Source organism: Gobio gobio (assembly GCF_949357685.1).
Source record: "Gobio gobio genome assembly, chromosome: 18".
Classification (NCBI taxonomy): Eukaryota; Metazoa; Chordata; class Actinopteri; order Cypriniformes; family Gobionidae; genus Gobio; species Gobio gobio.
The window spans coordinates 45759645-45862144 of NC_137111.1; the positions used below are offsets into that span (position 1 = coordinate 45759645).

The 102500-nt window shown below is 36.3% G+C and overlaps 1 protein-coding gene across 3 annotated transcripts; it reads left to right on the forward strand.

Annotated features, from left to right (window-relative positions):
• Window positions 1-21667: 21667 nt before the first annotated feature.
• foxn2a (forkhead box N2a) lies at window positions 21668-70814 on the forward strand. 3 transcript variants are annotated; one of them, XM_079842366.1, is made up of 6 exons: window positions 21668-21777; window positions 52084-52634; window positions 62771-62895; window positions 64283-64332; window positions 64873-64941; window positions 69715-70814. In XM_079842366.1, exons 2-6 carry the CDS (start codon window positions 52101-52103, stop codon window positions 70158-70160), a joined length of 1224 nt encoding a protein of 407 aa, XP_079698492.1. In that variant the 5' UTR covers window positions 21668-21777; window positions 52084-52100; the 3' UTR covers window positions 70161-70814. The 3 variants fall into 3 exon arrangements, with proteins under 3 accessions (XP_079698492.1, XP_079698493.1, XP_079698494.1); XM_079842367.1 differs by having other exon boundaries at window positions 52087-52634; XM_079842368.1 differs by lacking the exon at window positions 21668-21777 and adding an exon at window positions 31428-31495.
• The last annotated feature ends 31686 nt before the right edge of the window (window positions 70815-102500 follow it).

Consider the following 102500-nt stretch of genomic DNA (forward strand, 5'->3'; position numbering starts at 1 on the left):
TGTTAAAACATGCTAGCAATGTGCTAATTATTGTTAACAAAATGTTAATTAATATTAGAAATGTGCTCAAACATGTTAGCAAAATGTTAAACCATGCGAACAAAGTGTTAATTATTGCTATTAATGTGTTAAAACATGTTAGCAACATGTTCGTTCGTGTTAGCAAATGTGTTAAAACATGCTAGCAATGTGCTAATTAATGCTAGCTAAATGTTAAATCAATGCTAAAAAAGTGTTAAGCAATGTGTTAAAACATGTTAGCAACATGATAAAACATGTTATAAAATGTTAATTCATGTTTGCAGTGTTAAATCATTCTATCAAACATTAAAGCTGTAACCAACATGACAATTCACGTTAGCAAAGTGTTAAAACATGTTAGAATCATGCTAATTAATGTTATCAATGTGTTAAAACATGCTAGCGATGTGCTCATTAATGCTAGCAAACTGTTAATCCAATGCTAACAAAGTGTTAATTATTGCAATTAATGTGCTAAAACATGTTAACAAAATGTTAAACCATGCAAACAAAGTGTTAATTATTGCTATTGTGTTAAAACATGTTAGCAACATGTTCATTCGTGTTAGCAAATGTGTTAAAACATGCTAGCAATGTACTAATTAATGCTAGCAAAATGTTAAAACAATGCTAACAAAGTGTTAATTCTTGTTAACAATGTGTTAAAACATGTTAGCAACATGATAAAACATGTTATAAAAATGTTAATTCATGTTTGCAGTGTTAAAACATTCTATCAAACATAAAAGCTGTAACCAACATGACAATTCACGTTAGCAAAGTGTTAAAACATGTTAGAAACATGCTAATTAATGTTAGCAATGTGTTAAAACATACTAGCAATGTGCTAATTAATGCTAACAAACTGTTAAACCAATGTTAACAACAAAGTGTTAATTATTGCTAGTAATGTGTTAAAAATGCTAGCAACATGATAAAACATGTAACTAACATGACAATTAATGTTAGCAATGTGTTAAAACATGCTAGCAATGTGCTAATTAATGTTAACAAAATGTTTATTCATGTTAGAAATGTGCTAAAACTTGTTAGCAAAATGTTAAACCATGGGAACAAAGTGTTAATTCTTGCTATTAATGTGTTAAAACGTGTTAGAAAAATGTTCATTCGTGTTTGAAAATGTGTTAAAACATGCTAGCAAACATAAAACATGACCAACATGATAATTCATGTTAGCAATTTGTGCTATAAACATGTTAACAAAATGTTAAACCATGCAAACAAAGTGTTCAGTCTTGCTATTAATGTGTTAAAAAATGCTAGCAATGTGCTCATTAATGCTAGCAAACATAAAACATGTAACCAACATGATAATTCATGTTAGCAAAGTATTAAACCATGTTAGCAACATGCTAATTAATGCCAGCATTGTGTTAAAACATGCTAGCAATGTGTTAAAAAATGCTAGAAAACATGCTATTCATGTTAGCAATGTGTGCTATAAACATGTTAACAAAATGTTAAACCATGCTAGCAAAGTGCTAATTCTTGTTAGTAATGTGCATGTTAACAGTGTGTTAAAACACGGTTATAAACATGTTAATTTATATTAGCAATGTGTTAAAACATTTCAGCAACATGGTAATTCATGCTCAATGTGCTAATCATGTTAATAATGAGTTAAAACATGCTAGCAACATGCTAATCCATGTTAGCAGTGCTAAAACACCTTAGCAACATATCACTCTATCTATCTGTCTGTCTGTGGGCTTCTCTTTTCTTACTGAACCTTCAAAACCTTTAAACTTCAAGCTTCTTCAAACTCGCTGGTAATGCATTCTCAAGCCAGTGTCAAAGTTTGTCTTGACAAACTTGTTTACAGTTTAATAGCCTATAAATGTTGTCTCTACCATGTTGCTTTGGTTATTCGGTTTGTGCATAAACTTTTCGTAAACTCTTGAAAATAAAGATTCCAAAAGGGTGTTTTTGCAGCGATGCAAAAGCCATTTATGGTTCCCCAAAGAACTTTTCAGCGAGCAGCGATTTTTCTTTGCACATTCCCAAGTACAAGATACAAATACAGACACGCACGTTCATGTGATGTTTAGACGTGTGAGTCCTGCGTGGTGTGAAGTTCTTCATTAGAACAATGAAGGCAGCTTTAGCATGTGCTGCGGCCCACGCTGGGGCTGATGGTGCCAGTGACAGCGGCAGACACAGCATCACAATTGTCCCACAAGACAAAAGTGCACTTGTGCCTGAGGCAGTGGGTGAGGGGCTCTGCTGAGGGACTTCACTGCACTGCGTTCCTCTAACAAACACTACTAACTAGGGCTAGGGGAAACTATCGATTTCTATGAACTGATATTGTTTCCTAGATCCCAAGATTTAGGAACATTTTAGGGTACGGAAACGTTTTTTCTTTGCATGTTACATGTATAGACGACAGTGTTGTCAAAACGATCCCCCATTCACAAGGGCTGTGTTCAGAATCGCCCCCTATACCCTCATTCACTATTCCCGACAGTACTCCACTAATATAGTCCACTTGAAGGAGTGAGTGAATTCAGACACTGTCATGGTGTGTTCATGTTTCATGTCTTTAATTTTGAAGTTGATCACAGTCGTGGACTGAATCCGAAATCGCCCCCTATACCCTCATTCACTATTCCCTACATTAGTCCACTAATATAGTCCACTTGAAGGAGTGAGTGAAAAACAAGTGAGTGAATTCGGACAGCTGTTGTGTGTACATCGGCTGTACACTTGTTATTGCGGTGCATTGTGGGATTGAATGAGTGCACTCGATAACGTCCACTATTGTTTTAGACACAGCTACAAATTGCTGTCCCCTCAAATAGTGCCCTATTTAAGGGTACAGGGGGCGATTTCGGATTCAGCCGTGGTTCCTGTTAGTTCATTCCCTCATGTGATCATGTCATGTGCTTTCCTAGTCTCCTGTGTCATGTTGTCATTGGTTCATTTTCTTGATTGTTTACAGGTGTGTCTTGTTTAGTCATTAGTCCTTGTTTATTTAAGCCCTCATGTTTGCCATGTTCCCTTGTCTTGCTTTGTTATATGTAACCCGCTGTTGGTGAGTGTCTGTTCATGGTCCAAGTCAAGTCAAGTCAAGAGTCAAGTCAAGAGTCTCAAGTCAAGAGTCTCAAGTCAAGTCAAGAGTCTCAAGTCAAGAGTCAAGTCAAGAGTCAAGTCTCAAGTATCAAGTATCAAGTGTCAAGTCAAGTCAAGTCAAGTCAAGAGTCAAGTCTCAAGTCAAGTCTCAAGTCTCAAGTCAAGTCAAATCAAGAGTCAAGTCAAGTCAAATCAAGAGTCAAGTTGAGTCAAATCAAGAGTCAAGTTGAGTCAAGTCGTGAGTCAAGTCGTGAGTCAAGTCGAGAGTCGAGAGTCGAGAGTCAAGAGTCGAGAGTCGAGAGTCGAGAGTCGAGAGTCGAGAGTCGAGAGTCGAGAGTCGAGAGTCGAGAGTCGAGAGTCGAGAGTCGAGAGTCGAGAGTCGAGAGTCGAGAGTCAAGAGTCAAGAGTCAAGAGTCAAGAGTCAAGAGTCAAGAGTCAAGAGTCAAGAGTCAAGAGTCAAGAGTCAAGAGTCAAGAGTCAAGAGTCAAGAGTCAAGAGTCAAGTCAAGTCTCAAGTCCAGTCAAGTCAAGAGTCTCAAGTCAAGAGTCTCAAGTCAAGAGTGTCAAGTCAAGTCAAGTCAAGTCAAGAGTCAAGTCAAGTCAAGTCAAGTGTCAAGTCAAGTCTCAAGTCCAGTCAAGTCAAGAGTCTCAAGTCAAGAGTCTCAAGTCAAGAGTCTCGAGTCAAGTCTCAAGAGTCCAGTCAAGTCAAGTCAAAAGTCAAATCAAGAGTCTCAAGTCAAAAGTCAAATCAAGTCAAGAGTCAAGAGTCAAGAGTCAAGAGTCAAGTCAAGTCAAGTGTCAAGTCAAGAGTCAAGTCAAGAGTCAAGTCAAGAGTCAAGTCAAGAGTCAAGTCAAGAGTCAAGTCAAGAGTCAAGTCAAGAGTCAAGTCAAGAGTCAAGTCAAGAGTCAAGTCAAGTCAAGAGTCAAGTCAAGCAAAGAGTCAAGTTAAGTCAAGAGTCTCAAGTCTAGAGTCTCAAGTCAAGAGTCTCGAGTCAAGTCTCAAGAGTCCAGTCAAGTCAAGTCAAAAGTCAAATCAAGTCAAGTCATCATTTGTTTTGTATATGTTCGTATAATTAAAGTCCACTTGGGTTCTCTCTTCAACTTTCCTCCAGTGGATCCTTCGTTACAGACACTGAGTGCGCCGGAAGGGCGTTGCTTTTGCATAGTTTGTGCTTGGCAATCTGGCAGCTCCAGTAGTAATGAAAAGATTTATCTTGAACTCTGTCATGGAAACTAGCATGCATAAATCTTACACGCTAAAAAATGCTGGGTTAAAAACAATTGAAGTTGGGTTGAAAATGGAGAAACCCAGCGATTGGGTTAAATGTTTGCCCAACGTGCTGGGCAATAAACTATTGTTTAAAAAAATACTATGGCTGGCTTAAAATGAACCCAAAATTAAAAATCAGAGTTACTAATTACTACAGGCAACACTAATAATCAAAAGGTGAACATTTATTAATAAGCAATTCAGTAAATGTTTGTTGTTTAATTATTATTCATTAAACCTACACTCTAAAAAATGCTGGGTTAAAAACAACCCAAGTTGGGTTGAAAATGGACAAACCCAGCGATTGGGTTGTTTTAAGCAAACATTTAACCCAACCGCTGGGTTAAAACAACCCATTCACTGGGTTAAAACAACCCAATTGCTATGTAGTGTAGTGTATTAATAAATGTTCTCTTATTAAACATATTAATAAACATTAATTCCCAACATATTTTAGGTTCATTTTGAGCAAGCAATATAGTTTTAAACAGTAATTGAGTTAAATAAAACTACCCAGCAGGTTGGGCAAGCATTTAACCCAACCGCTGGGTTTGCCCATTTTCAAACCAACTTGGGTTGTTTTTAAGCCAGAATTTTTTAGAGTGTAATTAAACAATTTAATAATCAGTTAAAAGGTATTTATACCTGTATGATATTATGCTGTACCCATATTGGACCAGCAGTTTGTAAAACGGATGGATGATTGATTCAGCGGACGCCATCTTCTGGTCAGACCAAGCGGCACCTCCCGCAGTTTCTCTTGAAGCCAATACGGAAGTGACTTAAACTGCAGTTCATCGACTGGCCGCTAGAGACAGACTCCAGAAGGAGCAGAATCTCATTGAGCTCATGTTAAAATGACCAACTTTACAGCAGAAAAAAAACATGTTTACAGCCTGGTACAAATTGTGGTTTTGGTCTATACGGCTAATTTTGCCCTTCATGACGGCTGTGAGGGGGGTGAATTTTTTTATAACTCATTCGTTTACATTATATAAAGCCTTAAAGTTCTGCATAATTAAGAGTGTGGCCACTTTGAGTGACAGGTGGATTGCCGTTTATCTGCTGTCTGTTAGTCATCAAGTCACCTCAGCTCCGCCCACATCCGCCTTTTTGCCTTCATCTTCTCCGGGAGTGATGCTTGATGACGCGCTGCCAAGATGGCGACGGCCAGCTCGACCCTACTTTACACTTCAAAACTGCTCTTCAGAATCCTATGGGTGACGTCACGGACACTACGTCCATATTTTTACAGACGCGGAAATTCATTCTCGATCTTGAGTCTCACAGTGCACAGTGTATTCTCTAGCCTTTGAGCGTACATCAGTTGTACACTCATTATTGCGGTGCATTGTGGGATTGAATGAGTGCACTTGATAATGTCCACTATGGTTTCGGACATCACTACAAATGACTGACCCCTCAAAGTGCCCTATTTTAGGGTATAGGCGGCGATATCAGACACAGCCAAGGATCTGTGAAACGACTAAATACGCTGTATTCTGCTGCTAGGCCAGTAGATGGCGATGTTGCTTTGAAAAGAAACACTACGCACCCATAGACTGAACACATAACACACATGTGCATGGCGTTAGCGTTTTCACAAACTCGTGTTTATGTAGTTTACACGGAGACGATAACGGTATCGCTTTGAAACCTGTTTTCAAAAGTTTGCACCCCCCAAGAGCGTGTTGCCATGTAAATGACTGGCCAAAACACTAGGCTAAACGTTTTTTGTTGAACATGGTATCGTGTAAACGGGCCCTTAGTCTATTACACTCTCAGAAAAAAGGTACAATTTTGTTCCTTGGGGAACAAAACGTATAACTGTACCTATAAAGGTACACAATTGGTCCTTAAGGTACAATTATACCATTGTTTTCTTCTACTTAGAGCAGGGGTTGGCAAGTTCGGTCCTAGTGACCCGCTGTCCTGCAGAGTTTGGCTCCAACCCTGAAAGACATCTATAGAAGCTCTTATTGAGAATTAACAGAGGTTTAGATGTTGATGTTTTATTGAAACACCATTATGGTGATCAGTTTTTCCTTTAGTTGGGCAGTTTGACTCTTGGCTTTTTATGTGATTTTGTGGTTTTGTTAAAGTGCTAACAAAACACATAATCTGTTCAAATCAAAAGAAGTCATAAACAAAATTTATCATGAAGAAAATGTTTGACTAAACTCTTTAAATATAATTAAAATTGAGTTCACACTTTAGTTAAGTCCAATTCTATTATCTAGTTGCTTATTAGCATGCATATTACTATGATATTGGCACATATTTATTTATAAAGCACATATTAATGCTTTATTCTGCATGACCATATTCTACATCCCTTAATCCTACACCATACCTAAACTTAACAACCTTACTAACTATTAATAAGCAGTAATTAGGAGTTTACTGAGGCAAAAGTCATAGTTATTAATAGTGAGAATTGGACCCTAAACTAAAGTGTGACCATAATGTTATCACTAAAGTCCCCAACACATCTACTTACTCAAACGTTGATCACATTTCAAATGAGAAAAGGGTGATGCCATATAGGGCATTGCTATGGAGTTGCTAAGGGACTTCTGATTGGTTGCTACACTCGGCTAAAGAAAGGATTAATATAATCACAATCATTTGTGTGTCTCTGTTTAAATGCCCGAGTTGATCTTTTGTTTAGGTGTCTCACTTTAACAGCAGCCAGTTCATTTAACAAAAGCCCCTCTAAACAGGCCCGAAACACAATACACTATTTGGAGGTGCAAATCAGATTATCCCATTGATCCTGTGTTGTTTTATTGCCTCCGTAAATTTAGCTTTTCTTCAGTAATGGTCTTTTCCCACAGGCCAATGAACACCTTTGGCAGTTAATTAAGCGAAAAGTGAACAAGTCTGAGTTGTAAAGTCTTAAAGGAACGGTATTTAATTAAGTCACAATGTGCAGGATGTATTTGTCATGTTTTGTTACTGTTGGACTGTCCTCATCTTTCAAGTAGCGTGTTTACATTTCATTGTATTATATTGCTTTACTGATATCTTTTAAAAGCCAGTCAATACTGCACTAAACAGCATCAATATGACAAAAAAAAGAGTTTATTTATTTTGTTTATCTAGGCCAAATCAGGCCGAGAGTGTGGGTTAAAGGTGCACTATGTAACTTTTCCGTCCGCTAGAGGTCGCCTGTTCAAAACAAAGGCGTAGTTTGATGACGCCACGTTTGAGCGCAGAATCTTGGGACATGTGGTCTTCACCTCACAGCCGGTGGGAAAGAATCGGGATAGGACTCGGGCAGAAATCATGTTGATGTGATTATTAACATTACTGTAGTGAAGCAGAGCAGGAGCGAGTGTTGTGGAGCTGAGGAACCGCTGGAGCGATTGTTAATAAGATGAACGCAACACACACCTCGTGAGCAGCGGGACTTTTATTATGGCATAGTCGCCGGAGCCACTTCCGCTTTTCCGGTCATGAGTATGAGGTAATGCAGCTCTGTTTATCATATTAAGCCCTGTTTCCACCGAAATGTCCCGGAACAATTTGCACCAGGAACTTTTTTTACAGAAACTTTTTTTCCCCCCAGACCTGCTACTGTCTGCGTTTCCACTGCGGCCTAAAGTACCTTGAAGATTAGGCAAATTAGTCTGCGCGCGACTGAGATTCAAGCTGTGCTGCTTTTGCTTGTTATTGCTGCGTTTCCACCACAGGAATTTTCAACAGGAACTCTGGGGTGGTACTCTGTGTGTTTCGACCGCAGGGTCTAAAGGAAGTTTCGGGTAAATATTTCCCCCTCCAAATGGCCCTTCTCACGAGGTAGTACTTTTTCAAAGTTCAGGAACTTTCGGGGGTGGGACTTGGGTGCTGAACATGCTGATTGGTTGAGCTCACACATTTCAACCGGCATTTTTAAACATCTTGCGAGGTTTGTTCTGCGTTCAGTAAATATCTAGTCTTGCTCTTTCTGTCCGATGGCACGCGTTCGTCTCAGCAATCGCACAGTTAATGTCTGTGATAGCTGATAATAACATACGTTGTCTTATTTTAAATCTAGCTTTACGAGCTTTCAGAATACGCTTTAGTATCAGTGCTCGTCTCTTTTCCGCCGTTTTGTTAATTACCTCTTTAGTAAACCAATACATAACCAGCAAAAGCTGCTTGAATCTCCTCCACTTGTTATTGTTGCAGACAGTATCGCGCAAAAATGATGACTGTCCGAAGTTGACTGGGAGGAGCAGTCGTGCGCAGTCCTACATTACCGGACTAGTCTGGGGGAATGTCCTGGTACAAATTGTTCTGGGTAATTTCAGTGGAAACAGGGCGTATGTATTGGTTTACTAAAGATGTAATTAACAAAAAAAAGGAAAAGAGACGAGCACTGATACTAAAGCGTATTCTGAAAGCTCGTAAAGCTAGATTTAAAATAAGGGCGTTTTCACACCTACCTTGTTTGGTCCGGATTTTCTGACTTTTCAGTTTGGTCCGAATCAAAATTGCAGGTGTGAAACCTCCCCTGACCACGGTCCGGACCAAACAGACGAAATTTGGTCCGACGAAAAGAGGTGGTCTTGGTCCGGATCAAACTGAACAAAGGTTTGGTTCGTTTCTAGTGTGAAAACATTTTCTGTCTGGTTCTGACTTTCAGACCATTTATAGGAAGTTCCTGTTTATGTTTAAATATTATAATGTTATTTTTAAATTCAATCTCGGCTACATTGATTATGAAAAGTGAAAATATGTGCAATATGTCAGAAGACAGAAAGTCAGAAATAATTTTGAACGAAATTTTGTATGATTTTGCTTAGAAAGCATTTCTTTAATGTGAATTTCGTTTTGTATAAATTGTATCTTTATTTTAATCAACGTTTAATCAGATAATTGCATGTATTTAATAAATAAGAAGCAAATAGTCTATAGCAGACAATAATCGCGGGAGCGATCACATGCTTTACACATGAACTGGAGCGGGTCTCAAATAAACCGAAACTCAGCAGCTACTTGCCTCACAAACATGAGAAATATGTGTATTGTGTATATAAAGCTTGAAATGTCCACTTTTAAACGTAACAAATAAAAAATAGTCAAGCAATGCGCACTGTTCAATAGTGGCAACGATATGCGTCCATTCATTCATTCTTGTCAAAGACACTGACGTCAGACGCACGTCCATTTACAAACCAATCAATGTCCAGATGCCGCCCACACAGATGATGACGAGTGGACGCAAGTGTGTCATGTAACGTTCTTTAGTCCGCTCACATAATTGCAATGTGAAACCAAACCAAAACTAACCGAATATATAAAAAGTATCAAAACATGAACTTCGGTTCGGACCTTGGTGCAGACTTTCAGGTGTGAAAACGCCCTAAGACAACGTATGTTATTATCAGCTATTACGGACATTGACCGTGAGATGGCTGAGACGAACACGTGACATCGGACAGAAAGAGCAAGACTGATATTTGCTGAACGCAGAACGAACCTCGCAAAAGATGTTTAAAAATGCCGGTTGAAATAAAATGCTGCATGAGCTCAACCAATCAGCATGTTCAGCGCCCAAGTCCCACCCCCGAAAGTTCCTGAACTTTTAAAAAGTACTACCTCGTGAGCAGGGCCATTTGGAGGGGGAAATATTTACCCAGAACTTAATTTAGACCCTGCGGTCGAAACACACCGAGTACCACCCCAGAGTTCCTGGGGAAAGTTCCTGCGGTGGATACGCAGCTTTAGATTCATCTGAGTGTGTTGAATTAGAAGTTATGACATTCGCTCGGCTGCTGCTATGACACAAAATTATAAATAATTAAAAGTAATTTTGTTTCTGTGAAATTAAACCGGAAACCGTGGGGAAAGCAGATATGACGCCATCGACAGGCGACTCCCTCACACGTCCCGGTTCCTCGGTTAATTTCTCACGATTTACAAATAGTTGGAAACATTTGGGATATTGTAAGTACTCAACTGAACAAAATATATAACACTGGCCTAGTGGTTTTTGGATATTTTACTGAAAAAATGTTACATAGTGTACCTTTAATTTCACTGCAGCTTCTGAGACTTTTGCACTGCATGTCGAGTGTTTTATTAGCGTCATGTGTCTATCAGCACAGATAAGAGTCAAGCAGGAGCTGTTGACACATTTCATAAAGGCCCGACACACACAAAGGCCTGTCAAACACGGGGCTTCTGTAAGCAAACACACTCCGCTGTCACAGTGTTTAATAAGGCTCTCTGTGTCAGCCGAACGCCACCCGTGGAGATCCATCCACACTTCACATCTGGAGGAGCAGAGACTCTGTCCAAACGCCGTCTACTTGTATTTAATAGTCTGTGTATCACTCATGTGCATCTTTGTTTTGTGTCATTATTTGAATCTTTATATTACACACGATTTCAAGCACTAATCATAGCACCGCTAAGGGACAAAATGATGAAAACTGACATCATATGCTTTTTATTTTTAGAAAGACAAGAAACACAAGGCAGATGGCCAATGGGAGTGCCACAGTTAGTTTGCACTTACTTGCCCTCAGGTGAATGCAAATAGTTCTTGTTAACCCGGTTTGGCCGCCCTTACGCCTTTATCTATGTAAATGCTCTTAAACTGCCAGGCATTAAAGGCGCTGGTTTGCGTGTTTTTGCTGCCTTCAGAATTTTGTGAGACATACTTATACATTGTATTTTGACATACAGTTGACACACATTGAATCTGAATCCCAAATAGGGAGTTAAGAGATGTTTTAACGCATAGCAGCAACACATTAGCAACTGTGTGCTGATTGGTATTCTGAAACACCCTAGCAACTGTATAGCAATACTCTGGCAACCACCAAAAACAGCCAAGCATCTCCATAATAACACCTTAGCAACTGTGTACTTATTGTTATTCTGAATCACCCTAGCAACTCCATAGCAACACTCTGGCAACCACCCAAAACACCCTAGCAGCTGCATAGCAACACTCTGGCAACCACCCAAAACACCCAAGCAACTCCATAATAACACCTTAGCAACTGTGTACTGATTGGTATTCTGAAACACCCAAGCAACTCCATAGTAACACCTTAGCAACTGTGTACTGATTGGTATTCTGAATCACCCTATAGCAACTCCATAGCAACTCTCTGGCAACCACCTAAAACACCCAAGCAACTCCATAATAACACCTTAGCAACTGTGTACTGATTGTTATTCTGAAATACCCTAGCAACTCCATAGTAACACTCTGGCAATCACTCCAAACACCCTAGCAGCTGCATAGCAACACTCTGGCAACCACCAAAACACCCTAGCAACTACATGGCAACACTCAAGCAAACGCGGTGGCAATCACCCAAAACACCCTAGCAACTCCATAGCAACACCTTAGCAACTGTTTACTGATTGTTATTCTGAAACACCCTAGCAACTCCATAGTAACACTCTGGCAACCTCCAAAACACCCAAGCAACTGCATAGCAACACCTTAGCAACTGTGTGCTGCTTGGTATTCTGAAACACCCTAGCAACTCCATAGTAACACTGGCAACCACCCCCCAAAAAAACTAGCAACTCCATAGTAACAGTCGGGCAACCACCCAAAAACCCTAGCAACATAGTTACACCCTGGCAACCACCAAAAACACCCTAGCAACTGCATAGCAATATTCTGGCAACCACCCCAAACACCCTAGAAACTCCATAGCAACAAGTTAGCAACTGTGTCCTGATTGTTATTCCGAAACACCCTAGGAACTCCATAGTAACAATCTGGCAAACACCCAAGCAAAAGCATAGCAACACTCTGGCAACCACCCAAGGAACTGTATAGCAACATTCTGGTAACCACCCCAAACACCATAGAAACTGCATAGCAACACTCTGACAGCCATCCAAACCACCCTAGCAACTGCATAGCAACACTCAGTATTGTGGATGCAGAAAGAGGAAACGCCTAAATGTTGGTCATTTATTCGTGATGGTGTGGAGGTCAAGCAAGTTTGCATGTGAGATGATAAAATGACAGAAAGGAGTCTGGCTTTAATGCGATACTGAAGACTGCAGAGATGGGTTTGCAGACTAGAGTACATTAAAGAGCTGCCTTAATTCAATAACCCTCCACTTCCAGATACAGTGTCACAGCTCGTTTTGATTAAGTACAGCAACAAGCGCGATACATGCTTTGCACGAGAGCAAGAACGCGAGATGGATAGCACAGCGAAGTATCTGGTGAACAAGCCGTGCTGGCCATTAATGGAGTGTTTTATTAGCTTAAAGCCACCTGGACTGGAGTGGAGTGCCTGTGTGTTGGCCGGGCAGACATGCAGTGTGTGTGCGACGTGAAGCGAGGCTTACTTTCGAATGGTCTGATTCATTTTCTGCATGAAAGGCTCTCAGTGAGCTGACTACAGCAGCCGCTAGCCTGCTCAGATTTATGGGCTGTAAAAGCAGCTGGGTATCTGACCACTACACACACACACAGCACACACACATATCAGCATCGTCCACTCCCAGTTTGCATGGACACACCCTCAAAGGTGGAACCTCCATCCACTGATCAGTCCCGACTCACTTCATCTAGTGCATCTCCCCATCCTTTCCTTTCACTTTCAGTTCCGAGATACACGATTTTTATTTGTCGTGAATAATGTTGGCTCCTTGATGAATTGCTTTTGTTCGTCTCTTGTAAATCGCTTTGGATAAAAGCATCTGATAAATGTTTTTGAGCGGTTTGAGCAAGTATGAATGATTATACACTCACCTAATGGATTATTAGGAACACACACTAATACTGTGTTAGCCCCCCTTTCGCCTTCAGAACGGCCTTAATTCTACGTGGCATTGATTCAACAAGGTGCTGAAAGCATTCTTTAGAAATGTTGGCCATATTGATAGGAGAGCATCTTGCAGTTGATGGAGATTTGTGGGATGCACATCCAGGGCACGAAGCTCCCGTTCCATCACATCCCAAAGATGCTCTATTGGGTTGAGATCTGGTGACTGTGGGGGCCATTTTAGTTCAGTGAACTCATTGTCATGTTCAAGAAACCAATTTGAAATGATTGGAGCTTTGTGACGGTGCATTATCCTGCTGGAAGTAGCCATCAGAGGATGGGGACATGGTGGTCATAAAGGGATGGACATGGTCAGAAACAATGCTCAGGTAGGCCGTGGCATTTAAACCATGCCCAATTGGCACTAAGGGGCCTAAAGTGTGCCAAGAAAACATCCCCCACACCATTACACCACCACCACCAGCCTGCACAGTGGTAACAAGGCATGATGGATCCATGTTCTCATTCTGTTTACGCCAAATTCTGACTCTACCATCTGAATGTCTCAACAGAAATCGAGACTCATCAGACCAGGCAACATTTTTCCAGTCTTCAACTGTCCAATTTTGGTGAGCTCGTGCAAATTGTAGCCTCTTTTTCCTATTTGTAGTGGAGATGAGTGGTACCCGGTGGGGTCTTCTGCTGCTGTAGCCCATCCGCCTCAAGGTTGTGCGTGTTGTGGCTTCACAAATGCTTTGCTGAATACCTCGGTTGTAACGAGTGGTTATTTCAGTCAAAGTTGCTCTTCTATCAGCTTGAATCAGTCGGCCCATTCTCCTCTGACCTCTAACATCAACAAGGCATTTTCTCCCACAGGACTGCCGCATACTGGATGTTTTTCCCTTTTCACACCATTCTTTGTAAACCCTAGAAATGGTTGTGCGTGAAAATCCCAGTAACTGAGCAGATTGTGAAATACTCAGACCGGCCCGTCTGGCACCAACAACCATGCCACGCTCAAAACTGCTTAAATCACCTTTCTTTCCCATTCTGACATTCAGTTTGGAGTTCAGGAGATTGTCTTGACCAGGACCACACCCCTAAATGCATTGAAGCAACTGCCATGTGATTGGTTGATTAGATAATTGCATTAATGAGAAATTGAACAGGTGTTCCTAATAATCCTTTAGGTGAGTGTAAGTCAATAAACAAATATTAATAATGCAACGAGTAGCCAAATGTACAGAGGACATGTCCTTTATTGTTGTTTGACTTCTAATCCTTGTCCAACTGCTCAAACACACTTTAAGGGCCGTTTACACGACACCGTTTTCAACTAAAAACGTTAAAAATTGATATCAGTGTATACGTGAAAACATTGAGGATGTTGGATAGAAGAGTTATTCGAGGACCGTGTCCATTTGTGCATGGCAAATGGTCGTCCAACCCCAACCCCAATGGGAAACAGGTGGCTTATAACACATTCTTTGTCCTCAGAAGCAACACAGACACATTTATTCTTATTCTCAAATCAGAATCTGTATGATCAGGCCAAAACATTTCATAACTCAATAGATCAGAGCCAGTCTCCTTCAATTGTTTTAGTTTCTCAATCTGATTAGAACGGACCAGCACAGAGTAAAAGTCTTTATAAAGGCTGATCTCCAATCAGCTCCACTGGCGAGTTGATTGTTCTTGTCTCCCGACTGCTGGTACTGCAACTTCATTATCTCTGGGAATTATGGGAGGGCTTGTGGGAGAACGGGGCATCTCACAAAGTGCCTCTTAGCTCTAGGAATAGCTCTGATCAGGAACATGATGCTATAGTAAGGACTGAAAGGACATGACGTAGGTGAGTGAATGCCATGTACTCAACGTCCTCTGACACTCGATACTATGTTCACAATATTCCTTCTCGATGACCTTGATTTTGCTAGTTGGGCGTGTTCCTGTATCAGTCCTTTTTTAAAGCAAATATAGAATAATTAATCAAAAATGAAAATATTATTTACTCACGCTCATGTTGTTTCAAAACCACATGCTGTTATGGAAAAAGAGTTTTTCTGCTGTCACATTCCAATGTTGACATTTTTGTGTGTAACTTGGCCAAAATCTGAAATTACATGTCTAAAAAGCACCATATGTTACTCAAAAGCCACAAATAAAGGGGGAAATTATCGCTTTTTTGGAATCGAATTCATGAGTTAAACTGATTTGCATTGAACAAAAGGTGTGAAAAAGTAAAGTTAACTGATGCTAAAACCATTTGCATGACTTGAAATAACATAAACGGTAAGTGAAATATAATATTTAAAAAATTTAACTTATTTTATTTCAGCAACATTTCTCATTTTCATTTTGTTAACTTTAAGTAAAAATGTAATAAAAAATGAATAACACATTATTTAATTTTTTTTTTTACTTTTTAAACATTTAAAACAATGACAAAAAGACAACAAAATGACTAAAACGAAAATAAAAAATGGGAAAAATACAAATAGGCTATATACTAATTCAAAATATTAATAAAAACCATATAGTATATTAATATGACTTACATAACATTGTAGAATTATATATATATATATATATATATATATATATATATATATATATATATATATATATATATATATATATATATATATATATATATATATATATATATATATATATATATATATATATATATATATATATATATATATATATATATATATATATATATAATTTTGAATTCACTATAAAAAAATGAATAAAGCATTATAAAAATTTAAATAAAAATATATTTAAATATTTAAAACAATGACAAAAACACAACAAAATTACTAAAACTAAAAAAAAGGAAAAAATACAAATATATACTAATTCAAAATATTAATAAAAACCATATATATATATATATATATATATATATATATATATATATATATATATATATATATATATATATATATATATATATATATATATATATATATATATATATATATATATATATATACATACATAGTATATTAATATGACTTACATAAAATTGTAGAATTATATATATATATATAATATATATATATTATATATATATATATATATATATATATATATATATATATATATATATATATATATATATATATATATATATATATATATATATATATATATATATATACAAATTTTGAGTTCACTATAAAAAAAATAGAAAATGTTATTTAAATTAATTTAAATAAAAATATATTTTTTTAAATTGTAGTAATTCTATTTTTTTTAACTTATAAACTGACAAAAACAACACTATTATACAACTAAAATTGTAGAATTATTTATATATATATATATATATATATATATATATATGATTTTTTGGGTTCACTATACAAATATATTTTTAATAAAAATGAATAAAATGTTTTTTAAATTAATTAAAATAAAAATGTAGGCTAATTTTTCTTTTTAATTTTCGTTTTCAATTTTTTAAAAACTCATAAAATGACAAAAACACAACACTATTATAAAACGAAAATTTAAACAAAAATAGAAAACAAAAAGATATACTAATTCAAAATATTAATAAAAACTATAATAGTATCTCAATATGACTTAAATAACACAGTATATATGTACATATATATATATATATATATATATATATATATATATATATATATATATATATATATATATATATATATAATTTTTTTTAGTTGAGAAAGTAATGACATAATTTTCAATACCCCTGAAAATATAGGAAAAATAGCTCAGATATTTACGAAGGCCCAAACCTGAAGACTAAGCCTAAACCGAACACTGCAATCCGATAGTAATGTTGCTCCGGGACCAACAAGGATGTCCAGGAGCGTGTCCTAAACCTTGCTTTCCTAAAAAAAAAAATCCCCAATGTGTTGTTGACATTATCTAGACACACACTGAATCACATGTGCAGTCCTGTCACGCAAGACCAATACGGATTCACCTTAGTCGATTAACTGATGCAAATAATAAAACACTGAGTCAAAGACGGCGTGTTTGATATCCCTTTGGTTCGACCACAGAAAGGGTTAGTTTCCATTGCAAAAGACTGGAGAAATCCTGTTCGCCCGGTTAAACAACCAGATAAGTGTCGTGTTTCATAAGGACAGACTGTTACAATGACCTGAATTCCTCTTGGTGTAAATCCCCTGGCATTATCACTAAACTATGGGTTTCACAGCATATAAGTACTAGGCTAGTGGTGCTTGAAACCTCCTTATCATCAATCATCCAATCAACGATATGGTTTTCTTTGCCTGTAGCACAAATAGAGGAAATCCAGCCGTCTTGCATCCATTTCAGGCGATGCTAGGGTGAGTGAGAAGTCTTGTGCGACTGCCTTTGCAACCATGTGTGAGAACAGCACTTTGGTGAGACGGAGCAGATGCACACAAGCATCGAGGTCATGCAGTTGTTACCGTCCTCCTCCAGCTCTATCGCTTAATCCTCTTGTACTGGTTGGTGCAGTCTGTGCAATCATTTTCCCAGTTTACCCTTGAAAACATGGCCTGTTTCATAAAGTAATTTACTGTTGATTAAACAAGCCCTTTAGGCGTTAACAGTGCTTTTAACCTTTCACACTGTGCTTCACCGTGGGTTATTGTCTTGTTAAACCCGAGGCTAAGCTTGAGTAAAACACACTTGTAATGTGTGCTCTCCTCCGGACAGGGAATGACAACACTAAAGAAATGTTTTTTAGTGTCCAATCGTTCCCTATCCCCTATACAGTGCACTGTCTGAATCGTTCCCTATCCCCTATATAGTGCACTGTCTGAATCGTTCCCTATCCCCTATATAGTGCACTGTCTGAATCGTTCCCTATCCCCTATATAGTGCACTGTCTGAATCGTTCCCTATACCCTATATAGTGCACTGTCTGAATCGTTCCCTATCCCCTATATAGTGCACTGTCTGAATCGTTCCCTATCCCCTATATAGTGCACTGTCTGATCGTTCCCTATCCCCTATATAGTGCACTGTCTGAATCGTTCCCTATCCCCTATATAGTGCACTGTCTGAATCGTTCCCTATCCCCTATATAGTGCACTGTCTGATCGTTCCCTATCCCCTATATAGTGCACTGTCTGATCATTCCCTATCCCCTATACAGTGCACTGTCTGATCGTTCCCTATCCCCTATATAGTGCACTGTCTGAATCGTTCCCTATCCCCTATACAGTGCACTGTCTGAATCGTTCCCTATCCCCTATATAGTGCACTGTCTGATCGTTCCCTATCCCCTATATAGTGCACTGTCTGATCATTCCCTATCCCCTATATAGTGCACTGTCTGAATCATTCCCTATCCCCTATATAGTGCACTGTCTGATCGTTCCCTATCCCCTATATAGTGCACTGTCTGAATCGTTCCCTATCCCCTATACAGTGCACTGTCTGAATCGTTCCCTATCCCCTATATAGTGCACTGATAGCGCACTGTCTGATCGTTCCCTATCCCCTATATAGTGCACTGTCTGAATCATTCCCTATCCCCTATATAGTGCACTGTCTGATCGTTCCCTATCCCCTATATAGTGCACTGTCTGAATCGTTCCCTATCCCCTATATAGTGCACTGACTGATCGTTCCCTATCCCCTATATAGTGCACTGTCTGATCATTCCCTATCCCCTATATAGTGCACTGATAGCGCACTGTCTGATCGTTCCCTATCCCCTATATAGTGCACTGTCTGAATCATTCCCTATCCCCTATATAGTGCACTGTCTGATCGTTCCCTATCCCCTAAATAGTGCACTTTTCCCTATCCCCTATATAGTGCACTGTCTGATCGTTCCCTATCCCCTATATAGTGCACAGTCTAATCATTCCATATCCCCTATATAGTGCACTTTTCCCTATCCCCTATATAGTGCACAGTCTAATCGTTCCATATCCCCTATATAGTACATTGTCTGAAACGTTCCCTATCCCCTATATAGTGCACTGTCTGATCGTTCCCTATCCCCTATATAGTGCACTGTCTGAATCGTTCTCTATCCCCTATATAGTGCACTGTCTGAATCATTCCCTATCCCCTATATAGTGCACTGTCTGATCGTTCCCTATCCCCTATATAGTGCACTGTCTGAATCGTCCCCTATCCCCTATATAGTGCACTGTCTGATCGTTCCCTATCCCCTATATAGTGCACTGTCTGAATCGTTCCCTATCCCCTATATAGTGCACTGTCTGATCATTCCCTATTCCCTATACAGTGCACTGTCTGATCATTCCCTATCCCCTATATAGTGCACTGTCTGATCGTTCCCTATCCCCTATATAGTGCACTGTCTGAATCGTCCCCTATCCCCTATATAGTGCACTGTCTGATCGTTCCCTATCCCCTATATAGTGCACTGTCTGAATCGTCCCCTATCCCCTATATAGTGCACTGTCTGATCGTTCCCTATCCCCTATATAGTGCACTGTCTGATCGTTCCCTATCCCCTATATAGTGCACTGTCTGAATCGTCCCCTATCCCCTATATAGTGCACTGTCTGATCGTTCCCTATCCCCTATATAGTGCACTGTCTGATCGTTCCCTATCCCCTATATAGTGCACTGTCTGAATCGTCCCCTATCCCCTATATAGTGCACTGTCTGATCGTTCCCTATCCCCTATATAGTGCACTGTCTGATCGTTCCCTATCCCCTATATAGTGCACTGTCTGATCGTTCCCTATCCCCTATATAGTGCACTGTCTGATCGTTCCCTATCCCCTATATAGTGCACTGTCTGATCGTTCCCTATCCCCTATATAGTGCACTGTCTGATCGTTCCCTATCCCCTATATAGTGCACTGTCTGATCGTTCCCTATCCCCTATATAGTGCACTGTCTGAATCGTTCCCTATCCCCTATATAGTGCACTGTCTGATCGTTCCCTATCCCCTATATAGTGCACTGTCTGATCGTTCCCTATCCCCTATATAGTGCACTGTCTGAATCGTTCCCTATCCCCTATATAGTGCACTGTCTGATCATTCCCTATCCCCTATATAGTGCACTGTCTGAATCGTTCCCTATCCCCTATATAGTGCACTGTCTGATCATTCCCTATCCCCTATATAGTGCACTGTCTGATCGTTCCCTATCCCCTATATAGTGCACTGTCTGATCGTTCCCTATCCCCTATATAGTGCACTGTCTGATCGTTCCCTATCCCCTATATAGTGCACTGTCTGAATCGTTCCCTATCCCCTATATAGTGCATTGTCTGATCGTTCCCTATCCCCTATATAGTGCACTGTCTGAATCGTCCCCTATCCCCTATATAGTGCACTGTCTGATCGTTCCCTATCCCCTATATAGTGCACTGTCTGATCGTTCCCTATCCCCTATATAGTGCACTGTCTGATCGTTCCCTATCCCCTATATAGTGCACTGTCTGATCGTTCCCTATCCCCTATATAGTGCACTGTCTGATCGTTCCCTATCCCCTATATAGTGCACTGTCTGATCGTTCCCTATCCCCTATATAGTGCACTGTCTGATCGTTCCCTATCCCCTATATAGTGCACTGTCTGATCGTTCCCTATCCCCTATATAGTGCAGTCTGATCGTTCCCTATCCCCTATATAATGCACTGTCTGATCGTTCCCTATCCCCTATATAGTGCACTGTCTGATCGTTCCCTATCCCCTATATAGTGCACTGTCTGAATCGTCCCCTATCCCCTATATAGTGCACTGTCTGATCGTTCCCTATCCCCTATATAGTGCACTGTCTGATCGTTCCCTATCCCCTATATAGTGCACTGTCTGATCGTTCCCTATCCCCTATATAGTGCACTGTCTGATCGTTCCCTATCCCCTATATAGTGCACTGTCTGATCATTCCCTATCCCCTATATAGTGCACTGTCTGATCGTTCCCTATCCCCTATATAGTGCACTGTCTGAATCGTTCCCTATCCCCTATATAGTGCACTATGTGCCATTCACCAGGTAAAAAATGTGTGAACAAGTGACCGATCTCTGCTTCAGCTTCTATTTATAATGTAGGGGGCGGGGTTTCAGATTCTAGAGAGCATTTGATTGGACAGAAAATCTTCACACTAAAACTTTTGATTTCATGGGGACTTTAAGTGACAAGAAAAGACTGTTTCTGTTTGCTTACCTCGTTAAATATTCACATGCTCTGCATATGTCACATGCTGAGTTTAATCTCGCCACCCGAGAGCAAAATGTTGGATTAATAATTTAGCCAGAATCTTTATTTGTAAGAGTGCGTGAAAAGCCCAAATTATTTTGTATCTAAGTTTGGGAATAAATGGAAAAATCAGAAAACAAATATCCGTTGAGATTAAACATAGAATTTGAGGAGAATTCATATTAAGGAAGAAGGGAAAAAAAGGTGAAAACACATTAAATAGAGTGGAATGGCGCGCGCCAAGAAGCTTCACCACTAGCGCTCGCGCGCGCTGCAGCAGTTGCCAGGGGATCTCGAAGGGGAGGGGTTATGATTGGCTGAAGTGGGTCTGTTGCCTTGGCAACGGCAAAGGGGTTTGGTAGCGTTGCTGTGCGGCGTGATCTGTGCGCAGCGCGGATGGAGGAAACAGTTTGAGGCAGAAACACTCCGACTACTGACGCGCTTCAGCGGAAAACGGGTCCGCGTGCTAGAATGTGAGTAACGAAATCCAGTTTGCCGCTTTCTGTGGTGTCGATGGAGTTTATGTGTGTGTGGCTAGCGCACAAAGTTAACATTCTACAGGCAAGTTCACGGGGAAAAGCATGGGCGGATATCAGGCAGAGCCTCGGTTCCTGTATTGTTTCTCAAGTGCTCTTGTTTGTTGTCGCTCACATGTCGAATTTCACGGCGTTCTAAATCGGAATCATTTGAACGCGCGAACATTCCATCGCTTCTGCCATGCGCTCGAATCCAGCAAACAACTTCTTTTGTGATCGAGGACACTTGCTCAAGTGTTCTCGCGCACTTCTGAGTGGAATACCGATATTTAAAATCATTTTTTTGACCGTTACTCTTTGTCTTTGGTGCTGAAATCGAATTCCCGCGAAACTCTCAAGTGTACAAATCAATTAAAAAAATGTTTCAACGTTCCATTTGCTTGTGACGGGATTCTATTGTCTGTTCACGTTTGTATGTGTGTGTGTAGATGAATATGAACTTTTCAAGCATGCTTTCTTCTATTAATCATTCTGAAAGACCATAATATGTGATATATTTTATTCTTAAATGATTCTAGTTCACATCATAACATTTATTTGGAATTTATAAGGGAACGTGTGTGTGTGTGTGTGTGTTTTAGATAATGCAACCAGTCACCATTGAGTCTAATTTAACTTTTCAAAACACGTTTTTTAATTAAGCAATGCATACTGAAAAAGAACATATGATAGGCTAATACACACATTTTGTTCTAATATGATTCTAGTTCATAATGTTACATTTGTTTGAATATATTAGGGAAAGTGTATGTTTTCGTTGCTGTAACCAGTCACATTTCGTTCATTTTAACTAGTTTAATCGACTAACATGAATATTAACTTTTCAAAACATGTTTTTTAAATTAATCAGTGCATGTCATACTGAAAAAAAAACGTGTTAAGATAGGCTAATACACATATTTTGTGCTAAAATTAATATATAATGTTAAATTTATTTGAAAATATAAGGTAAAGTGTATGTTTTCGATGCTGTAACCAGTCACATTTCGGTCATTTTAACTAGTTTAATCGACTAACCTGAATTTGAACTTTAAACATGTTTTTAAATTAATTAATCAGTGCATGTCATACTGAAAAAGACCGTAATATAATAGGGTAATACACATATTTTGTGCTAAAATGATCATATAATAAAAATATAAGGTATGTTTTAGATGCTGTAACCAGTCACCATTTATTTTATTGTCTTTTTTTATTTTAACTAGTTTAATCGACTTCACTTAAATAGTGCTTTTGTCGAGACAATGTTTTAAAACCCCACGTCTCTCAATTAATAGAGGTAAAAAAAAAAATATATATGCATAATATGGCAAATAGGTTTGGATGGAGCATGTCACATTACTTATGTGATGGATATTTGCCACCATGTAAATATTTTTAATTGGAATAAAGTGTAATTTATGTGTTTTCATTGGTTAAAGACGTTTTGAGGTGTTTTAGTAGTGATGGATGGATTAAGGCTATTTTGAGATTATCACTATTAGTCGATAAAGTTGATAAATTGTTCAGATTTTTTTGTTGTCAAATATTGTGAATTAGATGAGTAAGTGTTCATTTGAATCACCCTTTCTGGATATTGCTATTGGCATTGGTTATTTAAAAAAAAAAAAACCTGTATTGTTTGAATCTAAATGAAACTAAAATGCAAACATTGTACCGAAAGTCACGGGTTATGTGAGTCATAACACCTACACTCAGTGTCAGGGATGTTTTCGACAGGAAACATTTGAGTTAACTTGGTAAATAACAGGTCTTGGTAGAGCCATTTTTGTTTTTTGTTTTATAAAAGGAGGCTGGCCGTTGCCGGCTGCGGGTCCATATGAGCTCCATTCACTGGAAGCTTGACCTCATTGACATGATGCAATCTGTTCACAGGATAATCACTTTCAGATCAAGTCGTCTCATTGATTGAATATCCTTCGCTACTTTTCCCCCAAGGCTCAAGTCACAACAACTTATTATGCCAATGATCACATCTCCAATTCATAGTGATTTTGAATCCCTACCACTTCAACTCTGTTGCATTTTTTAAAGAGTTAGGCGTATCTGAATTTAAAAGAGCGCCCTACCCACATACATTGGAGTAAATTGATAAAAAAGGGTCTCATTTTACAGAAAACACTCTAAATTTTTACACAGTGGTGGAATATTGCATATATTATATTGTATTTATTCTCAATTTTGTGATAGATGTATATAAAAAGTCATTATTTTTAAATTAATTTATTTGAAAATCTGTATTTTTTAATCTGTTTGGTCCATTTCCCCTACAGAAGATTTCTGTTGATTCCACTAGGAGTCAGTAAACAGGGGAAAAAATAACTTTCTTGATATCTCCTTCCAAAAAAAAATTATTGTGATTAATCTGTCCAAACTATCTAATAACTCCTGCTCATCTGCATTGATTTAAACCAGCCGCTGGAAAGTCTTACTCAGCTTTGTAAAGGGAGATCTCGGGCTCTGATTGGTCTAGAAGCATGATCGACATCTCTATAGAGAGCTGAGATACTCAGCTTTTTTGACGTATGACGTCGTCAAATATCAAAAATGTGATCATCTAACAAAGACGATCAAAACTAAGGATACTAATAAGAGTATTTGTCTGCATCACATGACATCGGTGACATATTGCAGTGTGGTTTGGCCATGCATGCTCACAGACATGTGAAAATGGTCTCATTTTGAAGAAAACAACCTAAGGAACGAGCCGATATAGTGTTTGAGGGTGGTAGCTACACAAGGAGATGATGATCCGAACAGGAATATGACTCGTGTGTTTGCTTGTTCAAAGGAGTCATTTCCATCTTCGTGATTCTTTTGATAATAACGTTACTGTAAAGTGTTGGATCGGTGAAATAAACTGCACAGTGATATTCTTGAGGGTAAGAGCTTTCATTTAATATATGACTTGTCTATTTTTGGTGAGTTTGTGTGATTATAAATATGAAATTTAATGTTGTTCATCTGATTTTCTCAAGGGGGGGGGTCAAATTCAGGCCGTATTATCTTTTTCTATGTAACATAAATGCAGAAGTGATTGGGTTATCAAGAAAGCTGAGGTTCTAATATTTTAAACGATGCGATATATGTCTAGTTTTGTGCTGCACAACTTATAGATTTTTTTAAATATTATGATGATGCAATATTGGACCCACAAGTGGGTCGGTGGGGGGCGGGATTTGGAGATTTTGGCATGGCATTACTTCACGAGAAAGTCAACAGCTGTGGGAATGCTCTTCTAATCTTATCAAGATGTCTTTGTGACGCTGTGGTCACACAGAGGTTAATGTCTGACACCAGCAATTTGCAAAAGATTGTCAGATGGAAATGTTAGAAACCTAAAAATACTATGGAAGATTTACCACAGATAGACAATAATGTTACGCATTGGTTTCTCATTGGACGATACTATTGTAATGGTCAGCCCTGCTCAATTGGTGTCATTAATTGAGTTAAAGTCAGACTGTTTTATTGGGTGGTGGGTTGGTCAGTTCTCGGATTTCAACAGATGTTGTTTGTTGACAGCATGACCCAAGATAAACAGCACACAAAGACGACAACGAGATAACACACAACTGCTCAACCTGTTGTTGAACGGACTCCCAGTGCTGTGAGTCTTTAGCCCCATTCGGACGGGACTAGTTTTCTAACCCCTTAACTGTCACCCCCCCTTTTTTTGAGAATATTCATGAAAATGCACTATCCAAAATTAAAGGGCTGTAATTCAAGAATGCTTTGAAAATATAGACATATGTTCCAGGGCTCCAGACTAACTTTTTTCACTAGGAGCACAGTGGCCCCCAACTGAAAATTTTAGGGGCACAACCAGAAATTTTAGGGGCGCACACCGTAAATCAACATGCTAACCAAATCTACTAATTTCCACTGTATTACTAATAGGGATTGGTATCGTTAAGGTTTTAATGGTATTACTACTCTTACCGATACTGCTTATCGATCCGGTACTTTAACAGTATTCTTACCGGTTCTTTTTATTATACTTTAAATATATATTTTTTTTAATAAAAAAATTAAACACAATTAAGAACATAATTAACATGGCTTTATAATCTGAAAAGTAAAATATCTATAGCAAAAGAAACCGCAAAGTTTGAACAAAAATATAAAACATCAATTTATAAATGGACCAGTGTGCAGGCATTCAGAAGGTCTGCTAACATTAATATTACAGTAAAGAACAAACCTACAAAGAAATCTAATAAAGTAATGAAATGTAAAATAACACTGCATAGTTTTCACTGTATACATTGATAGATTAATGCTTATAAAAGCTTAAGTTATTAATTCAAGAGATGTGAATATTTTCTATTTGCCTTTTGTTCGATTCGAATTAATGGCTCAATCGTCAGCCGGTTTATTAGACGCTGCCCCTTTAAGACCGATCAATGTAGAACTAATAATATCATATTCTCCTATTTCTCCGAACTATTTACGCCCATTTAATATATAAACTGTTAAAATAACTACTCTCCAATCCGGTCATTTTGACACCGGCTATTTGTTGTTTATTTGATGGTTTAGACGCGCACACGAAGCCTAAAATATTAAGTGCAAGTCGGTCCATTTCGCAGCACACAAACATAAGCCGCCTTGAAGTTGGAAACAGCGTCTCTTGCGCGGATTATTGAGCATTTAATAGCTCTTTATTATCAAACACATCCCGCAGTTTAGCAACAGTAGAGAATGCAGTTTACAACAATCACTGATTCTGACGTTTAGTTTAGGTTTATGGAGAAATGACAGCGCAGCTGCGAAGGGAAGGATGAGCTCGACGGAACACGGCTATAGGAGTTTTACCTCATACCATCTTTTTATAATTCGAAGCAAAAATCGAAAATAAAATTAGATTAATATCACAGCACATCCCTAAAGTTTAAGCAGACTAAACTTTTGTGTAGTTCTCTTGGCCATCGTCACTCATTAAGCTGACTGTGGTGTTGTGTTTGCTGTAGCTCCACATGAGAGAGCGCGCTCGCTTTCTCTCTCTCTCTCTCTCTTCTGGATTGCGAATGGCAAAAATGCATCACGGACAAATGGTTTAATATTATCTCATATAGAAATGGCTGGCAAAGATAGAATTTGCCAGACATAACGTCTATCAATTATAATTAGTAAGTGTATTTTCTTAATTTCTCCAGTACCGACAGCAGGCAAATTTACTGGTCGCACATGTGCGACTGGATGTAAAATTCAGTCGCACACACTCAAATTTTAGTCGCAAAATGCGACCATTTAGTCGCACTCTGGAGCCCTGTGTTCGGTCTTGTTTTAAAGAAGATTAAAGCAGATTATTGCTGAAGTGAAAGCATTTCAAAATATAAAAAAAAAGTTGTGGAAGTTTACATTTTCGGTAAATGAAAAATACTGTAATAAATATTTGTATTTTATATAAAATATATATTTTACAAAAAATGTTTTACTCTAAAATTACTATAAAATCAAAGCCATATGTCTAACCAAGTTTGAAGTTGATATCACAAAAATTCCCCAGAACACAATGAAGTCCCCATGAGATTTTGTTTAGGCGCTATACCAAAAATAGCCACATTACGATTATTTTTGTCATTTTAATTCATCTTCGTTATTAAAAATAAGAACTAAAAACAGCAGTCATTGTGACAGACAGCAGCAGGTTTACTGTATTAGCAGGCTGTCGCTTTTAAGACCTAATGCTTAATAACAGAGCTGAAGGGATCACACGCGAGACTGCAAGTTGTTTTTCGCAAGTTATTGCGTTTAATAACTATTTTTAACGTCAAGCAAGTCACATAACAGTCGTGTGCCCAGTCTATTCTCTGCTATATGCGTCAACCTAAAACGTACACTTTTCACAATTTTGAAGTAGCCTATTAAAATATTTCGATAATTTCGATATATTGCGCAGCCCTACAAACAAGAGCACCCTCAGTTGATACTGCGCGCGCGTCCTGAAGGCAGACCTTTCACCTGCGTCCTCACAAAGCTTTTTCATTTGTATGCGTTTTAAAGCCTATGAGTTTGAACATTAAAGCGAGTTTAGACCATCAGATGTGTGTTATGTTGAACTAATGCCTGATATAGTGTGACAAACGGACACTCAGACAGAAGCTCGCACATCATGTGAAGATTGCGCGCAGAGAGCAGTGCAGAAACGCAGTGTCAACGCTGTCCTGTGACTAAAGTAAAGTCACTAAAGTAGCTTAGAAACTCAACCGTTATAGGCATATATTTTAATACCTTTTGAAGTAAGTACAAACCACAGCTTCATAATGAATAGAGACGGTATGAGTAATTCACACACACACAATCACTCTCTCATTAATGCATTCAAATAAATGTAATGTAGGCCTATGTGCTAATGTATCTGTATCTGATGTACAACAAGCAGAAATCTGCCCCATAGACAATAACTGCTGAAAGTGAAGCGTTTCCTTCAAGTGTTTTAAAATCACAAAGAAATGCACTCTCATTAGAAAAAAAAATTCCACCTTTTAATAGTAGAAAATATTTACAGTAAAAACCTTATCAGGAACTTACTCAAAAACCTTATGAGGGCTAAAAATGGAAGGCAAAAAAAATTGTAATCGAGGTACAATGTTAAATTAATCAAGGTTTTTACTTTTGGTCAAACCGTTACAGCCCTATAAGTAAGATATGTATTGTGCATTGTTAGCAGCTTCATTGAACTTTGTGAGATTGCGATGAACTGACATAGCGACAGCGTTTAGTGATTGTAAACGGAGCGGTCTTGGCTTTCGAGTCTACAGTCTAATCCATTGATAAAACTAGTTTCCATGTTGCAAAAAGGATTAATGGCCAATTGCACAGTGCAAAGTTTCGGAAGTGACAGTGAAATAGTAACGCATTAAAGCAATGTAAAGGCAGACCAATAGATTAATAGAAAAATATTTGTTGCAAAATATTTGTGAAATTGTAAATAATCTTAAATGTCTGACTGTACACTCAATGCTGTGGTGGAGCCGTTAGCATACATCTGCACTTTAATAGAGCACTCAGTGATGGGATTATGACACCTGTAGGCATAATAGGCCAAAGATAAGATAATATGGCATAAGGTGGCCAAATATTTGTTTATTTTAAGTTATATTGTGCTTTGTTTGTGTATTGTCTGCAAGAATTTTGTTTATTTAAACGCAAAACCGTCTCTCGACCACAAAAAACGTGAGACTTCAGACGTCATATGCGCACAGGTACAGGTGCCGAATGAGCTTCAGCAGAACAACAGTGAATGGCGAACAACAGATATACTATAAACTACATCAATGTTTCTCAACTGGTGGGTTGCAAGACTGTTTTGAGTGAGTCGCATTGTGTGCAGTCAAAGAAACAACAACAAACGTAACTCTGTTTTTTGGATGCCATCTTTATTTTGAAAGATATGTGTGAAAATTGGTGACACTTCTGTCAGATTCTGAGAGAAGCGCGTTGTCCTGATTCAGTATCTGCTGTCAGATGAGATGTTATCAGTCTATATGTCAGTAAAAATTAGAAAAACGAAATTTCCTGTCCTCAGTGTCCGTCGTTAAACTGTGCTCGCAGCACGCACTCTTGAATATCACACGCAAATGTGGCGCACTTAGCCGCGCTGTATATTACTTCAAATAAAGCGCGAAAGAAACTACGAGCATGCAAAGTCGTAGTTCTGTCATCTATTAAGTCATGAAATAAGAAAAAATGTGATTTAAAGTTGCGTTAAAACTGTGCGTGCATGTATGTATTTGTTAAATATGAGTCACAAATGTCTCTGGAAAAATGGAAAATATTCTGCCATGTGAGATTGCAATAAAAGGCACAAGCTGATATGTAATTTTTTTTAATGCACAAATATATGTGAGCACTGAGCCCCAATTTGCACCAATCTATACTGAATGATAGGCGCTAATTTTGCTTTCACTTGTAAAGTATACAAACAACAATGTATAATATTTAAATGCATAAAAATTAAATGTTGACTTCCGTCCTTACTCGAATAAAATTGAAATAAATTCATATTCTTGCATATGATTCAATAGAGAACACACGTTTTTCTTTTACTGAGTTTAATCTTTGATAGAACTGTTGCAATTATTTATTTTGACAACTAATATAGAAAATTAAACATTCAGTCTTTACTTTTTCGGTTGCAAGGTTTAGAAACAATCCTTACAGACTAACTCCGAATTGTTGAAGAGTTCATTGATTATGTAACATTCAATTAATAATTTAGGCTATGTAGTTATTATCTGCATGTCACATCCATGAAAGATGCAACAATGGAGAACAAGCTATTGGGGGTTTTGAGAACCAGAACCGACCGAGCTGACTGAGCAAGTTTAACTTTAGCTATAATGTTAGCCCCTTGTCTGGAGGTGAGGAATAACACACAAAAAAAAAGGCCAAATTCACTCAGTATTCCATGATCTAATTCACTATACTATCTCAAATACAATGAAGTAGGCCTATGAATTAGCTGTATTCATTTGTGTTGTAGGCACTAAAACAGTCCAGTATGTTATAACTTAATTTTTATGCTGAAATAACGAAGATTTCTGTGTCACCCCAGAATGGAAAACCCCTATGAACAAATCCTGGCTCCGCCACTAGCTGGAATGCAAAAAAATATTCAGTGTTAAATAAATATTTTAAAAATGTAGTTTTATAATTTATTTGTCTTTAAAAAAAAGCAAGACAAAATAGTAAAAAGCTAATTTTTACTATTTAATTTATGCAATGGTGAAAAAATAAATGGGAAAAAAATCCGGTAATTCGGCTTCGTCCAAGTGTTTTATTATGCTTCGGTCAAGAATTTTCATTTCGTGCATCCCTACTCAAAACATGCCACGTTATGGACGTAAATCATTTACAAATACAGTTGCATGTTCATGAAAGTGTGATTGTAAATACCTCTGCAGAAATTTACAGATAAGATGACCTGGCGGTAGAAATCCGCCTTCGGGTTGATCTTTGAATTCTGGGATTTTTTTTTCTTCATGCCACGTCAAGTTACTGTCCTAGCCTCCTACTCGAGTGAATGGCGAATAAAACCCCCTCACTGCTGTGTTTTAATGGACCACTCAAGTTAGTACTCCTTTCATTTCTTTCAGTCGCCTACATCACTTTTTGAGATGCATTGGAAGCTATGCCTGTAGAGAACGGAAGTGTTCACTGATGAGGATGTGAATGGATATTTCTCCGGATGGGTGTGGGATGTCCTGTCTTAGACCTGGAGCTAAACACACAGGGGAAACTCTGGGTCTGTCATGTTTCGCCACAGGCAAAATGCGTCATGCGTGTTGAGAACCAACTCTGAAACAAGGGCGAATATGCCGGAAGATGATTGAAAACTGGAATACCGCACGTTTAGTCTAATTAAGGAACCAGTTCTGAAACATTTCCATGATTCACTAGCATTAAAAGCATTTCCATCACTAGTCACACCTAGTTTCTGGAATCAGTCACCGGGCCGTGTTGATGCTATCTGGGCTTTGTTTGCAGGTGAATGTCTAAAGACTGCAGCTGCACGTCACTCATCAGCTACACGTCTCCTCCCTCCTCGTCCTCCGCCTCCCTATTATTTATTTTTTCTCCTTTCCACCCGACCAGGAGGAGGGACATACCCCAAGATCTCCAAAGGCCGCAGTTGTCTTGGTTACATGTGCGCACTAATCCAATATAGGTGGATGCTCCAAAACTGGGTTGCAAATGTAAAAATAGTGCTTTCCTCTTGAGCAGAAGTACTTCCTCCACCTTTCCCTGAGCTTCTGTTTCAGACGTCGTTTGGGAATATTATGTGGTTTTAGGTCAAAATGCATTGGACACTTTGGGCAGTTCCATATTCCAAAGACGGGAAGCTTTTTTTTGACACTTCGTATTATACATTTTATGCCGTCCTGTCAATCAAAAGCATTGTAATTGAGTTTCATAATATGACAATTATTTATTTAGATTAATTGCATATCAATATTAGCTGAGAAAATGCCCAAATGAAGATCATTGTGATCGCGATTGAGTAAATCATTGAATAGATGAGAACTTACTTCAGAAGTCAATATAAATTGTTTTATTTTCGTATCATTTAGATTGATAATCTCATCAGTTAGATGATCTAATCCCTCCACCCACTATTTAAACAGTTGATTATATTGACGTCATCAAGATCAATAGGCTTTTCAAAAGCACTTAACGTCAACTTCAATTAAATGTTCAACAATAATTATCTTTTTATCCATATTAATCACATCCACCAATAATTTAGATGAAACACAAGACATAAGTTTACAAGGCAACAACAGAGGGCTGCAGACTAACTATTTTCACTAGGAGCACATTGGCCCCAACTGAAAATTTTAGGGGCACAACCAGAAAATATTAGGGGCGGTCACCGTAAATCAACATGCGAACCAAATCTACTAATTTCCACTGTATTACTAATAAATACAGGGCTCCAGACTAACATTTGAGAGCAGTGGCACCAGGAGGAAACATTATCATAAGGTTAATTTAATCATAAAATTACTATTGTTTTGCATTTTGTTAATAAGTGCAGTTACTAATAATAGTATATGTTTGATTATTGGAAATTTAACAGTGAAGCGCTGAGCTTGAATTATGCAGAAAAAGTGAACTTATATTAAAAACAGTAGTGCAAAAACCTAATTCTTATAAGGAAAATTAATATTCCTCTCTTATTAAATGTACTATTGTTCTTCTATAGTATCATACTGAACTAAAAGGAACACTCTTTACTTGTTTTCTGTGTAATCCAGTCACAATTTGAAGAAAAGTTTTAGTTTTGCATGAGACTTTGTGACTTTCTAGTTTTTTCCATATATTAAGGAGTGGAAATGTCTAATAATAAGTCAAATAAGTGCTCCTATGCCACCACCTACTGGTTATAGTGTTTGTTTTGTGTACCTTTAAACTTTGTTTTACAAATCATCACACTAAAAATAATATTAAAGTTGGATAATATTTATAACTAGGGTTGCAAAGGAAAAGCTAGAAAGCCTTCTGGTAAACGTTTGGAACGTTTCTGGAAATTTCCATAAAATCCAGGAGTTTCCATACAATTCTGGGAAGTTTCCAAAAGTTCAGCAAATTTTCTGGAAACTTTGCAACCCTAAAATTAACTAAATATATGTAAAATTTTGATTGCGGATTAGGGCTGTAGCTATCGAATATTTTAGTAATCGAGTATTCTACCAATTTTTTCATCGATTAATCGGATACGAAGTACTCTTTCTTTATTAAAGAGCAATACTAAAAATACAAGAGAAAATAAGAAGGGTATCTTTTTAAAGTGAACAACTAATCTGTTTCCTTTTTTGTTGTAATCGTAAGTTTTATTGCTGAAGTTGCATACATTAATATCAGTGAAAACTAAACCAATTTAGTGCATTCAATTGCCATATTATATTCAAAATGCAAATATAGAAAACTACTATTAACTATTTTATTTACTATTAAACCTACAACCTAATATAAAACCAATATTGCTTGATGATAAATCATATTTACACCAACAACTGTTAGTGTTTCTCTGTCTTGCACACAACCTTATAAGAGCTAAAAAGGCCTATGTGTTGACCTGTCATGTTATTAATTTAATGTAGACTTGATTTGGGTGTGTACAGTGCTCATTTACATATAACAAACAACAAAATGTTGGCCAGTGAAAATGCTGAGTGGCTAGTAATTTTGGAAAACCAAAATGAGAAAAAAGTGAGTCAAGCCATGTTCACAAATATAAATTATTAATGCATTTCCTTAAATGGCACAGAAAGTGTGGGCTTAATGAGTTTTTCCGCTGAGCGCTCATCTCATAAATGCAACAATTCTGACCCGACTTGAAGGCAGCATAAGTGCATTTGATAGATTAACTAGCAGGTTTAGGACGAGTCATCCACAGCTCATTAAATTCCTACGGCTGTTTATCTGGGATGAGAGACGCTTTCGTAGTCCCGCATCCGTCAGTTGGTTGCAAACGGCGTTGTTTGCGAAGAATCCCACGTGGCGGGCCCTCGTCTAGCATTTCCCTCCCCCTTCGATCTCCGCGTCTGTCGTGGCTCCGCGCAGGGGATTTGATGCATGCTGCCATTAGTGGCCGTTCTCCCATTGAAAGCGATGCTAATGTGACCGTTGGCCTGATTGTGAGGGAGAAAGTGAGGATCTGGACGTGCCTCGTGTCACTGGTAACAATGGCCCTTTGTGTAGGTCACTCCTTGCTGAATACATGGGGTTTGTTTAATTGAGATGGCAATAGGACAGCGACGTTAACCTCGGACAAGACTAGATTACACACACACCCGTGCAAAAACAAGAACTACCGGATTGGCAGATAACATTTTTTTTGTATTATCTGTTTAAGACTTGGGTGCATAGGCTGTTTGAGCTGAGTTTTACGGATGGATTTGTCCTTTTAAATTGTATAATGTAAAGATAAGGCCTCAGGTGTTCAGTCTTCTTGACCTATTTTGCAATATAAAATAATACTTTTTAAATGACACCTGTCTGTGATTCCAAATGCTGTTAATTAATATAAAAAAGAAACAATATTGCAAGAATTAATTGCAACTAGTGACAAATATATATGAGAATTTAAATAAGTTTTTTTAAGATGCCAAACTGGACAATTTCAGTGAGCGCTGATGTGATTTTAGGGTCAAGAAGTGGCACTGCAATGGCAAGTCTATTGTGTTTTGGCATTTTAGGACACAGTGTAAAGTTCACACTCTTTTAGCTGTCAAAGCATTTCGTGAAATGGTACATTTCACTTCCTCTTGTAGCTGTACTGAAGCTTGACAGTGCAGTCACATGTAGATTCATGTTTCCAAAACAATGCAGTCGACGGATACAGGAAGTTACTTGAACGCCATACATCTCTGTAAGAGCAGCAGAATACTTAAAAACTTCAGGATCGCTTTTAATATCTAAGCTTCTTTGCTGTGTTTGGGCTTAAGTGGGCGCAGTAGGTTAACATACCCACTGAGATCATATAATGTTTCCTCTTGATTCATCTCTCTACTGAACACATTGAGATTGAAAAACAATCTGTTAGAAGAAATGGCTCATTTCTAGAGTGCTTTTGAGCACAGGCTTCATTGTGGGACTCATTGAATCTGTGCTTTCGTTCGGTTTCATTTCAGTATTGACAGCGTTTACATGGAGCTAAGATATTGGAAAAAACTTACATTGCGATATAAGCCACCTAACCCAACTACAACAGGCCTAATTTAAAGGATTAGTTCACTTTTAAATAAACTTTTGCTGATAATTTACTCACCCCCATGTCATCCAAGATGTCCATGTCTTTCTTTCTAAAGTCGAAAAGAAATTAAGGTTTTTGATGAAAACATTCCAGGATTTCTCTCCATATAATGGACTTCAATGGGCTCCAAACGGTTCAAGGTCCAAATGACAGTTTCAGTGCAGCTTCAAATGGCTTTAAACGACACCAGACGATGAATAAGGGTTTTATCTAGCGGAATGATCAGTTTCTGCGAGAAACCCAGCAGTATTTATGCTATTATTTTGCCTCTTATCAGACGAACGTGATCATCTCTGAGCTCCGCCATAACTTCCGCTAAGTGAGGTCAAAATATGAGCGTGGTCATAGATGTATATGTAGATGCCTCATTAGCGCCTGCACGGATCAGTAGACTGAGGCATCTACGATCGATATATCGATGACAACGCTCGGCTTTGGCTCGGCGGCAGCCAAAGCGCGAAAGCACAATTGAATTTAAGTGCCCGATTACATACCCAGGGTTTTTCCTACATTGACATTTTTTTGGTGGTCGCCAAAACAAATTTTTGTCCCGCCAAAGCCTTATTTGATGAGTTATTGTGATTTATGAGTGATGTAGTAGATGCTGCGCTTGCGTTAACTGAGTGACAGAGCAAACGATCAGAGAGTCTTCAAAATAAGCATTCTTAGCTTTCTAATATTTCACATTTTATGTTAATCAAAATCAAAAGGTCGGAAGACTCAATCCATGTTGCACGTGGCGCTATCAGACAATGTTTTCCTTTAATTACCGCTGGGTGTGAATTGCGCTCAAAAAAGGTTGTCTCTTCTCTGACCAGCTGACATAAACCATACTTTCAATAAACGGGAAACAAATCCTATCCGGTTATGAAGTGTTTTCTGTGTGTTGACAAATCTTTTACGATGTTCTAACAGACGGGATTCACACACAAAGCGTCTGCTAATGTCCGATTCGTGACCTAATGACTCCTTTGAACCGAGTCATTTTAACGACAACTGATCTGTCCAACACTGAACTCACGAATCAGTTTAATCATTTACTCTGAACACATCTGAAAGGAGAACACAAGTGTGCTTCCCCAATTTAGCAAGAGTGGGTGTAAGAGTTAGTTTTAATTATCCACAGTCTTTCAGCTTATTTATGTTCACAATGTGTAGTAAAATAAATAGCCTATAAATCATTTAGTTTAGACTGGAGTGAGGTGAACCCAGAACAAAGTTGTTATTATCTAGCTGATAATTTTATGAAATTGTATAGGCCTATGGCAGAAAATTAGCCTATGTGTTCATTTTTTAAATATATATTTAATATGATTATATACCAAAACAATTATCTGTAAATAGTGTAAAAATGAGGAACAAAAACAAACATCAAGGTATCAAAATAAGATTTAAAACTTTTTTTGAATTTGTTTAAAATGTATTGTCAGTATTGCGCTTGCAGATCACGTGGGTAGGGTACTTTTTTTACTGTGCGTGTGTGTGTGTGTGTGTGTGTGTGTGGATGACCATGTCTGTCGGCCACCACCGAAGACCATTTTTGACCCAGGAAAAACCCTGATACCGGTTATGTAGAAGTGAAGTGATGTGTGGCCAAGTATGGTGACCCATATTTGGAATTTGTGTTCGGCATTTAACCCATCCAAGTGCACACACACACCGTGAACACACACCCGGAGCAGTGGGCAGCCATATTGCTTTGGCGCCCGGGGAGCAGTTGGGGGTTCGGTGCCTTGCTCAAGGGTCTCACCTCAGTTGTGGTATTGAGGGTGGAGGAGAGCGCTGGTTATTCCCACACCGACAATTCCTGCCGGACTCGAAACCGCAACCTTCGGGTTACAAGCCCGGCTCTCTAACCATTAGGCCACGACTGCCCTAGGTTTCGGTACCCAACCCTACTCATCACCATGATGGTCACCCCCCCCCCTCCCCCTAAAAAACCCAACACAACAGAAACTCTTCTAAATTTGCATAACAAAACATTAAAACGCTAATTAAATCTCCCAATTAATCTTGCACAAAAAACATTAGATAACACTCTCCCTTTCGAGTGTCATGGCAAAGCATACTGGGATATAATAAAAATCCCAGCCCATTTTCAGTTAAATTTAAGTTGGTCAGTTAAGTTCATAAAACTCAAAACATTGAAACAATTCAGATTACTTAAAATCTATCAGTTTTGTGAACTCAAAAGAAAAAGAAAGTTGATTTGATTGTTGCATTTAAAAATAATATGATTGAACCGTCTTGTTTAATCTTAAAGTTTTGGTGGTCAGACTCGGCTCACAGAGATTATAGCAAATAAATAATGCTAACGTGACACCAAACAAGCAATCGTTATTAGCCAAAGCCCGAAAGCACATTTGAATTTAAGTGGCCCCGAAATCTGCGTTCTGATTCGGGCTGGTTATATAGGTAGGTTCCCTCCCTAAAAAACCCAACATAACAGAAACTCTTCTAAATTAGCTTAACAAAACATTAAAACGCTGCTAAATCTCCCAATTAATCTTGCACAAAAAACATTAGATAACACTCTCCCTTTCGAGTGTCATGGCAAAGCATGCTGGGAAATAAAAAATAGTTAAATTTAAGTTGGTCAGTTAAGTTCATAAAACTCAAAACAATGAAACAATTCAGATTACTTAAAATCTGTTGGTTTTGTGAACTCAAATGCGACAATCAAATCAACTTTCTTTTTCTTTTAAGTTTACCCTACTCAAACTAATTAAGATGTTCTTTTATTCTCTAATCAGCACAGTAGTCGGTGCTGAATAAAAAAAAAGATTGCTAATTGATTTCTTCCTTTTTATCCCCGGATCTTAAAAGCGATCCGGCACAACACGTCTTGCTCCAGTCATGAAAATTCCTGGAAATCGTCAACCTGATATCAGCGGCTGATGGTGTGCTGCTATATTAAGACATAAGTAGGGCCAATATATCACCTGACCTCAAACAACAGCTCTCACACTGTTGTTAAATGAGTGTCAAGCTATTTTCCATGCACGGCTGTATTTTTAGTCGCGCTTTTCTCTCTCTGAACTTATTAGCCTACTTCTGTGAAAGACTTTTGCTTCCCAGCGGTGCGGCGTGGGAACGCTTGTCATAATACCTGGAGTATTAGACCGTGTTCTTAGTGAAATGACTTTCAGCCTATTCACCAGTGGTGTTTACACAGGGCTTTAAGACACACCTGTGTGTATTTGACATAGAGGTGGGACGGCCTTGTCTTCAAGTCAACCGACGACTGAACGAGCCGGGAGGTTCGTGGCATGATTGAGAAACAGTTTAACACGTCAGAACGGCTGATGAAGGGTGTGGCGACACCCCTCTAGGGCACAACGGCACAACTCTTATCTTTCAAAACACTGCTTTATATATGTTGCTGTGCTTGCAAAGTCTTTGCTTTTCCCGTTGCAGATGCTCTTTCTTTGCCTGTGCGGTTTATTTTAGCCCTCAGAACTGAAGCGCGGTGATATCTCGTAATGCTTGCCTCAGCGTTTCCAGGACGTATTGATCTCTGTCCATTAGACTCACCATCCTACTCGGTGAAACATGATGTCGAGGGATAAAACGGTCCTCTTCTGATGGCCTTTTAGGTCATCGGCTTCATTTTCACATTCTTCACAGCGGTCACAGATTGGTGAGCGCAGGAAAAGCCAGCTGGATTTATGCCCTGTGTGAGTTTTCATGGGTCAGAAATGGTGGTAGTGTACACACCGGCCAACCTTTTTGATTACTCAATTGCAAGTTATCAATAATTAACAATTACATAATGCAGTTTACGCAGGATTATATGAGCTATTATGAGGGTAGAAAGGACTGGAGCTCCATGAATTATGGAGCAGGATATCAGTTTTCCTCCCGTGTAAAATCTGTTCTCGTGCTCTCAGATTGTAGGGAAAAGCTGGTTTGGTTTGCCTTTAAGTATTGCAAGAGATACCGTCAATCATCGAGATGAAAGGAAATATCTGTTAAGGAGTAGGAAATATTTTCATTAGAAGCACGCTCTTAGGAAATAAAGGTTCAGTGAGGTTTCTATCACCCTAATGCTGCGTTCACACCGGACGCGAATAGAGCGTCAGGAGTAGGGTTGGTTACCGAACTCGGTACTTTTAAGGGCACCGGCCAAATTACGTCGGTACTACCGAGTACCGATTCACATTAAATCAATCGGTACCAAAATTCGGTACCTGAGAACGCATCGGGTGATTATAGACTAGTGTCTGTGAATATTAAACTGCAAAAAGACTATTTAAATATGAATCCTGCGTGTCTCAGTGCGAATGAATGCTGTAGAAGCGCGGTTTACCACACACAATCACACACACACACACACACACATTCATTCACTCACTATCGCGCTCACGATCACTATGACGGTCGCGTGTTTCCATCTCTGCTGACTCATATGAGGACATGAACGCACGAACGTCATCTCCAGAGCCACCGTGAGTCACTTTATGAGAATTTACCGTGTCATTTGAGAGAAACTACCGTCATATCATAAAAACACAGAAACTCAAAGGAACGGCAACCCGTCAAAATAAAAGTCCGGTTTATCTTGACAAATACATCACTGTTGTACAGTAGAGTTTAGATACGTCTCAATTAATAATACTAACACAAATGTAATAATAATCAATATTTAATTTTTAAAGTAATAAATAAATTTTTCTGTTTTCATGTTTTAATTTTAACCGTATAAAGCTCAGTTGTGGAGCACTTTGTTTGACAAAAAAAGTTTAATTATATTAAAAGATAAATTAAATTCATGTCTTCATTTGATTACCAGAAAATACACAGCACATAATTTGTGGGAGATCTTTTCATAGAAATGAAAATAAAATAAAAAAATATGGTTGTTTTTATTAATTAAATTTAAGTACCTAGTAGCCTACTATATAGTAAATATTACAGTATACAAACATCACAGACAATGGCAGACAGAGACCAGGGCAGCTCTGGCATAATGTCAATAACACTTCTATAAATGACTTGCAGGTTATTGATGTAAATCCCTAAAGTACCGAAAAAAGGTACCGTTGGGTACCGATACCGGTTAAAATGTGAATGGTACCCCACCCTAGTCAGGAGCGAGTGATTTCAATGTTAAGTCAATGGAAAGGTGCGTTGACGCGCGTCTGGAGGTCCTGCGGCGCGATGGACGTGATTCTGCCTCATTCGCCGAATGAGGCAAATTGAGCGTCTTGCGTGAGTGGTGCTTTTTGTGCATTCACGCGTTTGAAGCGAATTCGAGTCCGACGCCTGAGTTGAACATTTTTAACTTTGGCGTCAATTTGCGCCGCGTTAACCAATCAGGAGCCTGCTCGCTGCTGTCACGTGGTAAAGTGACGTGATGAGAAACCCTGCATAATTTAAAAATACTACTATTGTGTCACAAAATGTAGTTTTAAGACTTTTTCAGGTGATGTAGTTGTTTAAAGCTCAAATCTGTGGTTTATTTAAAAGAGAGCACCTATTTAAAAAATAATAATCTTGTGTTTGTGGAGTTGTGAGATCCAGGCGATCACCAGGCACTCAGCGCTCGTTAACCCCGGCGAGAGCAGCTTTTCCTCGGCCAGTCCTTCTGCCGTCTGCCGCTGGCTCTGATGTCCTGTAGTGGTTTGTCTTGTGTAGATCTAACGGGCGATCTTTGGTGCCATGAATCTATAATTTGTTGTCTGCCAAATCGTTTTGACTGAGGGCAAAGAGAAGTTTCATAACTTACATTTTTTAGGATATTTAAATACACATGTAGTGAAGATAATGTAGGAGTTGCCTGGACCACATTTGTGTGGCTATTAATACTTAATATATATTTTTTATAAAAATGAAAAGAGGCAGAGTGGTGTTTTATGACATTTCTCCTGGAGCGCCTTGAACGCATGTCCAATTCGCTGTGGGCGCGCGAATGGATTCAAAATGTTCAAGCGTCCAACTAGACGCGGTAGATGCGATTTTGACGCTATATTCACGTTTGTTGTGAACGCAGCATTATGGTGCGTTCACCGGACGTGAATGACACGAATAAATCGCGCTATTCGTGCGTAGTTGGGCGCTTGACGTGAATTTGCGTCATGGGAGGGGCTTCTGCAAGGCTGTTCGTCTCGTTGAGAAATGGCTGACATGGGCTGTGTTCACACTTGACGTCTTTTGTGTAAAAATTATACTGTTAATGTGTGACAATGTAGTTTTAAGACTTTTTCAGGCGACAATGTAGTTGTTTAAAGCTCAAATGTGTGGTTTATTTATAAAAAGAGCGCCTATTTGAACATTTTATCTGGCGTTTTCAGAGTTGTGAGCTCCAGTGGATCAGCAGCGCTCATTAACCCCGGTGAGAGCAACCTTTCCTCGGCCAGTCCTTCTGCCGTCTGCCACTGGCTCTGATGTCTCTGTGGCGTCTCCAGCTATAATTCGTCTTGTGTTTATGTAACGGGCGATCTTTGGTCTCATGGATCTATAATTTGTTCCCTGGCAAATCGTTTTTTTTAGGCTATTTAACTTTACGTTACCGTTGTAGCCGACTAGCACTGACTTTGAATGTTTGACTGAATTGTTTGCTTTATTTCATGTATAGCTTATTATACCTTTTACTTATACTTTTGTATTATTGATCATACATAAACTTGCATATTACAAAAAAAGACTGGGTTGTGTTTCATGTAATTTACATGAATTTTTTTTTGAAAAACACTTTCCATCACCAGAATGTTTCCTGGAGAAACTTTGTGTGTAAAAGTTTCTTGGGGGGGATGTAAAAGTTTGCGAGTGAACGCAAAAGCATTTATTTTCCCCCCCATCACCAAAACATTTGCATTGCCCCTGAGAAACTCGAAAGTTTTCATCGCTACAAAAACTCCCTTTTGGAGCCTTTATTTTTAAGAGTATATAGTTAGAAAATATTGCATTTCTACGATTTTACTGAAAATTGTCAATGCAGAAAACGAGCTGCAGCTTGGACGGACGGATGGAAGCGATTGAAAGGAAACGGTCTCTGGCACCTGCCTCTCTCTCTCTCTCATGAATGAAAGGCTTGGCATTGAATGGGAATTTTAACTTGCAGATAAGCCGGTGGCATCTCTGTGATCAGGCCCTGGTTTCGTCTTCCCCGCTACAACCGTCCCTCATTAGCGCTCGCTCTCCCTCCCTCACAAGTGTGCCATTACCGACCGTCGCTTTGATGCCGTTTGATAAGAGCACCGATAATTATGATAATCACAACGGCAATGATAATCGACTATGAGCTAATGACATAAAAACCACTTCGCCTGGTTGCTCAACAGCGGTGCTCAGATGTAGTGGCCGTCTCAAATTGTAGAGGAAGTGTGCTGTGCTTTTATGGGCCAGCGGCTCCCCCGCTACTTCCCAGCAGCACCTGGGAATTATTAGGGCTGTGCTGCTCAGTTTAGGTCAGAGTTTGTGTTGCTAATAGGGGTTAATGAACTACCCAGAGGCTATAGAGCGTAGCGCGGTTGAAGTTAATGGGTTAACAGGAGCAGCCTTGTGTGTGTGTGTGTGTGTGTGTGTGGTAATGACACTGGCGAGTTAAGGGTGCTTAGACAATTACAACACCGTAAAGGCAACGAGACATGTCTAGTAAACCAAACCATTATGCATGCTTGACTGTCATTTGACACAGTCTTGAGTCTTAGCTGCAGTGTATTTTCAATGTTCAGTCTTAGTTTAATATAATTTCATTTTTGTTTATTTTTAAAAATAATTATAAACTTCTATTTTTTGTTTGAGTTATTTTTTTGTTGTATTATTTGTTAATTATTTTATTGTATTTGTTTAATTCAAATTATTTTAGTTTGTATTTTTATTATTTCTTTTTAGTTTTACTATTATTTTTGTTTTTATTGCATTTTATTTTTTATTTTGGGGTTTTATTTATTATTTCTTTTAAGTTTTGTTTTGAGTGTTGGGATGTGCATCCTCAGAGCATACTTTTTATTTTTTACATTTTATAAGCATGTGCATGGCTCTGACTTTCTCAAACCTTTATTATTTATATTGTGTATATATATATATTTTATTTAAATTTGTAGTAATATACTTAATATTTTATTTTGTTATTTTATTTTGTTTTATTATTTATTATTTTATAGAAATTATAGTATTTTGTAATTATTTTATTTTATACATTGTTTAATTTAAAAAATATATATATAGTTGTTTTTTTTTATTATTTTATTTTAAAAGCTATTTTTGTTTTGGTTGCGTTTTTTATAATTTGATTTATTATCAAATTTAAGATTTATTGGAAGAATTGGGATTTATTTTTAATTAAACATTTTTTTTAACACTATACTTAGAAATTACTTAATACTTAGAAAAAAAATATATATATTCATTAATTTATTTATATATATATATATATATATATATATATATATATATATATATATATATATATATATATATATATATATATATATATATATATATATATATATATATATATATATATATATATATATATATATATATATATATATATATATATATATATATATATATATAATATATTTTATATTGTTTATATTGTTTATATTTAATTGTTTTTATTTTTTATTCTAAATGCTATTTTTATTTTTGTTGCTTTTTTTATTAATTATTTAATTTAAGATTTATTTTGAGAATTGGGATTTATTTATTTTTTATTTCTTTAATTTAATAATTTTTTAACTATACTTAGGAATATATATATATATATATATATATATATATATATATATATATATATATATATATATATATATATATATATATATATATATATATATATATATATATATATATATATATATATATATATATATATATATATATATATATATATATATATATATATATATATATATATATATATATATATATATATATATATATATATATAAATGTATATAAATGTATATATATATATATATATATATAAATGTATATATATATATATATATATATAAATGTATATATATATATATATATATATATATATATATATATAAATATAAATATTTTGAAGTTTTGCACTACGCCGTGTGCCATGAAGATTTCCATGTCTGTGTTTTGGGCTTTGGGGAGGAAGCTTTGCTTTAACGCATTCGGGCAGTTCTGTTGCTGCCTGACATGTCTGATAACTCCACTTTCCTGAGAGTTATGATTCATCATGCACTGTGCTTATGACTTATTTATTAATTTTACTGTTTCCATGGCGCTCCTCTCAACCCTTAATTTGCTCACTCATTCCCCGCTAGCTCTTCTCCAGTGTCCTCTCCGTGTTTTCGGTTCTGGGGGACGTGTTGTCCTTTGATCCCGGGATCTGAAATGCTGCCCCTTCAGACCATCTGAGTGCTGTTTGTTTGGTCTTCTCTGGACCTGATGTTCCTCTGCCGCTCCAAGATCTTGCTCCGGCCTGAGTTTGTGGTAAAACAAGGAACTGGAGAACTAGACTGTGTTTCCAAAGGCAGTTTTCCCTCTGAACTTATTCTGCTCTCACATATAGGCTGGAATAAGTTTCCAAAATAAATGTAACGTTTGCTTTTCATTTGTTACTTTGTTATTACTTCGATACCACGGCTATTGTAAAGTAGAGGCATTTGATCTGCAGATGCAGTCGCAGTCTTTTTGTATTTTATAAACTGTAGGGACCGACTCATACGAGTCATTTGTTCTTGTATAGGAATATATTGATCACGCCGTTTTTGATTCACTGAAAAGAATCAGCTCATTAAGCCCAGTTTATACTTCTGTACGCCGTAGCTACGCCATAGACTGTGTGTTACACGCATAGCCTACAACATACCCTGACATGCATCTCTCCAAAAACGTAACAAAACACTGTATGTTTTTGATTCACTTAAAGGAATCAGTTCATAAGAGTCATTTGTTTGTGAATTGGAATAGATTGAATGCGCTGTATGTTTTGATTCACTAAAAAGAACCAGTTCATAAGAGTAATTTGTTCTTGAATTGGGATATACTGATTGCGCTGTATGTTTTATATACTGATATACTGATTGCGCTGTATGTTTTGATTCACTTAAAGGAACCAGTTCATAGGAGTCATTTGTCCTTGAATTGGAATTTACTGATCACAATGTTTTTGATTCACTAAAAAAAAAACATCTCATAAGAGTCATTTGTTCTTGAATTGGGATATACTGATTGCGCTGTATGTTTTGATTCACTAAAAAGAACCAGCTCAAAAGAGTAATTTGTGAATTGGAATATATTGATCATAGTGTTTTTGATTCACTAAAAAGAACCAGTTCATAAGATCATTTGTTCTTGAATTGGAATATATTGATCACGCTGTATGTTTTGATTCACTAAAAAGAACCGGTTCATAAGATCATTTGTTCTTGAATTGGGATATACTGATTGCTCTGTATGTTTTGATTCACTTAAAGGAACCAGTTCAAAAGAGTCATTTGTTCTTGAATTGGAATATATTGATCACGCTGTATGTTTTGATTCACTAAAAAGAACTGGTTCATAAGAGTCATTTGTTCTTGAATTGGAATATACTGATTGCGCTGTATGTTTTGATTCACTAAAAAGAACCAGCTCAAAAGAGTAATTTGTGAATTGGAATATATTGATCATAGTGTTTTTGATTCACTAAAAAGAACCAGTTCATAAGATCATTTGTTCTTGAATTGGAATATATTGATCACGCTGTATGTTTTGATTCACTAAAAAGAACTGGTTCATAAGAGTCATTTGTTCATGAATTGGAATATACTGATTGCGCTGTATGTTTTGATTCACTAAAAAGAACCAGCTCAAAAGAGTCATTTGTGAATTGGAATGCATTGATCATAGTGTTTTTGATTCACTAAAAGAACCAGCTCATAAGAGTCATTTGTTCATGAATTGGAATATACTGATTGCTCTGTTTGTTTTGATTTACTTAAAGGAACCAGTTCATAAAAGTCATTTGTTCATGAATTGGAATAGATTGAATGCGCTGTATGTTTTTGATTCACTTAAAGGAACCTGTTCATAGGAGTCATTTGTTCATGAATTGGAATATACTGATTGTGCTGTATGTTTTGATTCACTAAAAAGAACCAGTTCATAAGAGTCATTTTTCAATTGGAATATATTGATGGCCGTTTTTTTGATTCACTAAAAATAATCGGTTCTTAAGAGTCTTTTGTTCATGAATTGGAAAATTCTGATTGAGCTGTTTTGATTCACTGAAAGAATCGGTTCATAAGAGTCATTTGTTCTTGAATTGGAATATACTGATTGCGCTGTTTGTTTTGATTCACTGAAAGAATCGGTTCATAAGAGTCATTTGTTCTTGAATTGGAATATACTGATTGCGCTGTATGTTTTGATTCACTGAAAGAATCGGTTCATAAGAGTCATTTGTTCTTGAATTGGAATATACTGATTGCGCTGTATGTTTTGATTCACTGAAATAATCAGTTCATAAGAGTAATTTGTTCATGAATTGGAATATACTGATTGCGCTGTATGTTTTGATTCACTGAAATAATCAGTTCATAAGAGTAATTTGTTCATGAATTGGAATATACTGATTGCTCTTGTTTGTTTTGATTCACTGAAAGAATCGGTTCATAAGAGTCATTTGTTCTTGAATTGGAATATACTGATTGCGCTGTATGTTTTGCTCTGGCCATGATGTATATTTTTGCTGTGTAGCTCGCAAGGAAAAATGCAATATAAAGATGTATCATCTTGCCATTTATTAGTCTTTTAATCTCTTTGGGCAAATAATGAGTCACAAATATGTTCAATATTGCATTTTTTTTTTATTGTTTTAGTTTATTTGTCACACTGGAAATATAAGCTCAAATTGGGTGCATTGCATTGTGGGATACAGTATACTCTTTTGTATACTTGTATACAAATAGACAAAAGGTCATCCAGGTATTTCATGCATACAGAATATATTGTGCATATAGTAAAGCATGTACTCGTATGATGAGTGGTTGTTTTTCATTGTAGTCGTGTTTATCATCAGAAACTGTGTTGCGTGTTTCTCGAAACTCTTCTGAAGTTATTGTTTTATGCATGACCCGTAGCAGTCTAGTCCTGTCTGACCTAGTTCAGCATTAAAACACTAGTAAAACCTCCACCCACACCCGCCCCAGAGCGTCTGGTGTCAGTGTTCGGCTGGCGTGCGGATGATGAACGCGAGAGTGATGCCGTTTGATGGCTTAACTGGATGGACTTTCCCTGCTCTTATTCAATCCACTGTCTAATCCGCCTCCTAATTGAACTGACAGTGCGGTTGTCATGGTGACATTGGGGCAGATTTGAGCGTGGTGTGACTAGATGGGAGGGATTCGCTTGACGCCATTGACCCGCTTTCTGCCATAATGCTGCGGCTCATCTGTGCCTTTTACATAAATATATATATATGTGCAGTTATTAACGGCGTGCCAACTGTTACGGATGATACTCTGAAACAACAGCATGGCATTACAGCATCCGCACAAATGTGCTCTAGATCACATGCATTTTTATATTTACATTTATGCATTTGGCAGACACTTTTATCCAAAGCGACTTACATTGCATTCAAGGTACACATTTTTTACATTTTTGTCAATTCTTGCTTTCCCTGGGAATCGAACCCATGACCTTGGTGTTGCTAGCGCCATGCTCTACTGTTTGAGCTATAGGATAAATATGAGGGCTGAAACGATTAATCGAGTTACTCGATTAACTCGATTACAAAAATTCCTCGAGGAATATATTTTATATATATATATATATATATATATATATATATATAATATAATATTATATTATATTATATTATATTATATTATATTATATTAATTATATTATATTAATTATATTATATTAATAAATATATATATATATATATATATATATATATATATATATATATATATATATATATATATATATATATATATATATATATATATATATATATATATATATATATATATATTAATATAATATAATATAATATAATATAATATATATATTTTTTTTTAATTTGACTTATTTTAGGTTTGTTATTATTGTTAAATGTATTATGTTAATGTTAATTTAGTTTTTTATATATATATATATATATATATATATATATATATATTTGTTTGATTTTTATTTTAATGTATTTAGTTTTTCTTTTGTTTTATTCGTATATTTTATAATGCATTTTTTATTTTTAAATTGTTTTATTTTAGTAATTTTAGTATAAAAAAATATAACATTTTAAAAACAAAATCAGATATATGCTAAAATTATAAAATATACGACTAAAACAAAAGAAAAAAAACGAAATAAATTGAAATAAAACTGAAACGAAATAATGATATTAACTAATATAACTATATAAAATATTTAACATTTATAAAATAAAATAATACAATATACAAATAAAACAAAAGGACCCCCCCCCCCCCGAAAATAAACTAAAATAAAACAAAGCGATAAAATATGAAATAATTTAACAAAAAAATACAAAAAAATATTTTAAAAAATAATAATTTAAATATTGTATAAAAAATATAAATTTTTTAAATCAAACTCAAATATATTGAAATAAAACTAAAACAAAATAATATAAACTAAAATAATATATATATATATATATATATATATATATATATATATATATATATATATATATATATATATATATATATATATATATATATATATATATATATATATATATATATATATATATATATATATATATATATATATATATATATATATATATATATATATATATTTAATAAAATATTTTATACAAAATACAAATAAAACTACCCCCCACCCCCTCAAAAAATACAAATAAAACAAAACAATAAAATATTAAATAAAATAACTAAAAATATACAATTTTAAAATCAAAATAAGTTATTTTATTTTATATTTTATTGCTTTTGTTTTATTTGTATATTTTCATTTTCTAATATTTTTATTTTAGTTAATTTAGTTTATATTTTATTATTTTTGTTTTTAAACAGTGTTTTATATATATATATATATTTTTTTTTTTTTTAATTATTTTATTTCATTTTAGTGTTTTTGAGGGGGTCCTTTTTTTTTTTTTTTTTGGATAATTATTTTAATTATTTAAAAATATATATATATATATTTGAGTTATTTTAGTTTATTTTATTATTTGTTTTTTTAATTTAATTTAGTATTTTTTGTATTTATTTTAGTTTAGTTTATTGTTTTGTTTAATGAAATGTTTTAATTGTTTTGTTTTTTCCTTTTGTTATATATAAAATGATTATAAATAATTTATTGTTAATTTATGAATTGTTGCCGCACAGTTCTGAATGATACTCTGATAGCATGAGCCGTGAATGTCATGACAGCGAGAGCCGCACCACTGCAGTCCAAACCCGACGGATGGAGATCTCAGCACTTTCAACACAATTCCCATTGAACGCTTTCATACAAATGCAAATAACCGGCAGCGATGCTCTTCTGCTCGGCCTTTTATAGGCATTAGGTTGCCTAAGCAACACTGTCACCTCTCTTTCCCTGTAATGGATGAGCAGAGGCGCTGCTTTCTGGATGTGTTTCCTCTTCTCCGCTGGTTGTGAGCAGCCCATTGGCTCCTCAGCCAGTGGCCGTGATGGTTTCTGCGTGAGGAGGTGGGCGGGGATGAGAATGAGACCGGGTCATCTCAGACGCTCTCAAGAAACCTCAACAACCCTCAGACACAAGAGCCGCTCCTTCAGCGGAGAGAAATACCAGCAGATCAGAGAGAGGGAGATTAGAGAAGAAAACCGAGAGCACTTCGGCTCAGAAAAAGGGTTGTAAAAGAGGGAAAAGCTTGAGTTGACCAATCAATTAATCCTCAAAAAGAGTTATGGGATTTGTTTTAGATAATGTTCAAATAATTGTCTCAGGAGTTTTCTTCCCAATCCTATTTTTTATCCGTACTTGAGTTGATTCATCACTGTTTGCATGAGTTTGATCCACTGATCTTAAAATTCAATCTTAAATCTGATACTGATAGATAAAGCTGATATGTTCATATAATGGCTAGTACTATTTAGTGTAAATAAAATCAATAAATAATATTATTATATATTATATGATGTTACTTATATTGAATAAAGTAAATAATAATAATACAATTTAATATAAGATTATTATTATTATTATTATTATTAATTGTTATACAACACACAAAAACAAAACAATTATAAAAGCTGTATGTGAGGCATATTTAAGCATAACATGGATTTTTATTTAATTAATTTTGGGTTATTTCCTTTTGTTTTATGCGTATATTTTATATACAGTATATTTTATTCTATTTTTAAATATTTGTATTTAATTTAGTTTATATTTTATTTTTGTTGTAAATTTTACATTTTTGGTGTATTTTACATTTTTTTATTTAATATTTTACACATTGATCATTTTGGGGTAATATTTAATTTGAGATCTGCTAAATATTGCTTTTAACTGTTGATTTGTTCTGTTAAATTGTCATGAAGATGCGTCAATATTATTATTGTTATTATTAATTATTATTATTATTATTATAAAAAATATAAAAAATATAATTATTTAAGCATAACATTATATTTAAAATATAAAGGATGGATTTTTATTTTTTATTTATTTTATTAAGGTTTTCTTTTTTGTTTTATTTTTATATTTAATAATTTTCTTTTATTTTTCTTTTAGTTAATTTAATTTATATTTTATTAAATTTTTTGTTAAAATTTAAAAAATGTGTATTTTATGTTTTTATTTTAATTTTATTTTACACATTTATCATTTTGGGGGAATATTTATTTTGAGATCTGCTAAATATTGCTTTTAATCGTTGATTTGTTCTGTTCAATTTGCATGAAGCTGCTTAAATATTATTATTATTAATTATTATTATACGACACACAAAATATTAAAAAAACAATAAAAAAAGAGTTATAAATGCTGTAAGTGAGGCACATTTTGGGGTAATATTTATTTTGAGATCTGCTAAATATTGCTTTTAATAGTTGATTTGTTCTGTTAAATTGGTATGAAGATGCTTAAACTTTAAAAACACTAATAAATTATGAGGCTTTTAAATGCCAAGTACGCTTGATGATGGCAAAGTTAATCTAAAAATTGACAGAAATGAGTATGCACAGTTAAATATCCAATATTAACTTTCACTAATAAATGTAAAAGAATAAATAATCACTGGTATTGGCTAGGGATCGACCGATATGGATTTTTTAGTGCCGATACCGATTTATTTTCATCAGCCTTTGCCGATGACCGATACGGGCTGCGATTTTCTTGAGCCGATATTTGGAGCCGATACTGCTTTTGCTCCCTCAATTTACATCATAAAAATGACGCAATGATCATGGTGATAACAATTTAAAATTTACAATTTAAAAAGGGAACATTTATTGAACAAAAAAAAAAACAGTATTTAACAAATAGTAAAAACAGGTGAGGTAGAACAAGAAAAAAAGAGTTCAGTGGTGAAAATAAATGTAAGCATAAAATAATTACACTATTGCACACAGTAGCAACAAGCAAGCAGCATAATAAAGTGCACACTGACTGTACTATACTTAATTTTAAAACTATTTACAACCTAGTCATTTAATGGTTAGGTGCACTTAACTTAATCTCTTTTAGAGCAACACCAGCGGTAATTCAGGAAAAAATCTCCCAATGCTCCACGTGAAACTTCAGTGTTTCGACCTTTTACCATCGTGTCAATTCTCAATTGATTTTGATTAAAATGCACGAGGGAGGGAGAGCGAGACAGTTTGAAGACGGTGAGAGCTGCCCTGTGGACGCCTGTCTGTAAATAAAGCAGGGGAAAAAATATCGGCGAACGCAGCAGCCTTATATCGGCCGATATATCGGTATAACACTAGTATTGGCCAATAATCACTAGTTGCAAATATGTTTGTTCTGGATTGCACACAAAATGATTGTCTTGAATAATTGTGTTTTATTTCTGTCCTCAGCAGACGTCCTTGATTTAATGGGTCCAATCATCGGGATGTCGCCGGATAAGAAAGCCGAGTCCCCGGGCGTGCTGGAGGAGCGGATGGGCCTGCGCGGGGTGTGTGTGGCGCTGCCCGAGGACGAGTGTGCCGCCAGCCCTCTCGCCACCAGCCTGGACCGCAGCTCCAGCTCAGGAGACGAAGAACTCACCAACCTCAACTGGCTCCACGAGAACCTGCTCCAGAACTTCACGCTGGGCGGCCCCGAGGCCCAGTCCAGCCCCAGTCCGCTGTTCGACATCGAGGGCCGTCAGGGGTCGAGGGTCATCTCCTCAGCGGCCTCACACGCCGGAGAGTCCGTCAAGGCCAAGCCGCCGTTCTCCTTCTCCCTGCTCATATACATGGCCATCGAACAGTCGGCCAGCAAGTCCCTGCCCGTGAAGGACATCTACGGCTGGATCCTGGAGCACTTCCCCTACTTCTCCAGCGCCCCCACTGGCTGGAAGAACTCGGTGCGCCACAACCTCTCCCTCAACAAGTGCTTCCGCAAGGTGGAGAGGAGCCTCGGGAAGGTCAGCTTCTGTTCCTTTCACCATTAAAACTACTGACTAAAGACACTCAAAACATTTTTTTTAACTTTAAATCATTAACTGAAATTTAATTGTTTTGTTTTTACTGAAATAAATCAAGTTTTACAGAAATATTTCAGTATTAAAACAAAAAAGAAAGCCAATACAAAGTGACACAAACACAACATAATGACCAAAACTTTAATGAAAATGGAAAATTTTATTTCAGTAGTTCTTTCTACGTACTAAAGTACTAAAATTACTCAAACTAAACAAAAAATTCATAAACTATATAGACTATATAAACAATAGAAATGACAAAAACACAACTCAATGACTAAAATGAACTACAAGTTAACTTGTTTTTTAACTAACTAAATGAATATGAATCAATTATATAGACATATATTAAAAAAGGACAAAATCACACAACATAATTACTAAAACTTTAATGAAAATGGAAAATTTTATTTCAGTAGTTCTTTCTACGTTCTAAAGTACTAAAATTACTCAAACTAAACTAAAAATTCATAAACTTTATAGACTATATAAACAATAGAAATGACAAAAACACAACTCAAATACTAAAATTAACTTGTTTTTTAACTAACTAAATAAATATGAATCAATTATATAGACATATATTAAAAAAGGACAAAATCACACAACATAATTACTAAAACTTTAATGAAAATGGAACATTTTATTTCAGTAGTTCTTTCTACGTTCTAAAGTTCTAAAATTACAAAAACACAACACAATTACTAAAATTAACTTGTTTTTTAAATAACTAAATAAATATGAATCAATTATATAGACATATATTAAAAAAGGACAAAATCACTCAACATAATTACTAAAACATGAACTAAAATGAAAATGGAAAATATGAAAATAAAAACTGCCAAGGCAACATTTCTCATTTTTGTTTAGTTTAAGAAGTACTAATGACTAAACTTGAACTAAAATGAAAATGGAAAGTATAAAACTTATACTTATTTTATTTCAGTTAGATGCCAAGGCAACATTTCTAATTTTTACTAAAGTACTAATTACTGAAACTGAAATAAAATATTAAAAAAGTAACTTCTTTTATTTCAGTAGTTTCTTCTACGTTCAAGTACTAAAATGACTAAAACTAAAATAAAAATGAATAATAACTAAATAAAAATGACACAAAAAACAAAAATACACATCAAAACTTGCTAAAATTGCTAAAACTTTAACTAAAATGAAAATGGAAAGTATAAAACTTATACTTATTTTATTTCAGTTAGATGCCAAGGCAACATTTCCAATTTTTACTAAAGTACGAATTACTGAAACTGAAATAAAATACAAAAAAGTAACTTCTTTTATTTCAGTACCTTAAAACAAAAAATGAAAACGAATAAAGGTGAAAGAAATGAACATCTTGACCTTGAAAATTACTAAAACTTATAAATATGCATAAATGAAAAAAGCTTTGTAACTATTAATAAAGCTGATGAGTGAAGCTGAAATAGCGCTGGGCTGTAGTGTCAGCTGTGACGGTGTAGCGAGCGTGTGTGTGTGTGTGTGTGTGTGACGCTGGAGTTTTGGCCAGGATTTCTTCTCTCCGCTGAGAAAAAGAGGTGGGGAATCCAGTCAAGGTCACTGCTCCTCCCTGAGCGCAAACACACTCCGATAGCAGCTTATCTCAGCCCAGAGATCCACCACACACACACACACACACACACACACACACACCCTGAGCCAAACGCAACAGCCCCACTTCCTGTAAGCACTACAGGCGTGTATAGAGGCAGTCCGTAGACCAGTCGGTGGGACCGTGTTTGGCTTTGGCTTGCTCAGTTGGGGACACTAAATATTTCACTATATGATCAGCTCATTTCAATTATCATAAAGTCATAATTAAGAGATACAATGTTGAAAATATGATTTTAAAACTCATTATTAGATAAAAAGTCAAAAATATGACATGCTAAGTCATTGTGAGATGAACAGTTGAAATTAGGACTTTAAAAATTCTGAGATAAAAATGCAAAATTTTGGATTTAAAGTCAAAATTATGACTTTAAAAATCTAAATTATGATTAAAAAGTCCTAATTATGAGATAAAAAGCTGAAATTAGATTTTAAAAAGTCTTATTTATCATTTATCTTTTTATTTATCTTTTTATATATTTATTAATTTGTTTTATTAATTCTTATATTTCTATTTATTTTTATAGTTATCTTTTTCATTTATATTTATATTTATTTATATCTTTTATTTATATTTTTATTAATTTTTATATTTTTATTTTTTCATATTTATTTATTTATTTTATATTTATTTATATATTTTTTTATTTACATTTGTATTTATTTATTTTATATTTTTATTTATTTTTATATTTATTTTATTTTTTATTTATATTTTTATGTATTTACTTTATATTTGTATTTATTTATGTTTTTATTAATTCTTATATTTTTATTTATTTTTAGATTTATATTTTCATTTTTATTTATATATTTTTTATTTAATTTTATTAATTAATTTTACATTTTACTTATTTTTAGATTTATTTTATATTTTTATTTATTTATGTTTTTATTAATTCTTATATTTTTATTTATTTTTAGATTTATATTTTCATTTTTATTTATATATTTATTTAATTTGATTAATTAATTTTACATTTTATTTTTAGATTTATTTTATATTTTTATTTATTTATATCTTTTTATTTATCTTATGTATTTATTTTATATTTTTATTTATTTTTGTTTTTATTAATTCTTATATTTGTATACATTATGTTTATTTATATATTTTTATTTACATTTTTATTAATTTATTTTTTATATTTATATTTTAATTTATTTATTTGTATTAATTTATATTTTCATTTTTATTTATATTTTCATTTTTATTTATATATTTTTTATATTTTATTTATATATATTTTTTGTTATATATTTTTTTAGTTTTGCCACTTTTATTTAGAGGACTGTAGAGAGAGGATCTGGAAAGGTTGCTGTGTTTAAACTTGTCGCCCGTATGAGCTCCACAGTTTAGTGTGTGTGCTCTGACCATTAGGCCACAGTGTTTAGTTTTCTTCTGTCCGAGCGGCCTCAGACTCCCTCGCACTGCTCTGTGGCCGCCCGCCTCTGGACGGTCCGTGTCATTTCCTGTGTTAGGACGCCGTAAAGCTGAGATGTATTTACTAATGGCAGCCAGAGAGAGATGGTGTGTAAGTGGCCGGCTGTGAAATGATCTTTTCTCGACCCGGGAGAGGTCAGCGGCGAGAGACTCCCAGTGAGAGGCCATCCGTCAGACAGACACGCGGAGAGAGACACACAGGTTTCAGATGACACTGACTGGTTTCGGTTGCCATGACAACGTTTCCTCCTTCCTGTTTATGAGCAGGCTGGTAATCTGAGTCAAGGTTATAGCCCTCCTCCTACCTATTCCTCTGTGCTTCTCTCTCTCTCTCTCTGTGTATATATATAATCTAAAAATAATGCATTACGGCTATAGAATGCAGTTACAATGTCCCTATAATCCAAGTTTTTTCCTCATATTTACATCATGATATAGTTAAGCAATATCACACACATGCTGTTTTTCTGTCCAGAATAGCACGAGTGCAAATGTGATACTGATTTAACACTCGAACTGCCAGAGGTCGCTGTATACCTAAAACCGCCAGCGGGTAAAATTTACCCATGCAGATTATTACTGTATTGATACGGCTAAAAAACGTAATATGTCACTGTCTTCACAAAGTAATGTATAGAGTCATGAAATGAATATTTTTTGTCATCAACTATGTTTTGTCCTGTTGTTTTATGCTATTTTAAGCCGTTACACTAATCACTTTTTATAGGCTAAACCAGCCTGCAATGACGACGAGAATTAGATGGAAATGAATACATATTTGGGTGGTGTAATATTATAATTAGGGCTGTCAAAAGATTAATCGCGATTAATCGCATCCAAAATAAAAGTTTGTGTTTACATAATATATGTGTGTGTACTCTGTTAATTATTATTTATATATAAATACACACACAAGCATGTATATATTTAAGAAAAAAATATTATTTTTATATATAAAACATTTATATTTATATATATTATAGATTATATAAATGTATATACAGTATATACATGCAAATATTTCTGTATTTATATATAAATTGATAAATTAATAAATTATTAATAGCAATAGCCTTAAGCTGAAGAGAACTACTTTAACAAACACACATAACAGTCCCAAACACTGCAGACGAACTGTTCCTGTTTGTTGTATTTGTCCATCTATAATTATTTGAGTTTAATTCTGACGGGGTTTCATCGGTGAAAATACCCAGGGTATGAAGAAAATGGTAGCACTTTAGTTTAGGGTCCAATTCTCACTATGAACTAGTTGCTTATTAGCACGCATATCACTATATTGGCTGTTCATTAGCACTTATACCTTGGTCTGTTTATACACTCGATTCTGATTGGCTGGAAGGTGTGCAGTAAAACTGTTTAATGCACAAGTAGTTCCAGTCAGTTTGATTACAGTTCGAAATTAATCCGCCACTATAAACATTGGTAACCATAGTAACAAGTGAGAGATATTAAAACGGTTATTTAGGTAGGCTAAATGGATGATTTTTGCATTTTGTTTAATTTGTAAGGTGAATATGGCAATTTTGAGAAATGGGTCCAGGCGTAAGACGAAATAGACCTTGAATGACAAAAATCACTTTTAAAGCACTACAGGAAAAATGGAAAAGACACCAGCGTTCATCATCCCCGTTTACTGAGTCTGACTTGGAGAAAATTAGAAATTCAAGTTCAAATATTAAAACAAAAATAATTGTAATAAATCCATTAAAGAATCATTAAGTTAGCTATATGCTAAGCAACAAGGGGACTTCAGACTGTAGACTTTAAAGAAGAGATACACACAGCGCAGGAAACTCGCGCACGCATCTCTCTCTCTTTCAGTTCTCTCTTTTCATAATGAATTTAAATAAATGTGATAATTCGTTCAAATAAAAACAATCCCATGGCTCTACTTTATTTAAAGCGGACGGAGTGCTAGAACTAACTAACCGTAATTTTAACACGTCTGTTAAAAAAATGACACTGTAAACATCAGTTACAGCTTTAACCCTTAAATGCATGACTGTTTCGCCAAACATTCCTACATATTCGGGTCTTTAGCGACCCGGATCTATATCGAACATGGATAGATCTATACCTCTCGCGGTAATGTATAAAACTCCTGATATTAGAGCAACAATTACAGAAGAATGAAATAAAACATATCGTTAACTTTTATGGCTTGGAAGTGTTCAGTTTGAGCAGATGTTTTATACCATCACCAGTGCCCTCGTCAGAGCTCATTTCCCAGTACATTCAGCATCTGGCTCATATTCGCGATCTCACGCATATCCTCAAAACTCATTTTCAACGTCTTCAAAATAAATATTTTGATCACTGACAGCTTCTAGACCAGATACATCATCTAGTGTCCGTGATAGTAATATTTGATTGCGTTCAGTTCTTGCTCTGCAGTAAATCAATGAGCCATTTCAAGTTTTGCAGATTATAATTATTATTGTTTCGTTTTCTGTACTATGGTATGAGTGAAACGTCACTTCATCATTGTGTATCAGACATTGCCACCTTGTGGAATAAAGCTGAATTGCACTTATTTCGTCATTTAGAGATTAATTTATTATTGTGCAGAAAAAAAAAAAGTACAATCTTACACACCTCGGGTCGTAAGCGACCCTATACAATTTGGACAAAAAACTAGTGGAAAAACAGGCATTCCATTATAATTGTATTATTTTTTTCTTGTTATATTGTTTAAAATGGATTGATTTAGGAATACTAAGAAGGTTGATGTCTAACTTTAAAAAATTAATGTGCAGGAGGGTGGTGAATGACGTCTCGGGTCACTAAAGACCCGAGGTATGCATTTTAAGGGTTAACTTGTTTTTAACTAGGCAAATAACCAAGGTATAAGCGGGATAATCCACGGCTAGCCATGCATTAAAGGATTTTAATGCACGACGTAGAGGCTCCGCTTCGCATCGGGTGGTTCTTCGCCTCTGTCGTGCATTAAAATCCTTGAATGCATGGCTAGCCGTGGATTATCCCTTACTTATAAAGCACATATTAAGGCCTTATTCTGCATGATCATATTTTACATCCCATAATCGCACCCTGGAATGTAGGATCTCAGTGATTTTATAATCACAGAGATCCCAAATGTGGGGTAGTTTGGGCGTTTCAGAGACATGCGCCCCTGAGAAAATAGATTTCTCTGATCTATATATATGCATTTTATGATGTTCTGAAGGCCAAAAAATGAGATGACAATATCTTGAAAAGCATGTCGGTGGGCAGTCGATTATTTGTCTCTCCACATCTCTTTGTTTTTATCTCGCCCTGTCTTTCCCCCTCCTAAAACTGAGCTTGGACTGATAAAGTTTTTCCATTTTCGTCAGTGAAGAAAGTAAACATGGTTAACTGATATTTATGTTTTATGAATCATCTTACAGACACGTTCATTTATTGAAGGTTACCAGAGAACTAGGCAAAGTTTATTAAATTAATTCACAATATGCACACTTTCATGACTAATCTAATGCCCAATGCAGGCTAAACAAACTGAGCTTTTTTAATTACTGAAGGCTGCAAAAGGAATTATATTAATTTACAGTATAAACACATTCATTATTAATCTTATGCCTAATCTGATGAAAATGGCTTTAATAGTTCTTGTTCGTTAATTAGGCTACATTTATGAATAACATTAGCCTACATAGCTGGTCTATCTGTTGGTCTATCGTTCCTTCTATCTTTTGTTCATTCTATCAATCGTTCTACCTTTCATTCTAGTGTTCTATCTATAATTCTATCTGTCGTTCTAATGTTGTATTGTTCCTTTTATCGTTTATTCTAGGGATGCACCGAATATTCGGCCCAAAAGTGCATTTTCGGTTTTCGGCCGAAAGACTTTTATCACCGAAACAACACGGCCGAAATGTTGTGATGACGCAAACAGAAACCGCGACCTGCACGTGCTTGTCTGAAGCAACGTCTGCGGTGTGGACGTGTTTCAGTATATCTGAGAAACACCCAAGTCTGCTCCATACACACGCACTGACAGCGAGAGCTCATGTTCTCGATGAGAAGAGGACCAGACTTCACTGTGAACCCGAACGCAATCTTTAACAGTGGGCATGTTTTAAGCGCGGAACACACTTCAATCTGGCGGCAGCGCGCGCGCGTGAACGCGATCATCTGTGAGCGCGATCGATCATCTATTCCTTAAGAATAAACATGAATGAACATCTAAGGTGTGTTGAGGATACATTACAACTTACTGTCACGTATCATATGTGGTGTAATCGCTCAGTCAGTGTTTCAACGGCAGAAAGACCTCAATATAACTGCTGTAAACTAAACAGTCATGTAGCATCATTTACCTCAGGCAGTCATTCAGTGTCCACATCTGTTAGTTCACTAGAGAAATCAACTCTTTCACTAAATATATGACCTATATTAGCCGTTATATTCATTATATTCTACTTAACCTGTTAATGATATATTGATTATTTCATGTATGTTTAAATAAAATGACAGACACTGTGTATAAATGATTTCAACAACGAATTGGATAAAAAACTATTTTATAATTAGATTTAGAAGTTATTGCAAAAACTGCCTTATGTGAAGTTTACATGTTTGTGTATTATGTTATTTGAGTGTAGGAGTATAGGATTATTAGACCTAAAAATACATAGCAACTGAATTTAGGCTAATAGTTTGGGCTGTTGTTAACCTTTAATATTAATGTGCAAGTAAGGGCTCCCTATATAGTTTAGAGCAATATATTCAATAAACTTTTAGTTATAATTTTATTCATTTAAGGACGGATACTTTTTTTTTTTCAGTAAACCAATAAAAATAAATAAAAAGCCATTTTGTAAAACTGCTGTACCGAACCGTCAGTTTTGTGTACCGCTACACCCCTATTCTACAGTTAACATATGGGCTATGGCAGTCTTTGTTTTGATACACTATTATGTTGAAGGCCTACAGAGAAAATAGTTTTATCTTTAAAGCAGTTGCACTTGTTCTGAATGCACTTTCTGGTAGTCCTACAGAGAAAAATGTTAAATGCACTAGACCGAAATGTACTTTGTTTTTATGAGAGAACATTTAATTTAAAAACCTTTCTGTAGGCCTGTACATTATTATTTAATGTACAAATGAGTGGGGTCAAGTTAAACATTTTAGTTTGAATTTTATTTTATACTGTGCATTGTTGCAATTTGCTAAATAAATATTGGCATAATTTGTAATTGATTTATTCTTTGAAACTTTAATATTAATTTATGCAATTGCAATGCCTTGATTTTAGTAAAGTTAGTACACAGTCATAGCCATAAATGCAATGGTACTAATAATTGGCATAATTTCTTTCGGTTTTCGGCTTTCGGCCTTGGTTTCCTATTTTTCGGTTTTCGGTTTAGGCCAGATAGAATTATAGATACAACAATAGAATGAACGCGAAAACGATTGATAGATAGAACGAATGATAGAATGAACAATAGAATGAATAAATACATTAGAACGACAGATAGAATTATAGATAGATTTTCATTTCAGTGCATCCCTAGTTTATTCTATCATTCTATCTATCAATCGTTCTACTGTTCATTCTATCATTCATTCTATCTATCGTTCTAATGTTGTATTTATTGTTCATTCTATCGTTTATTATATCATTCTATTGGTCTATCGTTCATTCTATCTATCGTTCTAATGTTCCATTTATCGTTCATTCTATCGTTCATTCTATCAATCGTTCTAGCGTTCATTCTATTGTTGTATCTATAATTCTATCTGTCGTTCTAATGTTGTATTGTTCATTTTATCGTTTATTCTGTTGTTTGCTCTGTCTATCAATCGTTCTATTGGTCTATCGTTCATTCTATCTATCGTTCTAATGTTCCATTTATCATTCGTTCTATCTATCAATCGTTTTAGCGTTCATTCTATTGTTGTATCTATAATTCTATCTGTCGTTCTAATGTTGTATTTATTCCTTCTATCATTCATTCTATAATTCGTTCTATCTATCAATCGTTCTAGCATTCATTCTATTGTTGTATCTATAATTCTATCTGTCGTTCTAATGTTGTATTGTTCTTTTTATCATTCATTCTATTGTTTATTCTATTGTGTCTATCAATCGTTCTCAGTCTATCGTTCATTCTATCTATCATTCTAATGTTCCATTTATCATTTGTTCTATGATTTGTTCTATCTATCAATCGTTCTACCGTTCATTCTATTGTTCTATCTATAATTCTATCTGTCATTCTAATGTTATATTTATTTTTCATTCTATCGTTTGTTCTATCTATCAATCGTTCTATATGTATAAAGTTCTACTGTTCATTCTATTAAACGTTCTATCGTTATATCCTTATATCGTTCTATATCTATCGTTCATTTGCTTGCTCGTTCTAACAATCTATACTTATCATTCTAGCATTCTGTCTATTCCATTGTTCTATCTATCAATCGTTCTATATGTATAACGAACTACTGTTCATTCTATCAAATGTTCTATCGTTTGTTCTATTGGTCTATCTATCGTTCTACCATTTCTATCTATCGTTATATCCTTATATCGTACAAACGTTCTATCTCTCTATCTATCGTTGATTCGCTTGCTCGTTCTAAGATTCTATCTATTATTCTAACATTGTCTATTCCATTGTTCTATCGTTCTATTTGTATTAAATAATAAAACACTGAATCCATAAAAATTAAAACGGGCAACACCAAATTTCTGAGAACATAAAACCCATTTTGTAAAGCAATATTATTTTTTTTAATTGTATTAAATCATTCTAACATCTAATCATATCTATCATTCTGTCTGTTCTATCAGTCAATCTAACGTTCTATCTATTGTTCTCTCTGTCGATCTGTCATTCAGATTGGACTTTGTGGTTCCAGTCAGCCTGATCTAATGATTGTATTAAGTGCACTTTTTACAGTTTGCTTCAGATGTGCTGAGTGTCCTTCTGTCTCTGAGTGTTTGCTCATCTAACTGTGTGTGTTTGTGTGGTTCTGGTAGGTTAACGGGAAGGGTTCTCTGTGGTGTGTGGACCCTGAATACAGACCCAATCTGATCCAAGCCCTGAAGAAACAGCACTTTCCCACAGCCCACTCCTTCTGCACACCCCCTGCTTCCCCACCCAGGTAATGCACACATTTACTATAGTACAAACTCATGTAGATGTGAGAGGCACGCTCTTGTTAAACCAATCCTGTTCCATACATATCCATTGAAGAAAAGGGGGTTCCGACATAGGCTGCGTTCACACTGCAGGCTGAAACGACCCAATTCCGATTTTTTTGCCCTTATGCGACCTGTATCTGATCTTTTCATGACAGTCTGAACGACACAGATCCGATCTTTTCAAATGCGACCCAGGCCACTTGGGTATGTGGTCCAAATCCGATACATATCCGATCTTTTGAAATGCGTCTTCAGTCTGAACTGCCAGGTCACATGTATCCGACCCGCACGTCGTTGATACGCTACAAACGTCATCATTGTACGTTGAAGTAGGCGGCTCCGCACCCACACGTTTCTCTGTACCGACGTTGCTACCACTGCTCCACAAAACGGCCAAAAACCTTGCTCTCCTCCTCTTTTTTAATTTTCTTCTTAACATGAGAAGGTTGTAATGGTGCTGGCTCCGTTGCGAAAATAACTTTAATAAAGCTAAACGAACTCCAATGCTGACACCCATATTTGGCTACTTCCGTAAACAACAAGTGACGTCGTTGGCCGTTGAGTACTCTTCTGCGCATGCGGGTCACTTCTGGGTCATTTCACGTTCACACAGGAGATCACAAAAGGTCGCATTTAATTGGAAATGTGAACGGCCTTGCAAAAAAATCGCATTTTTTCAAAAAATCGGAATTGAGCATTAAGCCCTGCAGTGTGAACGCAGCCATAGTCATGTTGTAAATCAGACAATATCTGTATTGCGAACCCCTTCATGTAGCTGTTGTTGTTTTTGGCATATGCCAACGAATGTGTGCATACGTAATGTCGAAATAGAGCCTGACCGAAATGTTTTTTTAGGGTCGATACCGATATTGGGGAGTTAAAAAAGTGTAATATCGATATATTGGCCGATATTCTTTATGTCTTTATGTGTATTAAAATGAAAATTGAGCGGAAGTACGTAGGAGGGCGGAGCCAGGCTAAGCTAGTAGTCGCTGTGCTTGTAAACCTCACTCCTCTGATCTCAAGAGACGTGACACACTCTTATCTATCTAAGACACACACGTCCCGGTTCCTCGGGTAAAATAGCAATTTCTCACGATTTACAAAGATTTGGAAACATTTGGGATATTGTAAGTGCTCAACTGAACAAAATATATAACACTGGCCTTTTTGGATATTTTACTGAAAAAATATTACATCTAGCACCTTTTAGAGTCAAAAAAAAAATGGGGGGGGTCCATAAACATTTTTGGGGAAATACAATAGGGCCCTACATTCTGTGCTCATAAGTGTAAGTGATTTCTGATCCTGCTTTATGTCTTACGAGTGTCTCTGTGTTTCCGTCAGTGCCTTCTCACCCGCACGCCACCTCTTCCTCCAGGACTGCTCTCTCAAAGGTGAGCCATTTCTGTGTTTTTCAGGTGAATAAGTGGGTTAAAAATAAACGCATGTGTGTTCCAGTGTGCTTGAAACCGATTAAGTGTGTTTTCTGAACGGCGTACACTTTACACATCTCACCCACATGATGTTTCCTGATCTCTCATGATCTCCGCTGTTCAAAACATGCCTCAGCGTTCCCAGGGTCATGGGAAATGTACAAATGTTTTATTTTGTATATTTTTTTTATTTATTAGAATCTCTCCTCTGTCAAAATCAAGGACATTCACTGGTCAGACAGTCTGAGAACCCTGTGAAGGTGTTATGGGATGTAGGCTATTGTGATTCCTTCTCTTTCTCCGTCACCTTGAGTATGGTGGCTGTTGTGTTCACTCTCTCCTCTGTCTGGTTGGTAATGAATTATTCAAATCTTCTGAAGGGTTGCATGGAAACAGAGAAACTCCAGCCCCTTGATTTCCCTCCATAATCACACACTCACTCTCACACACACACACACTGAGCAGTGCTCTGACCGCTGTGTGTCTTGTGTCCTTTTACAGAGTCTGACATCGATGCCGCGACTGCGATGATGCTGTTGAACTCGGCCCCCGGACACCACACTGACCCATGTGAGAGAAGACCTCGATCTGTCACTCAATAATCTGCTCTAACCTTCTGTATGACGCTTAGCTGACTACCTGTCCATCCATCCATCCATCCAGCGTTCTGTCTATAACTATTATTCTATCTATCATTCGTTCCTTTGTTCTAATGATCTATCTATCTATCTATCTATCTATCTATCTATCTATCTATCTATCTATCTATCTATCTATCTATCTATCTATCTATCTATCTATCTATCTATCGTTTTATTGTTCTGTCTATCGTTTTATCATTCTATCTATCGTTTTATCATTCTATCTATGTCTGTCTAGATAGATAGATGGATAGATGGATAGATGGATAGATGGATAGATAGAACTATAAAACAATAGATAGATGGATAGAATGATAGATAGAACTATAAAACGATAGATAGATAGATAGATAGATAGATAGATAGATAGATAGATAGATAGATAGATAGATAGATAGATAGATAGATAGATAGATAGATAGATAGATAGATAGATAGATAGATAGATAGATAGATAGATAGATAGATAGATAGATAGATAGATAGATAGATAGATAGATAGATAGATAGATAGATAGATAGATAGATAGAACTATAAAACGATAGTTAGATGGATAGATAGATAGATAGATAGAACTATAAAACGATAGATAGATGGATAGAATGATAGATAGAACTATAAAACAATAGATAGATAGATAGATAGATAGATAGATAGATAGATAGATAGATAGATAGATAGATAGATAGATAGATAGATAGATAGATAGATAGATAGATAGATAGATAGATAGATAGATAGATAGATAGATAGATAGATAGATAGATAGAACTATAAAACGATAGTTAGATGGATAGATAGATAGATAGATAGAACTATAAAACAATAGATAGATGGATAGAATGATAGATAGAACTATAAAACAATAGATAGATAGATAGATAGATAGATAGATAGATAGATAGATAGATAGATAGATAGATAGATAGATAGATAGATAGATAGATAGATAGATAGATAGATAGATAGATAGATAGATAGATAGATAGATAGATAGATAGATAGATAGATAGATAGATAGATAGATAGATAGATAGATAGATAGATAGATAGAACTATAAAACGATAGTTAGATGGATAGATAGATAGATAGATAGAACTATAAAACGATAGATAGATAGATAGATAGATAGATAGATAGATAGATAGATAGATAGATAGATAGATAGATAGATAGATAGATAGATAGATAGATAGATAGATAGATAGATAGATAGATAGATAGATAGATAGATAGATAGAACTATAAAACGATAGTTAGATGGATAGATAGATAGACAGACACAGACAGACAGATAGAATGATAGATAGAATGATAGATAGAACGATAAAAAGATCATCTATTATCTACCTATCATTCTATCTATCTGTCTGTCTGTCTGTCTAGCTATCATTTTATCTATCTATCTATCTATCTATCTATCTATCTATCTATCTATCTATCTATCTATCTATCTATCTATCTATCTATCATTTTATCGTTCTGTCTATCTATTGTTTTTATCATTCTATCTATGTCTGTCTAGATAGATAGATAGATAGATAGAATGATAAAACGATAGAAAGACATGCAGACAGATAGATGGATAGTATGATAGATAGAACTATAAAACGATAGATAGAATGAATGATGGATAGATAGAACGATAAAACAATCATCTATCTATCTATCACTATTATTCTATCATTCGTTCCTTCCTTCTATCTGTCTATCTAACTACCTATCATTCTATCTATCCACCGTTCTATCTATCCATCATTCATTCTATCTATCACTCTATTATTCTATCATTCGTTCCTTCCTTCTATCTGTCTATCTAACTACCTATCATTCTATCTATCTGCCGTTCTATCTATCCATCATTCATTCTTTTTATCACTCTATTATTCTATCATTCGTTCCTTCCTTCTATCTGTCTATCTAACTACCTATTATTCGATCTATCTGCCGTTCTATCTATCTATCTATCTATCTATCTATCTATCTATCTATCTATCTATCTATCTATCTATCTATCTATCTATCTATCTATCTATCTATCTATCTATCTATCTATCTATCTATCTATCTATCTATCTATCTATCTATCTATCTATCTATCGTTCTATCGTTCTATCGTTCTATCTATCGTTCTATCTATCTATCTATCGTTCTATCGTTCTATCTATCCGTCTGTCTCTCTCAGATATGCTCATGTGCCCCATCACAGTAATGTTGGCGTGTGTGAATCTGTGTGTGAGTTCAGCTGTGTGTGTGTGTGTGTGTGTGTGTGTGTGTGTGTGTGTGTGTGTGTGTGTGTGTGTGTGTGTGTGTGTGTGTGTGTGTGTGTGTGTGTGTGTGTGTGTGTGTGTGTGTGTGTGTGTGTGTGTGTGTGTGTGTGTGTGTGTGTGTGTGTGTGTGTGTGTAGTGGAGGAGTGTGTAGTTCAGGTTCATGCTGAAAGTCTTTATTTATGCGGATGGTTTTGCAAATATGTCTGTGTAATGACTAAAAGCTCTTGCTGGTAATTAGCGCAGCATTGCACTTCCTTCACACGTCTTTATCCTCGTTAAGCGTGTCAGTGTAGTGTTCTCTAGCTCTAATGAGCCGTAATCACCCATAGCAGAATCAACCAGCAGAAGAAGAGCGATTCATTATGACGGGCGGATCAAAGCACTTGATCACGCCGGTTTACAGATTGACACTTATGTCAACTAAATGAAAAATAATTTTCTGTTCTGGATTAGAGCATATTCTGCTTTTTTCCATGTTCATCTTTAGTGTGTAATGTTGCTGTTTGAGCTCTTCTCTACATCAGTGTCAGTGTTTCTGAACTCCTGAAACGCCTCCATTGTAGTCTTGAGTTTTCTTCCGGGAACAAACACGTCACAATATTTTTTGCATTTAAATAATTAATATGCAGAATAAAGGGGCGGGGCCTGGTTGAGTTAGTTAGTTGTGTGTTGAAACTGCCGGTTATGGTAAGGGGCGGGACATTTCCCAAACACGCTTGAAGCACTTGACCAATCACAACACACTGATCCAGCCGACCAATCAGAGCACATTGTGCTTTTCAGAGGGAGGGGCTTCATAGAGACAGGAACTAAACAGAGCATTACTGACAGACTGGGAAGAGAGGAGCCGCAACAATGGAGAATATGGGAAAATAATGTGTTTTTTGAACATTTTAAGAATGAAAACCTGTTCTAGTGGAACCTAATAACAATCAAGACTTTGAACATGAGCCTAATAGATCCTCTTTAAACTACATTTTAGAAAACTTGTTTGCATCCGTCGTTCTATCTATCGCTCTATTGATCTATCATTCCATCATCCATCCATCCATCGTTCTATCTAGCTATCATTCTTTCATTCTATCTATCTTTCTATCCATCTGTCATTCTATCTATCTATTGTTCTGTTGGTCTATCTGTCGTTCCTCTCTCTATCATTCTATCTATGTCTATCTGTCCATCCATCCATTCATCGTTCTATCTACCTATCTTTCTGTTTATCTATTGCTCTATGTATCGTTTATCTATCATTCCATCCATCCATCCAATCATCCTCTGTTGATCTATCCATCTGTCCATCCATCCATCTATTGTTCTTTCGTTCTATCGTTTTGTTGGTCTGTCTATCCATCGATCCATCTATGTCCATCTGTCTGTCCGTCCATCCATTCATGCATTATCATTCTGTCGTTCTATCTATCATTCCTTACTCTATCAAACTATAATTCTATCCATCCATCCATTGTTCTATCTAGCTATCATTCTATCTATCCATCGTTCTGTTGGTCTATCTGTCGTTCCTCTCTCTGTCTATCTGTCTGTCGTTGGTCTATCTATCTACTGTTCCATCCATCTATCCACCTGTCTGTCTCTTTGTCAGTCCATCCATCCACCCATCCATCCACAATATCAAGACTTTGAAAAAGGGCGTAATAGCTCCTCTTTAAACAACATTTTACAAAACTTGTTTGCATTTCTTATTGTAATCAGTCGACCGGGGGAAGTATGGTGATATTTTTACTCTATTCTCTTTCATAATATCTATCCATCGTTCCGTCTATCTGTCCATCCATCCATTCATCGTTCTATCTACCCATCTTTCTGTTTATCTATCGCTCTATATATCGTTTATCTATCATTCCATCCATCCATCCATCCAATCATCCTGTTGATCTATCCATCTGTCCATCCATCCATCCATCTATTGTTCTATCTAGCTATTGTTCTTTCGTTCTATCGTTTTGTTGGTCTATCCATCAATTCATCTATGTCCATCTGTCTGTCCGTCCATCCATTCATGCATTATCGTTCTGTCGTTCTATCTATCGTTCTTCTGTCTTTCAAACGATCATTCCATCCATTCATCCATTGTTCTATCTAGCTATCATTCTATCTATCCATCGTTCTGTTGGTCTATCTGTCGTTCCTCTCTCTGTCTATCTGTCTGTCGTCGGTCTATCTATCTACTCTTCCATCCATCTATCCACCTGTCTGTCTTTCTGTCAGTCCATCCATCCACCCATCCATCCGAAAAATCAAGACTCTGAAAAAGGGCATAATAGCTCCTCTTTAAACAACATTTTACAAAACTTATTTGCATTTCTTATTGTAATCAGTCGACCGGGGGAAGTGTGGTGATATTTTTGATGACACAAATGATGATTGCGCTACGAGTGTCCATGTTGTAATGGTTGTGGTTTGGTCCGCAGGTGACCCGGACAGCCCTATAGACCTCTCACGCCGGGACTCAGTCCTAGTGAGCAGCGACCCAAAGCAGGACCACAACTACAGCAGCTCCTCCTTCCAGCGCTGCTCGTCTCGCTCTTCCTCGTCCTCCTCGTCCTCACTCTCATCCCTGGATGAGGCCGGCTGTGACTCCGGCCAGGGCCGGCGTGCCGGAAGCGAAGGCTTCCACAGCGACGAGGACTCGGAGGAGGAGAGGAGCTCACGTCTGCCCTCGCTTCCCGTTCGCCGCCCGCTCTCCGTCAAGTGCCCTCTTCCCGGTAAACGGGCCCGCCACGAGTCCAAACCGGAACTGGACGAGGAGTTGAAAGAGGCGGCCGGGTCTCTCTTGCACCTGGCCGGGATCCGCTCCGGCCTGGATCTCTCCAAGCAAACGGCCAAGAGTAAAAAACTGGAAAAGCACCGGAAATGAAGCCCTTAGTGACATTTGAACCCCTGGACTGTGCCTCCTCATTTTTCACGTCATGGAAACCTATCTAACTTTCCTTTTATACGAGAGAGTTTCCCTCCCTGACTCAAACTACGGCAATAGCAGCTTTCACACGGAGATGAACGAAGCCATACGATGGAGAAACACAGGCTGACGTTCCTGTACCTGCGTCAAGATGAAGGATTTCTCTCAGTGAAGTTGGACAGGGAGAAATTGATGTTTTTTCTCTTAAACGTTTGCATGCTTCCTCTTTAAGTGAGTGTCCTACTCTTCCAAGTGAATCTGTGGTGTTTCTACAGAGAACGAGTGCATGTCCGTGTTGTTCGAAGCACTAACCTCTCCCGTCGTCCACTTTATAAACGCGCTCCAAGAAATGAGAATTACGTCAAGAGTTCCCTGCTTTTTCTCTCTCTCTCGCTCTCCTTTTTTTGAAGTACACAACAAAGAAATGCAATAATTATCATCAGGCGTCTGGTGTTATGTTCTTTCCCTTCATCAGAAGCACTGGAGATTGTTGCGGATGGCATGCGGAAAGCTTTTATGGATAACGCATGAGTTTTTCTTTTCTTTAAAGGCTCCGTCAGCGGTGTTGTTTATGGGGTAAATCTCATGAAAATACGTCACACTTCACTCCAGAATAAATAAAAGAAAAATAAATTGTTTAGCATTAAAATAAATTCTCATTACTGTACCAGTCAAAAGCTTGGAAACATTGCTATTTTTTTTATGTTTTTGAAAGAATTTTGCTCATCAAGCCTGCATTTATTTGATCATAAAGATATTATTACTATTTAAAATAATGGTTTTCTATTTGAATATATGTTAAAATATAATTTATATCTGCGACGCAAAGCTGAATTTTCAGCATCTTTAGTGTCACATGATCCTTCAGAAATCATTCTAATATGATGATTTCTCAATGTTGGATGCTGCTTCATATTTGTTTATAACCTGGGATACTTTTTCCAGGATTCATTGATGAATAAAAAGTAAAAAAATATATATATATTTGTAACAATATACACTACTGTTTAAGTTTGAGGTCAGTATTTTTTATTTATTTAACGAAATTAATACTTTTATTCAGCAAGCATGTGTAAAATTGATTTTTTTAAAAAGTGGTAGTAAAGACTTATATTGTTAGAAAAGACTTTATTCATCAAATGATCCTGAAAAAAGTATCACAGGTTGATAATAACATTGATGATAATGATTTCTGGAGGATCATGTGACACTGAAGACTGCAGTAATGATGATAAATTCAGTTTTGATCACAGGAATAAATTACATTTTAAAATATATTCAAATAGAAAACAATTCTTTTAAATTGTAATATTTCACAATTATACAGATTTTTCTGTATTTTTGATCAAATAAATGCATCCTTGGTGAGCAAAAGAGACTTCTTTCAAAAATATTAAAATAGTAATGTTTCCAAACTTTTAGGAAACCCCCCCCCCCCCCCCCCCCAATATCTTAATACAAATCTGAGGTGGAACACAAAAACAGCAAATAACTTTAACTTTTACTATGACTTTTTTTACTTTTAAAATCAGCAAAAATTGGCATGCAATGTCTACCTGAATGTATTTTAAAACGTTTTCTTTTTTGCATAAAGTAATGAGAGTTTATAGGAAAAATGTGCATGGTTGCCATGAAAATCTTTAAAAAATGAAGACTATTATAATTTCTCTTTTGACCCTGGACATTTTCTTGAGATTTACCCTACGAGTCTTTATCAAACGATAGAGTTAAAAACAATAAAACGCATGACGGACTGCAATCAAAGCCTGATCTGGAATATCAACACCGGATCAACCATCACCCGGAGGATTAATACACACAAAACTGCCACATTTTCCCATCCTCATCCTCGTTCCTTTTGTTCTTTTGCACCTCTCTTTGCTCTCCGTGATCTGTTCCATCCGTTGTGTGTGAACTGAAACAGGCCTTTCATGGCAGAGCTTGCTGTTTGATTCCCTCTGTCCAGACCCTATGCAAAAAACACAAGCCGTGTAGCTCTGTTTCCTCTTGGTATGTATATATATATGTGTGTGTGTGTGTGTGTGTGTGTGTGTGGTTCTGTGCCCATTCGTTGCGTGTTTTAACGCAGTCAGCAGACGTTTGGGAGTTTCCCTATTGAGGAGCTCAAGACTCTGGGTGTACAGATGCATGTGTTCGTATGAAACCTGTCATATTTCACCTCAAAATCAATGGAAAAATAGGAGATTATATTTTGCATGTAGAGAGAGGGACAATTTAAGCACGTTTTCTGCCACATTGAGCCTGCAGAGGATTCTGGGAGGGAAAAGGCACACGCATGAAACGCCTCGTTTATTTCCATTACTGTAATGTCAAAACAAAAATGTACATATTATGTAAATTGTAAAGTATTTATACTTCATGGTAGTATTTGTTTTAATAATTTATGCTGATTTTAATTTAAAAAATAGTATTGCATTATTTGTTGCCATAATACAGTCATGTTTTACAGTAACTCAAAGGTCAAACATTACAGTAATGGGATATTCTTTTTGTGCGATATTGCGCATTCTTTCTTTATTATAATTATTTTGGGGTGAAATATGATCCGCAAGTCTTCGTAAGAAACTACTGCCACATTTACAAAAACAAAGCATGTTCGCACAGGTACATGATGTTTTAAATATTGCTATTTATTCCTGCTGTGTGTTTGGAGCAGCGCTTTCTGTTGTTCCTCATTTGACCGTCTGTTTGAAGCTGGTTTGAAACGCGTGACCTGTGCCAAAACATGTAAATCACCGCCTCGGAGACACCTAGAGTTCATTGAGACGCCACGTTTGAAAACCGAGAACAAAAGGGTCACGTTTAATGAGCTGCTGAACTCTTCACACGTTTAGTTCTGCTTTCAAAACCTGCTTTTGTTCCTCTGGTGCCAAAATATACACAAACTCTGTAATCACTGCCAAGGCCGGTTTACTAATCCTGCTCTTCTCTTCTTTTTTATACGTCAGGTTAAGAAGTATTGATTATTAACTAATAAAACTGCCAAGTCCCTGTGAGGGTGAATCTCACGAAACATGTCCAGAACATTAATCCTGATTTCACCTCAAAATCAAAATGAAGAGAAATTTAAGAAATTATATCTCACTGTTTTAGGATAAGGATTTTATTTTTTTTGGTGCATTTCGACAATATTTTCATGCACATTTTCCCCTGGATTATAATTATTGTAAAGTGTGTGTGTGTGTGTGTATATATACATACACACACACACACACACACACATACATGTATATATGTATACACACACACACATATATAGACACACATGCATATATGTACACACACACACACGTATATAGACACACAGACAGACAGACACACACACATGTATATAGACACACACATGCATATATGTATGCACACACGTATATAGACACACACACATGCATATGTGTATATAGGCACACACACAGACAGACAGGCACACACACATAGATAGACACACACATGCATATATGTATACACACACACACGTATATTGACACACATGCATATATGTATATAGACACAGACAGACAGACACACACACACTCATATACACACACATAAATGCATATATATATATATATATATATATATATATATATATATATATACATATACACAGAGACCGACACACACACATACATGCATATATGTATACATACACACACACATATATAGACACACATGCATATATGTATACACACACATATATATAGACACACACACATATATAGACACACACATGCATATATGTATGCACGCACGTATATAGACACACACACACATGCATATATGTATATAGACACACACAGATAGACAGACACACACACACAGATATATATATAGACACACACAAATAAATGCATATATATACATATACACAGAGACACACACACATACATGCATATATGTATACACACACACACACACATATATAGACACACACATATGTATGTATATGTATATATATATATATGTATGTATATGTATATGTATATATATATATATATATATATATATATATATATATATATATATATATATATATATATATATACATATACATATACATACATATATATACATATATATATATATATATATATATATATATATATATATATATATATATATATATATATATATATATATATATATATATATATATATATATATATATATGCACATGCAAATTATATATGTATGTATGTATATTGCATTTGAATAGCCTATGTAAACATTTTTGTGTGTGTGTGTATGCATAAGTTTTAGCATATACAGTATATCATACCATGCAAATTTATGCCAAAACTCTTGTGCATTCAAAGAAATGTGTAATTTAGTGAACTATGAGCAGAACATGTATTCGTGAGATTCACCCATGAAGCGAGATGAATTCTGGGAAAATGTGTAATGATTTTTGATTTTTCTTTTAACATGAGTGTATTATGAAATTGCCATTCCTGAAATGAATTCTGTAGACTGATGTTGTTTCTCTACACTGCCACGTGACCATAGACGTTCCTCCAGCCAATCAGAGCTCAGAGGTGGATCTGCGCCAGTGGATGCGCGAGGCCGGTGTTTGTGAATGAATCTGACCCGTGTGAGTGTGAAGAGCCTCCGCGTGTTTATGGTGGTGTGTGATTATCATATTTCCTCCTGTTTTCTGCTTAATATCGAGCGTGTCGAGACTGCATTGAATGATGTAAATAAATCTGACTTCTGTTCTGAACACTGACAGCTGCCACCTCAGTATCAGTTTGGACAAACCCCTCGTTTTTTGTACGCTAACCTCTGTTAATAAAATGTTTATAAAATTTATTTTCGCCAAAGATATGCAATTGCATTATATATGGTATTACTGAATAAAAGCTGTTTTACTTAAAATGGTTTTGTCTAAACTCAATTTAGAGTTGCATTTGTCTGTCAACTTTCGTTGCTCGTAGGCTATATACTGTTTATATATGTATGTATACACATGCACAGATCAGGCATAACATTATGACCACGGAATTAGGACGATTCTAAGGGCCCGCGCACTTTTGGGCCCCCAGAGATTGGTTTTATTTGTATTAACAGTACTAGTAGTAATGTAATAGAAATTATAAGTGTATAATATACCAAAGAGTTACAAATATAACAAAATTATGGCTTATTTCGGCATTTGTGGCCAAATCCAGCAAAACGCTCCTCTCATGAACCTCTCACTCACGGGACATTTGCTCAAATCCCACTCCGACAGGAAGTTTCTCTGCACTGTAGCTAATTTAATTGTTGTAGCCATCAAGAAAATGTATTTAGTTTTATATTTATGTTTAAATATTATGTGATTTTTTTTTTTTTATCTCTATGTTGTCAATCTGTCAATGTTGATTATGAAAAGTGAACATCATGAGTTAGAAATGATTGTGACCACTTCATTAAGTTTTGTTCTGTAGAAAGCATTTCTTTAAAGTAAATTTCGTTTTTTATCAATTGTATCTTAATTTGAATCAATGTTTCATCAGCCAATTGGGGCATTCTGGGTTGAGCGAGCAGAGCTTAATTGGTCAGTATTATTCAATTGCAGACACAGATTTTGGATAGCTAGGTTGGTGCGGTAGGGGGCCCAATATCATATTCTTTCATAGGGCCCAAAATTGCTAGCGGCGCCCCTGCAAGGGGGACCAACACAATATCAGGATCATATTGTTATATTGCTGTTAGGTCATAATGTTATGCCTGATCGGTGTATATAAGCTACAAAATTCGACTTTTATATAGATATATAGATATATAGATATAATGTCAGGAAGGTGTTTCTTGTTCTCCACTGTCCGACTACTGGGAAGTTTTATATTAATATTCTGGACGAACGGCTCCACCTGCTGGTTATAAAACGAACTCACGAGGTTCTGCTGTTTTCCCTCATAAGCTCGTGTAAAGTGTGTTTGAAGCTCGTGTTAATGACCGGCTCACACTGGTCTTATCTAACACACTCTAGTGAATCCGGCTGGTCTCGAGGCTGGTTTTGTGTGTATCCTGACACATCTTTACACTGTGAAGAGTCCAGTGAGTCTCAGAATAGCCTCCATTGATAATTAGCACAGCGGCTCATTCACTATAACTCGAGCAGAAATTACAGCCCCGCCCAGCCCACAACCATGGCAACCGCACCACGCCAACAGTCGCATGGCAACCAGACAGAGCTGAAGCCTCCAGGCATGAAGAGAGATGGAGATAAATGGAGAGATGTTGGATATGATGATGATGATGATGTGGAAATATTTCATCTTTCAAATGGGAAATATTTGTGTTGCCTTCACATCAAATTGTTATGATTAACTTGCGCAGCCCAAACCAAAAAGCTGATTCGGATTATAAATTCATTTAATTTAAGTTTATCCAAATAATATATTCCTTTGTTTTCAGTGGAAATCCCTGGAAAAAGTTACTAGTAAAGGGAAGAATATTACAAAAATAATATACATATAATTGATTATCCTATTTATCATATATTCATATGCTTGCTTTTACCATTTTCTCAAGTATATTGACTAATAATATTGTTACATTATTATACATATTACATTACTATTGTTACATTACTTTCTATAGTGAGATTTATAGAAATAAATATTAGTGCAAAGAACTAAATTGTCGATCAGAAATATTCACTATAGAATTTTTTACATGTCTATAGTGAAATTTATATTAAACTTGACAAGTGACAATAACTAAATTGTTGATTAGAAATATTTGTACATTTCTATAGTGAAATTTATAGAAAAATATTACTAGTGAACAGAACAAAATTGATGATTAGAAATATTACATATATATTTATTTAAATATTTCTATACTACAATTTATAGAAAACTTGACAAGTGAAAATAAGTAAATTGTAGATTAGAAATATTTGTACATTTCTATAGTACAATTTATATTAAACTTGACAAGTGAAAAGATCTAAATTGTTGATTAGAAATACTTGTCAGATTTTATACAAATTTCACTATAGAAATGTACAAGTGAAAATAACTAAATTGTTGATTAGAAATATTCACTATAGAATTTTTTACATTTCTATAGTACAATTTATATTAAACTTGACAAGTGAAAATAACTAAATTGTTGATTAGAAATATTTGTACATTTCTATAGTGAAATTTATAGAAAAAAGTGAAAATAACTACATTTCTGATTAGAAATATTCTCTATAGATTTATTTTTAAATTTCTATAGTGAAATTTATAAAAACAATGACTAGTGAACAGAACAAAATTGAAGATTAGAAATATTACTTATATAATCATTTTAATATTTCTATACTACATTTTATAGAAAACTTGACGAGTGAAAATAACTAAATTGTACATTAGAAATATTCACTAAAGAATTCACTAGAATTTTTTTACATTTCTATAGTGAAATTTTATATTAAACTTGACAAGTGAAAATAACTAAATTGCTGATTAGAAATATTTTAAAATTTCTATAGTGAAATTTATTGAAAAAAATACTACTGAAAATAACTAATTTGCTGATTAGAAATATTCCCTATATAAATATTTTTACATTTCTATAGTGACATTTATGTAAAACTTGACAAGTGAAAAGAACCAAATTGTAGATTAGAAATATGTTTACATTTCTATAGTGAAATTTATAGAAAAAATTGTGAAAATAACTAAATTGCTGATTAGATAAATATTCACTATAGAATTATTTTTACATTTCTATAGTGAAATTTATAGAAAAATATTACAAGTGAACAAAACAGAATTGATTATTAGAAATATTATTCACTATAGAAATGTGAAATATTTTTTACATTGCTATAGTGAATTTTATAGAAAAATTGACTAGCAAAAAAAGTACAAATATTATAATTAAATATTACCCAGTATGTTTTTTTTATATAGAATATTCTATTTTTAAGATATTTTTTGTATCACTAATAATGTTTACGTCCTCATATCTGTGGTGGTCAAACTTTCAGAGAGAAAGACTTTAGAAGGACCCAAGAAAAGCACTGAAGCGTGAACAGACAATCATTCTCATAATGTCTCTGATTTTTCCATCTTAGCAGCTTCTCATTCCTTCACAGCAGACGGACGTCATCTCTTTACATCATTAACAGCTCAATCATCATCCCTCTGTTCTGTCTTTCTCTCCAGCATCAGTTTCTGCTCGTGTCCTCATCCTCCTGTACCACTAGATGGAGTTGTTCACTCGCTTCTTTAATGATCTTTCATGATTTTCAAGTTTTTTCCTGTTTGAAATTAATCTTAAAGGGTTAGTTCACCCAAAAATGAAAATGAGCCCATGATTTTCTCTGATTTACAGAAACTGATAACCAAACTTACCTATATTTGATCTCATCTTTGTTGGAAAACGTACATCAATCATATTCACTTTTATTGTCAAATTAACTTTTATTATGATAATAAGGCTCCTGATGGGAAACTCTTACACAGATTATTTTATTAATATTTTTTAATGTAATATAATATTTTATGAACAACACTAAATGTCTAATTGAGAATCGTGTTGTTTTACTATCACTGAAATTATATTATAGGCTACTTTTTTTATAATTAATTGTTTTGATTTTAGCTCCAGTTTTAGTTTTTTTTTTATGTCTATCCATTTTTTATTTTAGCTTTAGTTATTTTAGTACATCAAGTAACACTAAATTAAAATGATAAAAGCTGCATTGGCAAATAGATGAAAAACGTTTTTAATATTTTATTTTATTTCAGTTGACTTCAGATAATGTAATTACATTTTTTGTGCTTTTCATTTGTTTTAGTTAATGAGAACAAGATCAAACAAAACTGAATAAATACGTGAATATGTAGCCTAAATTACGTGAAAATATCCATTTCTAATTTGATTCAGTATCAATTTTTGCCATAGCACTATTTTAGCACTCTTTTAAACGTTTCTTGGGTTAAATTATATGTGCTCGCATTCATTAATATTCACTTGTGTGTGCTTATATAAGTATCATTAACAGGGGCTTAGCACAAAATCCCGGGCCCTATGTATAGGCAGTCCTGATGGGCCCCCATGGTCCATGTTAAAATATATTCCAGATTTTTCAAGGGCCATCTCTGCCCTTGGGGCCCTGCTAATCACTTCTGGTTTTACCCCCAGTCCAACGCCCCTGACCATTAAAAATATTAGGATGTAAGTTCTTAACGTTTTCAAATTTCACATTTAAAGAAATGTACTGTTTGATCATATCTAAATATTTATTAAAATGCAAAACTGCAATACTTTTTTGAGCAACTAGATTAGATACGTATGATACGTACGATATGTATATTGATTAAAGAGCCACCTGGGTAATGGCATTACAAATTAAAATTATTATTTTTCCAGCCACAAAATGACTCTAATTTGCCTTTTTGAATTGGAATTCTCTTTTTTAACCTTAATTACTACACTAAATGTAATATAAATAAGACAAATATTAGAAGAAAAATATTTTAAGTGGTCATTAATTGACAATTATTGCACAAATAGTATTTAGTACCAAAAGATCTCCTCAAAATATTCAATAAATATTATTGAGCTAAAATATAGAACATTTATTTAATTGAAAAATAGTTAAGGTGTACAGTCACAGTTGATCATCAATGAGTATGAGTGTGAGCAATAAGTAAGGAATACCTGAGGGCTAAATACAAGAAAAACATTAACATTAATGTTAACAATGTTGCTTCACCACCACTCTCCATAGTAAAATGATCCTGTAAATATGGTTGACGTATTAATTAATGCACACATGCTGTACTGTTTACCAAAACTTGCAGCAAATTCCCTTTATAGTGAAGCTGTTGTGTATCCGCTTAAAGGGATGGTTCACCCAAAAACGAAAATGTTTATGTTTTTCTGCTTACCCCCAAGGCGTCCAAGATGTAGGTGTGTTTGTTTCTTCAGTAGAACACAAATGAAGATGTTTAACTCCAACCGTTGCAGTGTGATAGTCAGATATCAGACATATCAGACGAATGTCATCCACTCTCCAGACCGCCATCACTTCCTGTGAGTAAGGTCAAAATACCGACCGGGTCATAGATATATATACGTAGATTCCTCATTCGAGCGATCCGCGCAGGCGCTGTTTAAAATGAATTATTAGATAACAGAATTATTAGATAAACCTTGATTTAATCTAGATTTAAGATTAATCCTTGTTGGTGCAACCCACCCTAAATTGGGCAGAGTGAGACCGCGAGACAGAGGCTGAAAGCGTGTGTTTCACGCCAAATGCGTGAGAGTTGGCAACCCTGAAACAGGATGTCTTAAAGGTGCACTATGTAACTTTTCTGGAGGTCACATGACCCATTATGTTTACAACGCCATTTTAGCATGCAGGACCAGCCGGCGCCTGCATGAGTTTCAAGGCAACAGAGTTCACTGCGCACTTTAATTCAAAAGAATAGACTTGTACATATCAAAACTTAAAGGGTTAGTTCACCCAAAAATGAAAATTCTGTCATTAATTACTTACCCTCATGTCGTTGGACACCTGTAAGACCTCCGTTCATCTTCAGAACAGAAATGAAGATATTTTAGTTTAAATCTGATGGCTCTGAAAGGCCTCCATTGGAACAATGCACGGTTCACTCTCAAGACCCTTAAAAGGTACTAAAGACGTCGTTACAAAGTCCATCTCACTACAGTGGTTCTACAATAACTTTATGAATCGGCGAGAATAGTTTTTGTGCGCAAAAAAACCCTAAATAACGACTTATATAGTGATGACGATTTCAAAACACGGCATCATGAAGCTTCGAAGCGTTTTGAATCAGTGAGTCAAATCATGATTCGGATCGCGTGTCAAACCGCCAAACTGCTGAAATTTGGCGATCCAAACTGCTGAATCGACTCACTGAAAGTTATTGTAGAACCACTGTAGTGAGATGGACTTTGTAACGACGTCTTTAGTACCTTTTAAGGGTCTTGAGAGTGAACCGTGCATTGAGCCAATTCAGAGCCATCAGATTTACACTAAAATATCTTCATTTGTGTTCTGAAGATGAACGGAGGTCTGACGGGTGTCGAACGACATGAGGGTAAGTAATTAATGACAGAATTTTCATTTTTGGGTGAACTAACCCTTTAATATATTAAACATAGCAGATCCCTATAATGACCCGGGGTGCTTTTTACATGTATGGATAAAGGAACGGATAGCGTTCATGTCAGGACAGCTGTTGCTCAAGCTGTGCGCAAGTTACAACTAGCCTAGTTTTGATGTAAATGGTCACTAAATTGCAACTTATGCACTCCTAAATACTTTTGTGTTGCACCATTAAACTTAGCTGAAGCCTAAATCTATGTATAATCTAATTATTTACGGAAGCCTCCGATCTGGAGTAACTGATAGAATAGCAGCAGACTGAACTGCATCAATACGCTCTTGTTTTACCTGACAGACTTTGGGTGCGTCTCAATCAGCTCCTAGTTCAGTAGTCAGACCACTGATCAGGGATCAGCCCATTGCCTTATGTCCTGATCAGTGCCCTGACTACTGAATAGGAGCTGATTGAGACGCACCCTTTAATGTAATGTAAATTCTTTACACGTTTATGATAATGCTCACGTATAGGCCTACATGTGCTTACATTTTAAGAGAGAAAACATGTGAATGGATTAACGTTATATGTTAGCGGTTAACACGAACCCGTCCAAAACAGCGCCGCCGTGTGCATCTCGTGTTGTGCATGTCAAATAAAATCAGTCATAATCAATAAATGCCATTTCTTATTTTTTGTTTCAGTGTTTATTTATTGATTCTGAATTTAGTTCCAAATAGCCTGCAGTTTCTTGATGTTATTTATATATAAAGCACTTCTGTTATTCACGATTAAGTATCGTATTTAATGGGAACTTATTTTTATCATTAGTCAAGTGAGGCAAAAGTAGTTAAGAATGAAGAATAAACTGAAATCCACGGCATTTCAACAACTTTAATTTCCCCTTTGCTTTCCCCCGCCTGTTCTAGGCATCCTGGCGCACATCAGCTGTCCATCATGTTGAACTAGTTAGGTTTAAACAGTCCGGTTTTAAACTATTTTAAAGATGCCAATGCTACAGCCGCTCTAGCGTTCCCCTGATTGCCTGACAAAATGGCGGAGTTTAGGCTGCGTGACGTCAACCTCCAGAGCTCTATTCAAAACAGAGGCGTAGTTTGATGACGCCAAGTTTGAGCGCAGACTCTTGGGACATGTGGTCTTCACCTCACAGCCGGTGGAAAAGAAGCGGGATAGGACATGTTCATGGATGCGATTATTAACGTAACGTAGTATGAAGAAAGGATAGGCATTTTCCCAAAATATTGTATTCGAATATTTGGGCTCATAAAAATCAAATATTTGAATATTCCTTTATTTAAATGACGTTAGGCTATTTTGAGAAAGCGATAAAGACTTTTTTTTTTTATTCATCATCACCATTTCTGAACAAGCTTACGATTAGGCAATATATACAACAAGCTTACGTCATATCTTAAGGTTTTCTTTCAATTTAAAACATTAAACAATATGTGTAAACAAAAATATAGGCCTAAAGAACAAAAGCATTATAAGCTCAAGCAGTGTGAGCGGAAAAACACTATTAAAGCAGAGTGCGCCAGTTATCATGCAGAACGTACATATACACTCGAGTCGGAATATGGTTATCGTGTTTATATTTCACATTTTCATGTTGAGAATAGGCTAATATCAGATGATATTCTCGGGTGAGAAAACGCGCTGCGCTGACAGACATTGCAGAGACACAAAGATAGGGTGTTTTCACACTTGGGTCCTTTTTAAAAGAACCAAACTCAGACTCCTTTAAGTGGACCAAGAGGTGAACCAAGTGAAAAAGGACCCAGTTCTCTTCATGTTCACTCTGTCCCTGAAAGAGGACTCGGATCCTTTTTGGTCCACTTTAGTAGGAATGTGGTCTCAGACCCCTTGTTCAAACTGTTGCTTTTTGGATCCAGTTCAGTGCCATTCACTTACATTGTTTGTGCCTCAGTATCCAAAATATTTGTTTGTAAAGATTTTTTTTAAAAATGACATTGCTACAAGTGCTGTTGAATTGAGTTGCTATGCTTTTTACACAAAAAATATATATAAAATATTGCAATACTGCACATTCTTGCACTAGCTTTATCACACATCCACCTTTATCACACATCCACCTTTGTAAATAACATTTATTAGGGGCCAAGCACCGAAGGTGCGAAGGCACCTATTGAAACCGTTCCCGTTCTTATTATTATTATTCATCTTCTTCTTCTTCTTCTTCTTCTTCCGCCACGAAGTCTATGGCAGCCCATAGAACCATATGGTAAAAAGTTGTGAAATTTGGCACACTAATAGAGGACAGTCTGAAATGTCACCATAGCAAATTTTGAGTCTCTAACTCAATCCCTCTAGCGCCACCATCAGTCCAAAATTAGACTCATGTTTATGCTAATAACTTTTGAACCATAAGGGCTAGAAACGAAATTCTTTTTTCCTCTGATTCCTTGGCTCAAGACAATTCGATTGCACCCTATGACGTCATTTTCCGTCATAATAATTTTCCCGCCATTTTTAATTAACCGAAAAACCTATTTTTGCGAACTCGTCCTAGACGGTTCATCCGATTTGCACGAAAATTGAACCAGATCATCTTCAGACCATGCTGACAAAAAATCTTGCAAATCAAGTTGATTCATCAAATCATTTGCGATAAACGCGCAAACAAATTTTACGTAGCGGTTGCAAAAGCACTCTTAAGGCAATATCTCCGCAACGCTTTATCGTATTCAAACCAAACTTGGTACATGTCATCACAAGCATGACTTGAGGCAACATGCAGTGTTTCGGCGCAGCGCCACCTACTGGTCCGGAGATACAAAAAATTGCTGTTTTTGCTTATAACTTTTGAACCGTTTGTCCAAAAATCATAAAAGTGGTCTCGTTACATTCAGGACGGCATGCCGAGTCGTCTGATATTGAATTTTACCATATCAGCCATTTTGGCTGTCGGCCATTTTGAATTATGTGCTAAAATGCTATATTTTACAAATGCATTAGTGTATTGTTACTAAACTCGGTATGTGACTTCCACTCCATGCCCTGAAGGTACTCAAAAAGTTTTGGGGCAGTGCCACCTTGTGGTCAAAAGTTATAACAAACTTGACAAAAATGCTAATAACTTTTGATTTAATTAGCTTAGTATAATGAAACTGGTCATAATACATTCATTGGCTCATGCCGATTCAATTGCACCCTATGACGTCATTTTCGGTCATGACAATTTCCCCGCCATATTTAATTTTCCAAAAAACCTACTTTTGCGAACTCGTCCTAGACGGTTTGTCCGATTTGCACGAAAATTGAACCAGATCATCTTCAGACCATGCTGACAAAAAATCTTGCAAATCAAGTTGATTCGTCAAATCGTTTTTGATAAACGTGCACACAAATTTTACGTAGCGGTTGCAAAAACACTCATAAGGCTATATCTCCACAACGCTTTATCGTGTTCAATCCAAACTTGGTAAATGTCATCACAAGCATGACTTGAGGCAACTTGCAGCGTTTCGGCGCAGCGCCACCTACTGGTCCGGAGATACAAAAAAGGGCTATTTTTGCTTATAACTTTTGAACCGTTTGTCCAAAAATCATAAAAGTTGTCTCGTTAGATTCAGGACGGTATTCAGAGTTGTCTGATATTCAATTTTACCATATCAGCCATTTTGGCTCTCGGCCATTTTGAATTATGTGCTAAAATACTATATTTTACAAACGCATTAGTCTATCGTTACGAAACTTGGTATGGGTCTTCCGCACCATGCTTTGAAGGTACTCAAAAAGTTTTGGGGTAGTGCCACCTTGTGGTCAAAGGTTATAACAAAATTTACAAAAATGCTAATAACTTTTGATTAAATTAGCCTAGTTTAATGAAACGGGTCAAAATACATTTATTGGCTCATGCCAAGAATATAGATACTAATTTTGCCATATTTGGTCAAACATACTGTCCTCAATATTCTTATTTGATCAAAATCTACTTTTTCAAACTCATCCTAGACCGGTTGTCCAATTTCCACCAAAATCGAATCGTATCATCTTCAGACTATGTCAACAAAAAGTTAGGGATTTTGCATCAATAGATGAAACCGTTTTTGTAAACCGCAGCGACGAAGTTGAGGCATGATGCCGAAATGACTCTTGAGGCTGTATCTCTGCAATGCTTTGACATATTGGCATCAAACTTTGCATGTGTCATTGTTCCCTTATTCTGACCACACCACATCAATTTTGTAACTGTGCCACCTATTGGTCAAAAGTGATAAACCATTAACTTAAATTATCAGTGAATCTTTATATAATATATCAGCCATTTTGCCTAAAATCATCTTAAAACGTGATTAATTGCTTATTGCTCCAGTTGATCTGACACTGCCAGCCATTTTGGCATGTCTTGTCTTCTTCTTTGCGCTTGGCCCCGGTATTGCTGCTTGCAGCTATATTTATTATTAGGGGCCAAGCACCGAAGGTGCGAAGGCACCTATTGAAACCGTTCCCGTTCCTATTATTAGGGGCCAAGCACCGAAGGTGCGAAGGCACCTATTGAAACCGTTCCCGTTCCTATTATTATTATTATTCATCTTCTTCTTCTTCTTCTTCTTCTTCTTCTTCCGCCACGAAGTCTATGGCAGCCCATAGAACCGTATGGTAAAAAGTTATGAAATTCGGCACACTTATAGAGGACGGTCTCAAGTGTCTCCATAGCAAGTTTGGAGTCTCTAACTCAATCCCTCTAGCGCCACCATCAGTCCAAAATTTGACTCATGTTTATGCTAATAACTTTTGAACCATAAGGGCTAGAAACAAAATTCTTTTTTCCTCTGATTCCTTGGCTCAAGACGATTCGATTGCACCCTATGACGTCATTTTCCGTCATAAAAATTTTCCCGCCATTTTTAATTTTCCGAAAAACCTACTTTTACGAACTCGTCCTAGACGGTTCATCCGATTTGCACGAAAATTGAACCAGATCATCTCCAGACCATGCTGACAAAAAATCTTGCAAATTAAGTTGATTCGTCAAATCGTTTGCGATAAACGCGCAAACAAATTTTACGTAGCGGTTGCAAAAACACACTTAAGGCAATATCTCCGCAACGCTTTATCGTATTCAAACCAAACTTGGTACATGTCATCACAAGCATGACTTGAGGCAACATGCAGCGTTTCGGCGCAGCGCCACCTACTGGTCCGGAGATAAGAAAAATGGCTATTTTTGCTTATAACTTCTGAACTGTTTGTCCAAAAATCATAAAAGTGGTCTCGTTACATTCAGGACGGCATGCCGAGTCGTCTGATATTCAATTTTACCATATCGGCCATTTTGGCTGTCGGCCATTTTGAATTTTGTCAAAAAATGCTATATTTTACAAATGCATTAGTATATTGTTACTAAACTCGGTATGTGACTTCCTTGCTATGCCCTGAAGGTACTCAAAAAGTTTTAGGGCAGTGCCACCTTGTGGTCAAAAGATATAACAAACTTGACAAAAATGCTAATAACTTTTGATTAAATTAGCCTAGTATATTGAAACTGGTCATAATAGAGTCATTGGCTCATGCCGATTCAATTGCAACCTATGATGTCATTTTCGGTCATGATAATTTCCCCGCCATTTTTAATTTTCCAAAAAACCTACTTTTACGAACTTGTCCTAGACGGTTTGTCCGATTTGCACGAAAATTGAACCAGATCATCTTCAGACCATGCTGACAAAAAATCTTGCAAATCAAGTTGATTTGTCAAATCGTTTTCGATAAACGCGCACACAAATTTTGCGAAGCGGTTGCAAAAACACTCATAAGCCTATATCTCCACAACGCTTTATCGTATTCAAACCAATCTTGGTATATGTCATCACAAGCATGACCTGAAGCAACATGCAGCGTTTCGGCGCAGCGCCACCTACTGGTCCGGAGATACAAAAAATGGCTATTTTTGCTTATAACTTTTGAACTGTTTGTCCAAAAATCATGTCTTCCGCACCATGCTTTGAAGGTACTCAAAACGTTTTGGGGCAGTGCCACCTTGTGGTCAGAGGTTATAACAAAATTTACAAACATGCTAATAACTTTTGATTAAATTAGCCTAGTTTAATGAAACTGGTCATAATACAGTTATTGGCTTATGCCGAGAACAGAGATACTAATTTTTCCATATTTGGTCAAACATCCTGTCCTCAATGTTCTTATTTGATCAAAACCTACTTTTTCAAACTCATCCTAGACCGTTTGTCCAATTTCCACCAAAATCGAATCGTATCATCTTCAGACTGTGTCAACAAAAAGTTAGGGATTTTGCATCAATAGATGAAACCGTTTTTGTAAACCGCAGCGACGAAGTTGAGCCATTATGCCAAAATTACTCTTGAGGCTGTATCTCTGCAATGCTTTGACATATTGGCATCAAACTTTGCATGTGTCATTGTTCCCTTATTCTGACCACACCACATCAATTTCGTATCTGTGCCACCTATTGGTCAAAAGTAGGGGTGTAACGATTCATCTACTACATCGATGTATCGATTTATTTTCCTACGATCTAACTACATCGATCTGTGCTCGGCAAGTTGGCCTTCCGGACGACATATATCGATCTAACATCGTTTTAAAAGGTAATCAATCGATTGTATCGATCATAGGAAATAACGCATTGGATTTAAGCACGTCAGACTTTAAATGGATGTTTTTTCTTAGCACTTTTAATGATAAAGGCGTTAAACGTTACTCGATTCAGTCTGCCTATCTGTGACATCATCGCAACGCACGCACCAGCAGCAGCGCTAAGAAAACAAAACAGCATGGCGTATGGCAGAGGAGAAGCCAACCAGCGAGAAATTATCAAGCCACCAGGAGAAAGAGCTAAGTTAGTAACGTGTTACCTGTACTTTCAACCCTTGCTAAATGTTACCTGTGCATTCCTGACACCAGTGTGCCAGCAGAGCGAGTTTTTAGTACTGCTGGCGACATAGTGAACGCACAGAGAAGTGTTCTGCGGTCAGATCATGTTGATATTTTTGAAAAAGAAATATGTAGAGTCATTGAAGAGTAGTTGGTTACATTTTATCTTTTGTTAAATATTGTTTGTTTATTAAACTGAGAGTAGTAGCAGGTTCAGCCAGTTTATTCAAACTGAAGAAATGTTGGTTGCACTTTATTTTTGATATTAATATTGTATTTGTATTATTTTAATGTTGAAAAACAACAGCAAAAGTAACAGGTACACCTACTATTAATTAAACCTGAAGAGAAGTTAGTTGCACTTTATTTTTGATATTAATATTGTCATATTATTATGTTGGATAACAAAAGCAGAAGTAGCAGGTTAACCTACTGTTGAAATGTTGGTTGCACTTACTGTGCTTTTATTGAAAATGTATTGAATATTGAAAATGAGAGCAGAAAAGGTTAACTTCCTGTTAATTCAACCTAAACTGTTGATTGCACTTTATTCAAATAAAATTTGAATGCATTTGCCATTAATTGTTGTTTACTTGTTTGTTTATATCCATAATTAATTGATACCTGATTCCCTTACAAGAAACAACAGGAATCTTGGAAATTTCACCTGCACTGACCAGTATCCAGATATTTATTTCAGTCACACAATTTTTGGCTAAAAAGTTACTGAATCGATTTCAGGTCACTGAATCGTTTCGGATCGTATCGTTCTAAATGAACCAAAATCGTCCTTGAATCGTATCGACAACCTCAAATCGTGATACGAATCGAATCGTTGTTAAAACGAATCGTTACACCCCTAGTCAAAAGTGATAAACCATTAACTTACATTATCAGTGACTCAATATATGATATTTCAGCCATTTTGCCTAATCTTCTTAAACTGTATAATTGTTAATTGTTGCAGTTGGTCTGACACTCTCAGACTACAATGCATTTTCAGCCTTTTGCTTAAAATCATCTTAAAACGTGATTAATTGCTCATTGCTCCAGTTGATCTGACACTGCCAGCCATTTTGGCATGTCTTGTCTTCTTCTTTGCGCTTGGCCCCGGTATTGCTGCTTGCAGCTATATTTCATCTTCTTCTTCTTCTTCCGCCACGAAGTCTATGGCAGCCCATAGAACCGTATGGTAAAAAGTTATGAAATTTGGCACACTAATAGAGGACAGTCTGAAATGTCACCATAGCAAATTTTGAGTCTCTAACTCAATCCCTCTAGCGCCACCATCAGTCCAAAATTAGACTCATGTTTATGCTAATAACTTTTGAACCATAAGGGCTAGAAACGAAATTCTTTTTCCCTCTGATTCCTTGGCTCAAGACAATTCGATTGCACCCTATGACGTCATTTTCCGTCATAATAATTTTCCCGCCATTTTTAATTAACCGAAAAACTTACTTTTGCGAACTCGTCCTAGACGGTGCATCCGATTTGCACGAAAATTGAACCAGATCATCTTCAGACCATGCTGACAAAAAATCTTGCAAATCAAGTTGATTCGTCAAATCATTTGCGATAAACGCGCAAACAAATTTTACGTAGCGGTTGCAAAAGCACTCTTAAGGCAATATCTCCGCAACGCTTTATTGTATTCAAACCAAACTTGGTACATGTCATCACAAGCATGACTTGAGGCAACATGCAGTGTCTCGGCGCAGCGCCACCTGCTGGTCCGGAGATACAAAAAATGGCTGTTTTTGCTTATAACTTTTGAACCGTTTGTCCAAAAATCATAAAAGTGGTCTCGTTAGATTCAGGACGGCATGCCAAGTCGTCTGATATTCAATTTTACCATATCGGCCATTTTGGCTGTCGGCCATTTTGAATTATGTGCTAAAATGCTATATTTTACAAATGCATTAGTGTATTGTTACTAAACTCGGTATGTGACTTCCACTCCATGCCCTGAAGGTACTCAAAAAGTTTTGGGGCAGTGCCACCTTGTGGTCAAAAGTTATAACAAACTTGACAAAAATGCTAATAAATTTTGATTTAATTAGCTTAGTATAATGAAACTGGTCATAATACATTCATTGGCTCATGCCGATTCAATTGCATCCTATGACGTCATTTTCGGTCATGATAATTTCCCCGCCATATTTAATTTTCCAAAAAACCTACTTTTGCGAACTCGTCCTAGACGGTTCATCCGATTTGCACGAAAATTGAACCATATCATCTTCAGACCATGCTGACAAAAAATCTTGCAAATCAAGTTGATTTGTCAAATCGTTTTTGATAAACGCGCACACAAATTTTGCGTAGCGGTTGCAAAAACACTCATAAGCCTATATCTCCACAACGCTTTATCATATTCAAACCAATCTTGGTATATGTCATCACAAGCATGACCTGAGGCAACATGCAGCGTTTCGGCGCAGCGCCACCTACTGGTCCGGAGATACAAAAAATGGCTATTTTTGCTTATAACTTTTGAACTGTTTGTCCAAAAATCATGTCTTCCGCACCATGCTTTGAAGGTACTCAAAACGTTTTGGGGCAGTGCCACCTTGTGGTCAGAGGTTATAACAAAATTTACAAACATGCTAATAACATTTGATTAAATTAGCCTAGTTTAATGAAACTGGTCATAATACATTTATTGGCTCATGCCGAGAACATAGATACTAATTTTGCCATATTTGGTCAAACATCCTGTCCTCAATGTTCTTATTTGATCAAAATCTACTTTTTCAAACTCATCCTAGACCGTTTGTCCAATTTCCACCAAAATTGAATCGTATCATCTTCAGACTGTGTCAACAAAAAGTTAGGGATTTTGCATCAATAGATGAAACCGTTTTTGTAAACCGCAGCGACGAAGTTGAGCCATTATGCCAAAATGACTCTTGAGGCTGTATCTCTGCAATGCTTTGACATATTGGCATCAAACTTTGCATGTGTCATTGTTCCCTTATTCTGACCACACCACATCAATTTCGTAACTGTGCCACCTATTGGTCAAAAGTGATAAACCATTAACTTATATTATCAGTGACTCTGTATATGATATTTCAGCCATTTTGCCTAACCTTCTTAAACTGTATAATTGTTCATTGATGCAGTTGGTTTGACACACTCAGACTACAATGCATTTTTCAGCCTTTTGCCTAAAATCATCTTAAAACGTGATTAATTGCTCATTGCTCCAGTTGATCTGACACTGCCAGCCATTTTGGCATGTCTTGTCTTCTTCTTTGCGCTTGGCCCCGGTATTGCTGCTTGTTATTATTATTCATCTTCTTCTTCTTCTTCTTCTTCTTCTTCTTCCGCCACGAAGTCTATGGCAGCCCATAGAACCGTATGGTAAAAAGTTATGAAATTTGGCACACTTATAGAGGACGGTCTGAAGTGTCTCCATAGCAAATTTGGAGTCTCTAATTCAATCCCTCTAGCGCCACCATCAGTCCAAAATTGGACTCATGTTTATGTTAATAACTTTTGAACCATAAGGGCTAGAAACAAAATTCTTTTTTCCTCCGATTCCTTGGCTCAAGACAATTCGATTGCACCCTATGACGTCATTTTCCGCCATGATAATTTTCCCGCCATTTTTAATTAACCGAAAAACCTACTTTTGCGAACTCGTCCTAGACGGTTCATCCGATTTGTACAAAAATTGAACCAGATTATCTTCAGCCCATGCTGACAAAAAATCTTGCAAATCAAGTTGATTCGTCAAATCGTTTTTGATAAACGCGCACACAAATTTTACGTAGCGGTTGCAAAAACCCACTTAAGGCAATATCTCCGAAACGCTTTATCGTATTCAAACCAAACTTGGTACATGTCATCACAATCATGACTTGAGGCAACATACAGCGTTTCGGCGCAGCGCCACCTACTGGTCCGGAGATACAAAAAATGGCTGTTTTTGCTTATAACTTCTGAACCGTTTGTCCAAAAATCATAAAAGTGGTCTCGTTATATTCAGGACGACATGCCGAGTTGTCTGATATTCAATTTTACCATATCGGCCATTTTGGCTGTCGGCCATTTTGAATTATGTGCTAAAATGCTATATTTTACAAATGCATTAGTGTATTGTTACTAAACTTGGTATGTGTCTTCCACTCCATGCCCTGAAGGTACTCAACAAGTTTTGGGGCAGTGCCACCTTGTGGTCAAAAGTTATAACAAACTTGACAAAAATGCTAATAACTTTTGATTTAATTAGCTTAGTATAATGACACTGGTCATAATACATTAATTGGCTCATGCCAATTCAATTGCACCCTATGACGTCATTTTCGGTCATGATAATTTCCCCGCCATATTTAATTTTCCAAAAAACCTACTTTTGCGAACTCGTCCTAGACGGTTTGTCAGATTTGCACGAAAATTGAACCAGATCATCTTCAGACCATGCTGACAAAAAATCTTGCAAATCAAGTTGATTCGTCAAATCATTTGCGATAAGCGCGCAAACAAATTTTACGTAGCGGTTGCAAAAACACACTTAAGGCAATATCTCCGCAACGCTTTATCGTATTCAAACCAAACTTGGTACATGTCATCACAAGCATGACTTGAGGCAACATACAGCGTTTCGGCGCAGCGCCACCTACTGGTCCGGAGATACGAAAAATTCCTATTTTTGCTTATAACTTCTGAACTGTTTGTCCAAAAATCATAAAAGTGGTCTCGTTACATTCAGGACGGCATGCCGAGTCGTCTGATATTCAATTTTACCATGTCGGCCATTTTGGCTGTCGGCCATTTTGAATTTTGTCAAAAAATGCTATATTTTACAAATGCATTAGTATATTGTTACTAAACTCGGTATGTGACTTCCTTGCTATGCCCTGAAGGTACTCAAAAAGTTTTAGGGCAGTGCCACCTTGTGGTCAAAAGATATAACAAACTTGACAAAAATGCTAATAACTTTTGATTAAATTAGCCTAGTATATTGAAACTGGTCATAATAGAGTCATTGGCTCATGCCGATTCAATTGCAACCTATGATGTCATTTTCGGTCATGATAATTTCCCCGCCATTTTTAATTTTCCAAAAAACCTACTTTTACGAACTCGTCCTAGACGGTTTGTCCGATTTGCACGAAAATTGAACCAGATCATCTTCAGACCATGCTGACAAAAAATCTTGCAAATCAAGTTGATTTGTCAAATCGTTTTCGATAAACGCGCACACAAATTTTGCGTAGCGGTTGCAAAAACACTCATAAGCCTATATCTCCACAACGCTTTATCGTATTCAAACCAATCTTGGTATATGTCATCACAAGCATGACCTGAAGCAACATGCAGCGTTTCGGCGCAGTGCCACCTACTGGTCCGGAGATACAAAAAATTGCTATTTTTGCTTATAACTTTTGAACTGTTTGTCCAAAAATCATGTCTTCCGCACCATGCTTTGAAGGTACTCAAAACGTTTTGGGGCAGTGCCACCTTGTGGTCAGAGGTTATAACAAAATTTACAAACATGCTAATAACTTTTGATTAAATTAGCCTAGTTTAATGAAACTGGTCATAATACAGTCATTGGCTCATGCCGAGAACAGAGATACTCATTTTTCCATATTTGGTCAAACATCCTGTCCTCAATGTTCTTATTTGATCAAAACCTACTTTTTCAAACTCATCCTAGACCGTTTGTCCAATTTCCACCAAAATCGAATCGTATCATCTTCAGACTGTGTCAACAAAAAAAAAGGGATTTTGCATCAATAGATGAAACCGTTTTTGTAAACCGCAGTGACGAAGTTGAGCCATTATGCCAAAATTACTCTTGAGGCTGTATCTCTGCAATGCTTTGACATATTGGCATCAAACTTTGCATGTGTCATTGTTCCCTTATTCTGACCACACCACATCAATTTTGTATCTGTGCCACCTATTGGTCAAAAGTGATAAACCATTAACTTACATTATCAGTGACTCAATATATGATATTTCAGCCATTTTGCCTAATCTTCGTAAACTGTATAATTGTTAATTGTTGCAGTTGGTCTGACACTCTCAGACTACAATGCATTTTCAGCCTTTTGCTTAAAATCATCTTAAAACGTGATTAATTGCTCATTGCTCCAGTTGATCTGACACTGCCAGCCATTTTGGCATGTCTTGTCTTCTTCTTTGCGCTTGGCCCCGGTATTGCTGCTTGCAGCTATATTTATTCATCTTCTTCTTCTTCCGCCACGAAGTCTATGGTAGCCCATAGAACCGTATGGTAAAAAGTTATGAAATTCGGCACACTTATAGGGGACGGTCTCAAGTGTCTCCATAGCAAGTTTGGAGTCTCTAACTCAATCCCTCTAGCGCCACCATCAGTCCAAAATTTGACTCATGTTTATGCTAATAACTTTTGAACCATACGGGCTAGAAACAAAATTCTTTTTTCCTCTGATTCCTTGGCTCAAGACGATTCGATTGCACTCTATGACGTCATTTTCCGTCATAAAAATTTTCCCGCCATTTTTAATTTCCCGAAAAACCTACTTTTACGAACTCGTCCTAGACGGATCATCCGATTTGCACGAAAATTGAACCAGATCATCTTCAGACCATGCTGACAAAAAATCTTGCAAATCAACTTGATTCGTCAAATCATTTGCGATAAACGCGCAAACAAATTTTACGTAGCGGTTGCAAAAACACTCTTAAGGCAATATCTCCGCAACGCTTTATCGTATTCAAACCAAACTTGGTACATGACATCACAAGCATGACTTGAGGCAACATACAGCGTTTCGCCGCAGCGCCACCTACTGGTCCGGAGATACGAAAAATTGCTATTTTTGCTTATAACTTCTGAACTGTTTGTCCAAAAATCATAAAAGTGGTCTCGTTACATTCAGGACGGCATGCCGAGTCGTCTGATATTCAATTTTACCATATCGGCCATTTTGGCTGTCGGCCATTTTGAATTTTGTCAAAAAATGCTATATTTTACAAATGCATTAGTATATTGTTACTAAACTCGGTATGTGACTTCCTTGCTATGCCCTGAAGGTACTCAAAAAGTTTTAGGGCAGTGCCACCTTGTGGTCAAAAGATATAACAAACTTGACAAAAATGCTAATAACTTTTGATTAAATTAGCCTAGTATATTGAAACTGGTCATAATAGAGTCATTGGCTCATGCCGATTCAATTGCAACCTATGATGTCATTTTCGGTCATGATAATTTCCCCGCCATTTTTATTTTTCCAAAAAACCTACTTTTACAAACTCGTCCTAGACGGTTTGTCCGATTTGCACGAAAATTGAACCAGATCATCTTCAGACCATGCTGACAAAAAATCTTGCAAATCAAGTTGATTTGTCAAATCGTTTTCGATAAACGCGCACATAAATTTTGCGTAGCGGTTGCAAAAACACTCATAAGCCTATATCTCCACAACGCTTTATCGTATTCAAACCAATCTTGGTATATGTCATCACAAGCATGACCTGAAGCAACATGCAGCGTTTCGGCGCAGCGCCACCTACTGGTCCGGAGATACAAAAAATGGCTATTTTTGCTTATAACTTTTGAACTGTTTGTCCAAAAATCATGTCTTCCGCACCATGCTTTGAAGGTACTCAAAACGTTTTGGGGCAGTGCCACCTTGTGGTCAGAGGTTATAACAAAATTTACAAACATGCTAATAACTTTTGATTAAATTAGCCTAGTTTAATGAAACTGGTCATAATACAATCATTGGCTCATGCCGAGAACAGAGATACTAATTTTTCCATATTTGGTCAAACATCCTGTCCTCAATGTTCTTATTTGATCAAAACCTACTTTTTCAAACTCATCCTAGACCGTTTGTCCAATTTCCACCAAAATCGAATCGTATCATCTTCAGACTGTGTCAACAAAAAGTTAGGGATTTTGCATCAATAGATGAAACCGTTTTTGTAAACCGCAGCGACGAAGTTGAGCCATTATGCCAAAATTACTCTTGAGGCTGTATCTCTGCAATGCTTTGACATATTGGCATCAAACTTTGCATGTGTCATTGTTCCCTTATTCTGACCACACCACATCAATTTCGTATCTGTGCCACCTATTGGTCAAAAGTGATAAACCATTAACTTACATTATCAGTGACTCAATATATGATATTTCAGCCATTTTGCCTAATCTTCTTAAACTGTATAATTGTTAATTGTTGCAGTTGGTCTGACACTCTCAGACTACAATGCATTTTCAGCCTTTTGCTTAAAATCATCTTAAAACGTGATTAATTGCTCATTGCTCCAGTTGATCTGACACTGCCAGCCATTTTGGCATGTCTTGTCTTCTTCTTTGCGCTTGGCCCCGGTATTGCTGCTTGCAGCTATATTTTTGAATTGTTTTTCTTGAATCATGTTTATTTTATTGCAGAATGCAATGATAACATCAGCATACAAAAATAAACAATATAATAAAACAATGAAAAAGATGCAAATTAAATAAACTGCGTTAAAAATGTCCAAGTAAAGTAGATATGCCTAAAAACAGCATTCAAGTAAGAAATGGAATAATCACATGAAATAAAATAAAAAAATAAAAAAATGCAATAAGATGCTAAAGATGTTTAGTGCATGCGCTTTAGGTGTGCGCGCTCGTAACACCATTTTAAACTGGCAAGGCGCGCAGCCGCGTCTCTCTTACACACTGCGGAAGCGGTTGAAATAGCAATAAAATGGTGTAAGTTGTGAATGAATAATTTATAGAGATTTTCCAGAAGAAGCAGCCATGATGAACAGCCGATTTGAACAGAGGCATCTCACCAAACTACATTGGAATTCGCGAAAAGAAAAATCAAGTAAGCCCAGAGCGGTTTGTGTTCAGATTGTGTGTTTTTAGCGAATCGTACCATAAAATGAGATCGAACCTACTAGTAGTGGGAAGTTCGGATCATTTTATTGACTTGGATCTTTGAATCTCGTTCAGCAAAATGAACGAATCTTTTTTTAAGTCATTTCGTTCATTTCAGCAGAATCTAATTAAAATGTTACATGCTACATTTTTCAACACATTTAGAACTTTTGGAATAAAACATAAACTACAAGCTAATGCAGCCATGGCCAAACTTTGAGTTATGGCTATGTATACAGTCAGTTAGTTCACCTCACCTCCCCTCCCGATTCAAATCGTTCTTTCCTTTGTCACTCCACATTTAAACACGTCTGTTCCCCCGGAAGTTTAGCTCACCTCTTGTGTCTTCGGATTCGAGACGTTTGTTCGGTCATCATGTCTGATCTAGGCCGTGACGGCCTCATATGTAATACATGCGTCCGGAAACAGAATTAATTAGTTAATCTCTCGAGTCTTTGGGTTTGAGTCATTTGTTCATCAAGTCCCAGCCCCATAGGAAAGGCTATGCAGTCACCGGAAACAGAAAATATTAGTTCATCTCTCGAGTCTTCGGGTTTGAGTAATTTGTTCATCAAGTCCCAGCCCCATAGGCAAGGCTATGCAGTCACCAGAAACAGAAAAGATTAGTTTATCTCTCAAGTCTTCTCGTTTGAGTCATTCTTTTTTCACGTGACCACTTCCCTGTTCAGTGTCTCGCAACATATACAACATTACAGTCGTATTATTGACTGCATGTTGTAATATATTTATTATTATAAAATCACCAGAAGATATGTGCAATAAACATTTGTTATGCCTATCCGTTTTGAACGACCCAATGTGTCCAGGCTTCATATGAAAATAATTTATACTAGCTAAAAAACTGAACTAAACAAACATAAAAAAACTACTCACTTGTTTGTAAGGAAGGGTGTGAATTAACCATAAAAGGAATTAACTACTGTATCCAACACTCGAGAGATGAGCTGTTTCTGCATTCAGCCTATGGGGACTTGAACGAACTTCAAGACTTGAGAGATTAACTAATCTTTTCTGTTTCTGGTGACTGCATAGCCTTGCCTATGGGGCTGGGACTTGATGAACGAATGACTCAAACTCGAAGACTCGAGAGATGAACTAATCAATGCTGTTTCCTGTACAGAGCACATGGGATGTTTGCGCATGCACAGTCAACACAAAATGAACGAATCGCTCCCTGAGACAACCCGTTGTTCTCGAGTCAGATTAAAGATTCGTTCGAACGAATCGTTCATGAACGACACATCACTAGAACCTACTGTACCCAGACCACCTCCTGAGACGGTCTCGGTTCGGTTCGCTTTAAAGGGGTCTGAGTAGGCCTGTCGTGATAGTCAATAAATAAATTAATCGCACGATAAAAAAAATGAGCTCAATCATTTTTCCGTCCGCGATAATTTCCACTTGCATGCTTGTTTGTTTTCCTCGTTTGTTTCTCTTTTTTTCTCTCTCTCTCTCTCTCTCTCTCTCTCTCTCTCTCTCTCTCTCTCTCTCTCTCTCTCTATCTCTCTCTCTCTCTCTCTCTCCGCGTTGACGACATTTTTGCCGCGCACACCCTCGCGCTCGTGCGGACCTATCGAGTTTAAACAAGCCTTAAAGCTACACTGAAGTTGGCAGTTTGATAAATGCAAGTTAATTCTTCCGCTTAATATTTATGTGCTTCAAGTTCAATCTTTGTGTGCTAAAAAGGCACATACGTTCCTGTAGAGATAGCAATACATATTCTCCTTTTTTTTGCCAAATAAATGAAAAGCATGTCATCAATGTCTTCTCTCTTGCTGTATCAAAATCTCCCCTAGCTTTCCACAGAGATGGTCCCAATAATGTGTTTAAAGTCAAGTCAAATTCAGTTTGTGCATGATTACACGATATAACAATTTTGTTAATACTGTATCCTAAATATTTGTGGATAATTAAGTTAAATATCATATAATGAAGTAAATTTCTGGAGTGTTAACGATTAAAAGAAAAAACAACAACAACAACCGAACAGAACCGAAAACCGTGAGCCTAAAACCGTGATACAAACTGTGGGTTTTGTGAACCGTGGCACCCTTAATATGCACCTAAAACACAATCATCCATTGCAGTTTTCATCCATTTTATTTATTGTTTTTGGTATTTATTCAAGTGCATTTTTTGTTAACAGACTGAGAGTCCATTGCTTTTATTGTTTTGTTAATTTATTGTGGATATTTAAAATGTTTTCCGTTTTCAGTTTTAAATAGTCTTTAGAAATAAAAGTTTATTGATCTTTGAAAAGGTGTACCTGCATTATTATGCCATTATCATTATTTAAGATGAAAATGGTCTCAGAACGACAATATTATCGTTTATCGCAATAATTTCTTGGCCAATTTATCGTCCAGCTAAATTTGTTATCGTGACAGGCCTAGGTCTGAGATTGTTAGGAGTGTTCACATATGGGCCAAAAATCACGCAAACCACGCTCAGACCCCTGAAAAGGACCAAGTGTGAAAAGCATTGCCTCAAGATTATTTTGCTATCATATACGTTATCTCGCTATCACTACAGCTGTGCTTACCTGCACTCTTGAACGCAGTGATGGACAGCTGTCTTTCCTCTTTTACCTGGTGTTTCATGTGATTTCTCATAGGGGCGTGATCTTATGATAACTATAATTCATTTTATCAAAAGTAACTCCATTTTGCTAGATCATTTTCAATTTTCATCTAAGTAATTCCAAACACCGTGAGGCAGACGAAGAAATTATGTGATCAAATCAAGCGGCACCTCCCCCAGTTTCTCTTGAAGCCAATACGGAAGTGACTTAAACTGCAGTTCATCAACTGGCCACTAGAGACAGACTCCAGAAGGAGCAGAATCTCATTGAGCTCATGTTAAAATGCCCAACTTTACAGCAGAAGAACACATGTTTACAGTCTGGGACAAATTGTGGTTTTGGTCTATACGGCTAATTTTGCTCTTCATGACGACTGTGAGGGGGGGGGGGTGTTTTTATAACTCATTCATTTACATTATATAAAGTCTTAAAGTTCTGCATAATTAAGGTCGTGGCCACTTTGACTGGCAGGTGGATTGTCGTTTGTCTGCTGTCTGCGGCCAGCTCGACCCTACTTTACGCTTCAAAACTGCTCATCAGGATCCTATGGTTGACGTCACGGACACTACGTCCATATTTTTTTACAGTCTATGGATCAAATACACTCAACTTATTAACACGCTCCACAGTGCCACCCAAGTGGATTTAGTTATAACTGCAAGTTTTAGAGGGATTTATTGCAAATCAAATTTGAATAGTGTATTTATTTTTCGAATATTAATTACAGATCGAATATTCGCCTATTCGTGCACACCCCTAGTATGAAGAAGAGCAGGAGCGAGTGTTGTGGAGCTGAGGAACCGCTGGAGTGATTGTTAATAAGATGAACGCAACACACGCCTCGTGAGCAGCGGGACTTTTATTATGACACAGTCGCAGGTGCCACTTCCGCTTTTCTGGTCATGAGTGTGAGGTAACGCAGCTCTGTTTATCATATTAGACACATCTGAGTGTGTGTGTGATGTGATGATGTAACTCTGTGCGTTCTCTCAGCGGCTGCTATGACACTTGTTCACACTGCAGTGAGAGTAAAGCGTTTCTGCAAAATTAAACCGGAAACCGAGGGGAATGCAGATATGATGTCATCGACAGGCGACGCCTTCACACGTCGTAAAAGGGTAAAATAGCAATTTCTCACGATTTAATAGTTGGAAACAGTTGGGATTAGGGCTGTCATTTTTGAGAAAAATCTCATTCGAACGGATATCAAATATCAAGCAATGTATTCGAATATATTCAAATATCTACGAGCGCCACCCCAATCGAGAAGAACCCCGCCAACACCACAACAACACCGTAACGGAGATTCAATTACAAATTTATTAACAGTCTCACAGTCATAAACAGGACTCAGGCCATAGCCTGTCTGGAAAAACAAATTGTTAACTTAATGTTTGAAACAGCAGGTTATCAACTTAATCAATATGAAGTGCCACTATGCATAGCCAATCACAACATAAGGCTATATGGAAAAAAACAGTATCAGAACAGGCACAAACAATAATGTGACAACTTAAACAGCAGCAGGAGTACGGCCTATAGCCTAGCCTAATTCATTTCTTTATATTGTTTGCTAGAAACACTAATCTATCAACTTGATCGGGCTCTCTTTTTATTGACGATGTTCCCCGCGGTGGAGAACACTCGTTCGGAGCGCACAGACGTGCCTGGCACACACAGGTATTTGCGCGTCAATGTTGAGAGAAGGGGTTATCTTTAACGGTTACTTTACCATCTACGGTGTAGAACCCAAAATGTTTCCAGACACTACTTTTAAGATGAGTTGGGGTCGTAATTGTCCGCTCAGGCTGGCCGTTCTGAGAGTTATCTTCCATTTTCAGACTGGCTATTATTCGCTTGATTTGATCATGGGTCTACGCTACAATACATTTAGAGCGCCCTCTATTGGATGAGATGGCAAACAATAAAAAACAAACGGTCTAATCATAGACTGTAAAAAATGCGCTACATGGCACTTTAAAAACTGGATTGTTTATTTATAGTTCAATTATGGATATTTCACGTCATGTTCGAATGCATATTCGAATATCGAATAAAAAGTGACAGCCCTATTTGGGATATTGTAAGTACTCAACTGAACCTAGTGGTTTTTGGATATTTTACTGACAAAATATTACATAGTGCACCTTTAATGCTGCCTTCACGTGCTATTGGAATTATCGTAAATGCGAGTTTCCTAGGTTTAAATTGCACATGAACGTCCTCTGATGTCTTGTTTACCACTGGGAAGTTTGGGAACATTTTTGAGACCCAAATTCCCAAGATGGGCGCGCATGGTGGATTTTTACATGGGCTATACTAGAAATCGTTTGAAGCATATTTTATGTTTTATACACAGCTAAAATGCCTTCATTTGACCGAAATAACAGAATCGGCAGATAGCAGACTTTCTGGACAGCATCATAAAATGTTTATATGGTTGTCAGTGCATGTGACACTACATACTTTTGATTTTCCCAATAAATGGGCAAGAATAAACCTGGTGTCCTCCAACAATTGAATGCAACAAACTAATAATCACGACTTCTAAAGTGGGAATTATCCAATTTCCGATAGCATGTGCCACGTTGTTGTTAACCCGGGCCCCGACTGATCCGGTATGGCAGTCATATTCGTGATTCGCATAATGAATTTGGCAAAAGTTTTACGTCGGATGCCCTTCCTGACACAACCCTCTCTATTTATCCGGGCTTGGGACTGGCACAAAAGGCACACTGGAGTGTGACCTCCTGTGGCTAGATTGGCAATAACCTGATTCATGTCAGAAATTTCCTGTTGGATAAACGTCTCTCTCTCTCTCTCTCTATCTCTCCACTTTCCTGTTT

Coding starts and splice junctions, on each gene's coding strand:
- foxn2a (XM_079842366.1), top strand. CDS start 52,101: ATGGGTCCAATCATCGGGATGTCGCCGGATAAGAAAGCCGAGTCCCCG. Junction 64,333..64,872: donor CCAGGACTGCTCTCTCAAAG/GTGAGCCATTTC, acceptor GTCCTTTTACAG/AGTCTGACATCGATGCCGCG. Junction 64,942..69,714: donor CGGACACCACACTGACCCAT/GTGAGAGAAGAC, acceptor TTTGGTCCGCAG/GTGACCCGGACAGCCCTATA.